This window comes from Perca flavescens, chromosome 22 (genome assembly GCF_004354835.1).
Source record: "Perca flavescens isolate YP-PL-M2 chromosome 22, PFLA_1.0, whole genome shotgun sequence".
In the NCBI taxonomy this organism is placed as follows: Eukaryota; Metazoa; Chordata; class Actinopteri; order Perciformes; family Percidae; genus Perca; species Perca flavescens.
The window spans coordinates 2,566,051-2,710,229 of NC_041352.1; the positions used below are offsets into that span (position 1 = coordinate 2,566,051).

The 144,179-nt window shown below is 42.0% G+C and overlaps 1 protein-coding gene and 1 long non-coding RNA gene across 2 annotated transcripts in view; both read right to left on the minus strand.

Annotated features, from left to right (window-relative positions):
* Positions 1 to 31,969: 31,969 nt before the first annotated feature.
* On the minus strand, positions 31,970 to 111,506 carry svila (supervillin a). Its single transcript, XM_028569599.1, has 42 exons — positions 111,338 to 111,506; positions 103,585 to 103,648; positions 101,029 to 101,120; positions 97,399 to 97,462; positions 97,041 to 97,183; positions 95,321 to 96,050; positions 93,088 to 93,171; positions 91,241 to 92,086; positions 90,604 to 90,771; positions 89,728 to 89,762; positions 86,947 to 87,011; positions 86,325 to 86,461; positions 85,037 to 85,132; positions 84,276 to 84,582; positions 82,470 to 82,535; positions 81,168 to 81,672; positions 79,074 to 79,233; positions 73,113 to 73,245; positions 69,072 to 69,125; positions 66,865 to 66,945; positions 64,584 to 64,749; positions 62,967 to 63,050; positions 61,147 to 61,233; positions 60,306 to 60,480; positions 59,344 to 59,516; positions 58,283 to 58,438; positions 56,218 to 56,354; positions 55,341 to 55,488; positions 55,107 to 55,252; positions 54,514 to 54,689; positions 52,035 to 52,185; positions 49,556 to 49,835; positions 48,252 to 48,406; positions 47,203 to 47,308; positions 45,656 to 45,863; positions 44,928 to 45,061; positions 42,961 to 43,116; positions 40,139 to 40,282; positions 39,182 to 39,303; positions 37,619 to 37,774; positions 35,036 to 35,056; positions 31,970 to 33,173 (listed from the first exon to the last, which is right to left on the minus strand). Exons 1-42 carry the CDS (start codon positions 111,393 to 111,395, stop codon positions 33,087 to 33,089), a joined length of 7,056 nt encoding a protein of 2,351 aa, XP_028425400.1. The 5' UTR covers positions 111,396 to 111,506; the 3' UTR covers positions 31,970 to 33,086.
* A 22,631-nt stretch (positions 111,507 to 134,137) lies between these two features.
* LOC114549341 (uncharacterized) overlaps positions 134,138 to 144,179 on the minus strand; it is a 21,882-nt gene continuing 11,840 nt past the window's right edge. Inside the window, exon 3 of the long non-coding RNA XR_003691531.1 lies at positions 134,138 to 134,467. This is a non-coding gene — a long non-coding RNA (uncharacterized LOC114549341). The remainder of the gene's footprint in view (positions 134,468 to 144,179) is intronic.

A 144,179-nucleotide genomic window follows, 5' to 3' on the forward strand; every position in this document is an offset into this window, starting at 1 on the left:
AAACAGCACCGAACACAGACACAGGGAGAGCAGAGTGAAGTCTCGGAGAGTAGAGCAGTTTAGTAACATTGATTGCTTGCTCACTTTTTTAAGCACTGGACCAATCGGGCAATTGGCTGATTGTATTTATTGACCCAACGTAACTTTTTACTGGCCGCAGGCCATTGGGCAATCCTTATTGTTGGACCCTGCTTATCAGCACTCTAGGCACCAGTTCCTCTCTGGTATTCGCCCTTTCCTCCTTTAACCATGCAGAGTTATACCACAGCACTAGTCTAATAAAATAAACCTTGCATGTAGATTCTGACCAATCAGACAATGCCTTACGGCAAGAGCTCTGTCTTTCTGACTGATTGGCCAGAGAGTTAACAGCATGGCACGTACAGTATGTGACCAAACAGCGCCTACAGACAGAATGCAATTGAATTTGTAGATACTATATTCAAAGTGCAAAATCAGTCTTTTGCGATGTGTTTATCATGCAAGTTGACATTGCGATGATGATAAAAAAACGATATATTGTGCAGTCTGCTTTGATTTGATTATTTACTGAAAGTGTAGAAGAGTGCATGTCAAAAGGGCTTTCGTAAAGGCTCGAAAATCCTTCGTTCCCGTCGTCCAGTAAATTTGACTTGCTGCAAAGACAAAGGTAAAGTCTCCCAGAAGAGCAATGCAAAAAGACTCAGAAGCAAAAGCCTGTGTGTGTGTGTGTCATGAGTACAGCTTGCATGCAGTGAGAACTGGCAGAACATGCCCCTCTGAGGTTAGACACGCTAGATGGAAAACACCCCTCAAAGACCTCCAAAATAATTCAACACTCTCTCCTTCTTCTCTTTTCCAGCACTATCTTTGATCTCTCCAACCCAAGGCTTCTCCTGTTCCTGATTCATCTGCCTGTTCCTGCCTCTTTACGGCACCACCCTCGTGCTGACTCTGTCTCTTTTCACTGAAATTGGATTCGGAGGCTGCTTTATTCACACAGGGATCAACTTCAATGCCTGTCTTTTTTTCCCTTCCCCTTCTTCTTTTCTCTCCTGGCAAATGCCACAGTGAGAGGAGAAAAGGGGAGAGAAGTAGCAGGTGGAGGAGGGAGAAGAGAAGTCTCTTCTGGATTGTATCTTCATCAGCCTGGTGGTGCTGCTGCAGCCTGGGGCAGCCCTTACTGCTTTTTCTCTTTTCAGTCCGCTCGGTCCATGTGAGACCAGAAAATATTAGGCTCTTAGTGAATAAGATTCTTGTACTTGAAAAAGATTGTGTGTGTGTTTCCCGTTTTTTATACTTTACTTGGAAAATAAAATAGACATGTCATGTCAGACAAAAGCAGGGATGCGATATGTTGCTCTGAGACCTCTCGGGGGTTTTCCTGATTAAAGATGATTGAGTGGCATCCTCGGATTTAAGCTTTGCATCTCCTGAAGAGAGGCCTGATCTCCCTGCTCCTCACCTGAGTAAATGGGCTCTTGTCTACTGCCAGGTCTTGATTACTACTCTTCATCCGAGCGGTTGAAGAGAATGGATGGAGGGCAAAGAAGAGGGAACTGTGTGTTTCTGGAATAATTAAAACCAGGAGGTGCAGAGAGACCTTCTGACTGGCCTCTCTAAGCCAGGACAACACACTGTATTTATGTATCAGTGTTTCTTAGTGAATGAAAATACAACCAAAATTATTAGTTATCCCTTTTTTAAATAGAAAACCTAAAACAAAATAATAGGTAAATTTTAAAAACTAAAAACTATGATAAAATGTATTACAATTCTCATAAAAAAAATTATACAAATGAATTAAATACTGTAAAACCACCCCAAACTGTCTCTTCTTCAAATGAGCAGCATTTCAGTGATTTTATATATCTGCCAGTAATGTTGGCTAACATTGCAGATTCTTAGGGGGGGGGGGGAGTAACAGATTTATGGACCGAATTCATCGACAATCCCACTACAAGCAAGCAACAGGTTTGGACCAACCACAAGAACAGGCATAGGCTACCATTTGTAAGCTAACGGTACAGTATGCTGATAATGTTACGTTACCAGGCATACTGTTAGCTTAAAGGTATGCTAACGTTGTACCTGTTAACGTAACATCAACGGCTGTGGTTGTGAGGTGCCGTTAACATTACTTTCATGTTTACGTGCCGTATTGTTTTGATCCCCTCAACTTTCCCTACTGGGTTAATGTTAGTAGACGTTTGAGCTGCTGGTCTCAAGCTATACCCAAGCTAAACCGAGAACTTTAGCTTACAATAAACGTTGAAAATAAAAGCAACCTTCAAGCCTATAAGTCTTTAAGAATATATCTGAGTTTGTATTTTGAACAATCTTTTTAAGCTTATTTGTGACCGAAACGACCAAGTTCAGGTAGCCCACAGCTAGCTAAACATGTCTGGTAGAACAACCCAGTCTCATGGCAGTTCCTGAAATGGTCACGTTATTTAATCTATTGGTTCGTGTTCACGGGGACGTTTTTCTCGTTTTTTTGGTGGTGGCCAGCACAAAAATGTAAACTAATGTATTTTAATGGGAAGCATATACGAATACGGTAGCGAGTAGTATGAAATGCCAAAAATCCGCGTGAGGAGGTTGGTTGGGTTGGTGGATGGGTCAAACAAGACAGGACTTTCACCCCGGAGACCGGGGATAGCGTTCCACGTGTCACGCGTCCCCCGCGGCCGTCTCCCAGCGCGTGAGGCGTCCTTTCCCCGTTGTTTATTTCCTAAACCCAACCTCCGCCGTCCCGTTGTTGTTGTGGCGTGTCCCCCCAGAGACCACGGATCGTGTCCCGGGGTGTGACGTTGGCTTTCCCCGTTAATCTTTTCCTAAACCCAACCTTTGTATAGATGCTTCCCATTACGTGCTGGCCACCACGAAAAAAACAAGATAAACGTGTTGTTGTACACGAATCAATAGATTAAAAATAACGTGACAATTTCAGGAACTGCCGTGAGACCGTATTGGGTAGAAACAGGTTCAAATGGTCATTTTCTGCTTACACCTGTGACCATGGTAACCTCACACATTAAAGATGACAAGCTTTAGCCTCCAAAAGCTTTGACGAAATACAAATTAAAACGCATGAATGTGACTCAAACTTCACTGACAACAACTAGACTTTTTCTTGGCTAAAACGTAGACTTAAACGTGACTAAAAATACATTTTCATCGAAAGATTAAAATTAAATCAGGTGTCAAATGAACACAGGTCTGTATATGTGTGATAAAACCTATCGGGGATTCACGGTTCAAACACTTCTCAGTCAGTTACACACGTGTTCTGGCCATCTGACAGCAGGTAAAATAAACCTCTGGCTTTCATTTATCTCCACCAACACTCACCTAGCTCCCAACTTCCTTTCTCAGTTGTCTAATCACTCTTTGCACTTGGTTCCAAACTCCTGTAGAGATAAGTTATGCAGCAGCTGCTACATTTAAAGTCCATAGTCTGTATTCAAAATGAGGTGGGAGGGGTATGTGTGAAAGACAGCACACACCTGGGCAGGCATCTCTCTTTGAGTACGGTTGAATAAGATCTGTGCTCTGTATAATGGATCTTGGGCTACCTGTGTGTGCTGATAAACACCGGCAGACACAGGAAACACAGCGGCAGCGAAGCGTCAACTCCAACCTGCTCACAACGCCGACCGGCCTCCATCTGTCGCCACTTTTGAAAAGAGCGGCTGAGAACACGTTTGTGTAATTTGGCATGTTCTTTCAAATGGAAATAATCCGCCTGTTTCTCTTTCCGAGGGGAGGCTCCCCTCTGTCGTGGCTTTCAAGGTAAGATTAAGAGGACGTTTTTATCGCGCAGGGTTTAGCTCTCTCTTCCTCTGGTGATTTCTCTGCCCTCAATCTGGCTGTTTGAAATAAACAGAAGGCTTTTCTGAGCCGCGCTCTTTGCCCACTATCAGCCTGTGAGGAGGGAGCCATGAATGTATAAACTGTTAAATCTAAAAAGAAATAAATGAATACAATTTGATTACAAAGATGTGGCATAAAAATCAAAGGAACATGAAATAACTTCCTCACTATTTCTGCATCCAATTTTCTCTATGATGTGAATGAAAGGGAGCATATTTGCCTTGAGTTTGTAGTTAGTGGTATGGTTGAAATGACAGGAAGCATCTCAGTTGTAGCATTGCAACTTCAATTCATCACTATTAGGTGAATTAAGAGATGTTTATTGTCCTTTTTAGTGTATATATTTGCATTAATTGTTTGCCAAATCATCTAATTGCATTATCTTAACCCTGGACTATAGCTTTTTGCATATCATTTTATTATTAAAACTGTTATTGCCTCCAAGGGTATAAGCCTCTAAAATCTAATTTTGAGAGACATAGAATGTTTCAAGTTGCACAACCTGGAGACATTGTTTTTCACCTCCTGGCTGGAGAACAGGTTAAACAGATTGGAGCTCTGTTGCTCCGGCCAACATGACCAGCAGTGCAAATAAGTGTGACTCAGATAGGACCATATGATAAACAGTCTGATCCTACTGATGAGGGAAGTGGAGGTCAAATTCAGTGTGTGTGTGTGTGTGTGTGTGTGTGTGTGTGTGTGTAAGGAAATATATTCATTGAACACACAGGGAAAGAAAGCATCATGTCTGCAGTAAGTGAACATGGCTGTCTGTGCTGACACCACATTAGCATCTCCCCCCAGAACAGCCTAATACAACTGCATCCTGCTTTAGTAAGAGAATCCGTCATAAGGGTTTAGTGTTACATCTGATTCTGTGTCCTGCCTGAATTTCAGCTGCTGCTGACAAAGGTTTAACTTTAGTCATATACTGTTTATTTGTAGATTTAGCCAAAAATGTTGACCCTCATGCTAATTTATAGGATGGCAAATTTTGATAGCTCCAATAGCAGAGACTGGTGGTCCGTAGCAATGTCAATGTCAATATTAGATATCCATTATTCATTTTACCTTCACAGGCATAACTGTGTCCAGAAGCATATTTCTACACTTAAAGTCCATTTTCCTCTTATAGATGTTACTAAAGTGGCTTTAAGTACTGCCCAATACTGCAGTGGGTATTTCCGAGGAAGGGATTATACTGGCTACATACTGGCTACAAATGGGGGCATGTTATACATGTATAGTAGCCAAGCCCAACTGAGATACCTATCAAGTGTTACTTGAGTAATTGTCTTAGACTTAAAAAAGCTCCTCCAGACTCATGAAAGACATTTAGTTATGCTTTTTTTTATTATTATGAAATAATAGCATTCATGCAGCTATAGTCAAATGTGTGCTACAATAGTGTAATTTCCAGTGTTCCCCCTATAACCCTCATCTCATCATATCTGAACATTCCAGTAGTCAGATGGTCAAATCAGCGGCCAAGTGTATCTTTGCCAACCAAACGGTTTGGAATGCAGGACTTGCTCACTGCCGATCACTCATGTCCGTGATCTGCCAGCTGCTGACATTTAGTGGCAAACATCACAGCTTACAGCGTTCACACAAATGTAAACACGCAAGAAAGCATTCACACATGGACAAATACTTGGATCTCACACAGCCAAGTTCTCTGTGTGTGAGAACGCCAGCGTGTTCTACCTCTGTATCAAAACCACATCACATGCTGAACCCCTGATAAAACGACAGCAAGACTGTGGCGAAACAACACACTCCACGCTATGCTTCTCAGAGGTTTGGATGGGGAACCTGGGCTCCAGTCTAACCCAGTCAGCCGGTTCTGACCACGCTGCGGGAGCAGATGGGAAACAGCAACAATCTGCTGCTCCGGCTCCGAGGTGAGACTGGCTGTCCAAGAAGGGTGAAGAAAGGAATGCTTGTTTCTTACAGCTCCAAAAGGCAATTTTTCCAAATCAATCACTGCATTTGGCTGTAACAATGATGTTAGTGCAGAAGTTCCCTTTCTCATATCTTTATTCAACCAGGATATGCCTCTGACCAAATAAGAGACTATCAGTCATCATTGTTGCCCTGATGTGACACCAGAAGGACCATTGAGGGGCCAAAGTGCCCCTCAATGGTCTGATTGTGAGCATTATTAGTCTAGTCTGAAGCTGGACCAGGAAGGATGGATAAATGAGGTGGCGCTACACTTCACTTTGTCACGTCTAGGGATGCAGGCTTGGGCCCAAAAGTGCAGAGACAAGGAGGTTGTGGAAGATATAGAAGAATTATTAAATTAAACGGCTTACAAACAAGGGGAGTCCTGAGGCAGCCCGTCAGGCAAAAGGAGTTCAGAAAACTGAAGACTGGGGAATCCAAACACAAGGAACATCGGAAGAGACATCGGAAGCAGCAAACACAGTGATTTGACAACAGACAAAGGAAGCACAGAAACTCATACACAAGGTAACGAGGGTAGTAACGAGGGACGGGTGACATGAGGGCTGATGAACAGGTGAGACACACCAGGGCAGGGCAGACAATCACAAAGGCGGGAAAACACACAGGGCAGGAAGTAGAACAAGGCACGACGCAGGAGAAACAGACTCTACAAAGTAAAACAGGAGACCGAAGCATGAAAACACACACAAGGATGGAAGGATGGAAATAGGAAAACAAAACACAGAACGAACACGGGTAAAACATAACCATGAACAAATAACAGAGAAACAGTAACACACAGGAAATTAATTGACAAAATAAAACCACAACTGAAAACCACAACCACTTACACACACTTTCAGTTTACTATGGAACTGCATCAGTAGTTGTACCGAATGTCTGTGACTGTCATCTTCCATGAGGCTGTGACATCTAAAACTTAGAATATATGGGCTGCAGGAAGCCAACCTGTCAAAGACCTGGGCTCCGTTCACCCAACTACCGACCCTGATGTCCTCCCCCCCTGACTTTGTATAAGGATGTCGAACTTCCTGGTTTTTTAACAAAACATTAAAAAACTTAATTTGATTATTTTGGTTTATGATACTTGGAAAACCGCTGACATTCCCATCAGCCTCAGTTGCTCTTTGTGTTTAGTGATAATTGGCTAACTTCAGCATGATTACAGGCTAAACCAACATGGTGAACATACAGTAGTTAATAATATGCCTGCTAAACATCAGTATATTAGCATTGTCATTGCAAGAATGTTAGCATTTAATTAAAAAGTACAGCCTCACAGAGCAGCTGGCATAGCTATAGACTTTTGATTATATTTTTGTCCCCTTAAAGTAGGGACAGACAATACGACGGTTAAGCAGATTATGAATATGATTTGGGCGTGACGACTCATTGGAACAAGATGGACTGGGTCTGTTCCAGTCTGGGTCAGAAATGGCGAGCAATTGCTAAAAAAAAAATGCTAATAAAACCTGTTAAAAATGACAATGGACATACAAAAAAATGCGTTTTCATTCATGTTTAGTTTTTTTTTCAGATTGGCTGTTTTCCATCTGGTTCTTGGAAATCTTGGAGGCTTTACAAATGAATTGACTCAGCCTTATGTTAGATGACAGCTCGTCAAGCTGAGTGACAGCAGTGGGTGTGCTTTAACAGGTGGACACATGCACAGAATATGTAAACAACACACACACACACACACACACACACACACAGACAATGGAATGCTCCTCACCTCTATTACTCCTCACCTTCTGGTCCCTGCAGGACAGTTGGATGGGAGCCTTCATCTTCATCTAGTAAACATACACTCTCACTGTCAGGATAACATGTTTTCCAAAATCCATGCTGAGCCTGAACGAATGCACACGGCCTCACAAACTGAACACTCACAACACCCCACAGACAGGCGAACAAGTGCACACACACGCAACCCCCACAGAGGAAGTGAGATTAGCTTTTTGCTGTTACTGTAATTCAGTTATCCCTCGCTGCCGGAGGCCAAATGGTGGGCAGGGAGTAGGATTCTGCTGTGTCTGTACTTTGTGTGTCTGGCGGCTTGCTTATCCCTCTCATACACAGGTGAATGCCTTTTTGCCTGCCTGTCTACTCGACACCTCATCCCCTGCTGTCTTCCCGCAACCTCAGGACACCGTGGGTGCCCCCTCGCTGCTAAGCTGCCATCTCAAATCCACTATTGTGACGGGTAATTTCTGACATGGTTTCCCCTCAAGAATTTTGCCATCGGCAGGGTGCGTTCACTCATGCCACCTCTGTTCAAACAAGGGTCACAATTGTTGAAACATAAGTCTAAGTTGGCAGAAGGGAGGCTTTTTGAGCGGCGACACTGTGACAAGGCCCACCAATGGTTACCAATAAACCAGTGGAGCCAGTGAGGACATGGCGTGCCAGAGCCCACGTCATTAATCTGCGAACCCGCACGCAAATGCACACACGCCATCCATGAAGTGAGTCATGAGCACACATATGCATGCGTGCACGCAGTGGGAGGCAGCTTTCTGGCGCAGGTTAGCCACAATCCGGGGCTTTTCCTCCCTCCATCGTGGACCCCTTGCCAGGCCAGGCTTGGAAAGAGGTCATATTCTCCAAGGTGTGTCTAAACAGAGATGACATGTGGATGTGCTGGCACGAGCACCGCTCTCGGCTCCCTACCACCGCATCTCACGCCCCTGCCAGAAAAGCAGCCACGGTTGTTTTCGTTCCCCTGTTTTTTTCTTCTCTTTTTCTTCTCTTTCCCCCCAAAAAGCAGCTCTCTGCCAGAGAAAACAGAATCATTGTTTGTTTTAATGGTTGTTCCATTCCTCAGGTTTATCCTGACTTAAAAATACCAATAAAAGTAGAGAGCAGGCTTGACAACTGGAATGATGCTTGTGTTAATTTGGGTACGCTATTGCCTGCATTGCCTGAGGAGTTCTTTCTGTCACTTTTCATTAAACCGTTCTTTTACTGACTGATATGTTTGTGGAAATGTATCCCCGTGACTTATTCCCATCCTAACATGACAGCGTAGTATTTACAGTACGTGATGTATCATTAGATCTTTTCCCAGGGCAAACATTTAATTGCACAGTGACAGACATTATAATAACAAATGCATGAATTAGGAAAACACACAAACTATTGTGGTTTCCTTTGACATAAACATTTTTTTTTTTATTATCTGTAAGGTTAGATGTTGATACCGGCCAGATTCCTGGTTATGTAACTGAAGTATGATTGCGAGTGACACCTTCCTGTGGAAGAGGATCTCTACATTAGGACCATATACTGTTTTCTAAGATTAAGACTGACTCACAATACAAGGTGAGCAGCACCTATTAAAGATCCCCTCTAGACATTTTTTAAGACTATATACATCCATCCATCTTCTTCGTCCGCTTATCCGGTGTCGGGTCGCGGGGGGAGCAGCTCCAGCAGGGGACCCCAAACTTCCCTTTCCCGAGCAACATTAACCAGCTCCGACTGGGGGATCCCGAGGCGTTCCCAGGCCAGGTTGGAGATATAATCCCTCCACCTAGTCCTGGGTCTTCCCCGAGGCCTCCTCCCAGCTGGACGTGCCTGGAACACCTCCCTAGGGAGGCGCCCAGGGGGCATCCTTACCAGATGCCCGAACCACCTCAACTGGCTCCTTTCGACGCAAAGGAGCAGCGGCTCTACTCCGAGCTCCTCACGGATACTGAGCTTCTCACCCTATCTCTAAGGGAGACGCCAGCCACCCTCCTGAGGAAACCCATTTCGGCCGCTTGTACCCTGGATCTCGTTCTTTCGGTCATGACCCTGCCTTCATGACCATAGGTGAGGGTAGGAACGAAAACTGACCGGTAGATCGAGAGCTTTGCCTTCTGGCTCAGCTCTCTTTTCGTCACAACGGTGCGATAGATTGAATGCAATACCGCACCCGCTGCGCCCGATTCTCCGACCAATCTCCCGCTCCATTGTCCCTCACTCGCGAACACAACCCCAAGGTACTTGAACTCCTTCACTTGGGGTAAGGACTCATTCCCTACCTGGAGAAGGCATTCCATCGGTTTCCTGCTGAGAACCATGGCCTCAGATTTAGAGGTGCTGATCCTCATCCCAACCGCTTCACACTCGGTTGCGAACCGATCCAGTGAGTGCTGAAGGTCGCAGGCCGATGATGCCATCAGGACCACATCATCTGCAAAGAGCAGCGATGAGATCCCCAGCCCACCAAACTGAAACCCCTCCCCACCCGACTACGCCTCGATATCCTGTCCATAAATATTACAAACAGGATTGGTGACAAAGCGCAGCCCTGGCGGAGGCCAACCCTCACCTGAAACGAGTCCGACTTACTACCGAGAACCCGGACACAGCTCTCACTTTGGTCATACAGAGATTGGATGGCTCTGAGTAGAGACCCCTCACCCCATACTCCCGCAGCACCTCCCACAGTATCTCCCGGGGACCCGGTCATACGCCTTCTCCAAATCTACAAAACACATGTAGACCCGGTTGGGCATACTCCCAGGCTCCCTCCAGGATCCTTGCGAGAGTGAAGAGCTGGTCCGTTGTTCCACGACCAGGACGGAATCCGCATTGTTCCTCCTCAACCCGAGGTTCGACTATCGGCCGAACCCTCCTTTCCAGCACCTTGGAGTAGACTTTACCAGGGAGGCTGAGAAGTGTGATACCCCTATAATTGGCACACACCCTCTGGTCCCCTTTTTAAAAGGGGAACCACCACCCCAGTCTGCCACTCCTTTGGCACCGTCCCAGACTTCCACGCAATGTTGAAAAGGCGTGTCAACCAGGACAGCCCCTCCACACCCAGAGCCTTGAGCATTTCTGGACGGATCTCATCAATCCCGGGGCTTTGCCACTCTGTAGTTGTTTGACTACATCAGTGACTTCCGCCTGGGAAATTGACGACAATCCCCCATTATCCTCCAGCTCTGCCTCTAAGATAGAGGGCGTATTAGTCGGATTCAGGAGTTCCTCAAAGTGCTCCTTCCACCGCCCTATTACCTCCTCAGTTGAGGTCAACAGTGTCCCATCCTTACTGTACACAGCTTGGATGGTTCCCCGCTTCCCCCTCCTGAGGTGGCGAACAGTTTTCCAGAAGCACTTTGGTGCTGACCGAAAGTCCTTCTCCATGTCTTCTCCAAACTTCTCCCACACCCGCTGCTTTGCCTCTTTCACGGCAGAGGCTGCAGCCCTTCGGGCCCTTCGGTACCCTGCAACTGCCTCCGGAGTCCTCCGGGATATGTTATATGTTAAGACTCCTTCTTCAGTCGGACGGCTTCCCTGACCACCGGTGTCCACCACGGTGTTCGTGGGTTACCGCCCCTTGAGGCACCTAAGACCCTAAGACCACAGCTCCTCGCCGCAGCTTCAGCAATGGAAACTTTGAACATTGTCCACTCGGGTTCAATGCCCCCAGCCTCCACAGGGATGCACGAAAAGCTCCGCCGGAGGTGTGAGTTGAAAGTCTGTTGGACAGGGGCCTCCTCCAGACGTTCCCAATTTACCCGCACTACACGTTTGGGCTTACCAGGTCTGTCCAGAGTCTTCCCCCACCCTCTGACCCAACTCACCACCAGATGGTGATCAGTTGACAGCTCTGCCCCTCTCTTCACCCGAGTGTCCAAAACATACGGCCTCAGATCAGATGAAACGATTATAAAATCGATCATTGACCTTGGCCTAGGGTTCTCTGGTACCAGGTACACTTATGAGCATCCCTATGTTCGAACATGGTGTTTGTTATAGACAATCCATGACTAGCACAGAAGTCCAACAACAAACAACCACTCTGGTTTAGATCAGGGAGGCCGTTCCTCCCAATCACGCCTCTCAGGTGTCTCCATCATTGCCCACGTGTGCGTTGAAGTCCCCCAGCAGAACAATGGAGTCCCCCACTGGAGCCCCATGCAGGACTCCAGTCAAGGTCTCCAAGAAGGCCGAATACTCCGAACTCCTGTTTGGTGCATATGCACAAACAACAGTCAGAGTTTTCCCCCCCCACAACCCACAGGCGTGGGAGGCGACCCTCTCGTCCACCGGGGTAAACTCCAACACAGCGGCGCTCAGCTGGGGGCTTGTGAGTATCCCCACACCCGCCTGGCGCCTCACACCCTGGGCAACTCCGGAGAAGAAAAGAGTCCAACCCCTATCCAGGAGTATGGTTCCAGAACCAAGACTGTGCGTAGAGGTAAGCCCCACCAGATCTAACCGGTAGCGCTCCACCTCCCGCACCAGTTCCGGCTCCTTCCCCACAGAGAGGTGACGTTCCACGCCCCCAGAGCCAGCGTCTGCCGCCCGGGTCTGGTCCGTCGAGGCCCCTGACCTTCACTGCCACCCATGTATATATATATATATATATATATATATATATATATATATATATATATATATATATATATCATATATATATATATATATATATATATATATATATGTATATGTATCATATATATACACTATACTTTGGTTTTAATTTGTCTGAAATGGTGTTGGTATGTGTATGTGTGCTCCAAGTTTCCAAACTACATTGATATAAAGTAATTTTACATATTGGATCATGATTGGTTTCCAAACTAGTGGTGATATCACAGCATGCTTGTCTTAAAGCTATAGGGCGTAGTTTCTGTCTCCCCCATGAGGAATTCTAAGTAATGACAACAAAACTGTTGGTGCGTCCACATGATACAAGCCTTCCGTGACCGCGCACCGCCCCCACCCCGTTGTTAGTAGCCAAGGAGGATTAAAAAAACATGACGGACTCTTCAGAAGAGGTACTTATCTTTGCTCGATATTCTGCGCGCAAAAATCGCCAGACGCCACAATCTTCTGAACACAGTCATGCTGAGAAATACAGAGAGAGTTTTGTAACAACTCATTTGGCAATGGCTTGAATGTAACAGACCTTAATTAATATCAAAAAGTTACGCACTAACCCTTTAACTGAGATTTGAAGTAAGAGGAATGTAAAAACAGCATTATAAGGTCAAACATCCAAGTGAAGTAACACTAAGCAGTTTGGTGGGGGTGTTGGCTGTTTGGTTCTGGGCAGGTAGTGTACAGTGAGTTTATCAGAACTTTCCCCCTGAAAACAGCTGCCTCATTCTGATAGAAAATACGGTCAATGAGAAGAGTGTTTGAACCAAAACAGTGAGCCGAAAGATTTGTCACTACAAGCTACACCTTTTACATTACACATAGCCATTTGATACATTTCTGTTAGAAAACATTGATTAGTGTATTTAAATGTTTACATACTCCAGCTATTGACATGGAATATCAACTCGTGCCAAATTTTGGAAGAATTGGTTAAAGCAAATTAACTGCTCCCAAGGAGAACTTTTAGTAGTATGAAAATGAGCAATGAGTAACATCTTCATTTTTCGTGTCACAAGCCCAAGACTGCTCCTGTGCCTCTCCAGCTGATAAGCTTTTTTAAGCTGACAGAGCAGGATCACAGCTATCTGCTAAATGGAAATGTGCTGAAAGCTACCCACACTCAGCGGATTGCTTTGGCTTGCATCATTTTGCGTCCCTGGCTGAATTAGTGCTTACTAGGTGGTAATAAAACAACTGTGGGCTGTAGCATTGAGTTCAGGGTGAAGACAGCACAGTGCAGACCCCCAGGGGAATCTAAAGCCCTAAGCCCAATAGGTACAGTATGTCCACAGGTCCCTGGCCAAGACCTGAGTGGGTATCAGGTTTGTCGCAGAGCTCATCAGATTCAGACCTGTCCTGGTTTTGATTTACTGCATCCCTGGAAGAGAACACGGAACATCACCTGCATCTGGTTTGCACTGACAAATCAAACCCAGTTGTACTGTAGTGGGAAGGCACGGAGTTAACCAAAATAGGGACTTTAATCATTTTTATGGATGGTAGGAGTTTACAGGTTTTAAATATATATTTATGTGTTCTGGCACTCAGGTACTGAGGAAAAATCACAGCAGTGATCAGACTGTGAGAAGGCCACAGGGACCTACAGCGGATATGTCTTCTCCAATATTTAGATTTATATTTGTCCCCCTCAAAAAAAAAAGAAAGACAACCCTCTCCCCAAAATAAGTAAAAACAACTGTTTAGGGGGCTCAAAACGTGTATGGAAAACAGGAACTGGGTCTACTTGTGCTACATTGGGGGGGTTAAAGAACACAACAGGAACATGAAAAACAAAGATAGATTTATGTAGATTTAAACTTTTTTTTTTTAATTTGTTGTTGAGATATACATGATTCCTAAAAAAGAAACATCCTGAAATACGTGTGATGTAAAATATGCAGAAAGTTTTGAACAATACAGGAGAACAATGAATAAAAAATAATAATCCCCTTAACCTAAATAAAGACATTTGCACCATCAATTGATGCAGAAAAGGCACAAATTGTTGCACAGAATGCAAGAAATGAAGTGTCCCCCCCCCCCCCAACACCTACGCCATGTAGTCAATCAGTGTTACTCTAATCAAAACATAAACACTGGAAAGTACGGAATGCAATGTCCTGTTTGCATAGCAATATTTCTGCTTGTAACAGCTGTATCATGTTCTTGCAAAGCATAACATATTGTGTGTTTTTCTGCAAACTTCTCCATTAGGCACTATATGGACCATATAGTGCCATGGACTATAGAGCAGCTTTAAAGAGCCTCTATTATACACCTTTTCAGCCTCATATTTGTACACTTGGAGTCTCCTAGAATAGTTTTACATGCTTTGATGTTAAAAAAACGTGTTATGTTTCTCATACTGCCCATTGCTGCAGCGCCTCCACCTGAAACGCTCCGTCTGAACTCTTGGTCCGCCATCCTGAAAAGCCCAGTCCGCTCTGATTGGTCAGCTGGCCCACTCTGTTGTGATTGGTCAACCAAATTCAAACAAGCCACTGGGCGGGCTGAGCTTGCTCTAGCAGCACCAATGGGCAGCACAGATGTAAGAACTGGGCTGGCCTTCTCAATCAATGACATCACTAATTGTTTTCAGGCAGTTGAGAAAAAGTGCTGTCCGTGGGAGAGTTGCTGTAAGGAGCATTACAAAAAGCTGAGATGAAAGGCTGTGTAGATTTAGTAGGTGAACTAGGATTGACATCACTGCAGAATCAGCAGTATGAAAGGAAAAGGCTGTTTACATTGTGATAATGTTAGGATTTATGGTTCATACCATGGGTCTTTAGATACCTAAACCATATCACACTCTAATTCATTCGACTAATTCAATCAGGCTCTCCACTCTCTGCTATTCCTAAAGCATTTGTTTTGTCAAAATTGAAGCATTAAGCATAAAACATTTATGGGTTCATAGTAGACCCGAAGTATGTAACAGTGCCACTTTTTTGTGTGCAGGTAATGTTTCCCTGTTTACTTGTGTTATGTCACTGATACTGTAAATCCCCTTTCACATATGCATTGCAACCCTGAACTTATCTAGACATTACCTGGAGGAGCTGTATGTGCAAACGCAAATGTCAGTTGGACCAGACATTAAACAGACTTTACCCTGCCAGCTCTCTAGTACAAAGCCAGTATAATGTCCAATTGAGCCCATGTGTGAATAGAGCAGTTCATTGTCCGGAGACTTCTGGAGAGAACATGAAATTCGGGAACTTCTGTCGCTAAGGGTCAACGCTGAAATCATTGGACTGGATTAAAGTAATGGCAAAAGACTCAATGACCAAATTATGAACCGGCGGTGAAATCTGCGTCATGTCCTGAGACGCCCCCCCCCTCCTTGCCTGGAGTATTTCCAGTAATTGAGAATGCGTCTGACAGACACAATTTCCTTTTGTTTGCTACATGTGTGAAAGAGTTCACATAACAAAAACGGCTTAAGGTTTGTCAGGTTGCTAATTAGCACTAATTGCTAAGCTGAGGCTGATGGGAATGTCAGTGTCAATTTGATTTGTACCTTTCATTACACTTAAACCCAAAATGCTTTACATTAAAAACAGCATACACATAAAAACAAAGCATGAATAGAAAAATGAATACTCAACAAGACTTTTAACAAAAACAAACAAGACATTCAAGTGTACAATAGTGTCTGTGCACGCACGTAGGCACGCACGCATGCACAGACACACAATATTGCTTAACAAATGCATTCGAAAATAAGAAGGTTCTTTGCACATGTCAACCTCATGGTGGTGCTAGAGGAAAAGTCAGGGGATTACCAAAGTCAGTAGGATTCATCCTCTGAGGACCGCGAATGTCCAATCCATCCAATAGTTGAGATATTTCAAACTGAACCAAAGTGGCAGACCAAATGAATGACCGACTTTCCCATCTCTAGAGCCAACTGTCTTGCATTACATATGCAGCATCATAGCGCAAGTGCAAACAGTGCAGTAATCCACAGAAGTTACATTCCACATTCTCTTTTCCTTTCTATTGGCACTATCCCTTAATGGTATAATGCATAGTTTCTGTCTCCCCCATGAGGAAATGTATTGTTATTGTTGTGGTAATGACAACCACACTGTCCTTGCATCCACATGAGGCAAGCCTTCGGTGATCACGCACCACCCCCAACCTTTCTCCACACAGTTGCGCAGGATTGAAAAACATGATGGACTCTTCAGAAGGGTTAATTATCTTCATTCCAACCTAAATCCTACTCAGAAATCCAGAGAGAGTTTTGGGGAGCTGATAGGCTTAATTAGCTTTGTATCAACTCATTTGTCTGTGGCTTGAATGTAACGGGCGTTCACTGATATACAGTAAAATAGTTGCGCACTACAGCCCCTTACAAAAGTCTTGTCGCTCATCTAAGTTGTAGGAACAACAAATAATAACTTGACTTGTAATTGATCAATCTGAATCAAAAATGGCATATATGAAAGGCAAAGGCTTCTGGATTATGCTTATTATACCAAAATAAAGTCTTGTATCATTCATTGAGTTTTATCATTGAATTAGGACAGAAAGGTCAGATTTGGCTTGGACAAAAGTCTTGTCGTGTCTTTAAATGATTCAACCAATCACAGATTAGAGCTTCACCTGTGACAAATACTGTAATTAACACATTCCGGGTGTGTATAAAAAGAACTCCAGCACACCACACCTTCATGTGAAGTGCAACCTGACCAAAGTGCTCATCAAGAGCCTGAAGGCCAAGTCTGCTGCTGAGGTGGCAGACTAGAGGTCAACCGATTCATCGGTTTTGCCGATTAATTGGCACCGATAGTTGATTGGTGGAACTATCGTTATTGGCAAAAATCCATGCCAATAGTTTTTTCTGGTTGCGTCCGTTGCTGGCGGCTGAGAAGCGCGCGCTGTCATTCATTACCCAGTACACAGAGCTGAGAAGGCTCTGCTGGCATCATGCATTACAATAGCTCCTCTAGAGGCGAAATAAAAACTATCACTGATGCCTCGTGTTGTTTATTTTCGACATGTGTTACTGCGCGCTGCTCGGAGAACACATTCTGTGTGGAGAAGGCTGACATCAGATGCGCGTTTAAAGCATCGACAGCAAAAAGGTTTGTTATATCATAAAGTTATTCATTTGTTGAATATATGCTGCATTAGTAGAGAAAGAACAGCACAACAGTATGTTTGTTTGCTTTCGAGGCTGAGATGACGCTAAACATTAGCAGTAGGCTAACTAACCTCAAGCGGTAAAACACTGACAAAAATGAACGCAAGTCCGACCCACGATCCGTCTAGTGGCTGCCGCTGGAGAATTGAGATGTGTAGAATCACAGCACACTCATTATAAAATCCTCAGCGGAGGAGCATCAACAACTGCCCTACTAGCATCGAGATAGAGAGAGACTGGAGAGAGAGAGCGTTATATGGTGGAGAGACATAGAGAGAGACTGAAGTGAGGGAGCGTTATATGGTGGAGAGACAGAGAGAGACTGAAGTGAGAGAGCGTTATATGGTGGAGAGACAGAGAGAGAGACAGAAGAGAGGGAGCGTTATATGGTGGAGAGACATAGAGAGAGACAGAAGAGAGGGAGCGTTATATGGTGGAGAGACATAGAGAGAGACTGAAGTGAGAGAGCGTTATATGGTGGAGAGACATAGAGAGAGACAGAAGAGAGGGAGCGCCGGCGCTAGAACAAAGCCGTGAATCAGAGATATAAAACGTGTTTTCGCTGACTCATCTCTAGAAATGCGACTGTAGCGAGCATGTCACTATCATTAACGTTATCCACATTTATATTTACACGCAACAAATGATATATCCAGCTTCAAAAAAGTCTAAAAGTCGGAAGTTAGAATGAATCAGAGTGATAGAGAAAGACATGGCTCTGGAATGAATGCATTGTGCAAAGAGTGGTTGCTATGGAGACGATACACAGTGTTGAGTTCCAATGCTCTGATTGGTTGTAGGTCTATCCAATGAATGCAGTTGCATTTTTTTTCCTGGTTCTGTTGGAACACGCCCCATAATCACAGTCCGTTTTCAGACTCACATTCTGACTAGAATCTGAGTAGGACCACATCAGGCTAGTTCTAAACCGTTCTACAGAGAAGAATGTCACTGTTTGGAGATTTGGCATACATTTGGGCCTTTTTTGAAGAAATGTAAATAGTTTGTCCTTTTATATGATTTATAATGCTCATTATGTTTATTTTTGCACTGGATGACTCCAAATATGTAGGAGAACTGTTTTAGACAACACACATGCTTGTGTAGCATTGCTGTGGGTGTAATATCAATAAATATGACATTATTATTTTGATTTTTTTGGGAAAAAAATTATGTATTTTGTCAACTGTTTTATCCAGTATCAATTCTAAATACTATCGGTCGATTAATCGGTTATTGGCAAATACGGCCCAACCTAACTATCGGTATCGGTAAAATCCACTATCGGTCGACCTCTATGGCAGACATCTTCAATGTATCCAAACGTCAAGTGGAAAGGATAAGAAAAAGATTTAAAGAAACTGGTGAAGTCAGGCTGAAGGTTGATTTTTCTGATGAATCATCAATTGAACTGCATCCCAATTGCCGCAAATACTGCAGAAGACCTGTTGGAACCCGCATGGACCCAAGATTCACCCAGAAAACAGTCAAGTTTAGTGGAGGAAAATCATGGTTTGGGGTTACATCCAGTATGGGGGTGTGCGAGAGATCTGCAGAGTAGATGGCAACATCAACAGCCTGAAGTATCAACAAATTCTTGCTGCCCATTACATTCCAAACCACAAGAGAGGGCAAATTCTTCAGCAGGATGGCGCTCCTTGTCATACTTCAGCCTCCACATCAAAGTTCCTGAAAGCGAAGAAGGTCAAGGTGCTTCAGGATTGGCCAACCCAGTAACCAGACATGAACATTATTGAGCATGTCTGGGGTAAGATGAAGGAGGAGGCTTGGAAGATTAAACCAAAGAATCTTGATGAACTCTGGGAGTCCTGCAAGACTGCTTTCTTTGCTATTTCAGATGACTTCATCAATAAGTTATTTGAGTCATTGCCGAGACGTATGGATGTAGTCCTCCAAGCTCATTTTCTTTTTCCCAAGGCACCATGACTTTACATATGCGCTGATGTTATTGTAGCATGTTTGTGAATTCAAAATAAAATATAATTTCTACCATACATTACTGTATTTTTGTATGCAACAAGAAATCTGACATTTCTGTCCTAATTCAATTATAAAACTCAGTGAATGATACAATACTTTATTTTGGTATAATAAGCATAATCCAGAAGCCTTTGCCTTTCATATAAGCCATTTCTGATTCCAATTGATCAACTACAAGCCAAGTTATTATTAGTTGTTCCTACAACTTAGATAAGCGACAAGACTTTTGTCAGGCACTGTATAGCTTGAACTGTATAGCTTCCCCTGTTAAAGCAGCTTTGGAGGACATGTGTAGGTCCCACATTCTATCAGTCCAATCAGTCTGCCAGACCCTGTAGATCCTCTTCTCATCTCTGACTAATTTCATTTAGCTATTGACCATTGAAGGTAAGTCCTTATTAGCCTATTTTATTAACCACTAATTATGCTTCAGACAGTAGCCAGCTGTTTGCACACTGCAGCTTTCCCCTCCAGTTAGTGTGCTGGTGTGTAGATGTGTATCTGTGTGTGTAGGTCGGGGAGGGGGCATTAAATGAGCCTGTTTGTTACCTGAGGGTGAACTGTGCCATAACAGTGATGGGAATGGGCTGTTAGGAGCCCCAGCATTTTCATGTTGTCTCCTCATCAGTCTTTACAGCGAGGCTGAGCAGTTGGAGCAGGATAACACACCGTTTGGAGTTGAACTAAAGAGAGAAGCCCGGTGGTTTTGTTTCCCCGGCTTTGGGTTTTTGGAGAGCACAACAGCGAGTCCCGAGGCTGACTCACTCTCTCCTCTTGGTTACGGCTTTTTGTGTTTCTGTTTGGATCCCTGTGCGTCTCAAATTATACACCTGACCCTCCTCTTTTCCCTGCAAATACACACACACACCAAAAGACGTTTAATGTCAAGCTTATTTAAGTTCTGACCGGCATGTGTTTTCTAGATGACACATTCAACCTCGTCCTGCTTTACAACTTCAAAAATCCCTCAAAAATCACTTGTCTGCTCTCCACAGCAGGCTGCCAGGCCCGGGGCTGGGCCGCGGGATGGAGAGGTGGAAGGGAGGATGGATGGATGGAGGAGGGGAGTGTGTTTGTTGGTGTTGATTAGAGGATCAGAGCCTCTAATGATGCCAGGTGGCGGTGGGAGGGCAGTCTCTTGACTCCGGTCCAATGGAGGTGTGGTGCGCACTTGGAAGTACACACACACACACACACACACACACACACACACACACACACACACACACACACACACACAGAGTCACACCTAAAGGTGAAGTGCGTAGTAGGGGAGCTCTTCTAACAGGCGAAGATGCTTTTGACTGATTCAGTGATTGGCAGAATCTTCAAGTGCAGCAGTTACCCTTCTTCATCCTGGATGGATGGAATAATTTGACTCAGACTTGCGTTTTCCACTTATATCCACGTGTCATAGCATATATTAATTTGCTACTGTAGTGTGCTCACACTGGAACCCCAAAATAAGGAATGAATGCCAACATGCAGGCTATTAAAATCCTCAATTCTTAACAACTGAATTAATCAAACAATCTTGAGTTAGTTATCGTGCAAAAACATTCTGGAATATCTTTTGGACTGTTGCTTGGACAAAACAAGTCATTTGAAGATGCTCTATGGGGACTTTATTATTTGAAATTTTACAAAAATGTATTATTTGACAACACAAAAAGTTTATTTCCAGATCAATACTGAAAACAATCAGTAAGTAATTTAATAAGTAATTTTTAAGATGATCTATACTCATAAGAGTATAATAACTTCTAAGTTCCCTTATAGGTAAAAAATTCATTCTTGACATTGGAAAAAAAAAAGTGTTTGACAAACCAAACCTAACACAAAGTCTTAGACCAATAATTGAGGATTTTTGTTAAGACTTTATCCCAAAGGTCTGTAATTTCCTAATCATTTTCATTCACATTCACTTTGAATGTGTAATTTGATACACATTATATGAAAATTTGCCAGCACAACACTAAGTCAACCGAACATGCAACATGCAGAATTTGTCTAAAGGATAGCATACGATTCAACAAGAAGAATAACGTTTCCAATAATAAATGAATCATACTGAATATAACTGAATATTTACTTGGGTTTAAATGAAGCAGAAGGGAACTTTCCCCATAATTAGTACCAGTTTACAAAAAATCTTTCTAGGAAAAGTCCCAGGAAATAAGTAGGAAATGATTGGAACATTACAGACCTGTAAAATAAAGCAGTTTGTCTCTGTTTCCGCAATGTATCGGTTAACATTTCTTGTAGCTGATAACTGTCACAAGCTGCCTGTTTTATATATGGACCTTACTATGACTCTTTCAGTATTTTCCCTGGGGGGCACTGACATTTTGGAATGACACTTCTCAATTGTTCTGCTTTGTTCAAGCTTTTGGCAGACCATGGAAAGGGTGTTCACATACAGCAGCAACAAGCAGACCACCTAAACCGAGACCAAGTCATCACCAAGACCAGAGTGTATCGAGACCAAGACAATACCAAGGCTTTGAGGGGTTGAGACCAAGTCAAGACCAAGACCAAGGCAGGGCCAGACCGAGTCAAGACCAAGACCAAGACCAAGGCAGGGCCAGAACAAGTCAAGACCAAGACAGGGCCAGACTGAGTCAAGACCAAGACCAAGGCAGGGCCAGACCAAGTCAAGACCAAGACCAAGACCAAGGCAGGGCTAGACCAAGTCAAGACCAAGGCAGGGCCAGACTGAGTCAAGACCAAGACCAAGACCAAAGCAGGGCCAGACCGAGTTAAGACCAAGACCAAGGCAGGGCCAGACTGAGTCAAGACCAAGACCAAGGCAGGGCCAGACCGAGTCAAGACCAAGACCAAGACAGGGCCAGACTGAGTCAAGACCAAGACCAAGACCAAAGCAGGGCCAGACCGAGTTAAGACCAAGACCAAGGCAGGGCCAGACCGAGTCAAGACCAAGACCAAGACCAAGACAGGGCCAGACTGAGTCAAGACCAAGACCAAGACCAAGGCAGGGTCAGACAGCCAGAGCTTCTCCTGTCTCCCACATTCACTTTGTTGGGAGTGCGTTTTACAGTAAGGGGGGCGGGGAGAGGTAACACATTTTAAATTAGAAATTAGTCAAGTTATTGGCTGCAAGCAGGAATCACACTAATGATGTTAACACATAAATCAGAAAATGCACAGGCAATTTAGTGATATCCCTGCAGTTATGGTTTTGACCCATCTTGAAATACAGTAAAATCCCGAGTCCTCTTTATCCAAGACGACACGTCCGAGATGAGACGAGACCTAGAAAAAGTGGTCTTGAGACCGGTCTTAAGACCAAGACCGATCTCGAGTACTACAACAAAGTTTAGAAGATTTTGAGCAAAAATAATGTGTATATTTGGCCGAAGCTGGCGAGAATAACACATGGTAGTCATGGTCTGAGATGCAATTAATACCTATGGAAAAAGCTACTATGTGGGCTCTGAGATTGAAGACTATTTTGTTAAAAGATAATCCCTTAGTTGCAGTCCTGTCCAATATTTTCCATCTCGAGGATAATTCCATCATAAACCTGAGGAATAAAAGCTAAACTTCTGTAGAGCTCATACGGTAGTGTGTGGTCTGTTAGAGCTGATGTGCCCCAGGCGGTGCAGATCCAGCCTTTAACGTGACCGTCCAGGTCTAAATTGGACAGGAGACAGTGAGCGAGGGGACCTGAGGCACGTGGCTGCGCTCCACATTATATAAACCCACACCACTTTTATGGCTCCATCAGGGTAGAGATCTAAATCTGGGTTAACAAGCAGAGCTTACCACTAAGAGCCCAGGGCACCAGAATAGAGAAGAAAAGTCTTCTTTCTGAAATTCATTTCCCATAAATCATCTGAGGCCCGAGTCTTTGAAGTGGCTTTCCTAGACTCTGGACAGGAAGTGTGGGGCTTAGAGCTTTTTTCCAAACCAAAGAGGGAGAGGAGAGGAGAGGAGAGGAGAGGAGAGGAGACGAGAGGTTTTCAAAGTCCATTTATTGGACCATTTCAAAGAAGCAATACAATCACAAAATCAAAAACAAGTCAAGGAAAGAAAAAAACGAAATACAAAGAATAAAGAAATGAAAGAAGAAGCGGAGAGCAGGGAAGAAGAATCAGGAGGAGAAGAGGAATCAGAATCAGAAAAGAGAAGGAAGTAGAAGAGGAGAGTAGATGCAAGTGGAGGACAGGAGGAGAGGAGAGGAGGACCCAGTAAAGTAGAGGTGAAGAAAAAAGGACAGGAGAGAGGAGAGGAAGAATCAGAAGAGGAGAGTGATCAGATGAGGAGATGAGGAATAAGAAGAAGAGAAGATATGGATCAGAAGAGGAGATGAGAGGAATCAGAAGAGGAGAGGAATCAGAAGAGGAAAGATGAGGAATCAGAGGAGAAGAGAAATCAGAAGAGAAGAGGAATCAGAAGAGAAGAGAAATCAGAGGAGAGGAATCAGAGGAGGAGAGGAATCAGAGGAGGAGAGGAATCAGAGGAGGAGAGGAACCTATAGCTCCATTGTGATGCTGACAGCAGCTGATAATCCACACATAAATAGAAACTGTGAACAAAAAGGAAACACAGCAGGCAGAAGAATATGTGCTAATCCTTATTTGGACTCTCATTGTTCGCTGCTTGTCATCTTCTGTGGACTGAGGAGAGGAGGGGAGGGGAGGGGAGGAGGGGAGGAGCGCTGCTGGGCAGGCCCGCCGCCAAATGCAAATATTGTGGAATAAATAGTGCCGAAGCTCGACTGTGCCACTTTGCACCTAAGCCTGTGTTGAATTAACACTGTTATCCTAAACAAAACATTATGTTAGTGTGGAAGTGGGCTGAGCGGCGACAGATGGTTAAGAGCATTAGGGAGATACCTGCCAAAGGGCGCCTTTCTCCCCCGTTTGGGATATTAAAATTCACAGGCAAGCCGTGGCTGCAAATGCGCCCGTGGCATATGGCCCGGTAAATATTGACTGATATTTTAATTACCCTTTGCATAATCTAATAATTAATCACAAACATTATAGTTTCACCTTTCCACGGCGCTGTTTCAGAGGCTCAGAAGGAGGTGCTGTCACATACTGATGATTGAAAATGCCTATAATACAACATAAGCATACATTACGAATGAAGCCTCTGATTAGTCGTTGTGGTGCAAAATTGCCCCTTTTTATACTATTATATCATATATATAATAGGTATTATTTCTTTATTACTAGTCAATGTACTCGCAGGATTTTCACGTTGCACCTGGTTCAATCAATCAATCAGACTGTATTTAGATGGCACTTTTCATACATGTCAATGTAGCACAAAGTGTCCCCCCCCCACACACACACACAGATATACACACATAAGATAGCCCCATTCATCCACATATCAACGTAGCCCTAAATCGACAAAAATTAATGCATTAAAAACAGGAACTGAGCTGAGCAAACTTGACACTTAAAACCAAAAGATACTTAAAGTGACTATATGTAACTTTTACATATTTCTGAAACTGTGTAATGTTCCATCTGATGATCATAAATGACCTGTAACAAGTACTTTACTTGAATCTTTTCTCTTCATGCCACTTTCTACTCCGCTACATCTCAGAGAGAAATATTGGACTTTTTACTCCACTACATTCATCTGTTGCAGCTTTAGTTACTAGTTACTTTAGTTACTCCACTACATTCATCTGTTGCAGCTTTAGTTACTAGTTACTTTAGTTACTCCAGTTGCAGCTTTAGTTACTAGTTACTTTAGTTACTCCACTACATTTATCTGTTGCAGCTTTAGTTACTAGTTACTTTAGTTACTCCACTACATTCATCTGTTCCAGCTTTAGTTACTAGTTACTTTAGTTACTCCACTACATTTATCTGTTCCAGCTTTAGTTACTAGTTACTTTAGTTACTCCACTACATTCATCTGTTCCAGCTTTAGTTACTAGTTACTTTAGTTACTCCACTACATTCATCTGTTCCAGCTTTAGTTACTAGTTACTTTAGTTACTTTACACATTCAGATTTCTGCACACTAAACCCATGTAGTTTATAAAATCTGATGTTTGCTGGTTGGACTGGTTGGATCCTTTACACACACTACAATTGGAGGAGAGTTCTGCATCCAGTAATTTTACTTGTAATCCTTAGATTACATTGTCCTGATGATACTTACATACTTTTACTTAAGTAACATTTTCAAAGCAGGACTTTTACTTAGAATCTGAATGTAAAACACACGGAGTTGACTTGTAATTTAATATCTTGTAGAAATAAATGTTCCTTCCGAACAGATTTCAGCTTAATAGAGAAGTTAGAGGAACTCTATTCTCTAATCTAGTTTAGTAAATGGGTTTGTAAGCCCTGAAATGAACTGCACGAGCATTTAACTGTGCTCGGTGTGACACACCAAACTTTGGGGGGATTTTTAAATCATTTGAACCAAGTAATAACATTTCACATCTCACAGGAAATTGATGGCAACATGGAAATATTTTGAAACCTTTGAAACCTCATGTCAGCGAGTTCTACGGCTTATCCACAATAGATTGTTGATGGGGATTTTTTTCAATGCTGTGAACAGCCCTAAACTACAACTTTTGGTATTTTGGGTGAACTGCGCCTTTAGCACCTGAATAAACGTACCTGTACTTGATTACCTTCCACCACTGATTTGGTTTGACTGTTTGATTTCTCTGTCCTCCGACTGCTAGATTCTTAGTGTGTGTGTCGCTATACTATACTGTACAGGTGAGTGTGTGTGTGTGTGTGTGTGTGTGTGTGTCGTGGTGTTTGGCATTCATGTTTCTGTAGTCTGTAAAGAGATTGTTTTCAAAAGAAAAGCATGTTGGAGCTCAGCACAGAAACTGGGCTCAGAGTCAAAACGGGCTTAGAGATACTGACACACACCTGGCAGTGTGTGCACAGCAACGCACTGTACATCCTACTGTCTTCCTGGAGACAGAAGTGTTGGGGGTGGGGGGGCGAGGAGTGTTCGGAGCATGTTGCACTGAGTGGGTGTGGAGGAGCGGGTGGGTGGATATGCTCTGTGTCGCACATCAAACTCCTCGCAGGCCAGAGGAGTTCAGAGGAGGCATGTGGATCCGGCATAATCCGGCACAGACTCACTCAGCATCCAACAACTTAGCATGCGAGAGAGGGCGAGCAGATGAAAAGCAGCGAGAAGCACGCAGCGACTTGCCAACCCTTTTGGAAAAAGGCAGCAGCTTCTTCTTCTTCTCCTTTCTCTCGCTGCTGTTTCGGGGCAGGCTGTCAGTAAGGCTGTAAAAATATTGAGCAACACTCGAGCAACAGTTGGATGAACAGAAACCTGCTGTGTATATTGTTCTACTGTGATTGCATGAAATTCCCCTCTAATTGCTCTTGTTCCTCAACACAGGCCAACGGCTGATATTGAGAACATCTGAGAGCCTTCAGCGTGTGTGTGTGTGTGTGTGTGTGTGTGTGTGTGTGTGTGTGTGTGTGTGTGAGTTGGAGGACAGCCTGGAAAATGAGGCTGTTACGTTTGACAGGTTGGAAGGCTGATTGTAGCTTTCACCTGTGACTTCACGTAGGTAATTGAGCTTTTAACAGAATCCATAAAGCTGCCATATGTGAGCCGAGCAGACCGAATGGAAGGTTGTCCAATATATCAAATATATGAAAACCCAGAGGTGACAGAGGTGTTTATAAGAGACTGACGGGGAAACAGTGACTTTCTCAGTATGATTACCAGTATTACTATATACTTTATGTATACACATACAGTAGGTCCGCCCTGTTCCACAGTCACGGGGAATTTACGCAGCATAAACACAGTCAGTCTTGTGTTTTGAGGACTGAACACCTCCTTTGGCTTTGGAAGGGGTTAACTGCCTGGACCCCCCAAAAAGGCACTCCCCCCTCTGAAACCTAACCCCATTTCTATCGACAGTGGGGAAACTAGCAACAAAAGTAGCCAGGTTCAATCTAATTGAAGTAACATCAAAAACATGAAGTGCAGATTTTTTTTTATCGTGTATTTCTGTTGTGCAGATGAAGAAATAGAAGTTGTCCCAAAGTTTTTAGTAGTGGTGGAGGACGTAGCAACACTGTGAAATATACTTTGGTACATGTAAATGTCTTGCATGTAAATAATACTTAAGTTAAAGTAGGAATAGACTGATTATCGGCCCAGACCGATTTTTGCAGATTATCTGTATCAGCGTTTTATTTACCTGATAACTGATGAAGTGAATTAATGAAAAAGTGTGATACAGTCTGACTTCATGTCCCCACCCCCCCACAACACTATCTGACTCTCTGTTACTGGGGATTATGGTGAAAGTTTCTCATTTATTAAATAATTGCTTAAAGCATTTAAACTAAGTTTTGTGTTGGAGTTTGTAACATTCCAAAATCCTAATTTCCCAAAGATTTTCATTTTCACTGTAAATGCACTTTGGTTGCAAAAATCTGTTATGTTTTATTAACTAATAATGATCGGTATCGGCCTCTAAAAACCAGTATCGGTCGATCCCTTTAAAGTAACTATTATTAGCAAGATGTACTTAAAGTTTCCAAAGTAAAAGTATTCAATACAGAAAAAAGGCCACTTAAATACTGCTGATGTATTAATGTGTAAGTAGCTGGTGGAGACGGAGCCAGTTTTAAATACAGTTGTCAAATAAATAGCATAATAGAGTCTATTAGTCCCATTTACCATTGGTTTTAGTGACCAGGACCACAAGGCTCTCTCAATACACTGAGAAAAACAACAGCAAGATAGACTTCATATTTTGGAATTGGGCATGTTTGATCAATGAACATAGTTTTTTTTTTTTTTTCTTTCCAAAAATCTGCCCATTTTGTGCTTTACATGCATTTTGCTTGGTAAATATCTTTCCAAGATTAATCTCGTTAGCGTAGCATCTGTTTCTTTATCTTTTTAGGCCAAGGACCCCTCAGCCGAAAGAGAGACAGAACAGGGACCCCCCTACTACGTATATTGTATACAATTGAGTTGCATATTAAACTGGGTCTACAATAACATGTAGGAGGCCTATCTCCTTTACACATAAATTTTTCTGGTGCATACCAGTAGTGTAGTCTACGTGATACGCAGGTATACGCAGTATATCCACTCAGAAAGCTCCAGGATGTCCATATACCCACTTAAAACTGCCCAATGACACGCAACAACATACTTTCCATCATATTTCTGATCTATTTTGAAATGTCATCTGTGTTCTTTTTCTTCACATAGGCTAAATAAAGGTACTTCCACCGTAAATTGGTGCATACAAGTTTATCCAAATACAGAAAATAAAGTTTTTGATGCTCATAACTTCCCTGGGGGAGGACACCCAGACCCCCCACTATGATATGCCCTCCCTTCCCCAAAAGCAGATTCTGGCCCATACAGTATATGTATACACAATACAGTATAGCCACTACAAGACGTCAGACTACACCACTGGTGCATACAATACTAAGCTTTTAAAATAAAATGGTTGGCATGTTCATATATTTATACATCATGTTTTAATGATAAAATGTGGCACAGTGAATCCTTAAGCTGAACTGTATCTGTGGACGGCTACCTTATCTATAGGCCAGTAAGCCTATCATCAATACTGTGTGCATTACAGATTCATCTTTACTATTAATATGTTGGATTCATGTTCATGTATATTTTCTTTCATTTTTTTAAACCATTGAACTATTTGGAGGCAACTCTAAGCTGCTGTTGAAGATCTCGGCTTCATGGTTACCAAACAGGGCTTTTTCACGTGTGACCGTAGGAAAAGCCCAGGTGTAAATAATACAATGACTGTTGGCTGTATTCCATTCAGCTGCTTCAGTTTCACGTTGGCTCACCGTAACCCGGTCACGGCTCACCGCGACGCTGGAACACAACAGAGCCATCATTAATGTTATTAGGAACACCTGTGGTTTTCCTACTTAGTCAAAATGTCTGCTGTGGAAGAAAAAAAAGGGACTACGAATGTGATTCCTTCAGCTTTTGTTCTTTCAACACAATCATTAATCGTCCTCTCCGAGCTACTGCAGTGGAACTAGTTTGGTCGACTTGCGACCTCTTTTTCTACTGTCTTGCTGTTTTTTGTGTGCGATTTTCTTCTTTTTTATTTGAAAAAAAAACCGGAGATGTAGAGGTAAAATCCCTCCAGTACATCATAATTAAAAAACAACTTAATGTCCTATGATCCTGTGATAAAGTCCAGGAATTTTTGACCGGGATACACGATAACTTATGTCGGATTGCAGGGACCCAGGTTCCATTCAGCCCAAGATTATTTGTTCTGGGAGATGGATCAATCCTAAGCAGGATGGATAAGCACATAAGAAGCTGGGTCCAGACTAGTTGAATGATAGCCAGACAGATTCTTTTAAGAGGATGGAAGAATGAAGGGCTGCTGTCTATCCAGGAGTGGGCTTGTGGTGAGATGGCTGTTATTGGATGTCTATACTAGAAAATGGGGAAAGAGCCTGAACTTTCTGGAGGGTTCCTTAGAAGCTGTGTAGCGAGGAGAGACGTGTATGATGGGTTTATGGTGTTGTCATAAAAACATATGTTTATTTGGTTTATTGTCCATCTTGTTATTTTGTTGTATGGTCTTGAATATTGTAGTTGCTGTGTCATCTTTTCTTGATTGTTGTCTGGGTGGGTGGTGATGACTTTTACTTTAAAAAGTGAAAAGTAAAACAATTGTTAATTACATAACAAGAAGAAAAAAAAAACTATTTGGTGCTGGACAGATATTTGTACAATTAATCATCTGGTGAGCTTTCAGATTTCTATTGCAACCTCCCTTGTGGAGGCACAGACCCACTCAGCTTCGGTATGTCTCGTCTTTCTGGGTACTAGAAGTTACATTTAGTCAATATTCAACAGTTTCACAGAAAAAAGAAATTGATCTGCGGCACGTGAGTTTGAGGACATCATACTGATGCAAACACGGTGTAATCAGTGTTCCTGGTAGTAACAGCGTCATCTCACATGACTTCAATGTGACTCACCATGAACCCAACTGGTCACCTGAGTTGCTGTACCAGTCCTGTCTCCAGTCCACATACATTAGTATGCTGCCCTCTACTGGACTATAAAAGAATATTGTGTTCATATTGTGGTCCCATACAGCAGATCTCAGGGTTTTTCCTTCATAAAGGAGTTTTTGGTGCCTGCCCAAAGAGGTACCAGCACCAAAATGATAAGAATTGAGAGAAGAAATTGCAATTCAAATCATCTCTGAATGTGCTTAATAGGAACTTAGCAAACAGCTGTTGAACAAGCAGAACAAAAACTTAAATAGGAGTGCTAATCTCCGTTTTACCGTCCAGACTCAGGCTGTGCCGGACTCTCCCGGTGATTTTTACCAGGGATCGACTGATACTGGTTTTTCAAGGCCGATACCAATTAGTAGTTAACAGATAACCAATATTTGGAACAGATACATTTACAGTGAAACTGAAAATCTTAAAGTCAAAATTAAGATTTTGAAATGTTACAAACTCCATGGGGGGAGTGGGGACATGAAGTCAGACTCAGTGGGGAGTGAAACTGAAGAAGAGGGTCAGACACAGAGCTGTAGCAGAGCAGAACACTTTTTAATTCATTCACTTTATCAGTTATCAGGTAAATAAAACGCTGATACAGATCATCTGAAAACTGCCCGATAGTCGGTCTATCACTAATTTTCACGGTAGTATTGAAAGTGCTCATTTTATGCTCATTTTCAGGTTCATAATTGTATTTAGAGGTTATATCAGAATAGGTTAACATGGTTTAATTTTTAAAAAACACCATATTTTGTTGTAGCTCTTCTTTTCACCCTGTGTGTTGAGCTCTCCGTTTTAGCTACAGAGTGAGGCATCACACTTCTATCCCAACATTTTTTTTTAAGCAGTTTTGTTGATTGGGGTTCCATTTACTCAAGCATAGTAGACACGTTTATCAAATTGTCAGAAATGACAGGCAAATGCATACACTACCGGTCAAAAGTTTGGGGTCACTTATAAATGTCCATTCCGCTCCATTATAGACAGAATACTAGCAGAGATCAGTTGCATTGTATTTTTAAAATCAGGGCAGCAGTTCTCAGATTCCATTATGTGCTTACATAATTACAAAAGGGTTCTTTACTGTTGTAGAAAGAAGTGGCTGATCTTTGATGCAATATCTACATTGTCCATTATCAGCAACCATTCATCCAATGTTCCAAAGGAACATGCTGTTTACTAATCTGATATCATTTTAAAAGGCTAACTGAGAAAACATTGGAGAACCCTTTTGCAATTATGTAAGCACATAATGTAATCTGAAAACTGCTGCCCTGGTTAAAAAAACGATGCAACTGATCTCAGCTGGTATTCTGTCTGGAATGGAGTGGACATTTATAAGTGACCCCAAACTTTTGACCGGTAATGTAGATTTCTGTTAAATAAGGTAACGCAGACTCAGTGCCTTTACTGTACGACGCGATCATGCGTGAAGTCCCCCCAAAAAGGCCCATTCTAAGTCATGAAAAACCCTGGCTGTGAATCTAAGAATCTGAACCAGTTTATAATCCAGTATATAAATGAGTGAGGTCAACCTGCACCATGGAGAAAACAAAAGGCAAGGAAAATGTTCTGACTTTCAGAGTTTATTTCTCTAATATTTCTTTATATCACAAAAAGTCTTCAAAATGTAGACTAGGATCTGTATGTAAACTGTACACAAAAGCAAGGCACTATACACTGTAGGATTTAAAAATCAAACGCATTTCATCGCTTTGCCGTTTATCAAGCCCGTATCCTGTTTTTTTTCTATATCTGAAACAGAAATGACACTAGATGCAATAACAAAGCTGTGTCATCTGATTTATAAATGGCAACCGGTGAACTGTACAGCAAGAGACACTTCTGTAATATCCAGTTTTCATCATCATACATTAGAAACCTCCTCAACATTAACTATACAGTTTATTCAATCATTATCAATAACTCAGTGAACATTCATGAAGCTTTAAAAAAAAAAAAAAAAAAAAAAAATCCTATATGAATCTGATAAATATAAATTATTTGTAATGCACAAACATACATACAAAGAACAGCAGAGAGATGCTGAGGAGTGTGTTCAACAGGCTGACAGACCTGCTCCCACTCTAACACATGGCTGCATGGCTGACAATGTAAGGGCACTGGGTTGTTCTGCGTATAGTACATATTTACAACCATCAACATTAAATTCAATAAAGTTGTTGGACCTGCGCTCCCTGCCTATAGACGTCATCTGAAACTGACAAGTTTCAAAAGGGCTACTTTACAGAAGAACCATTAACACATTCCCTCAGAGGTGCATCCACCTACCAGGGCTTTTTTCGGCGCCCCCCCCAAAAACATTTTACCCAGAGCCAAATAAAAACTCACCCGCACCAAAATGATAAGAATTGAGAATAAAAATAGCGATTTAAATCCTCTCCCAATGTGTTACAATGTAATTTACCAAACAACCGTACAACATAAACTTCGATAGGAGAGCTGATCTCACTTTTACCGTCCAGTGTCTTCCGTTGAGCCGTTCTGACAGCGGTACTTAAATATTAATACTACTTTTTTTTAACCAGTTTTGTTAATTGGGGTTTCATATACTCAAGCATTATACACACGTCTGTCTCCTGAGCCTCGGTTGTGTCCGGACGGCAAGCCAAGAGGAGCCAAAAACATCCTGGTGTCTTCTGGTCAGCTCTCAGTTTCAACCGTTTTTAAAATAGTCCTTTGGCTTTCTTCAGCTTCACCTGCTTCCAGCCGGGCAACGCCCCATACTCCTCTCTGGTCATGTCCAGGGCTTTCTGTGGGAGCACGGAGCAGGCCCAGTCACACACAAACACACACATCATGGTTTAGAGATGCTCTGATACCAGTTTTTGCTTCCCGATATCGATTCTGATCCCTGAACTTGCGTCTCGGCCGATACTGAGTACTAGGGCGATTTGAAAAAAATCTAATTACAATTTTTCTGCCAGATATTGCGGTTACGACTCAATTTGCATTTTTTTTATAGCTGCATATTGCACCTTCGACGATCATGTTAAATAAAGTAATAAAATAGAAAATCCAGTGAAAATAGGACATTTGTGTAAACAATCTGTGAAATGTAACATTGTTCCAACATTATCCTATGAAAAACAGTAAATCTAATAAGAATAAAAAATGTTAAACCAAATGTTACAAACATTCAACTAAATCATTTACATTTGATTTGCCGTCTTCACGATTAGCTAATCACATTCTTTCAAATTGTGATTTTGATTTGAAAACGATTCATCGTTCAGCCCGACCGAGTGCCGATCTGATAGCAGTGGGTCATATATTTGATTATGTTTAAAAACCTGTATACTACTATCCCTGCATGGATGGGATATGATTGCTATCACTCAGTACGCTTACATGCACACCAATATTCCACTATTATTCCAAATATGACAATATTCTGAATTTGATACAGGTCATGTAAACAGCATATTCCGGTAGGATATTCCGAATAAGGCCTTTTTCCGAATTTAGGATTTTCTGATTAAGACATACTGTATTTCCCCCACTGTAGGTGATATTCTGGTATTTCAGGTTTTAAAGGCATTCTTTGGATATGTATACAGCACATTTGGAATAAGTGTCTGAATCAGGGTTTTCACAGCAGTTTACGACCAGTTTGTGGCCTCTTGCCTGTTTACGGCTTACGGTCAGCTCTTTGCGTTGCTATGGTTTCTGTACACAAACCAACCAGCTAACCGTTTGAAAGGCTGGAGACCCGATAAGAAGGAGAAACACAGCTACTTTTAAACTTTATCAAAGACTTGGATATCAACAGGTTTTTGGATATGAGCACACATCGCTATGCCGACCTTTTCTAGAAGCTGGTTGAAGGAATAAAAGAGGGACGCTGTGTTCACACGCTCCAACAAGACCTCCACCGCTGGAAAACTCTGAGAAAGTCCTGGTTTGCACGGCTACATGTAAACGGGAATATTAGTGGAGTACTCACTTTCATTAGCCGTGTAGACAGTTTAGTCAGAATATAGTCTTTTTGGGAATAAGGGCAAAAAACTGGAATATTATGTGCATTTAAACAGCCATTGTTGTCGGCCTGGCTCAGGTTAAACTTTTTGTGAAACATGAACAAACAATGGACGTAGTAGAACTTTATTTTATCATCCAGTTTGACAGTGAGGCATAACGAACCTAAATAAACTACTTTTAAGTCGATTTTCTTCAGGGCTAAATAAGGTGGTATTCGGTGCATAAACTCCAGTACTTGCAGATACTGAGACCAGCATTTTAGGCGGTATCGGAGGTTTATCCGATATTGGTATCAGAACATCTCTACCATACGTTTACAATACAAACTGTTGAGAATGTCACACCAACACATCCTGCAACATGCATGGTGAGGAATGAGTAACATCTGAGAACACACTCATGTGGTAAATATGGTCAAAAGAGCTCAAATCTCCAGGATTCAGTACTGCGTCCACACCGGCTCGTCAACAGCATGCTAAACTAATAAGAGGAGTTAGACCTTTTATCAGACAGAATATATAAAAGAGAGATGAGGAAGAGTTTGTGAGTGAAGTGATTTATGGTTAAATTGAGTGAGGAGTGAGGATGCTGTGCAACTTGTCCAGGTCATCCATGCTCAAGTCAGATGACTCACCTTCCCATAAGCCCCTACACCCTGGACGGTGGAATGAAAGAAGTAGATAGGTTCACAAAAAAAGGCAAGAAGATAGAGAAGAAGGCAAAACGTGATGAAAGACAAGAATGCGAAATTAAAGAGGGAAAAGAATGAACATAAGGGAAATCTGAGATAGGTCAGGAAAACCATAACATATTTTCAGAAAGTGATCTATAATATTCCCATAACTCAGTGTTTCTGAACAAGAATCTTCCTGAAAGTCATATCGAGTGAACATAAGTTTACCCTTTAACTTCATAAATCTATATTCTTCTTATTGTCAATAAATGAAAACAATGAATGCATGTACTCACTGGTATGGTATTTATGAGGATTTATTGGCAATAAGAAAGATGTTAAACAACATCAGTCTTATTTAAAAGGTGCAAAATCATACTGTCTATTATACTGTACTTTAAAGCACTACTTATCACTTTTTTGGCCACTTTGGGTCACAAAAAGCTGAACATCACACGTGTCTGACATATTACGGGCGTATAAAGTTCATATGGCTAAATCGTGATTTATGGTTCTGCGGAGGCTCCACGCAGAGCTCTCGCCGTAGCCTACATAAGAGGCCTGATGTTTATACTTGTGCGTTGGTGTGTGAATCGTGTCGTCGTGTGTGTGTGTGTGTGTGTGTGTGTGTGTGTGTGTGTGTGTGTGTGTGGGGGTGTGTGGTAGAGAGAGTGAGAGAGTGATGGCGATTATCTTCAGAGTGAGTAGTGACTCTAGAGTCCTAGTGAGAGAACCAAAGTGTCTCCCCTGTTCTTTCTGACCACGGTGGGAAATCTGGAGCAGGAGAAGTTAACCCTCTCCTTGATCTCATGTTGTTGATGGAGAAGGAGAACCAGGAAATGAGTCGGGGGGGAAATGCAACGCTACCAAGCCACGGCCGAGCGACGTGCTTCGCCGCGACGTGTAGTTACACTTTTTCCGAGAGCCGCACGTCAGCCTACGGCGTAGGGTCGGTATCTCCACGCACCTTTGTACGTAGCAAATGGTGTCGAATTTACACACAAGTATCAATCACGCTTAATGTGTTAGCAATCAGGTGCTTATTTACACACCCTGCAAACACAGAGCTACAAGAGCATTCATTCGGAGTCACGTTTACATCCACCTGATGAATGAACAAAGTCAAATAATCACTTTTTTTTTTTTTTTATCTTTTGGGTCCCCGCTAACTCCTTACACTCTTTAGCTGTTAAATGCTCTGTGTTCACCAGCTAGTTGCTAACTTTGTCATTTGGTGCTGGGCAGGTAGTGGACAATGAGTTTATCACCACTTCTTTCTCGGCCACCTGCTGTGGCTAAACATTAGGAGAGAAGCGAACCAAAACAGTGAAATTAAGGATAGGGCTGAATTGCGATTTTTATGCTTTTATGATTCAATTAGTGATAAAAAAAAATAACATAAAAAAAAAGTTTAGCCAAAGATAAAACAGATAAAACATGTCATGAAGCATTATAACATGAGACACAATCAAAACTGCTCTATATTCTTATGCAAGGATGAGAACATAGATAGGAGTGTAACTTTCTTGTAAAGTGAAATGTCTGATCTGCCTCAGTTCAACAGCAGCATCTACATATTACTGCTTCTACCATCATGTTCAATAAAGTGATAAAAAAAAATCCACTGAAAATATATATTTCTGTTAACAACCTGTGATATGTAATGTTGTTCCAGCATTTGAATCTAAAATGTTAAACCAAACGTCACACCAAACGTTCCATTAACCGCGGTCTTCATTAACTAATCACATTCTTTCAAATCTCGATTTTGATTTAAAAACGACTGATCATTCAGCCCTACTTGGGGATCATAAAACTAAATTAAAACAAACTAACACTGCAGAGTAGCTGATCATTCTCGGGTTGGTTTGACACTATGAGCGACACCTTTCACAGCACATTGGAGACATTGTAAATATAAAGAGATTGAATAGTAGCCTGGTTGACACCAGACCCTTCTCAGTTGTAACCGAGAGTGGGTCTGGGGAAGTTTCATTCACAGCTCATTTCCAAAGGGGCGTCACCAACAGATGCCGGTCAAACACCACTGGGCGCAATTGGATAGTCCTTCAACCAATCAGACCAACGATCCGGGTGACGTACCAGCGACAGCGGCATCGACGGGCTACTGCCGAAGCAGGGGCCGTCATGTTGAATGTAAACAAAAAGTCATTGTGTAAAGCCCGCCTCAACGGTTGTGATTGGTGCTTCGATTTGGAAAAATTGGAAATGGGCTTGAATGGGCTCTTGGCCAGACTGACTTGCAGTGCAAATCTCAAATTTGCCGGAAGTTTGTCAGGGTTTTCCCAGGCTAATTGAATAGCGCAAATTTAAAAAATGTCACTGTGAAAGTAGTCGTAAAATGTGTTTCTAATATATCAGAATTAAACAATTATTGAGCTGTTTCACATTCTCTAGCTAAATGTTTTCTCTTTTAGTTAATGACCGAAAATCATCATGGTTAATATCTAAAACAAACTAGCACCTTCAAACATGTAGCACCTTCAGAGTAACAGAGAGTGGCTGTAGACTGCAGAGTCTTACCTCAAAGTCCTCATCAGACAGGTAGACCTCCAGGCGGAGAGGGTCAACGCCCTCAGGCAGCGGCCGGGCCAGAACATCTGCCAGTGGGTACGCCGTCTTACACAGCCTGGCCAACACGTCCTCTACCAGGATAATCTGGTTACACACCTCCGCCTCCTGAGAACACACACACACTAAATATTTCAGTCAGGAACACTCTGGTAATAGATTTAACCATTTATTGCAACAAATGGAAATACAGTTATGCTTGGCGCCGATGGCTGCGCTCTTAATAATGCTCCCTGGATCAGCAAAGCAGCATGCTAAACTGAGACAGGGAGCACCATGCTGAAACCCCCTGGGTAAAAAAAAAAAAAAAAAAAAAAAGAAGAAAAAAAAAAAAAAAAAGAGTGAGCCAAAAGAAAGACATTGAAAACCAATTTAAACTTTGAGTCATGTTAGGACTCTGAACTAGGAAGGTGGAGGCAAAACATTGCCAGCAGCAGCAGTGAGTGTAGCAGGGATCCCCATTTAAAATAGTCTCGCTCTGCCAGACCATCCACAATCTGCAGAGGAGGGTCTAGTTTGTCCACACAGCATTCTGGGATGGGAGAAAAACGTGCGAGGAAATCGAAAATTGTATGTACTGTGATTGTTTTGCGATGATTTTTAAAATCAATTATTTTCCCTAGAATCAATATTATTTATTTAAATTTTTTACCAATGATTCACCTCCGATGGCGACTACGTCATATCTGCTTCCAGCTAAACAAAATCCATGTTTTGTTCTTCTTTACAAATGAAACAAATGTCAGACTGACTGATGTGATTTGCATTCTTAGAAAACAATCCGTTTTTAGAAATGTCTCATGATATAGTGTCTCCAGAAGTGCATTATTCAACTTTTGTTTTTTGTAAAATAAGGAAAAGAAAATCGCAATACTGAATACTATCAAATCGCAATACAAATGGATGTATCATGAAATAATGGAATGGGGACAGAGGCATATGGTCCCAGCCCTAGTCCATAGTAATGTTGACTTTTCCTCCCCCCAGCTGAAGACCCGTCAAGGGACAGAGCTGCTGATCCAGTCAGAGATCGACAGCGTCATCAACGACTGGTACCGGGCCCTCACAGAGACCATCAGCACACATCTTGTCACAAGTTTTACTTTGAAAGGGTAACTTCTGTTTGGTGTTTTTTTCAACCTGGACCTTATTTTCCTATATTTTGTGTCTGACTGACTGATGGGTACAACAATCTCTGAAATTGGTCCATTATTAAGCGAGATCGCTGCAGCTGGCAGCGGCGAAACAAGCTACAATGTATCGCTGATGGGTAATTGGGCATCTTCAATTTACATCCACAAAACGTGCACGTGCTGTTTTACCACTGACAGGCGCAGATTATTGTTCTAAGTGTCTGCTAACGTCCCAGCTGATACTGACCTGAATTCATGAAAAAGGAATACAATAAGTGTATGTGCTTCCGTACAGTAGACACACTAATGGCTACGGGCAGACACTGTTCATATCAGATGATGTAGCTGGGAGGAATCAGATAATAGGATGGGATCCACACACCCTCTCCGTGATCTCAGCGATGTCCTCTCGGTGCTCCCAGCTGGGGAACATGTTGGTGAAGGTGAGTGGCTCCAGACCAGCGTGGATCAGGTACGCTTTGGGAGGCTTCTTCTCATTCTTTTCTGTGGCAACAAAGTAACAACAGGCCACCGGTGTTAAAGAAGCACTGCTGCAGTGGATTTGCACTGAAGTTCACATTAGAGCTGGGCAATATGGAGAAAAACTATTTTGGACCAAATACCTCAATATCAATACTGCTGCGATATTGGTGCTTTAACAAAATATTTACACAATGAGATTTTAGATAAGTAATCATCAGTCATGTGGATATAATAACTAAGTGGTAATAGAACAGTCAGGTACATCACTTTACTGTAATGCAGCCTTTAAAAAACAGGAAAAGACAGCACTTGTGTCGTATTGCGATATCCAAGATTGAAGACGATATTTAGCCTCATATATCGATAAATATATATTGCCCAGCCCTAGTTCACATGCATCGTTTTCAGTCTTACTGTTGTCTGAGGATGTCCTCAACAGTAACAAAGTGGTTTTGTATGTGTCTAATAATGAATGGTTTTATTATGAAACTACATACAAAAAAATAAACTTAAACTTAAAATTCAAGACAGTATTTCAGTTTAAGAAAAAGCAAGAATAAGCTAAATAAATAAATTATCATGTTTAAAAAGGAGTAGGAAGAAGCAAGATCAGGTCAGGTCATACCCTTTTTATGAAATGTTGATAATGGTTGTTTTCAACAATACAGCCCTATAACCGAAAACATCGTCAACATCTAAAAAAAACATTTGCAGATCAATTAATGGATCAAGTTACTATTCCATAAGTTTCTTAATTACTGTACTGTCCATCCAGTATATTTATCAAGCACAATTAGCTTCTTAATAGATCAGAACAAACTGACCTTGGCATAATAATAAGAATGAAGAGGAATACCTCTGCAGTACTGGAGCACAGTCTCCATGGCACACTTCCTGTCCGAGTCCCAGCGGATTCGGGCTGAGCCGGTGCTCTCGCTGTCCTGAGGCCACCAGCCCTGCCACAGATACACCTCATGGTGGTTGTCCACCAGGAACAGGGCTGGACCGGAGAATCAGAGGAGGACAGGATGAGGACTCTCAGAGTACAGAGGACAGTTTCACAGAGTGGTCGCTCATCAACTTATTCAGGAAGCTAGTTTAGTGTGAGGAATGAGGTTTTAGGTCTTACATGTTGGGGATTCACTGAAAAACTGTTTTGGATGACTTGCTTGTCTTAAAGCTACAGTGCGTAGTTTCTGTCTCCCCTATGAAGAATTCGGTAACACTTGAAGGTATCTACATAAGAGTGACATGACACTGTCATGACACATGAACCCTAACCCTAACTTGTCATGACAAAAACCGAATGAAACTTAACAACAAAAAGCGTTATGTCATAAACGTTTATGACTAGTTTATAATGTTTATGACAAGTTCATGACAGTGTCATGTCACTCTTATGTAGATACCTTCAAGTAAAGTGTAACCAAGAATTCTAAGTAATGACAACAAAACTGTCCACATGTTACAAGCCTTCTGTGATCGCATATGCCCCCCCCGGAGTGAAGAAATAGCCAAGTAAATCATCTTTGATCATGAAAAGCACACACACACACACACACACACACACACACACACACACACACACACACACACACACACACACACATATATATATATATATACATACATATATACAGTGGGGGAAATAAGTATTTGACCCCTTGCTGATTTTGCAGGTTTGCCCACTTACAAAGAATGCAAAAATCTACAATTGTAATCATATGTACATTCTAACAGTGAAAGACAGAATCCCAAAGAAAATTCCAGAAAATCACATCATATGAATTTGTTAAAATTGATAACCATCTGATGAGGAAAAACAAGTATTTGACCCCCTGGACAAACAGCAAGTATTCTGGCTCCTACAAGCCAGTTAGTCTTTCTTTAAGACACAGCCCCAATCCGAACCAATTATCTACATCAAATACACCTGCCTCACCTCGTTACCTGTATAAAAGACACCTGTCAACACCCAAACAACCAGCATCCAACATCACCACCATGGGCAAGACCAAAGAGCTTTCTATGGACATCAGGGACAAGATTGTTGATCTGCACAAGGCTGGGATGGGCTACAAGAGAATCGGAAAGCAACTTGGAGAGAAAAGATCAACTGTCGGTGCAGTTATCAGGAAATGGAAGAAGCACCACACCACCGCCAACCTCCCTCGGTCTGGGCCTCCACACAAGATCTTGCCTCGTGGGGTGTCCCTGATCATGCGAACGGTGAGGAATCATCCCAAAACCACAAGGGGGGGAACTGATGAATCAACTGAAGGCAGCTGGGACCACAGTTACAAAAGAAACGGTTGGTAACACACTACGCCGTCATGGATTGAAATCCTGCAGCGCACGCAAGGTCCCCTCAAGAAGAAACATGTACAGGCCCGCATGAAGTTCGCCATTCACCACCTGGACGACTCAGAAGAGGCCTGGAAGAAGGTGATGTGGTCAGATGAGACCAAAATAGAACTTTTTGGCCTCAACTCAACTCGTCGTGTTTGGAGGGCAAAGAACACCGAGTACAACCCAAAGAACACCATCCCCACCGTCAAGCATGGTGGTGACAACATCATGCTTTGGGGGTGCTTTTCAGCCAAGGGGACGGGACAACTCCATCGTATTGAGGGGAGAATGGACGGGGCCATGTATCGTGGAATTCTGGACCGACATCTCCTTCCCTCAGTGAGAGAGCTGAAGATGGGTCGAGGATGGGTGTTTCAGCACGACAACGACCCTAAGCACACCGCCAAAGCAACAAAAGAGTGGCTGAAGAAGAAGCACATCAAGGTTCTGGAGTGGCCTAGCCAGTCTCCAGACCTGAATCCGATTGAAAATCTTTGGAGGGAGCTTAAAATTCGAGTTGCCAGGCAACAACCTCGGAACCTGAATGATTTGGAGGCTGTCTCCAGGGAGGAGTGGGCCAACATCCCTGCCTAAATGTGCACAAACCTTGTCACCAACTATAAAAACCGTTTGACATCTGTGCTGGCCAATAATGGCTTTTCTACAAAATATTAACATGCTGTTTGTCCAGGGGGTCAAATACTTGTTTTTCCTCATCAGATGGTTATCAATTTTAATAAATTCATATGATGTGATTTTCTGGAATTTTCTTTGGGATTCTGTCTTTCACTGTTAGAATGTACATATGATTAAAATTGTAGATTTTTGCATTCTTTGTAAGTGGGCAAACCTGCAAAATCAGCAAGGGGTCAAATACTTATTTCCCCCACTGTATATACATATACATATACATATATACATATACATATATACATATATATATATATATATATATATATATATATAATGCGACTATTATCGCCATCACACCCCCAACCAGCCCCGTCAGACACCGCCTACCAAGAGTCTGGGTCTGCCGAGGTTTCTTCATAAAAGGGAGTTTTTCCTTGCCACTGTCGCAATAGCCACTGCTAATGCTTGCTCTTGAGGGAATTACTGTAATTGTTGGGGCTTTGTAAATTATAGAGTGTGGTCTAGACCTACTCTATCTGTAAAGTGTCTCGAGATAACTGTTATGATTTGATACTATAAATAAAATTGAACTGAAATTGAATTGAATATAAAAATTATTAAATTATGTAACTATTTTTATCTTCACATGTACAAATGCGTGCGTGTATGTGTGTGCGTGCGCGCATGCTTGTGTACCTGGCTGGGAAGCTGCATAAAGGTCCTCCTGCAGGAAGGGCATAGAGTTGACTTTCCTGGGCTCTCTGGCAGGGTAAAGAAACTCCAGCGCCGCAAACTCCCCCGAGCTGCTGCTCAGCTGGTACAGACGTGGTGAGAAGTTAAACCTCCCCGGGTCTGAGGGGCAAAGGTCAACACACCAGGGTTATTATTTATAATAAACTCAAACCAAAAGAAGGCAGTGAGAAATACTTTCAGCAAAACTTTAAAAAAACACAACCTCAAACTAACTATATTGCCTGGTTAAACCAAAGAAAATAAAATAAGAAATGAAAGTAAATTCATGCAGTTTTAGTTTTTCAGCTTTAATATTTCACACCTGAAAAAAAGGAGAAAGCATGAGTCATTAGTCAATCTACTAGAGATTGCTTTTTTTTTTTTTATATATAGATCTCTATACAAGACACTTCCTTCATTATATAATGAAAGATTTTTTTTTAACAGTTATCAACTTCATAATCATGCCACTGGAAATATTTAGAAACTCAGGCCTCCTATCTGTCGTACATCTCAACTTCAGTTTGGATTGAATGACAGGATCAGTGATATGGGACGCTTCGCCATCAGATTAGTCAAAGCTAACACTTGTACAATTTAAGAAAGCTGTTAAAGGTTGGTTTTTGGCTGCACAATGTTCTCCCTATGGGATGTCTTGTAAACAACCCATGTAACTCCTGATATTATTTTACCTTTCATATGTATTCTGTTAATTTGATATGGTGTGTAATTTTAGTTTTTTTTCCCCTCTTTCTTCTCTTTTATTCTACCTTTTTATTTTAATTGGAGTATGCATTGGAGAGTGCCCAGATTAAGACCCTCTGAGGTTTATTTGCATCGCTCCATCACATCTTTTATTGATTATGTGTATATTAATCTGTAGTATTTGTATGTGTGTAAATTAATAACTGAACTAAACTCCTGTGACACTGAACCACAGAAACTTATGGACTTGACATTCCAGGAGATGGCGCTGTGATGCAATTACTTCACATCTGACACTAGTAGTAGCACGAAGATTAGCCATTGTGGCCATTCCTATACAGTTCTCCTACCATGTATTTTGTATGTATATGTAGCTTTAATTTATTTTTTTATTAACCTTTATTTATACAGGTAATGTCATTGAGACACAGGGTCTCATTCTCAAGAGAGACCCGTTTGGGACAACACACAAAATCAGTTGCAGACAGACAAACCGATTACAATAGGATACACACAACTTACTATATACAATACCTGGCCCTAACTAAACCCACTGCAAAACTACAGTAAATATATAAAAACTAAACCTTTGTGAAAATCTAAAACTAAACTAAAATTAGCAAAGACACTCTGAAAACTAAAACGAAAACTAACTAGAAATTCAAAATGCAGTTAGAACACCTCGCAACAAACAAACATAAGTTCATAACACCATCCACAGCTGTGTCCAGTAAAGAAAAAACTTGGTAAAAATCAAGACTCCTTAAAGCTGCATTCTATCTGAATTCCAGCAGGGGCCGACACATGCGGTTGCAAAAGGAGTTTGGTTTCTGTAGAAGTCTATGAGAAAGTGACCCACTTCTCACTTGATTTATTATCTCACTAAATATTTTCATAATGAGTTTATGGTCTCAATCGCTAGTTTTAAGTCTTCTGCAACACAGAATGATGTTCAGTTTTTTTTTTTGAAATCGGCGATAAAGCAGGGAGGGTTTTAGGGCGTGGCTATGATGTGGTTGCCAGTGACAGTGTGTAACGTAACGTGGCCCCTCCCTCACTCCTCCCTCTCGTCTAAAATCGTCACATCCCAACCAGGATGGCTGCGCCCGTAACGGCAAACTCGACGACTCCTAGCAGATCTCCACAAACCAATGGGTGACGTCACACATGCTCTGTCCATTCATATTATACAGTCTAGGGGTTTGATGCACTTTGGTGGCCCCCACCTTGCAGCATGCAGTCGTATGCTTTCCGGTCCCTCCTCCCGAGGGGTTCCCAGAATCCTGTGGGCTCTGATCCCTCGTCACATTCCCGGATGGTCACCTTGCTGCTGCTGTGGAGGCCTGTTTCCAGAGGACAACTGTACAAAGACAAACGTGTCATACTGAATGATGGCGGCAGTATTAAAAAAAGATAGAATCAGAAATGGATTTTTCTCGATACATTTGCACGATAAATAATAAAAGGTTTCAGGAATTGCTTCCAATTGAACAGTCCCACTTACTTCTAGTGTCACTTCCGACTAGACTAGATTTTCGATAACAGAACCAGTACCGTGACTTTGACACAGGTTCCTAAACGATACTTTTTTTGATATCAATTTATAAAACAAAAATAAATTACAACATTACGGCACAAATCTTTGTATTTTTCAGCTCCTACTCCTACTCAATTGTGTATCATAGAGTTCTTCCTGCATGTCTCTACAATGTGTAACGTTAGACAGCCATATTATTATTATTATTATTATTATTATTAGATCTTGGTAGAAGCATGCTGCATGCTTATTGGCTCACTGACACTGATGAGATTTACTCCTTAGGGATTGAAATTAGGTATTGAATGACGAGGCATTTTGTAATGCTCAATACTTTAGAGGCAATTCGGTCGGTGCCTAAAAAGTCTTGGATTGGGTACCCAGCCCTAAAGGGCAGTCAATCAAGTTTCCACTCACTGTTCTTTGATTTTGTTGGCGGCGGTGCGTGCCACGTCCCGTGTGTGTGTCTGAGCCTTGCAGCCGTGCCACAGGTAGATGAGGGACTGGCTAGCACTCAGCAGCACCATGGAGACCCTGGAGCGCAGGCTGCTGCAGTGACAGGCCACCTCCAGCAGGTGGCCCTCCACCTCCACCTCCCCCCGCACACAGTACAGACGCCAGTCACCTGGGGGGGGGGGGGGAGGGGGGGAGGGAGATAAGAGAAGGGACACGGGCACAGAGATAGATTTAGCTAACGATGTAAAAAAATAATTATATATTTCTTAGCTGAAGTGGAACTGATTCGGTATAGCGAAAATAGAGCGATTATCGGCCCTGGCTGATTATCGGTCCGTTTTTTTGGCAGTTTGCAGATGATCTGTATCAGCGTTTTATTTACCTGATAACTGATAAAGTGAATGAATTAAAAAGTGTTCTACTCTGGCTCTGCTACAGCTCTGTGTCTGACCCTCTGCTTTGGTTTCACTCCCCACTGAGTCTGACTTCATGTCCCCCCCACAACACTATCTGACTCTCTTACTGGGGATTATGGTGAACATTTCTCATTTATTAAATAATTGCTTAAAGTAGGGCTGGCCGATACGGAGAAAATCAAATATCACGATATTTTTGACCAAATACGTCGATATCTATACCGCAACAATATTGTAGTGTTGACTATTGGTGCATTCACAAAATATTTACACAATGAGATTTTTGATAAATAATCATCAGTAATGTAGCTATAATGACTAAGTGGGTAAAGACAAATACTAGAACAGTTACAACAGTCTGGTAAGTTCAGAAAATGACATCACTTTACTGTAATGCAGCCTTTAAAACCAGGAAAAGACAACAGTTATGTCATATCACGATATTACGATATCCAAAATCTAAGACGATATCTAGTCTCACATCACGATATCGATATATCATCGATATATTGGCCAGCTATAGCTTAAAGCATTTAAACTACAGTTTGTGTTGGAGTTTGTAACATTCCAAAATCTTAATTTTGACTTCAAGATTTTCATTTTTACTGTAAATACATTTTGGTTCCAAATATCTGTTATCGGCTTCAATAACTATGATCGGCATCGGCCTTGAAAACCAGTATCAGGCAATCCTTACTTGTAGACTAAAGAACAAAAAACCTCAGCTATTTGAGGTGTGGGAAAATACGGAGCTCCTGAATGTTTCAGTGGGAGTGTTTATCCCTCCGGATGGTTTCTATTCTTGCAATCCAATTATTCTTGGAGCCACAACACAGTTCTCATATACGTGAGTCGCTCATTATGAGCAGATGATGAATTTATATCACTGTTACAGAAGCAGAGATTACTGTAAATGCAGGTCTAAGAAGTCATTGTGAGTCTAATTCATTTAAAACTGTCCGAGTTTAAGTGTAATTTAGAAAAAATGGACCTCTTAATACACTTTTTTGCGTATTAAGCCTGTGCAGAAAATAATGGAATAGCAGCAGAGACCAAACTGTGTGTTTGTCTTGATGATTAATGTGTGCTTACCCTGGGAGTGTTCCTCCTCCTCTTCTCTCTTTCCTGAGTGGATGACCATCCCTCCTTTGAAGCACTGCAGGAAACATGGAGGCTCCTTACCCTGCTGGACCTGAACCTGGAGGGGGATCCAATGGTACAGGAGAGGAGTAAAGCCCACAAAATGAATGACAATTAACAATTAATCTACAGTAAATAGACGGACAGAAAACTGACTCGCTAAGTACGTTTACCCAAGTACTATAATAATAAGTGCAAATGTTAAGGTACTACTGGAGTCTTTTCTTTTCATTAGCTGATTAAACACAGAGTTGATTGACAGAACTGTCTGGATCGTTTCCAGTTTCTATAATGGGAGGGTTTGTCTGCATTGAGTAGTTTTACTTTTAATACTTTAAGTACATTTTCCTAATTATATTTTCATACTTTTACTTAAAGTAACATTTTCAATGCAGGACCTTTACTTGTAACGGAGTATTTTTACAGTGTGGTATCAGTACTTTTATTTAAGTAAACAATCAGAATACTTCATCCACCAACGGCTCACACACAGACGCACGCGCACAACACCAAAATTTGAAAGGAAACTTTCTGCTATTGTTCTTTGTCTTCACTTTAACAAACATTCCTTTCATTTTTACGTCATGAGTGGCACTAAAACATTTCTAAAGTCATGAACATCAAGCGCAAAAAAAAAAAAAAAAAAAAAGTTGAAAAAAGTTGGAAAAATGTCCCTGTGTCCCATAAATGGCTTGCTTTTATGTGAGGCAGGGCATTAATATGCTTCCTGTGTATGTATCAGCCGCGTTAGGTGTCCCTCCTACTTTATCTGTCCCTCCTACTTTATCTGTCTGGCCTGATCTTAAAGGGGAAATTCCACATTTAAACATTTGTCACACACACACACACACACACACACACACACACACACACACACACACACACACACACACACACACACACACACACACACACACACACACACACACACACACACACACACACACACACACACACACACACACACACACACACACACACACACACACACACACACACACCTGTGGTCCGCGCTCCTCATCCAGCTCCACCGTCATCAGTGCTGATGTTCCTTTCTCGCTGACGGTGGAGTTGCGGCCCTGCCAGAAGAAGTAGCAGCACTTCTCCTTCCCGGCCCCCGTCGTCTTCTGCTGCTCCGGCTTCTGTCTCCTCCCAACTGATGGCCAACATTTTTATATTTGGAATCAAGTTCAGACACATTTTAAGCCTATACAGTACAAAGATAAACATATATCTTGTTTTTTTGTAACTAATGACGGAACATGATCTAATGAGGAAGTGATGGATAATTAATTTAAATTGGACAATCTGATAGCTTGAAAAGACTTTTCTTATGAGTTTATTTTGTGTTTAACTACTCTGATCTACACACTAGTAGGGATAGAATAGCAGAGGCAATTCAACCACATCTTATAATGTCTGTAAATAGAGAACACTGGTGTCTAAATCAAAGATGGATGTTTTCAGAGCGAGTCAGAGGCATTTTACAGATCGGTATGACGTATGAACAGTTGAGTGGCCTGGATCTACACCAAGCCACATAAAAACTAGGATCATCTAGTGTTGTGGCTTTTGAGGAGGAGGCAAAAATGATCTTATCAGTAGTGTGTTCATGTTTCTGTCAGAAGTTACAGATGGGATGAAACCAGCTGACTTGTTAGAGCAACTTTATTGTGTCACTTTAATGGCAGAGCACCAAGGTTACAGTATAATAATAGTTTAAAAATGATCAATTAGTTTGCATTTTATTTTGGACTTTTCCATTTTATTTTAGTGTGAGTTAGTTTTCAGAGTGTTTGATATTTTTGGTTTATTTTTCCAGAAAGGTTTAGTTTTACCTTGTCTTGCTTAGGGCCAGGTAAATGTCTACGTGCAGTAGCTGTTTAATCTGTGCTACTTTAGTGTCGATGTCAAGCCATCTCATGTCTGTTCAGTTTCTGTGGTTCAATGACACGAGAGTTGATGGGAATTCATGCGGTCTCCTTTTTTCAATAGTGAAATATTATAGCTAAAAAAAAAAAAAACTGGCAATGATTCATTTTGATTTGGTTTTATTAGTTTTTTTAAACTGGCAATATAGTTTTCAGTTTAGTTTTAGCTTTTCTTGAAGGTTTTTGTTTTTAGTTTCAGTTTACTAAAAATATTTTTCACTGTTTATTTTGATTTTAGTTCACTACAATAACCCTGCAGAGCACTGATAAATGAAGTTATCAATAAAGATTTTTAAACTACTGACTGTTAGACAAAAGACCCTTAAGTGTGTGAATAAGTGATGGTGCGTATGTGACAATAGGTGAACACTAACCTGCAGTGCTGACCATGTACTTCCACTTCATCACGTAGGTGTCGCCCTCGTGAAACTGGCCGATGCTCTGCAGCGGCAGGCGGCTGTAGTCAAACTCCAGGATGTGCCACAGCTCCACAGCCAGCGTGCTGACCTCGTAGCTCCGCCAGTCCTCTGCCTCCACCAGGCCGTAGCCCCGGCCCACACTGAACCCGTCCAGTTTGGTGCAGACGGGCACCTGATGGAGGGGCAGCATCAGGGAGGCGTCGTACGCGTGTGGGTGATCAGACATGGACTGCTCCTGGGGTGAAGATTTAGACGAGGGACGGAGATGAAGGACAGGATGTGCATTTGATACTGGGGTCTTCAAAGTTTTTTTTGTTTTTGTTTTGTTTTTTAAAAAGATACATTTTTGGGGCATTTTGGTCAGTGTATCACTTATCAGTTCAATTTTCTAAGTGCAAACATACATTTGGAAAAACAGAAAAATGGGTTCCAATATCCAATTTTTAATTTTTTTCCACCTTGACAAATAAAAAAAATTGGATCTTTAAACTGTTTTTCCAATTTTCAGTTTTTTATTCAGAGGATCAGAAATTGAGAAAATTACAAAATTGCGTCTGAGCTCCAATTATTCAATACTGCAATGGAATTCTCTTCCTCTACTTCGCGGAATATGCACGTCATTAACTGCATATGGACCAAATTGAAAAATTGATAGACTTTGGGGTCAGAGGTGCTTGCAACTGATGGTTTCGAGTGGGAGGTGGGCGTAACTAGGTGGAATGAGGGAGAGAATACCATTGCAGTATTGAGTAATTGGAGCCCAGACAGAATTTTGTAATTTTCTAAATTTATTGGATATTGGAACCTATTTTTCTGTTTTTCCAAATGTCCGTTTGTGCTTAGAAAATTGAACTGATAGCGTTACACTGACCCATTTTGACCTTTAATTGACAGGACAGTTGTAGACAGGCATCAGGGGGGAAGAGGGGGGAAGGCATGCAGCAAAGGGCCACAGGTCGCAACTGAACCCAGGGCCGCTGCGTTAAGGACTTAGCCTTGGCACATGGGGCGCACGCTCTACCAGGTGAGCCACCAGGGCGCCCCTTTGAAGTTTCCAGGGGAAAGCTTAGACAACACCTGGTCATTCATAGGTCACAGGGTGGGGGACGAGGATATTCGGCCAGTCTCTGATAACCAGACCTGTTGATGTATAATTATGTTCATCTCTCTACAGATTCAAGGAGTCTAGACAGCTGTATGTTAACAGAATGATTTGTTTCTGGACTGTCTCCTTTTGGAGACAGTCTGCCACACTTTAGCATACTTCTCAGAGAGAGAGAGAGAGAGAGAGAGAGAGAGAGAGAGAGAGAGAGAGAGAGAGAGACTGAACTAGGCTTCAGCATCTGTTTTTAGGGCACCTGCAATATCTTTGTTTACCTTAAAGGTTCAGCTAAATGTAACCCCTCCACTTCCAGGAGGACAGGAACTTCAGAGAGTTGGGACAGGACTGCACAACGATACATCATGGTTATACTGTACTGCCTTAATTTACTCCGCAATTGAGTGTTCATTAAATGCTTCTGTGTAATTGATCAAAGTCTCCCGACTCTTCTTAACTTATGTGAAATGAGTCGTGCTGCTCCTGAGTTCTTCCTTAACACCCTAAGCTGAGAGAGACAGATCAGGGACCCCCTACATTTATTGTATAAAATTAAGTTGCATATTAAACTGTGCCTACAATAATGTATAGGGCGGGTTAGAGCCTTTACACATACCTTTGTAGTGCATAGGATACACTATTACAATAATAATTGTTATGATTTTATAAATCATCTTTTAATGTTAAACATACATGTGGCACAGTGAATGTTTAGGATGAAGTTTATCTGTGGATGGCCACCTCAGTGACTACCTTACCTATAGGCCATAAGACTATCATTAATGTTTTTCCCCCATATAGGCAGCTTTTTATTTGCTAATAATATGTTGGATTCATGTAAAAGACATTTTCATTTTTGGAAAAAAACAAGCAAACAAAATAATTAACAATAAATAAAAGATCCCCTGTTAAAGATATCTGCTGTACATTATTCTGTGCCACACTGATTAAAGCGATAAGACTTCTATGATACTGAAGTTAAGGCTGGGCCATATATCAATTTAAATCAATATCATAATATGAAACTAGATTTCTTAGATTTTGGATATCGTAATATGAAGTTATCTTTTCCTGGTTTTAAAGGCTGCATTACAGTAAAGTGACTTCATTTTCTGACTTTACCAGACTGTTCTATTATTTGCCTTTACCCACTTAGTCGTATCCACATTATTGAAGATTATTTATCACAAATCTCAGTGTGTAAATATTTTCTGAAAAGCACCACTTGTCAATCCTAAAATATTGCCGCAATATTGACATTGATGTATATGGTAAAAAATATCATATTTGATCTTCTCCACATCGCCCAGCTCTGACTGAAGAACTTTTTGATACCTTTTGATCAGCGGCGTAGTCGTTGCTTTTCGTGGGACTTGGTGTTTTCCTGGAGTCGCTCCAGTCCAGGAACTTCTCTTTGAACAGGGTGGTTTCATTGTGTTGCGTCAGTCTGCCGAACACGGCCCAGTCCGGTCGGCCCTGACCTTTCCTGCAGGCCAAGAGGATACGGTCCGTCAGTGACCCAATACCAGTACTTCAATCAATGTTCTTAATGCACTGTAGTAATTAGAGCTGTAACAATTCCAAATGTTACTGCACAATTAATTGTCTCAGAAAAAAGTGCGATCAATAATATAATTGTCTCCTTCAGTCAAATTATAAAATATTTATGTATTACTTTTCCAAACAAATTAAAGTTTTGAATGAATCCCAGTACAAAATACATCTATGGTTATATCACTGTCATGTGACCCAGAGAATGTCATAACACAGGTTTTATGGCTGTCGGAGTTCATGTACCTATGTCCTTTGTATTCTTATGCTTTTTATTTATTATATTTCACTTTACTGCAAAGCACTTTGTGACTTTATCTGCCAAAGGTGCTGTATAAATGAACTTTACTTACTTACACAGCCTATGAAGTAAACCGCGCCTCTTTAACAACATTATTAACAAAACATTGTATTTTCTTCTTAAATGAACATAAAACTGACATTTACCATCAACAGTCATACCACGTAGGACCTTAGCTAATGCCAGGAACTAATTGCGGTTAAACAAAGAAACGGCGATTATGTAAAAAATAATTGCAAATAAGACAATTACAGTATGTAATAATTGTTCCAGGCAGGTTGATTTCACCCGCCAATGTCAAAATTCACCCGCATTAGGCGCATGGTCGGCTATTCATTTTAGGCCCTGATGTGTGGCATTTGCTCGTGAATGACATGTATTAAGAACATTAGGATCATTAAGTGAGAGGGACACTTTACATTCATACAAATAACATTGTTTTGGGTGGTTTAGCTTCTTTACCAGCTAATTCAAAACTATTTCATATATAACTACCATTAAAATAAAACCCATAAACAAATACTGTAAATATAACAAACTCCTGTTGCAGGTTTGACCGACTGTATGGAGATAGGATTACTAATAAACCTCTTTGTTTCGTTATCTGATATTTTAAAAATCAGATACAAGTGTCTTTTTATCGACGAGGGCCCGGCTGGGGCCAGTCCCAGACAGATGGCAGCATTACTGTAGAGCCCAATAGTTTCAGTTACACCAAATAATGTCTGGATACACAAAATTAAGAATTAAAAAAATCTTTAAGACAGACTGGATAGGGCCCTAGGTTATATCCATTAAGTTTCCAACCAAGTCGGCCAACTGTCACTGTAGTTCAAAAACCTCTTCAAAATACATTTTTCCAAAACTTTATTTCATAAATTTTCTGAACCTACAACTTAGGCCCGGTGGGCCACAGTGCTTGCAATGCACTGAGGGAAACCTTGAAATACATCAGAAACCGATACATGTTCCTTTAATTTGTATACGGTAGGTGGAGGACAATTTAACCAGCAAGCTTTTTGTGATGGGATGTTTCAGCCTGTAGCGCTACTGTTGTTGTTTCACATTGTGAGTCTGATGCTTTGATGTGAACACCTATGTCCAAATAGTTGGCAATTCAATAACATTCTTTTGCATGATTTTCCTCTGCACCTGTCTACCAGGTGTGCATTAGGCAACATTTCTTTTGCCACTTGAAAACCCTTAAAAACGTAATAAACCACAGAGAACTAGTGATAGACCGATTTTATTGGCTGGCCGATACATCAGGCCGATATTTGCGTTTTTACGTGTATCGCCATCGGCTGATAGTTTTTCCCCGGGATTATTTACAGACAGCTCTGTGTTGCTGGAAACGCTGCAGTTCACGTGCAGACCATGCACTGCCCCTCCCCCACTAGCACCATGGCAGTCCTAAATTACAAATCAAGCACTTTATTTCAATGGCTACTTTTCAGGTTTATTGTTTTCTTAAATTATTTAGATGTGTTGACGAAGGAGATTTTGTGATGACCTGATTATATCTGCCTTATAATATGTCAGCAAACAATGCATCATCAAGGCTGTGATGTAGATGTTAATGAAAGCCTTTCACCATTGCACAGTTAACAGTTAATGCAGTGCACCCATCCATAAGATGCACATTGCACACATAATTTGGGTAATATGAATGTAAGATGATTGCAGAAGTGACAATGATCTGTGTTTTTGTTTATTATTTTTAAAGAAATGGCAGAGCAGATTCTGAAAACAAATCCAGTGTGGCAGGGTTTTCATTTCTATGATGTAAATTGAGGGAGCAAAAGCCGTATTGGCTCCAAATATTGGCTCAAGAAAATCGGCAGCCCGTATCGGTCATCGGCTAAGGCTGATAAAAAAAAAAAAATGGTGGATCCCTACAGAGAACATTGCACACACACACGGTTATATATTGATGCAGTATATGTTCATATGTTTCCATACTTTGGTATGAGCGGGTTGCACTCTCCCGGGTCGAGCGGGTTGATGTCGCAGTTTGTGTAGTCAAAGGTGCCGTTCCACAGGTGCTTGGCCAGCTGGAAGGCCACTTTCCTCTGGGTCAGCGTCACTTCCTTCCCATGCCATATGTACATCTCGCTGCCAAAGTCAAACACCAACACCTGCACAGGAATACAAGACAGTTTTTCATTTTACCAATCTGACACCACCAGCAGGCTTTACGGTCTCCCACAGTGCAGTTCTTTATATTACCATTGGGTGGTGCCAAAGTACAACAGATTTAGATTCTACACATAGTGGCATTAAACCTCTGGCAGATATACAGCTTAACATATTTAAATATGTTAGACTTATATAAAATGAAAATACATGAATATAAAATATATGATACATAAAAAATTATAACCTATATAAGAACTATTTAAAGTTGAAAGAGGATGTGGTAAAATAAGCTTCAGCCCACTCTTTTTCAGACAGATTTAACACACACTTGTATAAATTTTATTTTATTGTTACTTTTTGTTCAAAATAAAAAAGAAAAAAAGAAAGAAAGACAGACTTCAGTCAGGTTTTCTGACCTCCTTGGGGTTGAGCAGAGAACACCGGGGCACCTTGGCCCAAAAATCATCATCTGGGACCAGTTTGTCATCCATCAGGCGGTAAATACAGTTTGTCTCCACAATGGCCCCCTCGTACAGCTCGTCTTCATCTGGGGTTCCTGCAGCTGCAGAAAAAAACACGAGGCCATCAGCTTACATTTCATTGCTTCAGGGACTGTTTAGGTTGGGTTTATGCCAGATACTAATCCTTACACTGATAGCTCAACTGCCCTCCCAGAATCTTCCAGAAATCCTTGGCAGCATGGCTATGTGTGCCGACGGCCTCCTCGATGACCTGGACATAGTTAGCTCGGCAACCTAAATCCCTCTTCCTCTGGATGAAGTTGGCCAACTCTGAAGCCTGAAAAGTTGGGTTTTTTTTAATTACAATATACTGATGAGTTCTGTTAATCCAAAAACAAAACGCACACTTGGTTTACATAATGTTCATACTTTCAAAACACATCCATGCATATTTTTGAGTGAAGAAAGTTTAAGTTCATTATCCAGGAAGAAGAGTCTGCTAACTTTATTGACCTAAACTCAAACAACCCCTCACAAATAATGAGGGCCATGGCTCAGGGCTTCCCTTTTTTGTTTCCAATTGAGGTCAGCGCTCTGTTCAGCCAATCACAGGTCATCACACACTCCAGGCTTTGATTAGCCTTGCTTTGTGTCCGTTTCCTGCAACAACCCACAGACACACACAGACAGACACACACAGACAGACAGACACACACACACACACAGACACACACACACACACACACACACACACACACACACACACACACACACACACACACACACACACACACACACACACACACACACACACACACACACACACACACACACACACACACACACACACAGACCCACACACACACACACACACACACACACACACACACACACACACACACACAAACAAACACACACACACTTCCTGTGCCACCGTTGCTTCCTTCCAGAGCCGTGTTTACATCCTGCACGTGTAGTCTGCCCCACACAACGGCCCCCTTGCAACCTATGGGGACTGAAACTCAAGTCTATCCAAGCTAGCTCTGTTCTTTTGGGTTATTTGTACCTTGTTCTTCTCAATGACGTTGGCAAACTCTCCCGTCCAGACGAAGCAGTTGTGTGGCGTGATGAGCAGGAAACAATCGCCGCTGTTGAGGGAGGATGCTCGGGGCTCCACCAGCCTGGTCTGCACGTGCCGTCGGCCTGGTGTTACACAGGCAGGAAAAAACACAACACAACACACCAGATAGGTGGCTTATCAGAGACAGCTCTGATTATCACTGTCAGCATACCTGGATTATCATATTGGGGGTGTTGAGGTAAGCCAGTGTGCCAATCCTCACCATTTGACCCTGTTCATGTATCAGCCTTGTTCCTGTACTGAATGTGGATACTGTTGATGTGTAACTGTACTAATGTCTTGTTGCTTCCTGTCGCTCTGCATGGCCTCTTCAAGAAGGTTAAGTTGTTGCGCTAGCTGTTTTTATGGTGTCTTATGGACTTCTGTCTGTAAAGTTTAAGCTGTACTGTAGCACGGACTGTTTGCAATCTACATTCAAATCATTAATGTGTCAAACTCCAGGGTTTTAGGGGCCTCAGTGGCTCTTCAGGTGATCCATGCAGAAGCTATTCTAACGCACCACTCTCAACAATGTCAGGCTGGGACAGCTAACCTAACAAAGCGGTACCCCTGGAGTGGTGGATTTGCTCTGGATTACAGACAGTGGGGTTTTGAGGAGAGGATCAGCCCAGGATAGCGTGAGGTGACCTGGGGAGAATGATTTAGAGTCACAGCTGTCACCAACAGACGCGTGGAGGAGGTGCAAAGACACCGAAATAGACCCAACTCTCATGTCCCAGTTTAGATATCCTCTGGAAAGCACGCTCCTGAAGCAGCATCCTCCAAAGATTTTGTGTAAGAGAGTAGCTATTTGTTTTTTCATACTGTCGAACAACTGAACTGCAACTGCTGGTAAAGATGCAGCCTCACTGGCTCTAATACTTCACAGATATGTCTCCACAAAACAAACACGCTCATTTAAAAAAACAGCGCTGTGGAGGAAGGTCTGGCAATGAGAGACTAGGTGCAATTTGACAGAGTCAAGCAACAAAAAACACCACTTAATTTAACTTAATTTAGAAGTGTAGTGAATTTTGAACTCTGAATGCTGAACAACGCTTTCATCTTTATTAGCCAAGCCAGGCTACTGGTGTGGCTCTAGTAACAGCAATGCGATAGATGTCACTTCTCATCCAGCGCCATCATCTGGTAATTTTTTTAATTTTTCCAATACTTTGGTGTGTGACCAAATACCTTCAAAACTAAGGAAACAACAAGATTACCTAAGATAGTGAAGATGGTAAACATTATACTTTCTTAACGTCAGCATGTTAGCATTTAGCTCAAAGCCCTGCTGTGCGTACGTACAGCCTCACAGAGTTGCTAGCATGGCTGCAGACTCTTACCCTGCGTTCCAATACCCATAATACCATCCTGTTTAGTATGCCAGAAAAAGATTTAGGATGTCCCGATAAATAGTATGTGAAATGCATTATGTCAAAAATACCAGGATGTCCCACAGCCTCTGGTCAGATTTTGCAGTATGCAAGCCAGCATGCTTTTCTGACCCACAATCCTTTGCGCAGCATATATAAGCAAAAGGTTCAGCATTCAATGCACAATGTGATGAATTGTATGCATACTGCATGCAACAGAATGTACATTGTAAGGGAAGCTGCAGTACGTACTAAAAGTAAAAAAAAATAATGAGATTTGGAACTCAGCGTTAGCTAATCACCATTTCTGTTGGTAACAAGGCCAAACTTCGTATGACACGTTCATTTTTGTGAATCATGGTCCCATTGATTTTAAAACAGCTGATAAAGCAGAACATGAAACCAGTCAGGACACTGACTTAGCTGCGTCACCCTCCCCAGCTTTGCCCTTCTGTCCAAATACAGTATGGCCACTTCTGGCTCCAAAATACCAAGATAGCGAAGTCCAAAATACAAGCGGCAGTCTACAAGCCAATGGGCGACGCCACCGATGCTACGTCCGTTATTGTTTTACCGTCTACGGTGCAGGCGCACCCGTCTGTGTACAGTCGAAGCGGCCTGTTCACTCAACTGACCTTTGACCTGTAAGAGCATGAGCTTCTTGTAAGGCACGGCGCTGTTGTTGGACATCTGCTCCGAGATGTTGACGCTGCGCAGGTTGATGTTGCTGAAGTTCTCCTTGCTGGCCAGACCAGCCAGAGCCACATCCGAGAAACCAGAGTTCTTATTCACTGCAGTGAACACAACCGAGCACAGAGGGATGAGACACAAAGAAACAGACATAACATACAACATTTAATCGTTACATTTAGCTCCTTTATGCAGACAGAGGAGACAACAGCTACAGTGTACATGACCTTTCAAGCCCGACAAGCATCGTCTCTACAGGACCACAACAAATATAGAACACTCCAAAGACATTTTAAGTGGTTTTATTGCGGTCAGAGGAGATGAAGGAGGGAGTTATGAGGGTAGCATGACATTGACTTTATGAGTTATCGAACGTCACTCTCAAAACAAGCTACAGACCAGTCCAGCTTATAAGGACTGCTCTGCACAATGAGAGGAAACCGACTGCAATCCCAGATGTAGGTCAGCACGAGTCCTGAACAATTTATAGACCGTATAATATCAGTGAGGGTACATTTTGTATCTGAGATTGAGATGTGTATATTTTGCGGTCTCTCTTTTTTAATTTTTTTTTATTTTATTTTTTACAGTGGACTGTGTCAAACAATGGGTGTCAATAGGTGAACACATATTTTAGCCAATATTTTAAAGACGAGAAAAACCAGACATTTATTGCACTTGGGGATATAACTGAGCTGGTTTCATAAAAAAGTTAGAGATGTTTGTCATTGCATTGCTGCAGGGGCAGACCACTAAAGGTGCTGTTTTTGCCACTGACAGACTCAGATTATTATTCTAAGAGTCTGGCAACATTATGGAATTGATCCCTACAGAGATAAACCTTTTTTTAAAGAGTAAAATCCTTTTTGTTTAACCAGAAACAGCCCCGATTATATATAGATGTATATATAGATATTAAGAGTTTTTGACAAGGGAGCCTGTCATGTTGTATCCCTTAGTGTTTTGGTCTCATGCTTTTTCTAGCTCATCATCCACCCTTACTCACTCTTCTCAGCCTTCATCCTCTTGCTCTCCAGCAGGCCAATGTTGAGCCTCTGCTCTGTGTACTCGTGTCTGATGTCCTCCCTGGCAGCCAGCATCTTCAGAGGGTTCCGAGATGATTGGACGTTACGCGTCGGGCGCACCGCTCGCCTGTGTTGCACCATCTCCGAGGTCAGCCTGGGGAGAGATCAGAGGTGGAGGGGCATGGTTAACCAGCGAGGACAAAAAGTACATATGTATAAATGACAACACCATAAGTCCATCATACACATCTCTCCCCAGCACAAAGCTTCTAAGGAGCCCTCCAGGAAGTTCAGGTAGTACTACAAAATGGCGAACACACTATACAGTATAGTGCACTATTTCCATGATAGGTAACGGTTTCAAACACCGCTAAAATACTAAGATGGTGACGGCCAAAATGCAATCTCCTGGCTTCAAAGCAGCAGTCCAAGAGCCAATGGGTGACGTCACTGATGCTACGCTCATTATTGTTTTAGGGTCTATGGTGCAGGTGCACCTGTCTGTGTACGGTTGGAGCGGCCTGTTCACTCAACTGACCTTTGACCTGTAAGAGCATGAGCTTCTTGTAAGGCACAGCTTTCCCCATAGATTTCCCATTTTCAATCTGGCAAACCCTAGCCATCTCACAACAAGCCCACTCCTGGATAGACGGCAGCCCTTCATTCTTCCATCCTCTTAAAATAATCTGTCTAGCTATCATTTAACTAGTCTGGACCCAGCTTCTTATGTGCTTATCCATCCTGCTTAGGATTGATCCACCTCCCAGAACAAATAATCTTGGGCTAATAATGGAACCTGGGTCCCTGCAATCAGACATAAGTTATGTATCCCGGTCAATCATTCCTGGACCTTATCACAGGATCATAGGACATGAAGTAATTGGCCATCCTCCGTCTGTCAGGGTTCCGATTGAAAATGTGACCTGTGGCGCTGAGAGTTTACCTTGGCACCTGGGGACCGAAGATGGCGTCAAAGTCGTCGTCTATCTCCACCTTGGTGGCGGAGGGGAGCTCTTCCACGTGGCGGTAGAATTTGGAAAAAGTTTCATCTTCGAGGCTCATCACTTCCTTTACCTTCTTCTGTGTAACTGTGATGGTTGCTTCTGGCAGTCCAGACACTTAGGAGGGATCACACAACAGAGATGGTCACAAGTCATTTTTTGGAAGTCCAAGTTCAGTCTCGAGTCTTTGAGGAGCAAGTCCAAGTCGAGTCTCAAGTCTTTTGCCACAAGTCCAAGTCAAGTCTCAAGTCTCTGGCCATCTGATCTGTCCCTAACACTGTATTGTTAAATCTTATGAATTCAAAGCATGTCCTGTAGCTACCATCCATACAGTACAGTATCAAAATCAGTTGTAGGATGACAAAATTCACTTCTGAAACTTTTTTTATGCGAGAAATCGAAATGTAAAGCTCAAATATGGGCCGTTTTCCGAAAATTGATGGCTAATTGCAACGTGTAATGGTAGACAGCCAATCACAAACACTATTAGATCTTGGTAAAAGCATGCTGCGTGCTTATTGGCTCACTGAATGTGATGAGATTTACTCCTTAGGTATTGAAATTAGGTATCGAATGACGAGGCATTTTTCGATACTCGATACTTCAGAGGCAATTCGGTCGGTGCCAGAAGCATTGAATTCAGAAACCCAGCCCTATTGTATGGTTATAATGTGGGTACAGTTTATGCATGGTGTGTGCAATGCGCAAGGCCTGATTCGGAACTCAGTGACAGCCAAGCAGAGGCATGATGAACTTGTAGACAGCGTGCCAAACAAGACTGACCTTTACTGTTGATCTTGCCTAGGAATGACTCCAGTTTATCCAGCTTCATGTCCGACTCCAGGGTCAAATCTGGTACGGCCTTGATCTCTGCGCGTACATGCACAGACACACAGACACACACACACACACACACACACCTGTTAAGAGTCATACATTTACTCTGTTAAAATATAGCATAGACTATGTTATCTCTGTACAGGCAGGATGTCTGAGGTTCTGTTGTTCAGAGTCAAACTTGCCACCATTGATGCTGATTTTGAACAATGACTGAGTATGAACAGTTGCATACAGTCACAGTGATGTTATCTGAACACATCTATTGTCAATCACAAGCATTTTAACAACAGTAAACAGCCACTAAATATGAATCCCTCTGCACTTCACACTCATGCATATAGATGGTAACATTATCCTGTGGTTTAAGTTCTATTAGGCTTTGATGACCTAATAGAAGTCACACGGCAACATCATCATTGATGATATTTGTGGTTTTGGGTGATGATGATGAACATTGCATTCGGTGCAACACCAAACAACAAAAGGGAATACACCTTCGATATCAGACATCTCCTCCATGTCTTTTGAAAGAGAAGCAAAGATAATCGATTACAACGAGATGTGTCCCAGAATCATTTTAAACAACGGTACATAAACTGTAAGCTAAGAATCTGGAATCATATTACACAGGAATCCATCCACGTTCAACCCAACAATTCAGTAAATTAACTGTATCCAGAATTTGTGTGCCTGGTGACAGTTAAGGATGTAACAAAGTTATGTCGTCATGTCGTGTTAAAGTTGACCCGTTTTCAAAGATTTAATATCAGAAATACGGGTTTCTTTCAACCAAACATTCCAAAAATAACCCTGATGGTTCCATACAGCGTTCTTCACAAGTAAAAGTAATGAATTTTTTTTGTGGCATTTTTAGGCCTTTATTTGACAGGACAGCTTAGACTGAAAGGAGAGAGAGAGGGGGAATGACATGCAGCAAAGGGTTGCAGGCCGGAACTGAACCCACGACCGCAGCGGCGAGGACCGAGCCTCTGTACATGAGGCGCACGCTCTACCAGGTGAGCTGCCCAGGCGCCCCACTTACATTGGATTTTGGTTTTATAAAATTTTTTAGCATCTGAAATTTTCAAATCCTGATAATCTTTGACATTAACCATGTCAGTAATTATCCATCAACATCCTCTGAGCTTAACTATTAATCAAAATAATTCATTATTTCTGCTTCTTTAACTTATATATCATTTCATATAAATGAGGTCTGTAATTGACCACAAATTCCAAAAATAAGTGTAAAACTCAGTGTTAGTGTGTATATACTGCTGGTAGTTGGAAAAAAAGCATTGAAAAAATTTGGGATGGACCGATTATCAGACCTGGCTGATTATTGGGCCATTTTTTGGCAGTTTGCAGATTATCTGTATCAGCGTTTTATTTACCTGATAACTGATAAAGTGAATGAATTTCTGTTCTGCTAAATATCGGTTCCAGAATCAGTTTCATTAACGACTAATAATCTGTATCGGCCTTGAAAAAATAGTATTGTCAATCCCTAGACAAAAAGCAACAAAAACATCGAAAAAAAGCAAAAAAAAAAAAAAAAGTGTGTTTCATTTTGAGCCAGTAGGACACAAGGTCATGGTCGACCGGACGACAACGCAAGGATTAAGTCTAAATCAGATCTTCCGGTCTTCATTAACCCCACTAAATGAACTCAACAACTCCACATAACAGACAGAACAGGTAACCAATGGATACAAGAGTGTAGTGAAACGCAAACATGGAGGAATAAATACTATCTGACTGACCCTCCTGTGGTTTGGAGATTGCAGGGCAGCTGTTCTTGGGTTTGGAGGACACTGGAGCCTGGAGGGTGGAGGCAGAGGCCAACCCTGTTGTATGAACACAAAAGGTATGGCAGGTATGAACACATGAAACGCATGGCATGGTTACTGCGCTGTACATCGGGTATGGTATTTGTGGAAAAAACAAACATTATAACACACATGGGTCAATGACTCAAGGATTTTCAACAGGCATTAAAAAAAAAGTCATGTGGTGCGACTGAATAATCTGAAAATAAATTAGTTTCTTAATTAACTATTAAAAGGTATAATGGAGGATTTTCCAGAATTTTAGAAAAGAACCGCCCTCTGTACTTTTTGAAAAAATGCACATGCGCAACACTCTGCCTGCTCCCGAGAGGGAACGCCTATTAAATGTGTGCACTGTTTACAAGTTGCTGTCGGCATGGCTCATACAAGCCTACTTTCCAAAAGAAGATTTGCACTTTTTCACAAATTGAGATGTGTACCGTGTGTGCGCGGTGTGTGACTTGTGCCAGGGCTAGCATCGCTAATCATAGCTTACATCAACTTTTACTAGCAGTGATTTTAAATGGATTTCTCCAAATAGCATGCCAAACTTTACCTGTGGAGTAGAAACTTCACGTGCTTTTAGCGCACGCCAGCGTGTGAAATATTCTCCCAAATGCTTCAATGAATGGCTGAAACCGTAGCTCAAGCTCACCACACATACACCTGAAAGCTCGGGACGTGCACGTACGACGGCCTTACGTAAACATATCACCAGAATGATTGACAACTAGGAGGACGTATAGTCTTGATGATCCACCCGGAAAAAGAAAATCCTCCACTATACCTTTAACAAATTACAAGTACAAGTTCTCAGGTAATTCAGATACGCATTAGCATTTCTTTTTAGTTTTTGTAAATAATGTCATAGTTTTGATCCATAATGTCCATATTTCATAAAATGGAAAACATCGGACAAAGTATGTTCATATTTTATGATGGACGTATAAAAACAAATGGTTTGCAATGTTGTACTACAAAGCACTTTGGAAATCTTGCCAAATAGGGAAAAAAACATTTTTTTAATAGATTTAGGGTAATTTCAAAGCGGTTTTTAAAAATAGGTCATGGCCAGACGGTCACACCACATCATATTTTGACGCTTACCAGGAAAATTACAAATAACTAATGGTTGTTCCTGCGGTGGAAATGTGGCTTAAGATGCATGTGAGGCTGGCTGAGGCAAACATTTCTGATGCTTAGCCTTGCTATGCTGTTCTCCATCAGCCATAATCTGGCCACCCCCCCACCTCTGGCTGAACCTGAAGCTAATAGGGAACAATTCCAACCAGAAAATTATTTTCTGCCTGAGCAGAGTTCTCTGAGCTGCCACTCTGGCCTGGTGTGTCTGGGCCTAAATGGAGGGAAGAGGAGAGGCATTTCCCCATAGCTGCTTATTGAAAAGGGGGCTATAGGAGGATTTAGGGCAGAGCGCGGAGACTGAACTCTCTGTGGTGAAATGACTTGATTGTAATTCTGCATGCGTGCATATGCTTCTGAGAGATGGAGAAGGAATGCAGAGAAAATGTGTGCGTTCACTTTCCCTCTGACCTTTCTTCACCATGCGTGCAGCCACAGTGAACTGGGTGGAGTCATTGGCGGCTCCATGGCCCTTCGTCTTCCAGGCCTCCTCTTTGGCTACGATCAGCTCTTTCCTCTCCTGGATGGACATGCGAGCCTCCATCCCCTGGCACTCCATCTCAGCCTCAGCTATTCTCTAGGAAAAGAGAGAGAGGAGGAGAGAGAAGTTACTCCTGATGGACTGAAAGCCACCTCAGGGTACTACACTGTAATATATCATCAGCTTGTGATGTTCGATGCATTCCAGGTGCCAATACTTTGTTTAGCTTGTTCTAGGCTTTTTCTAGAATGACTGTCGCACTTAATCTTGGACAGAAGTACAACAACAAAAAAAATGGAACTCTTACTTTGCCATTTGCTGTTTGTGACAAATGTTTAAATGTGGAATTTTCCTTTAAAAAGTCCCATGGCATGAAAATTTCACTTTGAGGTTTTTTAACATTAATATGCGTTCCCCCAGCCTGCCTATGGTCCCCCAGTAGCTAGAAATGTTGATAGGTGTAAACCGAACCCTGGGTATCCTGCTCTACCTCCTAGAAAATGAAAGCTCAGATGGGCCAATCTGGAATCGAGGTCATAAGGAGCAAGGTTACCTCCCCTTTCTCTGCTTTGCCCACCCATGAGAGATAGACATCATGGCTTGAAAATGAGCAAAGTGGCAGTTGGTCAAGGCCAGACCACCACCCTCCACCTTGCCCCCTCTCTCCTTCTCAATAATTACAGACACAGAAATGGCACATCCTAAGGAAAGCTCATTGTGGGACTGACTCTAGTGGCTGTAATTCTGCATCAAGGCTGATATTCAGGAAAGAGACTTCAGATACAGTATTAGGGGACCACTAAGGTCTATAGACTTCACATACAGTATTAGGGGACCACTAAGGTCTATATAAGAGAGACTTCAGATACAGTATTAGGGGACCACTAAGGTCTATATAAAAGAGACTTCAGATACAGTATTAGGGGACCACTAAGGTCTATATAAAAGAGACTTCAGATACAGTATTAGGGGACCACTTAGGCCTATATAAAAGAGACTTCAGATACAGTATTAAGGGACCACTAAGGTCTATATAAAAGAGACTTCAGATACAGTATTAGGGGACCACTAAGGTCTATATAAAAGATACTTCAGATACAGTATTAGGGGACCACTAAGGTCTATATAAAAGAGACTTCAGATACAGTATTAGGGGACCACTTAGGCCTATATAAAAGAGACTTCAGATACAGTATTAAGGGACCACTAAGGTCTATATAAAAGAGACTTCAGATACACTATTAGGGGACCACTAAGGTCTATATAAAAGCATCCAAAGAGCACCATGTCAAGAGACCTTTAAGAGCAGGACAAATTCACAAACAGACAAAGTAGGAGGGACACCAAACGGGTCAGATTCATACACAGGAAGCATATTAATGCCCTGCTTCACATTAAAAGCAAGCAGTTTACGGGACACAGGGAAATGATTGATTTTCTGTATTTTGCACATGACTTTAGAAATGTTTTAGTGCCACCATAATGTAAACATGAAAGACATTTTTGTTAAAAGTGAAGACAAAGAACAATAGCAGAAGTGTCCTTTAGTGACCAATGATATGATAATGATGGTGCCAATTTTGATTTGACTGTATGTAAGTGTGTGTGTGGGGAGCTGGGGGATTTGCCACAGCACTGTGTATATATAGCACTGTATTGACAGGGGTCACCTTCCGTCTCCAGGGGTGTCTCTCATCCACTTGCATGGGTCTGGGAGACCCATACAAGAAAAAAAGTCAGCTGGATGATGGCGGCACGGAAAGGGAGGGCCAGCAGTTCATCTGCATGTACTGTGCTGCAGTAACACAGAGTCTGAGACTGGCTCGGAAATGCTATGAACTCATGGTGTGAGTGGTACCGGAGCAAAATTGGAGAGGGAGGAGATAAGGCAACACTCCAACATTTTAAAAATCCACTCTGTGCTCCATCCAAAATCCCCCCCGCTCGCTCCACTCACATGCTCTGTTGGAGGGTGAAAGGGTTTGTAACGTGAAAGAATACTGTGCAAAATAACCACACAGGTATGGCCGAAGAGCATTTTGGAAAGACTTACTCTCTGTTTAGGAAAGATACATGTTAAAACAATGGGGTTTGTGATTTGTGTACGGATTCCAGAGCTTAGTTAAGTAGACGGGGTGTAGGGGAAGCAAGCAAAAGAGCAAGCAAAAGAGCAAGCAATGCACGCGACAAGAGTGAAACAAAACTTCCTACCTGGCTGGCTGACTCGTCAGAGGAAGGAGTGTGGATAGGAGGCTCAGGAGAAGGAGAGAAAGTAGAGGGAAAGACCGGCTCCTATAGAGACAGCCATGGAAAGAAGAAATGGTATTTAAATGGCCACTCTGAAGATTTTACACATGAGGATCAGTTTATTAGTCTTGGTCAATGCTGGGCAGCCCGTGAAACCTCTGGTCATCATTATGACATCATCATGACCCATAATGAGGGGTTATCAGACAGACATCAGGGTTATCTCAAATTGAGCTTGAAGACAATTTATAACAGAAAGCTTATGGAACGAACAAGGTGTTAAGACAGAGGTGGGCAATGCATTTTGGGACTTAAAACCAATATCAAGAACAGCCTTCTTTCCCCTGCGTAACATTGCCAAAATTAGGCACATCCTGTTTCAAAACGATGCAGGAAAACTAGTCCATGCATTTGTTACTTCAAGTCTGGACTATTATAATTCCTTACTATCAGGTTGCTCAAATAAGTCCCTTAAGACTCTCCAGCTGATCCAGAATGCTGCGTGTGCTGACAAAAACTAAGAAAAGAGATCATATTTCTCCTGTATTAGCTTCTCTGCATTGCCTTCCTGTAAAATCCAGGATTGAATTTAACATCCTTCTCCTGACCTAAAAAGCTCTTAATAGTCAGGCACCATCATATATCGAAGAGCTCTTAGTACCTTATTGTCCCACTAGAGCACTGCGCTCCCAGAATACTGCGTTACTTCTGGTTCCTAGAGTCTCTAAAAGTAGACTGGGAGCCAGAGCCTTCAGCTATCAGGTTCCTCTCCTGTGGAACCAGCTCCCAGTCTGGGTTTGGGAGGCAGACACCATCACCACATTTAAAAGTAAACTTAAAACTCTCCTCTTTGATAAAGCTTATAGTTAGGGAGTGAGGAGTTGCAGCGTTTGCCTAGACCGGCGTGAGAGGGTATATAGCTGCAGACACGGCACCCCTTCTCTTGTCTGCTTCTCTTCATAGTCGTCAGATTCCTCTACCAACCCTTATAGAGCTGGCTCAGGTTTGTCACTGTTCCATTATCTTTATTGTGAAATTGCCAATGTTAATACACACCCCCAACCGACACCTTCAGACACTGCCTACCAAGAGCCTGAGAAGTTTTTCCTCACCACTGTCACACTAAATGCTTGCTCTTGTGGAAATGATTGGAATTGTTGGGTCTTTGTAAATTATAGAGTGTGGTCTAGACCTACTCTATCTGTAAACCGCGTTAAGATAACTTGTTATGATTTGATCCAATAAATAAAATTGAATTAAGTATAATTAAATAGTCTTTTTGGAGCTTTACCCATGCTAGGAAGGAATTTAAAATCAGGACATCTCCGCCTCTGTTGCTTCAATTTTGACCACTCTTTTCTTTTTGGCAGTGTAACATTAAATCAATGAACCCTTCAAAAAAATAAAATTGAATATAAATAAATAAAAATGACACTTTATTTCACCGTTCAGTAACATTTAATCTAAACTTGATTGCCGTTCATAATGGTTTCATTATAGTCCATATGTTGTTTTGTAGTCTTCTTTACTGTGCCAGGTGTGTAATTTGGGTGGGAAATACAAAATTCCTTTTACCAAACCTTAATCTTTAATTAATTAAATTAATCTAACTAATTTTGGCTAACTGGGGGCAGGGCAACATCAAAAAACACCAAAGTAACATTTTTACTTCATACAAGTTATAGTGGATAAGCAAGCATTTGCCTTTTTACATATTCAGCGGATGCAGGGCAACATTAGCTTGAATATTATAATCAGCCTTAAAAAAACATTGTTATTTTTCTTATAAGAACGCAAACTCCTCCTCACGTCACTAAACCCCTGCATTCAAAGAAATAATTAGATAACTATAGTTAGAGACAAATGCAATTTAAACCTTAACCATACAGGCACACAGAAAACCCATCCACAGTGTTAGACTGTAAGAAAAAAAAAAATCCTTGACACAGACATCATTCTGAAACCCAACGAGCAGTGGTGGAATCACCTTCACCATGACACACACACTGACACACACTGACACACACACACACACACAGGATGTATTTATCAAGACAGGAAATGCAGTTAAGGATCTAAAATTGAAATCACTAATCCAATTGAAATGCACTTGATAAATCCCACCGCTGTGTGTGTGTGTGTGAGATTCCGGCCTTGCACCCTGGCCTTACCCATAGCTGGTCGGACACAGCAAATTCATCGATCACCATCTGTGCTTCATCGTCCTACAGACAAGCAGCCGCGGGAGACAAGGGACATGTTTGCTGAAGGCTCTGTTGTCCCGAAAATAACGTCATGGCCAAATCACAGGATCTCACATTTCTGATACACCATTTGCACTTCCTGAACGGTTTAGTTTCATTTGAAGGCCCTTTAAGTAGCTATATACTTAGTGTTTGTGGGAAATACCAAGACCACGGTATGTTTGGTGTAACAAGATCAAAATCCATCAAAGAACATGCCCTTGGTTAGAACAATGGAAGTCTTTATTTGCTCTGCTGTTGGCATTTGCTTGACTCTTCAGAGTTTTGTATCTGCCTGATCTCTAGTGTTGCTCGTCTTTGATTTAAGATAAGAAACAGTGTCCTGATGAATGAGAGGATGAAAACATGAACATCAACTGTCCTTCCCCTTGACTTCTACTTCTTAGTCAGCACTAAAACTTGATTTTAAAAATATTTTTGTCCGCATTTGATTAAAAAATCATGCTTCATATTTTTCAGAAAAGGCAGTTCAAAGCAGCGTATTATTTCATTCACAGCGGCATCAGAGCATTAAAAGTAAAACTCTTCCTGACCCTAAAACTAAGATCAAAATATTATATGTACTGTAACGGCAGAGCTGAACAAACCCTGATGCGCAGCTGGAAACAAAAACAGACGCTGCTGTATATGGTAGCGGTTTGAATATGTCTAAACAGAGAGGAACGTGTACCATCCCACCCTAACCCTCCTTTTAAAAACAAACAAGAGGATGCCAATACAGAAACACACTCGACATGCAGAGGAGGAAATGAGGTTTATTTTTTTTTATTTTTTTTTTTAAAAGGTAAAAGGACATGCAAACAGAGACAAAGGCAAACAGAAGAATGAAAAGTTACATGTAACATGCAGTTCAGTGGAAAGAAGGGTTGAAGCCAGAAAGGTGAAATAAAGAGGCTGCATTACACTGGACAGTTAGTCAAGTTTTCTTAAAGTGCACACAAAGTAATTCACTTTTCTCTGAGTAAAAAATAGACTTTGCATCTCAATGTATGCGTTATTTAGACAGAATTAGGCTTTCAAATCCATCTTAATGTACTCTAATCTTGATCATCTTTATCACAACTGTAGCAAATATATGGATATTCTAGAGACAAATTAAATGTATTTGTATGGAAGTCTTTGGCTGCAAATATTTAAAATAAAATCAAAGTGAAATTCCATTTGTACAAATAACGTAGGACAAAAGTTACATTTTGTAATCCAATTCTGATTTTAATTATAATGTTTAAATACCCAGCGAAAATAATTTTTAGTCTACTCGTCACTATAACATTGACATGATAATGACAATGTAATTACTAGGGCTGTCCTCGACTAAAGAAATTCTTAGTCGACTAACAATTATACAATTTTGTCGACTAATCGATTAGTTGATTTAATTGACAGAGCTGTGTGCTTTGAGAGGTGGTTAAGACTAGAAAAGCACAATATAAATGTAGTTAATTAACCATCTGTAAAACTGAGTTTCTCCATAATTAATCCTGCAAAAGCACCACTTTAAATCTTGTGTTTACCATAAATGTGCTCATAAGTTTCTTGGAAATGAGTAATTAAGCATGAATAAGCATAAAAAAATGACTAATCGACTAAAGAAATCTTAGTCGACTAAGACCAAAATGACCGATTAGTCGACTAATCGACTAAGAGGTGGCAGCCCTAGTAATTACAATAATTAAATGAGAAATTCAAACTGACAGACAACATACAAGCTAAACTTGAAAATGAAATCACAAACTGGACTTTTGCATTGGAATTATGTCCTTAGGGTGCACACTTCCATTATCATCATGGCATTGCTATGCTACAGAGTACACAAAAACATATTTTCAATAGAATTTTAGGCCATAATTATGTATTTTCAAACATAATGTAATTGATTTTACGAGTTTAATTATGATATATTTTGTTTCGTCATGCATCATGCACGCACCATACAAAAATACCTTTCAATTTAATTGAACTATTACTTTTTAATATTGTCAGCCATACACTTCCATACCTATGGAATGAAAAAAGCATGCTCCATGAAATAATGTTTGACTGATCCAGATACAAACTATCTTTTCTACTGCCATGACTGAGATAAATGCAGATTAACTCAAAAACATGCAACAGCTGTGTATGAGACAGAACAGAGGAAAGAGACACCAAAAGACACAGACGTGGACAATACACAACCTCTCTGTTTAGAGACATCGAAAAAAAAAAAAGTGCGAAAATGTTACGATTGCAGGTTTCTACTGCTAAATTGTTCAATGGCTGTCATGCTTCTGACATTGCTATGACTCTAGAGGATGTGTCAAACTCAAGGCCCGCGGGCTAAATCCTGGCCCCTTGCAGATTTTGATCTGGCCCGCATATCAATTTAGGTTCATAATACATTTTGGCCCACCTAGTTTTTGTCACTTTTTCAACATTTGAAAATGGGGGACCGCCGGTGAGCGGTGTCGCAGTGAGCGTAGCGTCTGTGTGAAAGAAAAGCGAGAGGCAAAAAGAGACCGTAAAGATGGTGTAAAGTGTAACAGTTAAAACTAGGGATGCACTGAATCCAGGAATCAGCTCGGGCTGAATATTGGGCTTTTTGACAGGGTTCGGTTTCTGCGAAACCATACGCTTGCACTACACGCACTATGCTGGTCGACGTAATGACGGCGCCGTTGATGACGGGAAGGTGTTTACGTAGGTGGAGCGTTCAATGCAGTAGGCTGTGAGAAAATGGAACTTGTGAGCAGAAACAGTGTTGTTTGGCAGTACTTTCAGTCAAAAGAAGGCCATTCAAGTCCAGCTACACATTCGATTTGCAATGCCGATTTGTCTGGTGGTGGCGAGGGCCCTAAACAATACACAACATGGCCGCTGTTACAACATTTGGTATGAAACATCCGAAAGAATACGAGTTGTGCACGAAGGAATCTACAGACAGCAGCCAGAATGCAGAAACTTCAGGTACGGGTAAAAACTTAACCATTTGTTTACTTCATTAATGTGTTTACTGTGTTAATGGACTGAGGATGGGAGGAGGATTCGGTATTTGGTTTCGGCAGAATCTTAACCAGTGGATTCGGTATTCGGCCGAACCCCAACAATCTGGATTCGGTGCATCCCTAGTAAACACCAAGCGTCTTCTTCAAGGCGGCTTCATCTGTTGTTAATACTGTCGGTCAAGTGAAGGGTGTTACAAGCAGGTGAATGAAGCAAAGAGTCCGTTTAAATCGACAGGCTGCAGAAACGATCCGGCAAGTCCGTGTTTACAGATTGGTCCGTTTCCCGGCAAGAAATTTGGGCTGTTTGGATTGTGTTTGGCTTGGAAATGAACGGAACTGCGCGAAACACACCAGAGGAGCTGAAATCAAGTAGTAAAGTTAAACGTGGAGATATTTTTCGAGAGTAAAGTTATTGTTTATATTTTTTATGCACTGTATATCTGCCAGCCATCAACCCAAACAAATATTTTTAAAAGAAACATGGAACCTCAAATGTATTCAGCAGCCCTCATAATCGGTTTTATTTTCCATGGAAAAAACAAATTGGCTAGTGGAAAATCTGATTGGCTGGTAACTTTAAAAATCTTCTAGCCATGTTGACTGGTGATCAGAAAAGTTCATTTAAAGCCCCAGTTACAATGTTGAGACTGCAATGTAAACAGTGTCACGCACACAGCACACAGTTTTGTTTACTTAAATCTCACAATGTTTGCAGTTATGTAATCACACAGAGTTGAACTTGTTTTGAAGGTGCCATGATTGGAATTTGAACCATACTATAAGCTTCTGATGAGTAGGTAGTAGTAGTAGTTCAAACAGGACACTGTCCCATCTTTTAAACAGGACATGGTTGGAGCATACAGTCATGACTGCATGAAAAACATGATGTAACAGACATACGACCGTCTCAGGCTCGTCTGTGGATGTGTTCAGTCGGCAGTGAGTGTGCAGGTCAGTGGGTTACCTTCTTCTTGAAGCTCTGCTCCAGCTCCCATTGCTGAGCGTGCTGGTCGCCCACGGCAACCTTCGCCACATCCTGCTTCTTATTGATCCTGTTCCTCCAGTCGGCCTCGCCGCTCTTCTTCAACAAGGCCACTCTGGGAAGGACAGAAAGCAGAAGGAACAAAGAAGTTCATACTTTAGGGGAGAAAATGCAGCCCACGTATAAAATATGCTTAAGCAAGGCGGTGTGAGATACTGGGCGTTAAGGTGGCATTGTTGGACCAGAATCAAAACCTAATTCACATGACTTAAAACAAATAAAAAAATTGAAAATAAAATCATCAAAATTCTTACTGTAAATTTGCTAAATCATAATTAAACCATTTGAGAATTCAGTGGTGGAATGTAGCCAAGTAGATGTACTCCAGTACTGTACTTAAGTACAAATGTGAGTACGAAATGAGTTACTTTTACTTTCCTTAAGTTTTTTCTTTTCATGCCACTTTCTACTTCTCCTCCGCTACATTTCAGAGAGAAATATTGTACTTTTTACTCCACTACATTCATCTGTTACAGCTTTAGTTACTTACTACACATTAAAAGGTCCTATGACATGCTGCTTTTTGGATGCTTTTATATAGACCTTAGTGGTCCCCTAATACTGTATCTGAAGTCTTTTATATAGACTAGGGCTGCAAATAACGATTATTTTAATAATCGATTAATCTGTTGATTATTTTTTCAATTAATAGATGAATCAAAAAAAAAAAAAAAAAAAATTAATTTACATCAACTCAATACATACATACTTGTTGTTTTAGTTAATAGTTGTGTAAAGGTAAGTAACCCAAATAGCAGATACAGACAGACAGACAGACAGACACACACACAATGCACGACGTGCATGACATGAAGACAGACAGCCCTTTGCACAAAGTTACTGCAACGTTAGTCTATATCCATGACGTTCCACTTCCGGGATTGCTCCGGTGCCCCTGGAAATTTCGTCAGATTTCATTTCATTCGGCCAGAGGAAGGTACCGGCCCGGTACCCTCTTCCTTTGTGTTGGCGTTCTAACCTCTGGTGGATTTCTGAGGACTATGGTTAACTGCTCCTCAGATATCTGCAGGGTAAATCCAGACAGCTAGCTAGACTATCTGTCCGTCCAATCGGAGTTTTCTCTCGCACGACTAAAACTACTTTTGAACGTTACAGACGTTCCACCAAAACAAGTGCCTTCCTGAGGCTATTTTGCATGTTGTAATGAAGACAGCAAACACTGAGCAGAGGCAGACAGCACGCCACTTAGCTGCCACAGTTAGAAATACTGTTATGTTCTGGATAAACAGACTGCCGACAGTTTAAGTACAATTAGACATAAAGATCACTAAGAGAGGTCGGTGTAACTGGAGCTGGGAGAGTATTTGACAGGATTCGGTTTAAACAAAAGAGCTAAAGCAATAGAAAAGGAGCTGGGATTTATTTGAGCTAAAGTAAACGTAGGCCAAACAGTGTGGGAAGTGAGTCTATGAAAATACTAACTTAAATCTTAAAATTGGGAGATGTAGTTAGGCCTATAACAATTATCACATAAATGTCTAACTGTCAATTATTTTACATAATGGCAGTTTCTTTGTTTAACCGCAATTAATTGCCAACATTAGCTAAGGTCTTAAGACGTATGACTGGTAATTGTTGATTTTGTTTAGATATGCCAAATTGTAGCCTAAATATATAAGTCATTATTGGTCAGACTATATTTTTTTTATTATCATTTCAGTTGTTAGTTGTTGGCACTTGACCCTAAACACATTCATAGCAACAAAAATGACAACGGGGGGATACGGTTAGAAAAAATGTATTATGATAATAAAGAGGAGTTGTTTACTTCATAGGCTGTGTATTTATGTTATTATATTATCTGGGTCACATGACAGTGATATACCCAAAAGATGTATCCTGGATCATTCAAAACTTTTAATTTGTTGACCGAAAGAGACAATTATATTGTTAATCGCAATTATTTCTGAGACAATAAATTGTACAGCAACATTTGGAATTGTTACAGCTCTATTAAATGACTTCTGGAAAAGCGGGATTACAGATGAAGCACATGGAAGATTCAAAGATCACAAACTGAGGCACAGTGTGAACAGATGTTCAGTTATTGAGCCCTTATTTCTGAGTAGGGAGCAGACAGGACCCATAATGGAGGGGTCAGTGTGTTGGCAGTGCCCTCTGACCCTCTAACAACCACCCCTCTGTGACTCAGTGAGGGAACGTCCTGTTCTGCCCCGGGGGCTGCGCAACAACGCCCAAAAAACAGGATGAAAGTAACAGTGAATAGATGTTGCCAGCTGGATCTGGAACACAGATCCTGCCTCCAGTAAAATCCTCTGAAAATGGGAGAGAATCAAAGCTGTCGTGACTAGGGTTGGGCATCTTTTAGATACCAATTTTGATTATTCTTCTTTTCGATTCCGGTTCTTGAGGATTCTCTTTTCCGATTCTTTGAGGAGGGTGTCAATACACAATATGTCCCAACACGATGTGAGTTGCGCATGTGTAGAATGGCTGCCATCTTTGACAGCTAGCTATTGCAACACTACTTGGACAAACCACAGTTACATATATGTTATTTTCATTTTAGTTTTTATGGGCAGTTGGTAGTTGTGTTTAGCCGCTACAGAGCTCCGCGACGCCGGTAGCAGAGCGTATCGTCGTATCAGCGGCAGTTGATAGTTGTGTCCAGCCGCCATTAAGTGACTGTGAGCTGGGTAAGTTACAGATGACGGTCCTTTTTAAAGGGCGGTCAAGTCAAGGTAAATTTAGAAAAAAAGATTTTGGTTTGGATTAAAACACTCCCGAGGAACAAACACGCATTTCTTAGAAGAAAGAATTTCGTTTTTGTGGTGTTGCCGTAACTAGCTGTCAAAGATGGCAGCGTGTCTTGACAGGAGGGAGCTGAAATGGGAAACATGCCTATTTTACAAATTACATTACATGTAATTACAAATAAGAGGAACATTTTTATTTGGGGTTTAATGGTTGTTTACAGGTTTACCGGGCTTTTTCAACATAAACTAGAGCCACACTTTAGAGTGCTGTTTACTGTGCTCCATGGCTGCAACACAACAAGCCCCTGGAAGTACGGTGGTCGCTACGGAAACCAAAACCAGCACGTGTTAAATTGGAGCGGATGATGGTAACCAATTTTTTCCCCAAACGATTACAATTAAAAAACAATTCCACAATTCCAATTCATTTCTGAGACAATTTCCAAGTTGTAACCGGTTCTCGATGCCCAATCCTAGTCGTGACATGGTGAAAGATTGCGTGAGATGTGGAAAACTGGAGCAGACTGGATCAGGCAACACACACTTTAACACCAGTTTACATGTACTTGCATTAGGTCATCAATCAATTCAGGGTGACCCCTGCCTGCTGTGTTTACCAGTCAAACCAGCAGACGAAGCTTGTTAACACAACGTGACATAACGAGACTTATGTAATCACTTCATTTGTCAGGGAATCCAATACTGAGCTTCAGTTAACAGTCAACGTTAAAATGTACACCATGATCAAGTACATTTAAAATGCACTGCACTGACAACACAGGTTGTGTGCTTAAGTAACAAAATGCCAAAAAAAGAAAGCTCAGAAGACAGACTCAGTTTTTCCTTTCTGTCTGGAGAAATCCATTATTGTATTGTGTGTGTGTGTGTGTGTGTGCATGTGTAGCAAAGCCTAATATATCTTCTTCCTCTGTGACATAGAGCTCTATCTCTGTCCAAAAATGTAAAAACACATCAGTAAGCCACACTGTGGCACTGGGTGACACGTTCCTTCATTACCATGAACACACGTGCATGAATTTGCAGCGGAAATAGTAAAATACACTTGAGTAATGTGGTTAACAGTGTCCCATCTGTTTTAGTATATGTTCATGACCTGAGTCTTACATCTTCAGAAGGAACAAAGGATGTCACCGTTTCAATTCTAAATGGAAAACTGGTTGAAAGGAGCTTTGAGTTTTAATTATCGAAATCAAAAGCAAGGTCAGCGATTCCCCCATTCAAAATAAAAAGATTTTAACATGGCCTTGATTTGGCTACATTGAACGCGTGACAAATTGGGACCGTTCACAAAGTGTATGTGCCGCTTTTCCTCTGGGATTGTTGTTTCTAGAGTTTTTTGGAGGCGGCACAGAGCTGTAAAACATCAATCTACTGTCAACTGTTATCAGAGGACACAGGTAAGGGAAACAGAAACTCTCAAAACTGCCAATACGCTTACTGACAGTCATTAAGTCTTTTCCTGTATATCGGTAGTGTATATTAAAATAAATAGATTTTATGATCCATTTCTGTGTAAAAGGGCTGCACACACCTCGCATAAAAAATATAAATAGAAGACTGTCCTGCTTTTACGCTTGTAGAGCGGATCTCCGCGGAGCATACGCACCAGTACGCGCTGCTCTTGTGGCCAGTGTAGCCAGTTTCATTGAGAACAGTGGAAGTGTAGTGTTGAAACATCCGCTCCGCGTACGTTACGGGTGCAATGTAGCCTGGCCGTTAGTCTGTGGTACATTCTAAAAGAACTATCACATCACACTTGATACTTGTAGCCTATCTTTTTAAAGAAAAATTTGAAAATGTGAATGACAGCTGTTAGGAATAAAACCAATGATCTCTTGATCTTTACAAATCAACACTTTATAGTCTTAGAATGGCATCGCTGTCAGTGCTGAAAGAAAAAAAAAAAAAGTTTAGTTACCTCTAGTACCACTAGAAACAATGGCCTGAGAGCCACAGGCAGGTAAGTCTAGTATTGAGAGACAGACAAACAAATTGTTGGTTTTGGTCTTCCATGGGATTTGTGGAGAATAACAAAAATATAGAATATCACCATCCTTATCCTTCAATGAGTTGCTGTTAATATAGGGAAAAACCAGTATCATGACTCCGTCCTGTGTAAGAAATGAGGTCAAACTGAAAATTTGAAAACATAGACCTGGCTATCACTGATCCTTCGACCCGATGAAACAAATTCAGATTTGTGATGCTAAAAAATTCTTCAGGCCCACAGGATTGCCTGCAACATTCTTAATGTAAGCTATCCATTTATCTCATTTAATTAGATTCATGCATTACGTTTAGAAGCATTAAAGAGTTCCAGTATGAAAGTAGTCCATTCTATCCCTTCCAAATCCAGCATACTGTTGTGGATATTCCACTCTTTGTCCTGGGGAGCACAGCAGCAGTGGCTGGAAATGAAAAAACTAACAACCCACTATCTCGCTCCGTCTCGTCCTCACAATCTCATTTTCTGTCTCCATTTAACCCACATCTCAAGCAGAGAATGAAAGGGAATCTTCTCTTCCTTCAGCCTTAGCTTGGGTGGCTATTTACAGACCAACTAGTCTCACATTGCGAGACCTTCCTCCACAGTGCTGCTGAGGAAGGTCCACACAGCATAGGAGAAAAAAAGGTGTTCTGGTTTATTGGCATTTCTTTAAACCAATCACAATCGTCTTGGGCGGCGCTAAGCACCGCAATACCGGTGCCTCTGCAAAATAGGCTCCAGAAGGAACTTGTTTTGGTGGAACATGTGTACGTTCAAAAGTTGGACAGATAGTCTAGCTAGCTGTCTGGATTTACCCTGCAGAGATCTGAGGAACAGTTAACCATGGAATACCGACACAAAGAAAGCGGAAGGTGACGGACATCCAACATAAAAATAAGGGAAATCTGGCGGATCTTCCAGGCGGTACAGAAGCAATCCCCTTAATGAATGGTTGTCGATATAGACCACTGACCAACTGATCCAAAAGCAGTATATTTTCGGCCAAGCGGATGTAAATTGCATTCAGATTAGATGGAATGTTTACCAGTGCTTGCACATGGCCATACGTAGAAAACCGCAACATTCTGGATGCACGAAAAAGAAGAAAACAGCAGCTGGCCACAGCACCAGGCTCACCTCTCTTTGATGGACATGTGTCTGGCCATCATCATGTTGCGCAGCTCGTCTTCCTCCTCCGGCTGAACCAGGCCGTCTGTGTCCGCCGCAGGAGGCTGACACACGCTGCTGGGCGAACCAGATGCTGCTCTGGATGTCACCACAGTGGACTCCGGCAGCTCTGGGGGAACACACACACACACACACACACACACACACACACACACACACACACACACACACACACACACACACACACACACACACACACACAGGAGTGAGTCAAATCAATAAGTTGACAGCAACACAAATGTTAACAGTTTCCATTGGGGCTCGGTATCATTTAAAAGATTATGATACCAGGACCCATAAAGTGATACCAATATTTGATCATTTTATTTTCTACTTCATTCGTTACCCATCATGTGAAAGGGAGCATTTATCTGCAAAAATTAACACCACCACACAGATTTTTACGCACATTCATTTTGAAAGTGTTCAATTATTGTATTTGAAATTGTATTGTTAGGAAGATATGAAACTGGACAACTCTGTCAAATACGCCGCACTGGACTTCACCAAACCACAGACTGTATGGGTTGTAGCCGCTGCGGTAGTGGGCCAATCACACGTCGCATCAAACTCGAAGAATGCTTGAGGTGATCGGCTGCATGCAAAAACCATACAAATAGTCATTTTTTTCTAGATCTGGGTATAAAACAGATCGAATGTAGGCATTGTTTGACTGTAGAAGTTCCGATACTATTTGGTACTGGGTTATTTTACGATGGACTAGATTTAAAATGGCATTATTTTTCTGATTAGGAAGGGCATACATAAAGAACAAAATATGTTAAACATGATTTAAAATAAATTTTGCAAATGGATCCATGTAACAAACTCCTGATATTTACCGCCTAGGATACATCTCTCTAAATAACGAAATATTCCAAAAGTCCCATGACTACAGGATTTTGCATTGAAGTACAGTCATGGCTCTAACAGTGCAAACTCAGCAGCACAAAACAGCGTGCGAGCCAACATCTTTCATGCTTACCAAGAGGCTCTCGTCTGCCTGCGAGAAGCAGCGCAGACACTTTTTCACAGCTTCTAACCTCCGTTTCACAGCTGTAATCAAATAACCCACGCTGTTTTGTAGAAACACTGAAGCTCGCTTGTCGAGGCACTGCTGCCACAACAGTCATCGGACTGATTTCTCTGCTCTCTGACAGGTTGTACCCTTACTACAGAGACAGTCAAAGTGTTTGGCTCGGAGTTACTGCCGCTCAGACATGAAGGAAGCTGAAAACCCCAACCTGAATGCAACATTGTCACAGTCGCAGGAAATGTGGTTGAATGAGAAATGGTTGTTGACTGTGGACTGAAAGTGACTCCAGTGTTTAGTTAGTCTTACAATTTGCTTTTTAAATATTTAAAAAAGGGCCACGTCACTCTATCATGCATCACTTTCATTTCTTAAATTGTGTACTGTTAAATGCACAACCACACACCTTAATAAAATACATGTAAACCCTGATATTTAAATGCTGAATGCAAACATAACATGCTAAAATGTTTACCATGTTCACCATCTTAGTTTTGAGTGTTAGCATGCTTAAATTAGCACACAGTCTGACATTGGCAGTGGTATCATTTTATTCTTACAGATGGCTCATTAAATATGTATCGCCACCTCCTTCAGCTCTCCAGCATCACTTTCTTGTTTTCGGTTTAAGAACACTAATATCCAACAGCCAATCACTCTGCACAAGTTTGATTGCAGAAAGTAAAAAGTTCAAACAGATCCTCAAAGCAGACCCCCGCCCTCTGGGAAAAGATACAGGACAATCAGATCCAGAACCCCCAGGCAGTCAAAAGCACAAACCCTCCTCTCCACCTCCATCCTATATAAAGAGGTGTGTGCAATAAACCCCAGAAAACTGGGCATGCAATAACCTCATGTATATAGTGCCACCTCATTGTGCTTATTTATTTATTTAGTTTTCTATTTTACCATTTACATTTTTTGGTTTTGTTGAGATTTTGTTGTCATATTCAGAGCTATGACAATAAAGATCTATTTTATCTTTTCGGGTCCCTCTCTGCGGTGCTTACCTCCACTGATGGCTCTGCTCTTCTGGTCGTCTGGGTAGTGTGCTTCCTCCCTTAGATACGCCTCCAGCCTCTCCTGGCGCATGTGGCTCTCTGAGCTCTGCACGGCTCTGTCTCCCCACCCTCTGGCCAGCCACTCCTCCTCCCTTTCCTCCCCCCTCTCTCTTCCAGTCAGGGGCTGGGGCAGATCGGTCTGCCTGACCGCTCCCTCCGGAGAGGGAAGCTTCCTCTTCCCTGGTCCCCGATCAGCTCCGTCTTCTCCCTGCAGAAGGATTTGGTACGTCTGATTGGCCGCGGGGTCCGAGGACCTCCAGGGGGGGCCGTCTGGGTGGTGAGGGGGCAGAGACCTGTCAGCGCTGGGGGGCGGGGGTTGGACCCGGACTGCCGCTCTGGTTATGTGGATGTCTCCGGCATGGTCAGTGGAGACAGTGCCTCCTCTCAGAGCAGAGGAGGACGACGACGACAAAGTAGGGAGGGGTCCCAACCGAGAGCCTGTACCGTTTTGAAGCTGTGTAACAGAGAGGTAGAAGGGGAGACAGGCAAAGAAAAAAGTGGGTCCGTTTGCTACAAAGGCTGAGAAAAAGGTCAGGCAAACTGCACACACAAAAATTTGAGAGAATCACGCTGACTAATCACCGCCTGCCTGACTCACTGCACTTCCTGAGCATCAAAGGGCAGCCTCTCTCGCAGGTCATTTGCAGCCCACATCACAAAGCCATGCCATCAGCCCCCCACACCCTCCACACAATGCATCCTGCTGTAGCCAAAAGACATACTTTTTTCAAATTCAAAACTGAAGTTCGTGAACTAACCTGACATTTTTGCTGAGTAATAAATGACAAGCAGCAGTAAACATCCATGGAAAGCACAGAAAGATCTTGTACAAATATTCCTTTAACTTCTTAATCTTTTGCTTCAATTCCCTCTGCCATGCTTCCCCTCCATGAAACAGTTGCCAGTTTCAAAACGAGCAGATGGAAAGAGGCTGCTTTCAGTCCGTGTGGTGGTGAACAAGAGCTGTGGTGCTTTTGTTCTCTATCCTCCACCACAGGGGCATCTTTCAAGCCCTCAGCATCATCCATCCACACATCGCAGCCTCCTCATTGACACAGCCCGATGATGAGATCCGAGTCGGAACTTACTCAGAAGCCGGGCAATTGCACAGTGCATTCATAATTACATCACACAACACGGATACGGGAAGCCATACAGCAGTTGTTCACAGAAACATATGGTCATTTCTGAGAGGAGTGCCCCCAGCTGTGTCTCAGGCAAATGCATGGCGATTGTTGGGAGGAGCCTTACTTGTAGGTGCTCTACTGGGCTGTCCCACAGCTCCTGTTCATCCCTGACGTCTATGTCTGAAGGCTCCTGGAGCAGAAACACGCACAGGCTACAATGCTTGATTCATGTATTCTCTTATGCATTCTCGCTCCCTTGTTCAAAGCAGGAATGGGTTGTACGGCACCTGTCTGATATATACTTATACATTTAATATTTTCTTATTCTATCTTATACCTTTTTTATTTGACTTGGTATTGTAATTTGACGACAGCTACTTCTGTCTACCTACTGCATGGTTGCCCATCCTGTTGCTCTGAGGTGTCACCCTCTTCTCCCATTAAACGTTAGTTTGTGGAGTTTTTCTGATCCAGGATCAGGTGTTGAACACATTGTAAAGCCCTCTAAAAAAATATGCAAGTTTTGAGCTATATAAACATTTTTGTATCAGTTTGTCCTTTAAATGCATTATGAGTTAGAGGAGTAGATTACTACCACTCTCCCGGCACCTCTGAGGCTCACCAATTAACACACTGATTAATCCCTACACACTGAAATGTAAAAAAAACAACAGTTTGTGGTTTTCCAGGGTTAGGTGCAATGTCGTCTGGATCGATGACTGTTCATTTCCCGGAGAGTTACGGCGTCGACGGAACTTCCGCCGGATGTCCCATCCGCTTTCTTTGTGTTGACGCCAAACTTTGGTCGCATCGATGAACAGCAACCGGAACCTCTGAGCAACGTTTTACTTTCAAAATGTTAGAAAATGTGGATGGTGCAACAAGGCAGGCCGGCTTGGTTCTTTTGAGGAATGATTGTAAAGATTTACAAAGAATACGTTTACAGCATTTCCTCTCTAACTGGGACGTTTTGGGAATGATTGGTGGGATTTGCTATGGACAAAATATACACAGAGAGACACAGGTAAGAGCTAATGAGGTTTAACCACGGATCAGCTAATTTCAACAGCTCACGTTACTGCATTGTGTCAACAGTCAACTTCATTTAATATTGTATGTGGCGTTTTCTTACGTGGGGTGCAAATGTTCCTCCAAAACAAGTTCCTTCCAGAGACCATTTAGCAGAGCCACGCTCGCTACTTCCGGAGCTTAGCGCCGCCCAAGACGATTGTGATTGGTTTAAAGAAATGTAAACAACCTCAAATCGTTTATGCTCCTGTTGCCAGACCTTCCTCTGCAGTGCTGTGGAGATAGGTCTGGCAATGCGAGACTAGGTGCAATCAAATGATTCTTTACCGTTTGCAGTTATCTCCTCAAGTCTCTGCTGGTTGCCTGACATTGTCACCGTGACGACGAGACTTCAGACAGTCATTGGTACCAGGCCAAGATATACAGCTCCAGCACGTCACTTCCGTAAAATCTAAATCTTAAGTTGTTTTTACATTCCGGGTTGTTGTCAAGCAGCTCCGGGACCCTGAGGCGGGCAGGAAAGATCGTCCCCTCCCACCCCAAACACAAACTGTTTTGTAAATTTCTTATTTTTATTTTGTATTATGCCTTTATACTTTGGCATTATGTTTATTATTATGGACCAAATCATCACTACGTCAAATTCCTTGTATTTGCAAACCGCAATTTGCAGTTAACCACTTCTGATTCTGAAAAAGCTATTCCTATAAAACAATATGCTTTGAAGCGAGTCCAACACAAAAATTACACTACGAAAAATAAGGTTTTGAGTTAAAAGAATACCTCTGTTTTCTTAAACCTTACAATCTAAAAAAAACATAAATATGTAGTAATTACAATAAGTTCAGTTTAAATGCAGTTTCTACAGGATAAACAGCAAATGATCCGGCTGCTCGCCTACCTGCTCCATATCTCCCAGTGTGATGGGTTGTGTCTGGTAGCGAGTGTTGGTCCTGCGCTGGCGTGTGTCCCCCCTGGTGCGGGTGACCCTGATGGGAGGCTGAGCCAGTCTGTTGAACAGCGCCATCTTTTCTGCCAGGCTGAGAGTGCAGAGATCAGGCTCGTCTTGACCGTGACTCGGACTTTGGCCTTTTCCCTCCACTGTGGACACGGGCTTAGAGCGCTGGACCTCCTGGCTTTCCTGCACCTGCCGGTTCTCCCGCACCTGCTCCCGGGAGGAAGACCTCTGCTGCAAGGACGCCTGCAGGCTGAGGGCAGGGTGACACCCGAGAGACAAAGAGGTAGGAGAAAGGGAGACTTCTGGTAAGCATGGAAGGAGCTCATGCAAGCTAGCGGCATGCCATCCATGGCAGGCAGCATTGTGGAGCACACACACACGCACGCACATGTGACAGTGAGTCATGCCCACCACAAACTTTATTAAATAAAATCCTTCTAGCCTTCGTAGTCCTATAATAATTTAATCATGTAGTTTCCTCCAATCACACAGGAGGGCACCAAAACACACAAAAAAAAAACATTGTGCATTAGGACTTTCCACTAAGATCCAGCCATTCGCATCCTGTGGGGTAAAACTCCCTTGTGAGAATAGCACTCTGAAAAGAACACTATGCCGTGGTGTAAGAGCAGCATTTAGTAAAAATCAAGCATGTTAGTCACACACTGTAGGTTGCCGTGAGCATTCATATCCGTGCCATGTACCTGTATGGCCCGACAGTGCTGCAAACTAGGGTGGGGCTAGGGACGCGTGCTACAGCAGTGTGAACAGTCACCGCGTGTGGCACGTGAGTGGGGACGCTACAGTAGCAAAGGACACACACACACACACACACACACACACACACACACACACACACACACACACACACACACACACACACACACACACACACACACACACACACACACACACACACACACACACACACACACACACACACACACAGGGAATTAACCAGATGACTTCACTGTAGTTCAGATAAAAAAAGGGTCATTAAAGCTTACGGGAGAGGAATATAAAGCATGTTGAGGTTCAGCGAGATGGCTGGAGGATTAAAACACAATTTTATTTCAGTATTGATGAAGGATTTCAAATGAAATTCAGAATCATGTCCAGAGCAGAAAACGTGATTGATTAGAAATGTTGCTGCATCATAAAGCTTGCGGAAGTTTCAAATCAACTAAAAAGGGTAGGTTCACCCAAATTACAAAAAAAGCATACTGTCTCACAGATAGTTTGGGTTTTTAATAGTTGTATCCATATCTGAGATTTCTGTCTCCACCCCAACAAATTATGTGGATGGATTTTTGTTGACTCACTGCAAAGGAAAATTACATTACATACGTTACAAAAACGTATCTTTCCGGAACCGGTGTCCCTCATGGACTGCGGATAAACCAGAGCAATGGGAACTGTTTTACCTAAATAAGATGTAAATTATGTACATTTGCAGTTATTTTCAATGCTGAGCATGACAAACAAAGTGTTCTTCAACTCCGCTGTATTGGGGTGGGGCAGGAATCTTAGGTCTCTGAAAATGTGGCTAGCTATCATTAGGGTGAATGAGACCTTTTTTAATTGACCCTTTAAAGCACTTAAAGGGAAATGGTATCGTTCCACCTGGATGCTCCTTTCCCATGTTTTAGTGTCTAAATGACTGGGAACAACAAGTTTTAAAATTGGGCCAGTATTTAAAAAAAAAAACTGTTTTGCCATTTGTTTGGCATTTTAGGCCTTTATTATATAGCTGAAGATGTGAAAGGGTATAGAGAGGGGGAACGACATGCAGCAAAGGGCCGAAGGTCGGAGCCGAACCCGCGGCCGCTTCGACAAGGACTGAGCCTTTGTACATGGGGCGCACGCTTTACCAGGTGTTACGGCGCCCCGGAAGTGGTCCAGTATTTCATCCAACTCAAAAAAGCTAATTTCCAAACAGGTCAAACTAATCCTTTAATTCGGCATTAAACAAAGTTGCTTGTTGAGACTTACGTGGCAGCGATTACTACTTCCTCAGTGGTGACTGGCTGAGTTCTGGATCGGTCTTGTGTCCGTCTTAGTCTCCTGTCCACCGCTGCATTCCGGGATCGTGGTTTAGGAGCTCCGCCATCAATGCTCTTCTCCAGCTCCTGGGTAGAAAAACATTTAAAATAATTTTAATCTCACCTTTACCTCCGGTAGGATAATCTGGGAGCAGAGTTCACTCGGCTGATGGGAGGTTAAAGCGAATGACAATCAAACACGGGCTTCTGAGTACTGAGTACATTCAAATCATATCTATTATACATGTATATCTATTCAAAGCGGTTTGGAAATGCAAGTATCTAGTGATTTGATCTTAAGCAAATGGGACTACAGAGCATGTTTGAGGTCAGTTTCACAGATGCGGAGTGAAACGTGCTCCAATACAAATGCTTGTTCCGGTGGAATGCCTGTGCTGAAACCAAACGGTCCCCCCCCCCCCAAGTTTTCATCTCTTATTCCTCACAGTAATGTCAGGACAGAAAATAAGTTTGTGTCCATGATTGGAAGTACATTTCTCCGTGCTTGGCGTCTGGAACCAGTGTGTAATCTGTAGAAATGAAAGGATAAACAGGGAATAGTTGAAGCTCACCCTGAAGAGAGAACGCTTGGCTGCTACGCTCAGCTTGGCCCGTTCATCTAGCTTCTCTTCATCAGCTACAGAGAGAGAGGCGGAGAACATAATGACATTACAAACGCTGGATGGATTATGCATGTAGTCACCAAGAGCACACTGAAGAACCTCTGCAAGGGTAGTCATTTTAAAACGAGTCAGTTGGAAACAATACAAAGTCAGCCGGAGACAGCCTTTTTTAACCAATAACATGGCGCTACAGTAGCTTGATTAACTAGCTAGCTACAGCTAATAAAATCTTCTAGAGACAGTTCAGACTCTTCTCAGCAACACATTTGTAAGTGTAATGTACTTCAAGTCATAAGGTTTACCTTCATCACTTCACAGCAAAGCACAATCTGGCTTTATAGCTGGGAGCAAAGTCAAACCACAAACCCTGTGGCTGGTGTCTTTGAGGAGACTATGCAGAGCTGAACAGGTGTGAGAAGCATGGCTGCACGCACACACACACACACACACAAACATACTCTCTCTGCAAGACATATGACATGACATCACCACACAACTATTCCCTCTGACTGACGCCGCTGTGCTGAGCTCTGCTCCCTCCAATTCGCCTCAGAACAAAAAGCGTCCCAGCGGAGTGTGGGCTTATAAAAAGCAGATGAGCTAGTTCTGCCCTCAGTAGAGCTGCTGTGCCGTTATGCTACTGTGAGCACCAGTAACGATTCTATAAACTCCACTTCAAAATGTTGTGCTTTCCTGTTAAAAAAGGAGATTTGAGTCCTTTGGCCTCCACCTTCAGTCTATTCCTGAAGCTTTGACATTAAGTCACTGAAAAGCTACAAATAATCATGTTGTTTTCATTGGCAACTGTATATGTAGACTAGATATTGTTCCATTTTATCCTTTCTGATCGCCAAAGGGCACTGATTAACTTCCGTCTTGTGCATGCGCAGGTCTAGTCATTATTTCAACAAAGTCATGTGTGACTTCAGGATGAGCCCAGCTCAGGTATAACTTCTGGCATCATCCACAAGATCATTCCTTTCTCATCTTCTCTTACTATTAATCAGAGATCTTTGCTTGTAGCCTCAGTCTCATCAATCCGTTGCGTGTCCGCTCAGTGTTGGCTAATAACGACAACATAACATTACATTACTGGCTCCTAGCCTTTAGCTGGGTCAAAATGACCATCATCAGCATCCCGGCAAAAATCCTGGCCCTGGACCAGGAGTTATCCGCCTTCTTGATCAAGGGTGCAATCTAACGAGTGAACCCACTGTCACAGCCGGGGGGTTCTACTCTATTTACTTTCTGGTCCAGAAGAAATGAGGCAGACTTTGCCCAGTTCTGGATCTAAGGGGATTAGGGACAGCAGATGTTCTCGGTGCTGTTGCCAGGAAAGAATGGTACACATCCATGAGGTCGGGATCTCGGCTGGTGGTAATGTCTCCATGCTTGCCTCGAAGCCTCCTCCGATGCAGAGGTAGACACAGAGATTGTCTTGCTTGTGTATGTAGTGGGGATCGTAGCGGAGGTTCATCTCATTCCACTTTTTGCATGGGGTTTGCTTTTATGCTTACATTTGAGAATCTCATGGTGAATTTTAATAAGAGCTCTCTGAACCCCTAGAGCATAACCTCCATTCGTGTGGCTCTGAGCACCTTCTTCCCTTCCTCTGAAGGGGCAGTTTGTTGTCCTACAGTTAGTTTCTTCACCTTTTGGGCAAACTGACAGCCTGTCCCACTGGATTGTGAAGGTCATTGCCTCCGCGTACAAGGGATAGGGCCGTTGGCCATTGGCCACGTCTTGGTCGACCTTAAGAGAGGTGCCCTTGGAGGACTTATGTGCCGCGGCCTCATGGGCGTGGTTCTTCAGCCGAGTCCTCTGTCCTCTGTTACATCCTTATAGGGTGGGTACACAGAATTTTTCGTGACACTGTTGTTATAAGTGTCCAGTGTTAAGCACTGTCTGCGGCGGTCAGTAAGGACGAAATAGAACACAAGTTACGAATGCAACTACGGTTCTATGAATCCTGGATGACCGCCAGAGTTCTCAGTCACTCAGAATCTCGTGAACCTGCGAAAAGTTTATGTAGAAATGATCTTGTGGATGACACCGGAAGTTATACCTGAGCCACGGTCATCCCGAGGTCACATGGGACTTTGTTAATATAAATAATAATAAAGTTAATTAAGTATTGACCACTGAATGGCAGATAGCCTGTCCCACAATGAAACCCTGCCAATATGATTCAGAGCTGAGCTAACTGAAATGGAAAGCAACTCGACTGAACTTAATTACATGTACAGTAGATGCTTTTTACATCACCATGATCTCATCAACTTAGCCCATCCAAAGGCTGATTGAATTGAATTTACTCAGAGCTTCTGGTAGAAAACCACTAAGGTTTTGGTGTCATTCTAAACCTTCAAAGATCACCTCATAAGTAAAAATCACACCATGAAAATAAAAGCATTGTCCCCATTTGATTCATAAGCTACAAACAAAACTGCATCACTTCTACTGCTGTTAATGTGCCAATGGACATAAAGCAACTGGATGTCCCAGATGGTCAAACACATACCACAGCCATACTGATAATTCCACTAAAGCTGGCCAAGCTTAATCAATTACCTAACCAACATGTAAACATACTCAAAATGTACAAAACCTTTGAGTAGGTTTATCAACAAATACACATGCATTCTAACCATTTATGACAAAATGTATGCATTATGTCCCCTAACTTTTAAGATCTATTCTAAAAATTAAGTTTAAAAAAAAATAACTTACCTTCAGTGGAAGCAAGATCTGAACACACGCAGGACCTTCAAAAGTGCACAAAGAAAAAGACAATCAGCAAAAGCTAGTAGTATCCATGCAGCAATGTATAACTCTTAATATTAAAAGTGTGGTTAGAGACGGGAGAGAGAAAGCTGGTCAGTGAGGAGATGCAGTGAAAAGCAGTTTCTGGTATGTTGGAAATGTGACGAGTGTTAGAAGAAATGAAAAAAGGGAAACTGTCTAGTAAAGCCGACTAAACTGGAGAATTAGACAGAATTACAGAAGTCTGTTTGGTTTCATGGTCTTAGGGAGTGATTACCAACAAAGGCCAATTCATGCTTCCTTGGTATGGTCACATGTGTTGACCACTGTTCCAATTAGAGAGACCTTTGACCTTTAAGCTTCCATGTTTGCTAATGTTGTTAAAGTGTTAAGTCAAGGAGAAAGTGTGTGTGTGTGTGTGTGTGTGTGTGTGTGTGTGTGTGTGTGTGTGTGTGTGTGTGTGTGTGTGTGTGTGTGTGTGTGTGTGTGTGTGTGTGTGTGTGTGTGTGTGTGTGTGTCATGCCTATTGGCCTGTGGTAAACTATGATCCAGCTCATGGTATTAATCTGATTATTGACTTACATAATTACATACTATGAAATAATGTATTGTATTGTCACTTAGTAGCATAATACGTAATCAGATTAGTGCACCAAAACCTGATTGGAATAAACATATTATAAAAATATGTGCATCACATATTATAAAATGCATTATTACATGCATCAAATGCATAAAATCAACATTATGTATTGTAGGATCTCTTTCTGACATGCATGATCATATGGATATTTTTCAGCATTCTTCACTCTCAGCCATTCATTCTTGAGTCCAGAGCAGTACCTATCAGTCTCCTGGCGCTCAGCAGAAGTGATGGGCTGCGTCCTAAACCTCTCTGAGGTCTTTCTACTCTCCCCGGGATAGATATACTGTCGGGGCCTGCGCCCCCTGTCTCTCTCCCCTCTCCATGGGGCACCGTAGCCTGCGAGTGCCCTGTCCCCTTCAACCTCACTGGAGGGGCCACCCAAGGAGAGGGACCAACAGATAGAGTACCAAAAGGAAAGAGAAAATACAGCATAGTGAGGGAGAGATAGAGAGGGACTGGTAGCAAACATGTTTTGTTTTTTTTAAAAGCAGGAGGTATGAATATTCAGTCACACCCCTGGTTTTAAATCAATTATGTGAGCAAGACCATGAAGATGTATTAGCGGTTAAAGCATGCACACGTTCATTGGCCCCAGGTAGTAACCAAACAAGTCACAGAGCCAATAACGAACAAAAAAACATACATCATAGGAAGCTTAGTGTTAGGCAATTAATGCATGAATGCCATCTCTACAGATTAGAAACTCTAGGCTTTCAAGTTGACGTCACACCAGCCTTAGTTGCTTGTTAGTCACTCAGTAGCCAGCCGATGTTCTAGAGTTCTAGAGAAGCCAGCCAGTGAGTAGCAGCAGCGCAGTTTTATTTTGCCACCTACAGCTCATTCCTGCGGCTGGTTGGAGGGGTGGTGGTGCTCTCCATGTAGGAATGTCGGAGCTGGGCCACAGACACCCGGTTGTCCTGGTGACTCTCTCGGGGGTCATGGGCCTGGTACTGCAGGTTCCTCTGACTAAGCCCTCGTGGATCCCCAGCCTCCGACACCGAGCGGCTCAGGGCTAGGCTGGAGGTGGAGCTTCCTGGGCCTGCATGTGCCTCTCTGGGCTGGATGTGGGTGGCAGCAACCCCTTTCTGGATATAAATGGCATTTTGCCGCTCTCTGGGCCTGCTCTCGGATGCTTGCAGACGAGAGGGGTGCTCTGTGTCGTCCCACCTGGGACTGCTTCTGTGTCCTCTTGTAGGATCCTCTGCCTCAGCCTCCCTCGCAAGAGACCGTGCCCTTGACATCCCTAGCTCCTCTTCCCCTCTTCCTCTCCGTGGGTCCTCAGTGCTCCTCTCCCTGCGGTGGATTTCAGAGGGCAGCACTGCCTTCCTGCTCTTTAGAAGGCCCTCTGTCTTCACATCCTCTGACTCCCCAGTCTCTTCTTCCTGGGGCTGTTGTTGCTGCTGCGGCCCGGCTCTGGATGTGGGACCAGAGGCCATGGAGAGATAACTGGGGTAACCGCCAACTTCTTGTCTTCCCTGTGGTCCAGGTCGGGTGAACTGAGCCTGGGCGTTTTGGTGGGGATGGGAGTAAGCCTGCTGGGGGCCTGGTGGGTCTGTGTGGTATCGTTTAGAGTTCTGGTCCTGGAATTGTCTGCGGTACACCGGAGCGTCTGTAACATTTCCTAGCTCCGGGTTTCTCTGCTGGCCCTCCTCTCTGGCAAGCCTCTCCCTAACTCGGATTCTTCAGGGAAACAAAAGGCTGGTTAACATTTGTACTACATGAATAGACACAGCATGTCTCTTCAACTCATAAAGAGGACTGTAGTTGGTCTGATAAAAGGAGCAGACAAACACAGCACTCTACTCCTACGTTAATCGAGATGATGCTTTGTGTGTAGGACTGTCAGCATGAAAGGAGGAGCGGAATCTTTCTCATGTTTAATATTAGGGCTGGGAACCAAAGTGTGTTCTATGTGTCCATAGAATCAAGTACCAAAAATAGCCACATATTTAAAGTTCACATTGACTGCCTGGTAAGATTTTGGTTTGTTTGATCAAATATTTTCTAAATCTTTGCTAAGTTTTAACTATTTGGGGTTCTTTATTTAGGGCAATTTTCCTGTTTTAGTTAAGTTCCTGTTAAGCTACTTAGAAATGCCATAATTTTGCATGCAAGTTGTACTATACTACTATATATGTTCTAGGACACATTTTGGCCTGAATGTCAACAGGTTCTGTATTGTTTATTTTCACTTACTGAATTTCGTAGCTAGCTTAGAATTTGCACCATCAAAAGTCATGTGCAAGGTCAGTATTACTGCAACATCACTACCCAATGTTTTATCCTTCATTAATGTTTAATATAACACTTCCTTCAAAAAATTGGGGATTAAACAGAACACAGCAAGGGAGATGAAGTTATGGTCCAAAGCAAAGAAAACAGGAGCTTGTGACAATGAGGATGATCATGATGTGATGTTAGCTGACGCTCAGCTCAAAGCAGAGGTTCTTAAACATCCGTGTCTTCTAATCAGCCCAGGACCCACACACTGAGTAAATGAGGTTTAACCCTATAGGATGAGAAAAGACAGGGTCTAGTCTCGTAGGGGAACAGTACTGGGTTCTGTTCTGACCTACGGTTTAAGAAGCACAGCGTTTAAGGGTTGATGGGTTTTGGTAAGTCCAGCTGAATTGCAACATGGTAGGTGATATAGGGGTGAGACACAACCAGCCTGGGTGTACCTCGAGGGCCAGTTGATGAGGGAATGGGTGTCGCCCTCAGCATCAGTCTGGAGGAACCAATCAGTGTTCACTTTCGCCCTTGCACTGTTCCAATGGAGACCCGGTGGGAGACAAGTGAATGAGTGGGTGGGTAAAAGTCTAGATTCAGTACTCCGCCTTTTTTCTTGGAGCACACACACAGACATACAACTACAGAACACACACCATTGACTTTACATTGAGCTTGGCCAGAGTGAGAATGGGCTTGGACACCAGCAGGATCCTGCTAAGAATACAAGTTCAACTCCCCGGTGAGACATTTCATTGTTATTGTGGTTTTGAGGGAGGAATCACATGCAATAAAATATGAACAATAAATCTCTTATTTAATGTTTGTTAAATGAAGAACAAAAAAAAAAAAAAAAAAAAAAAAAAAAAAAAAACACATTTTGTTTTTATATTAGATCAGATTTGGCCACAGACTACATCTATGTTACGTGGGAAAATCCATGTTATCAATGCATTGCTTTACCAAGAGAGAAGACCTGTCTAAATGAGGTCTTATCTCCTGAAGCATAAATTTAGAGGAATGCCATCTCACTCTACCACAGCCAAAAAGGCAGATGACTTATTCTGGCTCTCTGATGCTGCATTAAGACAAATCGCATAATCGGTTTCATTGTGCCCAGGCCTGAACTCAATCTAGGAGAATGCCCCTCAGTCATGACTTCAGAGGGAGAGGACATAAGAGGGGGAAAATTCAGCTTGCCAAGTTTTGAAATCTGAGAGAGGGATTTCGGAGCAACGAGAGGGAGCAAAGATGCAGACACGGGAAAGAAAATGACAGCGTAGTCGGGTGTAGAATCATCTTCATGTGTTCGTTAGCGGCACGGACTACGGGGCTGGGCCAGCTGGTTGTTGCATACACAAATGGGGAAGGGCGGTACCATTAGTAGTGGAGCCAAAACATGCCTTGACACTTACCTCTGCAGCAGCAAAGATTCAATTGCATGCAGACTATGGGCAGGTAACAAAATTTCCACGACATGAATCCTCGTGGAAAGTATCATGTTGGCTTAATCTCTCATTGCACAGGAAACTGGGTGTGTGTCAGAGCTGGATTATCCCACTACGGTGCCCGGGGCAAAAATCAACTATGTGTCCCCCAGTGACATGTTCCCAGTTCCAAAATACTGGCCCAATTATCCTGAAACTTGCTGGAAGGATGTGACACAGGCAAAGGAAGAACCCATTACATTTTGGATCAGATCCAAATCACAGGGCAGATACACCAATTTGTTTTGTTTTTTCACTTTCAATAACATTTGGCGGAGGTCTGCGCTCTCTGAGTGCCCTTCTAGTTTATTGTGTTTTACAGGTGTAATATCACCAAACAAATGTGCAAGTAATCAAATTACCACGTTGCCCACTTTGTCCCCTTGGTGCAAGCACAAGTTGAACACAAAGTCGGCCTGAAAAATGTGATTCATGTTAACAACAGAGCAATAGAAACCATCAGTTCAACTCAAGTTGTAATAAACTGGAATTAACCATGAAGGAAGCACCTGGGGCTATGATCAGGATTGGCAATTCTCTTTAAGAATGTGGAATCAGCTACAGTGCCAGAGGTTTATTTCATCCAAACAGTCTTGGAAATAGCTCTTCCTAACAAAATAGCAACAGCTTGGCCAGTAAGAGTTCCTTTGGGAATTTAAAAAGTACAGCAATTTGCTTTTCCGATCCACCTGAAATATCTGGGATAGAAACACACACATTTTGTACTAATCTGCCCTGTACTCAGCAAGCCCAGCTGTGTGTCTCAGTGGGACTCAAAGATTGTTCCAGAACAAGCTCAGGTTGCCTAACCTAGTATGAAACCACAGTCCTGCCAACAGGATGCCCTTGGACAGAGGGACCGAGACAAAGATTGAGGCAGGGTGAGTCAGTCTGACAGATAACACTGTCAAAGCGAGTCCATCTATTAAAGCGAATGATACAGCAGTGTTCTGGTCTGTACTGTAGATGAAAACCATGCTGGAACCCTGAGTACATAGATATAAAGGGAAGCTGGGGGCTGGATCCTAGAAGGGAAATTGTCTACTAATGTGATATCAAACACAGAGCAGGGGTCATGGGCCAGTTTACAGAAGGCCTTAATATCTTCATTTTGAAACAAGGGAGAGAAAGTACTTTTATAAATATAAATGGGGATAAAAAGATGAGGGCAAAAAAGAACAGCGACCAGACCACTCACCCCTGTCTGCTGAGGATGTGGTGGGCCTGCTGCTCGATGAAAAGGTCCCCAGGAGACACCCCATGTTTAGGTGAGGAGAGCGAATGGTGCCTGCTCAGCTTGGGTGAACTGGTTGGCCTCCCTGTGACTGAAGAGTCCTTGGTGGGCACCCTGGCAGGTGAGGACATTGATGTCACATCCATGTATGAGGAAGAGGACGGAGGCTCAGGAGGCGCAGCCCTACGTTGATTCTCCAGGTTCATCAGCCTCTCCCTCTCGGAGAACGAGTCCACCCTGGGTCGACCCAGCTCGTAACCCAGGTCGGGGTGGCCGGGCTGTGATGCCGTGCCTCCCGCCCTTGGGCTAGTGGCAGAGGTGTTGGTGTAAGAACTCAGGGTGATATCCCGCCCTTCCTGCTCCACTGACTCCCCTCGGATCCGCCTCTCGGAGCCTTCCGACTCCTTCTGGGTGCGAGTGTAGCGGGGGGGTTGATCCGAGTCCAGCTCCTGATCTAAAGAGATGCCGTAGCGCTCAGCCAGCTGCCGGCGCCGCTCCGCCTTGTAGCGGGCGATGCGTTCGGCCTTGGACTCCAGCTCGGGGGCACTGGTGGTGGAGCCTGAGGTGTAGACAGGCTGTGTGTGGATGGAGGACTGGGGGTCATATCTGCATCGAGCTCTGGACTGTCGCTCTGGAGCCGTCAGCTGCATTTCTGGGCCTTCAAATCCCTCCATGCCATACCGCTGGACTGTAACTACAGAGAAAACACAAGCCAGATTTCCTTACAGAAGCACAAATTAAAGCTACAGTATTGTATAACTATTTTAAATTGATGAAAATCAGTTACATTCAAGCCATTGCCAAATGAGATACAAAGCTAATTAAGCCTATCAGCTCCACACAACTATGTCTGTATTTCTCAGTAGGGCTATGTTTACAAATTGGTGTAGTCTGGGGACTTTCGCATGCAGCAGATCGAGTGATGAGTTTTATGTCACCGCTGAGAAAGGACAACAGCAGTGTTCAGCTTTGGAGACAAAGAGGACATAAACATTACAAGATAATAACCTCTTCTGAAGAGTACCTCATGGTTTTTGTTAATCCTTTGTGTGCTCCTTGATTTGACGGGTTAAGCTACTGGCAACTGTGTGGAGGAGGGGTGGGGGTGGTGCACGATCACCGAAGGCTTGTGTCATGTGTATGCGCCGACAGTGTTGTTGTCGCTACTTAAAAATTCCTCTTGGGAGCAACAAACTACGCACTATAGGTTAAACCTTTGTGTTGTCCTCAGGTCAAATTTGACCATTTTTGTAAGTATTTAATATCAGAAACATGGGCTTCTTTTAACAAAATTGCATTTTATCCAAAAATAAAATGGATGCATGGATGTACGTTCCTCACAGGCAATATTAATAACTTTAATTGAATTTTGGGTGTGGTTTCAAACCGTAATGTGACTAAACTTTGACATAAACCAGTCTGTGATCCACTTGACATCCTCTGATCTTATCCATTAGTCAAAATAATTCATATTTTCTGCATTTTTTAACTCAAATCAAGGCATAATGTCATATAAATTAGGTTTATTGACCATGAAATAAAAAAAAGCATTGATAAAAGCACCAAATTGCCAGAATAAGTTTATTTTCAATTTGGACCCAGAAGGACAACGAGTTCATGGTCGACGGAAGACAACACAAGGGTTAAGAGTGAAAGAAGGGTCCAGGTACTGTACTGTTCTCACCACCAAAAGGCTCACAGGGATCCGAGGCCCTGGTGTATCGTGGTGTGTCCTCCTCCAGAAGCCGGTTGGCCACCAAGTTAGGCAGCAGAGACGGATGCACCTCGGCCTCTATGCCCTCCAACCGCCGAGCAATTCGCTCCTTCCTATACACACACACACACACACACACACACACACACACACACACACACACACACACACACACACACACACACACACACACACACACACACACACACACACACACACACACACACACAGGAAGGAAGAAGTGGTCAACCTCAGACGTGTTATTATCCTCCACAATATTGTTATTATCAGAAACGCTCGCCGCCTTTTTAGGTCATCACCTTCTCACCTGTTCATTTCCCAGTCACTTGCGCTTGTGGTAATGCCTTCAAATCGTTTCCTCAATTCAGAAACTAAAGAATGAAAAAAAACACACCGTGAAAAACCATTTCTATTTGCTGATGACACTAAGTTACTCTGTTCTGGGGAATATCTGGAACAACTCTTGGATCCAGTGGAAAAATAATTCAAAAAGATGAGGAGCTGGTTTGATGGAACTAACACTGAACACTGAAGTAACACAAAATTCATCATTTTTGGGAATCGTGCAACATATCAGAAATTTCAAGAGAATTTTTAAAATGAGTATATTGAATGGGTAGGAGAAGGACTCGAGGTGACAGACAGACAGACAGACAGACAGACAGACAGACAGACAGACAGACAGACAGACAGACAGACAGACAGACAGACAGACAGACAGACAGACCTAGTTTGGATGGGTTATTATTTGGTTTGATTTAACTGACAGATGAAACATGGATAAAGGTAGTTGATAACTGAAAAAAAAAGACGTGTATATGTATGTGTGTGTATGCATATGTATGCATTTATGTTTATGTAAGTATGTATACATGCATGTATGTGCATGTATTAATATATAAGTGAAGAATTTAATAAAAAAGAGGTAGGACCAGAGAGGTTTTTTGTTTTAACTCCACCTTACTCCTTTTTGAATCCTTATTTGAATCATTTACAATAATTTTGAAAAAAGATGTTTGAGTATTTTGTTTGCGTTGCTTTTTCTTGCTTGTGCTGAAATGTACAGTACACGTTCTTATTTCTCTTTTAACGTGTTCAAAATAAACTAAAACTAATATAGTGTGGCTCAATAAAAGGAAAACATCTGTCTTGGCAGTGCCATCTTAACCCAACCAAAGAGTAGTATTTTATTGAGTATGAATGCAGTCTTGAATCTGCTTTTTAATTGAAATGAATTATTTTGAATGCTTGTTGAAATCTAATTAGTTATTTATTTTTTTGCTTTTGCAATTTTTATCTTTGAGTCAAATTTATAAATAACTAAAACTCAGAGATTTAATTTTGATCTGTAATGGCAGTACAAGTACAATTTGAGTGGTAGCCCAATTAATGCTCACAAATCTGAAAATGGTATGAAAATATGGAATGTTGATTAAATGTATCCCACATGTTAAGAGAACAGCTGTAGCCTACTTCCTTTAATACACCTTCTTGAGACCTGGAGGTCCTGATCAACAACTATTAACTTAAAAAGCTTAGCATGGCTTAATTTCACATTAACAATTGATCACATCTTTTGCAGAGTAAACAAACCAATTTGTAGTGTGTTAACGAACATCAAAAAGTTTCAATGTGGCCTGTCGTCAAGTTACGTTTGGCATTAAGTGCAATGAGCTACAGCTAATCCAGTGATTGTCATTTCAGCCAGTGAAAGCATAACCCAGCACCGGCTGAAAATGACAAGCCTGATATTTAAAAAAAGAGCGAGGAGGCGAGAAGAGATAAAAGGTTTAATAAGAGATTTGTTAGTGTGTGTCTGAGCTTAGTGAATCCTGGAGTAATGCCAAAATGGAACCAGCTATTGGAACCCAAGCCATTATTATCTGAAGTCTTCCTGTCAAAGTTAAAAACACAACAAGTTTCACTACCAACTGCTGTGCCTAAGGGACATTAGTTCATCTGGGCTTATTGCCCAGAAAATCTTGGTTTTACAGTGACCAGTTTTACTTTTCCATCTGATCCACAGCAATTGGTTTACTTTACAATTTTGCATCCCAGGGCCCCATTTTGCACCCAGCAAAGCGTAGCGCAAAGCTTAGTAGCGTGCTAGTTTAAGTTGTCCCGTCCAGCGCCCACGTCGTTTAAATAGCAAATGCACCTGCACCCATCTGTGCGCCCATCGGCATGCTGGTCTTACAGGGAGGTGTGTTCAGGTGCATTCTGGGCATGCTGGTCTTACAGGGAGGTGTGTTCAGGTGCATTCTGGGCGTATTGCTATCTTGAGGAAGCGGGAAGTGATCGCGCCATTTACAAACAAAAACCTGGTCTAAAGTCAATAACGCAGCATTTCATTGTTATTTTAACAGCAAATTAGTAAAATGCTCCTAGGCTCGTGCACAGCGCGCGCACAATATGCTAGTTACACACACACACACACACACACACACACACACACACACACACACACACACACACACACACACACACAGGGACGCGCAGCAACACACACATGCAGAAGATTACAAATAAAAATATTGCAATATGAATTTTATTATGATAGGATCTGCTTGTGTGCTTTCACCACGCACGAGCAGATCAGTTTCTTCTCCTGAAAATCTTTCCTTCCTGCTCAGCAAATCCTCCATCATAATAGCAATGCGCCAAGGTCCAAACGCGCCTGGCTTTTAAAGGGAATGGGAGATGACACATTGATTGGTTTATTGCATGTTACGCCCAAAACACACCTATGAATTAATGAAGACACTAAGTACAACCCTTTTGAACCATGCGCCCGGCGCACAGACCCTTTTTTACGCCATTAAACTAGCAAAAGTTTTCGTAAGATTCGTACATGCACTAAACGCATCTTAGATCGTTAAAATAGGGCATTCAAAATAGGTCTTTTTCTTATTGCCAAAATCACAACTTTCAAAAAGCTAATCGAAAGAGGCCTTCGACAGTTGCCTGGTCCTACCAGACTCTGGTCCAGTAGCCTGGTCCTACCAGACTCTGGTCCAGTAGCCTGGTCCTACCAGACTCTGGTCCATTTCATTAGTACAGAGTCTGGCCACTCTCCATTGACAAGTGTTAACTTCCTTGAAGGCGGGTACTCTGTTGAAGTTTAAAACTATTGGATCTGCCAAGAGCCACTCTGGATCTGCCAGAACCAATCGCTAACGTTTGGTCGTGACATAATTCATGCGCAACAAGAGGGACGACCAACAACAACAACTATCGGCTTATATTTAGCATTAGCATCGCTAGCGTTCGCCTTAGCCAACTCCTTCACCACTAACGGAGCGAGCTGAAAAAAAATCTAACTTTTCCTGAACCGCGTGGGGAGGAGGGCCACGACATCATGGCCACCAACACAACTCAACACAGACTGGTCTTGCTCAGACTTTAACTTCTGGATATTCGGCAGCGTTGCCACAACGGACCGAATGGCTTCGCTCGCATCTTTCTAGCGCACGTCCTCAATGTCATCGTTCTCAGCCACTCCCGCTGTTCGCTGATTGGACCGCCAAATATTTGGTCGGAGAAAAACCAAGAATATACCGCAAACACTGACGGAGTACTGAAGGAAAATGAAAACTGAGCGGAAGTACGTAGGAGGGCGGAGTCAGGCTACTTCGACAGCTCATCAAACTATAATATCCACTATTCAGTGGAGCTCAACAGACCCACAAACCTCTATAGGACCACATCTCTTTATTGGAGTAAATGGAGCCAGTCCAGAACAGAGAGAGTGCAGTGTTTCATATCGTAAAAGTGAGGGCTGTTCATGTAGAAAAACTGGTTTTAGACCAATCTTGACATGAATCCACCTGGCAACGAGGCTGCTGTTGCACAACAGTGACTTTGAAAAACCCTGGGAAAGTTGACATTGTGACTTGTGAGAAGCAGGAAGACAAAAAAAATAAAAACCCTTACTCACCTTTAGGGAGACTGGCCAAGAGACTAACATCTATATCCTTGGTGCTTTTGGCTGGCTCGTCTTTTTCGTCGAAGGAGAATTCTTTCTGGAAGCTGAGGGGTGCAGGAAAAATACCAACTGTTATTGAAGCAGGGCTGAGCTGTGGGAAAGTGTGGGATTTGTTTATAGACAGACAGTGTAAGCACTTGTAAGGGGCTCAACCGAACGAATCTGAATTGGATCAAACAGTCCACATCATTAAAAATGTGGTTGGAAGCAGGATTGGTTCTAGTAATGTTCACGAATCCAGTCAATCTGCCAATGAGATTATGGAACAAGAAATGACTCATCTAAACAACATTTTTGGATTTCAACCTGTACATTTCATCACGTCTTGAATACCCAAATATTTATCTAGAAATGAGAAGGTTTTACCCCCGTCACACCCTCACACAGCTACGCAGCGCATTTCTCTCTCAAGTCATTTATGGGTTTGATTCAAAACCACAAAGTTAGAATGCAGCCCATAAAGGAACTGGCAGCAGATTACTGATGTGAGGAAATAGTCAGGAATTGAGAAAACATGACTGTGCGGCTTTGTTCATTCCAGTGACCACAGCGTTGTGAACAGATATGCATGGGCATTATTTTCTATCATAACAGCATCTGTTTTCAGTAGGGAAATCTCCCAACATTGTATTCCTACATGCACAATGTTTTTTCAAAGTCACAGCCACGCCCACACACAGTTTTGGCACCAACTTGCTGTTACAGGGCCAGACGTCCTCGCTGCTGTAAAGGAAACTGTCTAAATGGAGGCTAACGAGTAGACCTGGTAGTTTGTTTGACGCCCGGCCAACAACATGATGCTGAGCAATCCTATGAATGCTGCAGCAGGGAGGTTTTTCACTGCCACGCAGCAAAGTGAGCTGATCTTTGACTTTCTCACCGAGCTTGGACACTGGCCCTGTCTGAAGTACCCAGGTTTTATCTGATACCCTGCAACCTGACTGCTTCCACAGTCAGGTTGTGTTTAATGGATATCCCTATTTCAGTCTATGATAGGGGTCTTAAATCAGCCTTAAAGTGGCTTTTTGAAAAAGAAATAATACTATTTCTCTAACAAATGTAAAGTTCAGTTCATAAGCAATAAAACGCACACTTGCTCAGTTCAAAAGAGGCCAATTTGTTGTTATGATGATCTGTAATGGTACTTACATTTACATTTCAAAATTAAAGCCCCCATGTGTAGATTAGTTATGTGACTTTAGCATCTTTAAAATCCTTCCGATGGCCTGATTTTTTGTTTGTAGAATAACAAATTAGTGCAGTCTGTGTATTGGTTATTTTTTTTAAGATAATTTTTTGTTGCCATTTTAAGCCTTTATTTGATAAGACAGCTTAGACATAAAAGGGGAGAGAGAGGGGAATGACATGCAGCGAAGGACCGCAAGTCAGAACCAAACCTGTGGCCACTGTGTCCAGGACTGCGCCTCTGTATATGTGCAATCATCATCAAAATTAAGTGATTGTGAGGAAAGGTAGGGGGTGTGAGGTTTATTAGATGTCCATTGAAGCATTGGATGAGATAGTGTATGATTATGTTTCTATGTAGGTTAACTGTATGTTTATTGTGTATTTATGTGTTATGTTATGTGTCGCCATTTCGTTTCTCTCAAATGAATTTCTCCTATAGGAGATAATAAAGGCTCATCTTATATGTGCGCACACTCTACCAGGTGAGCTACCCAGGCGCCATATGTATTGCTTTATCACTGTGCCACTAGTCTCGCATTGCTGGGTCCATCTCCTCAGCACTGTGGATTAAGGTCTGGCTTCACCACAGATACATTCTGGGATAGGAGAAATTGCATTTCTTTAAACCAATCCCAAAAGGTCTTGGGTGGCGCTACGCTCTGGACGCAGCAACAGTGGCTCTGCGAAATAGTCTGACTAACTAACGGAGTTGTTTTTGCGGAACATTTGCACCCCGCATAAGAAAACGCCACATACAATTTTAAATGAAGTTGACTGTTCTCACAATATAGTAACACGAGTCAATTAGCTGGATACATGGGTTAGGGCAATCCCCACCAATCGCTGCCAAAACATCCCAGTTAGAGAGGAAATGCTGTAAACGTGTTCTTTGTAAATCTTTACAATCGTTACCCAAAAGAAGCAATTGTGCCTGCCTTATTGCACAATTATCTAAATTTTCTTTAAAACTTGCCATTTTTAGCGTGCAGCTTGCTAGCTCGAGGGTTGTGGTTTCCCGTAGCGAAGGGATTTTAAGAACAGAAACACAGAGAGAGTGAAGCGGAGGACCAATGCCTGACATGTCGGGCTTTATCCTGAAAATGTACTCCCGGTGATCCAGACTACTGTGCCACATTCTCTTTATTAGTACTACCACCACTACAACATTTTCAAATGCTACACATTAATGTGATGATGATTTATCTATGTCATCATGTATATGGACCTGGGTTTTTATTTTATTTTTTTCACCTGGCTTTTAACAAAGTGATCTAAAACGACAGAAACGATGAAACACTGCGTTATTTTAGCAGATCTTACCTCAAAGCTCTCTTCTGTAGCAATCTGGGGTTGCTTAGTTTAATGGGGGTTTCACTTCCAAGTCCTGTGGAAAGGAGAAAAGAGTATAACACTTAGTCATGTCACAATGCTCATTCACCATTTAAAATTTTGAACAGCAGAACCTTCCCTTTTAGCTTTTAATGAACAAGACACAGTGCAAGGTGAACCACGTAGTCCGTCTGCAGTCCTTGGCACAGAACCACATTCATTAAGTGGACTTCCAGAGAGAAAACAAATGATGTGGAAAACAATAATCTGCCTGCCTGACTGAATCGCATCAAATAACAAGTCATCTGTGTAGTTAAAAGGCGTGCAACCCTCTAAACCCCCAGCCCTCCACCCACCCCCACAAACAGCAACAAATCATCACTGCACTTGCATCCGGAGACAGTGACTGTCTCCATCCTAAGTATCTGTCTATGTGCTGTGCATGAGGTCATAGCATAAAAGCTTTGATAGAGTGACTGCGTGTGTGTGTCACTGAGACAGGCACTGTAAAGTCTGATCACACTTCAATGGTGGAATTCCAGCTGGGACAAGAGCTGCCAGTAAGAGCAGAGCACATCCATGTTACTGGGCAGCACGTTGATACCCCACATTACAGATGGGGGACAGCAGGAAGAGACTAGGGATAGACGGATTATCGGCCCGCTGCGTTTTATTTGCCTGATAACCGATAAAGTTAATGAATTTAAAAGTGTTCTACTTCGGCTCAGTTACAGCTCTGTGTCTGACCCTCTGCTTCGGTTTCACTCCCCACTGAGTCTGACTTCATGTCTCCCCCCCCCACAACTATCTGACTCTCTGTTACTGGGGATTATAGTGAAAGTTTCTCATTTATGAAAGAATTGCTTAAAAAAAAGTTTTCTTGTTGTAGTTTGTAACATTCCAAAATCCTAATTTTCACTTGCAGATTTTCATTTTCACAGTAAATGCATATCGGTTCCAAATATCAGTTATCGGTTTCATTAACTACTACAAATCCGTATCAGCCTTGAAAAACCAGTATCGGTCGATCCCTAGACGAGACAGAGAAACTATACTTCCCCGAAGCTTACACACCCACCATTATGACGCTATGTGATAAACATGAGGTAACAATCTAACCTAATTAAGTCTGGTGTCTATTAGGAAAATGGCCAAAGTCAATAAACAAGGGCAAAAAAACGTGACAAACACCTGCCTACAGAGAAATACAGCCTCATTACCATAAAAAGGCCATTAGTAGGTATTAAGCATCATAAACAGTCTTGTGAGGAATGAGAGTTCTGTGGAACATCCCTTTAAAGGAATGTCTACTTCAGTTATTGACTCCAAGACTATAAAAGTGTGGTTTTGGCTGCCCCGGGACCTCAGAGTGGCCAGAGATGTGCAATTTCGGGACAAACATGTGGTCCCACTTTCATCCCATCCGAGTTCAACCCAGGGCCTCGTGACGCCCCCCCCAAACCCCTAACCTCTCCCCCAAGGCCCCCCACCCCTAACCCCCCCCATTCCAGATCTGTTCGTCCTTATTAAGGATGTTTGGGTTGATGCTTTAAATCCCTCCTGCTTAAGCAAAACATAATTTGAGAAGAAAGAAGGCTTATTTGGAGAGGGCGGTGTGCCTGGATGTGTTTGGGGATAGTCATGTATTGTTTCAGCTGGGGGGGGAATACGGCTGGTAAAACACGACCCATTCCTTGCGAGCCTTGAACAATAATACTGGTTATCTGAGCCGATTGGGTTTTCTTTTGACTATGATCCAAAGATTAGGTTGACAACATTCTATATATTTTAAAGTATAAAACAATGGTTAGATTGAAGACATTTACTCAACTTTCCCACTTATACCTGCAACTACTCCTGAAAACAGTTGTGTGTGAGCGTCATAAGCTCTGGGCGAATAGAACTTATTCAACACAAAGTACCATGTTAATTTCACGAGAACCTTTTTGCCCCGCTTACACTTTCATTTACAGGCTATTACTATTGTGACTACAAACCTTGGCTAGGCGTGTCCTGTAATGTTATTTTTGGAATGAGTTGGGCTAATATTACAAATGCCATCATTTTGCATGGAAGTGATGCTAAACATGTCCCAAGTCTCGTATTAGTTGAGAACCAATTTTAAAAAGTTGATGAAGACTATGGGTCCAAGCCCCATTTGGCCTGTATTTCTTTACATTTCGGTGAATCAGCACCATAAAAAGTCCTGCTGCATTTGCTCTCAGACGGTCCTTTTTGCATTGTAACCATGGATCAACAGACAATCAAACGGTTACTTTTGATATTGAAGAAAGCATTTGAACATATGATTACTAAGCAAGATCTGAAGGATTATAAGGGTCCTATCTTTTCTATGGACATCTATCCTATAGTGACATCTTAGACAATATCACTGGACAGAGTAAGTCGTGCTGATTCTGGCAGTGTGGTGCAAAATGTTGCGTCAAGTCTGGTTTATAAGTCACATGACATGGTGCTCTTTGGATGCTTTTATATAGGCCTTAGTTGTCCCCTAATACTGTATCTGAAGTCTCTTTTATATAGACCTTAGTGGTCCCCTAATACTGTATCTGAAGTCTCTTTTATATAGACCTTAGTGGTCCCCTAATACTGTATCTGAAGTCTCTTTTATATAGGCCTTAGTGGTCCCCTAATACTGTATCTGAAGTCTCTTTTATATAGGCCTTAGTTGTCCCCTAATACTGTATCTGTCCTCTTTTATATAGACCTTAGTGGTCCCCTATGTATCTGAAGTCTCTTTTATATAGGCCTTAGTGGTCCCCTAATACTGTATCTGAAGTCTCTTTTATATAGACCTTAGTGGTCCCCTAATACTGTATCTGAAGTCTCTTTTATATAGACCTTAGTGGTCCCATAATACTGTATCTGAAGTCTCTTTTATATAGACCTTAGTGGTCCCCTAATACTGTATCTGAAGTCTCTTTTATATAGACCTTAGTGGTCCCCTAATACTGTATCTGAAGTCTCTTTTATATAGACCTTAGTGGTCCTCTAATACTGTATCTGAAGTCTCTTTTATATAGACCTTAGTGGTCCCCTAATACTGTATCTGAAGTCTCTTTTATATAGACCTTAGTGGTCCTCTAATACTGTATCTGAAGTCTCTTTTATATAGACCTTAGTGGTCCCATAATACTGTATCTGAAGTCTCTTTTATATAGACCTTAGTGGTCCTCTAATACTGTATCTGAAGTCTCTTTTATATAGACCTTAGTGGTCCTCTAATACTGTATCTGAAGTCTCTTTTATATAGACCTTAGTGGTCCTCTAATACTGTATCTGAAGTCTCTTTTATATAGACCTTAGTGGTCCTCTAATACTGTATCTGAAGTCTCTTTTATATAGGCCTTAGTGGTCCTCTAATACTGTATCTGAAGTCTCTTTTATATAGACCTTAGTGGTCCCCTAATACTGTATCTGAAGTCTCTTTCCCAAAAATCAGCCTTGGTGCAGAATTACAGCCACTAGAGCCAGTCCCACAATGAGCTTTCCTTAGTATGTGCCATTTCTGTGTCTGAAGCTATTGAGGAGGAGAGAGGGGGGGCAAGGTAGAGGGTGTGGCCTTGACCAACTGCCACTTTGCTCGTTTGAAAGACATGATGTCTCTCTCTCTCTCTCTCTCTCTCTCTCTCTCTCTCTCTCTCTCTCTCTCTCTCTCTCTCTCTCTCTCTCTCTCTCTCTCTCTCTCTCTCTCTCTCTCTCTCTCTCTCTCTCTCTCTCTCATCAGTGGGCCAAATTCTCTGGGCGGGCAAAGCAGAGAAAGGGGAGGTAACCTTTCCCCTTATGACCTCATAAGGAGAAGATTCCTGATTGGTCCATCTGAGCTTTCATTTTCTCAAAGGCAGAGCAGGATACCCAGGGCTCGGTTTACATCTATCACCATTTCTAGCCACTGGGGGACCATAGGCCGGCTGGGGGAACTCATATTAATGTTAAAAAACCTCATCAAGTGATATTATCATGCCATGGGTCCTTTAAGAGCGAACATTATGTTTCATATTTTTGGCTACTATGACCATTAATCATGATATCATTTTACACACCCTCTCCGTTGCAGAGATTTTAGACTGACAGGTACAACGACCCCATACTGTAGCTAAGTGCTCTGTGTTTACTTCTGGTCTGACTCAAAGACAAGTGAGGACATTATTTCTGTTGAAGTGAGGATCTTTGGAAACCTGTAGGTAGAGCTGGACGATATGGAGAAAATCAAATCAATCAATATTGTGATGCTATTGCAGGGATATTTCACAAAATATTTACACAATGAGATTTGTGAGAAATAATCAGTAATGTGGATATAATGACTAAGTGGGTAAAGGCAAATAACAGAACATTTACAACAGTGTGGTAAGTTCAGAAGATGACATCACTTTACTGTAATGCAGCCTTTAAAACCAGGAAAAAACAAGACGACATGGGTCATATAACATTACCTAAATTGAAGTGGATGTCTAGCCTCATATATCATTATATCGATATATTGCCCAGCCCTACATGTAGGAGGCTCACACTCTTAGCCCCAATCAACATGTTTTTGCCAGAGCCCCCCCGCCATTTCCCAGATCTCTACAGTGCAGGTGGCGAGCAAAATGTTATCATGACCAAAAGTTGTAAAGGTCAAACATGTCAGAATAACACCTAAATTGACAAATACCAGAATTTCCTTTTAAGTAACAGTGTGAAACAAAACCAGATGCCACTGTAAAGGTTAATGAGCTGCTAGTGTGAAAATAACAAAAGCAGGTGTCCCTCTGGGGCAGCTGTCTGAGGCTATTGTCACGTCTAACATATAGCGTTCTCCACCACCCAGACCTGTATTCCATTTACACTTCATACGGCCTATACGTAGTTACATGTGGGCCATCAGGGGCGACCACCTCGGAAAGCCTCAATACATTCGTCATTCCAGACACAGGCATAAAAAACTCCACAATGATCACAGATGTGGCAGAGCCTTTGATGCTGGCTGTAATCTACCGAAATGCTATGGCTTCTATAGCCGGGAGGTAAAGCGCCAGGAATTCCTCAGCACTGTGCCCCGCGTGTTGATGAGGCTTTAAAAGCAGCTTGACACTGATAGAACACAAGGATAAAATGATTTCATGATTCAGTGGCGTGTCACTCAGGCTCTGACATGAGGAAAGCCTTTCATGTGAAGGTATCAAAGGTGTTAAAACACAAAGACTGTAAAAGGCCGCGGTCAGACGGAGCGCGTTTGCAGATTGCAAAACGCCAGTTGCGCCTTTTTGTTATTCTAGCTAGGCAACCATCGCATCACCTGTCCTCAGCCAACGTTACTTTGCTGTTGAGTTAAAGGACGTTCAGAAATGCAAAAGCAGCGAGCAAAACGCTTCACTCTCATTGACACTAATAACAAAAAGCCGCTGCTAAATCGCACTACGTCTCATCGGGGCATAACACTGTCTGTGCACAAAAGAAACCTAGTTATGTCTGGTAATGCAAGTCTGACTTTAACCTTACGCTGCGGTAAACCGCACAGTCAGAACACATACATAAATAAAATGAGGGACCAATCAAACAGCATTGTATGTAATTAACACACAAAAAAACCCCAGTGTGGTAACCAGAGAGGCATCAGGGGCTGAGCACATGTCCAATTTAAGATACAGGATTAACTCCAATTCCTGGGATTACAGTGTGCCCAAAAAAGGAAACGTGTCACTCTTTAACTGTTTGCATTACATCAACAGCACAACATGCACGCACACACACGGGCATGTGTGTGCGTGCATGTTGTGCTGTTGATGTTAAAGTCTTAATATCCCCCCCCGTCCCAACTGTTGCCCACCTACTCTGCCTTCAGCGTGCCTGCTGGGAGACTCGAGTTGTAACTAAAGCCTCACTGAGAGAGGCTTAAGAAGTAAAGCATTAAAAGAAAAACAGATGGAGAATCAGAAATTAGGTGAGACCATGGGTGCAAACAGTAGGTTTAGCTAAATGTTATGACAATAAGCCAATTATGTCTTTAACACTAATAACAATAAGTATACAAACTGCTCAGTCTCCAATTCAATTTTGGGGAGGAAAGCAAAGGACACTGACACATCTAAACCCTCAAACAAACAAACTTCAATATACACCTTCCTTCCCCCAAAACCAGTCTCTCTGCTGGTGTGAAAGACTCAGACTGTGGGCCACCTGTTGTGGATTCCCAGACACTTTAGCGTGGAAAGGCCAGATCTCAACACTCAGTTCTCACTCAGAAAATATGACAGGGAAGGGTGGGGATGTGAGAAGCAGGGGCGGGGCTAGAAGGGGGGCCATGGGTTGGCACTGGCCACCCCTGAAATATGAATTGCCCCCCAAATCCATTGGGCTAGAGTGCTGTCAATCTGACTGTGATTTCCTTTGGATCAGAGTTCTGTCACTTGGCTACCTTCTGCCAATCTTCCCAGCCATTGTCACATGACCAATTAATGTTTCCATGACGACTATCCAGAATTCTGATACCATGGAACCAGCATTGGAATAGTTGTTTTTTTTTGTTTTTTTTAAGTGGCAGACTGAGCCTATAAAAATGTGTATTATATTCAGATATAATAATAATAAATTGAATTTATATAGCGCTTTTCATGGACTCAAAGTCGCTTTACAGGGCAGGGTAAATATACAATTTGTTTAAAATGAAAACAAATGAAACTAATAATGAATTTAATGTTTTATTACATTATTTTGTTCTATACTATCCAGTGTTTCCTATATTTCTAAGCATATTTTTATATGCTGTATTCTGATAAAACCCAGCCGTTTAGCCTGAAATTTGGGGTTTAGATTGTACGTAATTTCTATCAATACAGCTTTACTGACAAGGGGGAAAATCTCTGCAAACTAGCTAGTTTTCTAACAGTTAGCCAGAACGTTGGCTAAAAAGGAGAATAAGTTTACATAATTTATTCTAGAGTCCCATTTGTACTATAATTTCATCTCTCATTCCTCGCAAAAAACATTCGTCTTTTGTACAGCAGTTTATACTGCATCAGAGGAGGTTAAATAAAAGTGGATATATAACTTTCTGCAATTTAGACTCTCTGGCTTTCTGTTCCCTCAAAGGACAGCACTGTCAAGATGGCTTGCTATTGGTCAAGAGTGCAATTTTGAAATTCACCAATGGTAAACCAAATGCAAAAAAACTATAACTCACACATTTAAAACGATTTTGTCGACTAATTGATAGGTCAATTTAATCGACAGATCTGTGAAACTGAGTTTCTCCACTTTAGATCTTGTGTTTACCACAGATGTTCATAGGTTTCTTGGAAATAAGTCATTCAGCATGAAAAAAAAAGCATAAAAAATAATTACTTATAGACTAAAGAAGTCGATGACCGATTAGTCGACTAATCGAGCCTAACAACTAGTCTAAGAATACTACATAAATGCAAGTTCACTAGCCTAAATCTGAGTCCAAGTAGCTGTGGAGTCTAGAAATAGCTTCTTCCCAAGAACAGCCCCCTGCCCTGTTAGAGTCCCTTATCTCTGCTACGTAGTGTCCTTGGAGGCTGCAGCTGCAGTGCGCAGACAACTGGCTACAAAGCAAGACAGTGAGCAGAGAGGAAGGGAGTCTGCAGTCTGTTACCTGCCAACTTCTAAGCGCTCAGACTCCCAGCACCACAACCAGAGGAACCTGTCCCCGAGTCAGCCGGAGCTTCAAATCTCAGCTCTGCCCCGAGCTGCACAGCCCTAAAGTCGCTGCTCTTACCTTGGCTGCAAAACTTGACATGAGTCAGGTAATTCGAGATCCACGGGTTCCGATACATTTTGGCAACAAAAATCAGGGGACAGGGTAAGACAGAAAAGAACTGAAAGAGATGGAAAGACAGAAAGGCAGCTGCCTAAGAGGTGATGCAGCTACAAAAGCAGTTCGTCAGTGCTCCGGGACATATAGAGAGGGAGACAGAGGGGGGGAGGTCAGGTAGCGTTAGAGAGGCAGAGCAGGGAGAGAGAGAGAGAGAGAGAGAGAGAGAGAGAGAGAGAGAGAGAGAGAGGTCCCATCTGCAGTGTCGGTACAAGTACAAGGTGGTCCTGGCAGGCAAAGGAGGGGTGAAGCTGTGGCTGCAGCTCTGCCCCTTCTGAGATCCACTCCTCTGGTTCCTCTAACTAAACGCTAAGCAGCAACATGCAGGCTTAGAGGCTGCTCAGCAAGGGCTAAGCTCATTAGCTAAGGCAAGCAAATTAGGCCCCATCACTAATACAGATGAGACAAAGTGTCCTGCATGCTTCAGAATGAGCCTCGCAGAGAAGAGGGTGTGTGTGTGTGTGTGAGTGTGTGAGTGTGAGAGAGAGAGAGAGCGACAGAGATAGTTAGGAGTGTCCCAGGAGAGTGCTGCCTTCACTTGGCTCAGACACACGAGTGGGATGCCAAAGAAACCGGTGCATAGCGTCAGAAAAAGAGGGGAGAGGGAGAGAGAGAGAGAGAGAGAGAGAGAGAGAGAGAGAGAGAGAGAGAGAGAGAGAGAGAGAGAACACGCAGGGCGGATGGGAGTGGAAATAAAAGAGCAGGGGAAGAGGAGAAAGTTTAAAACGACCCTCTCAGCCAGATGAGAAATTCCAGTCATCCCTCAGCAGGGACAAAATAAAAAGGAACAACATGCAGAGAGAGAAAGAGAGAGACGGAGAGAGAATGTGGGAGGGACAACAAAATGGTAAGAAAGAGAGCAATAGTGAAACAAAGTCAGGAAGAGAAAGACAGAGCATGTAAACAGTAAGAGGATGAGAGTTCTGCTATGTCCAATTGTGAGTAATGCTATCATTATGCTTAACACTTAGGTTCTTCATAGAACAGCTGAAAAGAGGCACAGGGGGACGACAAACCGGCAGATTCATCCACTGCCACAGCTGAGCATTTGTGTCTCAAAGCACGCATTAACAGATATTCCCTGAGTCATGGTATGTATAAACCCATTTCCTAGTGCTATTACGCTGCAAGTGAATGCCAAGAACAAGACAAAAGCACTTGCACCCATACACAACATGCACCTCACCTATATATCACTGTGACGATGACGTGCTTATCATTGCACTGAGAGGGCATTGCAGGGAGGCTGGCGCAGAGCCAAACGCTGCTTTTTGAGACGCTGTTGGAAAAACAGTGAGCTGTATCTTATCTTTCTGCAGCACACAGAGCAAAAGCTGTCACCGCCAAACATGCAGGCTTCAACATAAAGCAGATCTAGTGGATGGAAGCGGTCACAAACGTCAGCTTCTCAATCCAGTGGCCGCAGAATGGCAAGAACAGCAACCGGAGAAAGCCAAAGACTGAGATTTTAAGAATGCAAAGACCTCCGTGCATTTCTTGTAAATTCAAGCTAGGTTGTTGGATCATTTGGAAAACACCAATCACAGACACATTTGTCAAATCGCATGAGCCTGTCCGGCCTCGCCATCAAGGACTACACCGTTGCGACGGACTTGAGGTGTGCAAACTTTAGAGGTGGGATGTTTGGATTCTTCTCTGGGATGAGATCATCTGGCTCAGCATCACACACACACACACACACACACACACACACACACACACACACACACACACACACACACAAAATGAGGAAAGCGCTACTTGCATGCAGCACTTACAGTGGATCAGGGGTACGACTGACCTATTCATCAAACTTCCTGCCAGGCAGCAGATGATTCATGAAGTAATGTATTAATAGAGTAAAAAGCATCTATTGATGATCGTTTGATCTTATCTGGTGGGGAATGTGTGGAGTCGTTTAAATGGAAACATCAAACTAAACAAGGAGTACTTCACCGGTTTGTGATGGTTTCATTTAATTTCCACTTTCAGCGCTTACACATAAACTAACAATCCAACTGGCTACAAGGTTTAAATTCAAAAACTGATTTCAGCTGGTTTCAGCATTAACACGCTTTTCAAAGCCAAGTATACTCAGTCAGAAGTGCTTGGCCGATGGCTGAATAGCTTGGAACAGTGTTCTGATGTTGGACTTGTGAACACTTCAAGGAACTCTCGTCTTTAAAATGTCAGTTTGTCGAAAAAGTACATTAACGCCTGTACCACCCCACACACCACTGTGTGTACAGACTAAATCCCCAAACGAACGTGATCTGTGTATCGTCTGCGTTGGAGCAGACAATGCAAGAACATTTTTGGTGTGAAAGCAGAGACGCTGAACATCTGACATCTATTCTGACTACACAAGCTAGTATAAAATGAGCGCGGTAACTATTTACTAATGCCAAAATGCTCTGTGAAGCACTTTTAATGGCATAAAATACAATCACTGATGAGGTTAATCAAATCCAAACTACCAAAACAGGTCTCACTATCCAACCTCTACACCTACCACCACCTGGCTGTCTGACGGATATATGTAATGTTTGCTTCTTTGACTCTTCTGCTACAGTGATGACATCAGACCTACAAAACCACCCGCCGGTTTCTACCCTGTTATTAGCAATGACGAGGCTTCACTGCCAAGGATGGGCAAGCTCTTACAGGTCGCTGCAATGATGCAACACTGCTCTTGTTCTCTAATCTTTGTGGTGGATTGTAGGATTTATTCAGACAGTAATACAGGCCAGAAAGAAGAAGCATTTACAAAAGCAAAGAAATGCACAAATAGCCAAACTAGCCTTGCATTGCCAGACTTTCCCCCACAGCGCAGTGGAACAGGGTCTGGCTAGTCCACACAGCATTGGGAGAAAAACGTGCTCTGGTTTATTGACATTTCTTTAAACCAATAACAATTGTCTTGGGCGGTGCTAAGGGCCGGACGGAGCCACAGTGCCTCTGCTAAATAGTCTCAGGAAGGAAGTTTTGGTGGAACGTGTGTACGTTCAAAAGTAGTTTTAGTCGTGCAACAGAAAACTTAGATTGGACAGATAGTCTAGCTAGCTGTCTGGATTTACCCTGCAGAGATCTAAGGAGCAGTTAACCATTAGTCCTCAGAAATCCAAAAAATTTCAACACAAAGAAAGCGACAAGGTAACATCGGCGAAAAGACATGAATCTGGCAGAATTTCCTGCAGCACCGGAGCAATCCCAGAAGTGGAACCTCAAGGATATAGACTACTTCCACACAGACTATAACCAGCTTAAAATTGTTAAATGGAATTGGAGACCAAAAAAACTGGATCAAAAGGTCAATAAGAATGAAAATTGAAGCCATCTCTGCGCCCACACTGCAAAACCTTACAAAGTGGTGAAACACATCTGTCCCAGGAAACCCATCGCCATTTAAGGAGAGCATTCCAGAGGGCCAATATGTTTTAATTTAAGCTGACAACTGACAAGAATTTGTGTGGATGTTTAAAAGCTTTAGTGGTGACATGTTCATGCCAAAACATACAAGCATTCAGTGTTAGCCACAAGCTTTTTTTCTATCTGAAATACCATTTAGACTATGTTACACTGAAGCTCAACACAGAAACCAAAGACAACAGCAACAAATGTTGGATTCAACTGAATTGATATATGACACCTCTGGTTTAGGACTTCCCAGAAAAGACAGACATACAACTGGAAAAGGTTACATTTTCTGTAGAAGAGTGCATGCTTATGCAGAAAATTGCAGGTGTAAACAAACACTGTAAAAAAGTAATGAATAAAATGTTACTCGTTCACCTGTTCAAGGTTTAGGATTTGCGGTTTAAAAAAGGTCCCATGGCATGAAAATTTCACTTTGAGGTTTTTTAACATTAATATGCGTTCCCCCAGCCTGCCTATGGTCCCCCAGTGGCTACAAATGGTGATAGGTGTAAACCGAGCCCTGGGTATCCTGCTCTTCCTTTGAGAAAATGAAAGCTCAGAGGGACCAATCAGGAATCTTCTCCTTATGAGGTCATAAGGGGAAAAGTTACCTCCCCTTTCTCTGCTTTGCCCGCCCAGAGAATTTGGCCCACCCATGAGAGAGAGACATCATGGCTTTCAAACGAGCAAAGTGGCAGTTGATCAAGGCCACACCCCCACCCTCCACCTTGCCCCCCCCTCTCCTCCTCAATAGCTACAGACACAGAAATGGCACATCCTAAGGAAAGCTCATTGTGGGACTGGCTCTAGTGGCTGTAATTCTGCACCAAGGCTGAATTTCGGGAAAGAGACTTCAGATACAGTATTAGGGGACCACTAAGGTCTATATAAAAGAGACTTCAGATACAGTATTAGGGGACCACTAAGGTCTATATAAAAGAGACTTCAGATACAGTATTAGGGGACCACTAAGGCCTATATAAAAGAGACTTCAGATACAGTATTAGGGGACCACTGAGGCCTATATAAAAGAGACTTCAGATACAGTATTAGGGGACCACTAAGGCCTATATAAAAGCATCCAAAGAGCACCATGTCATGGGACCTTTAAGTTGAAAAGTAATAATAGGATTTGAAGTGTCAAGTTAGTGTTGGAGCAGAAATAAGTTAAAAACCAGTTGTAGTGTAATTGCTGAAAGCATGTGCAATTTGAGATTAAATGTTCAGCCCTGTAGGCAGTTCAGTTGTCACTTTGTATTTAGGTGCTAAAAGTCAACAGTTGGAGAGTAAGAGCTGAAAGCAGTTGAACTAGCCAATGTCTAAGCAGCCCTGAAAGCAACTGAAATGTCAGTTGGCGTCAACTGACATTTCAGTAAGCACTGAAAGCATTTGCGGTGGAACCACTGAAAGCCATTTTTTCTTCTTCTTTTAAGCCCTAAACAGTTGAATTGGCAGTTTGTATTTTAGCACTGAAAGTAGTTGAGCTAACATTTTAAAGACTAAGATGAAAGCAGCTACACGGTCAATGTCTAAGCCATGAAAGCAGTTGAACTGTTAGTTGACAACGACTGTCAGTTCAAGTGTAAGAGATTCAAGCAGTTTAACTGCCATTTAAAGATTAAGAGATGAAAGCAGCCAGTTCAACTGTAAATTATACGTATAAGCAATTGAAATTTCAGTAAAACACCGAAGACAGTTTGTGTCCAAAGGTTTTTTTTATTGAATGACAAATTTGCAAAAACAATTACTGTACGATGTATATATACACATATACATACTTTTACCTATTTTTTTTAACCAGAATATACCCCACCCTTCCACCCAATTACAAACAAACCTGCATTAAGAAATTCCTACAAGAGATGATTTAAATCACAGTCTAAATTATAATACATAAAGGTTGAAAGGGTTAAGAATTGCAGAAATGAAATACACACCTTAAAAAAAAGAAAGAAAAAAACCCATACATAAATAGAATGGAATAAAATAAATTAAAAGACGGGAAGGGGGTAGCTACTCTGATATTGTTGTAGTTGGTTTCTCAAAAAATGTGAAGAAGGGGCGCCATATTTTGTAAAATGTAGTCTCAGATCCCTGGGTAGTGGAACGTATTTTCTCTAAATTCATACAGGACATAATATCTCTAATCCAATGCGAGTGGGAAGGAGGAGCAGGGTCTTTAAGATAACCCTACGAGCCAGTAAGGAGGTAAAGGCAAATACCTTCAGCTTCACTTTGGGAAAGCGCAAATTTGGAGCAATGCCAAAAATGCCAGTAAAAGGGTTCGGCTCAATTTGATGGTTAGGTACTTCAGAAATTGTTTGAAAGACTGATGTCTATGGAGGAAATATTTATTCATAATTCAAATCGAAAGTCCAAAGAGAAATTGAAAGTCCAAATGGAAAACAAAGCAAGATCAAAATAAAAATATTATTTTTTAAATTTTCCATTTGACTTTGGCTTTTGAATTTAATATTTGGCTTTTGAATTTCAATTTATCATTGGCTTTTAATTTTCATTTAATATTTGGCTTTTGAATTTCAATTTAACATTGGATTTTAATTTATTTAATATTTGGCTTCTGAATTTCAATTTAACATTTAATTTTAATTTATTTAATATTTGGCTTTTGAATTTCAATTTAACATTGGATTTTAATTTTCATTTGGCTTTTGAATTTCAATTTAACATTGGATTTTAATTTTCATTTAATATTTGGCTTTTGAATTTCCATTTAACATTGCCTTTTTATTTGGACTTGACACATGTCAATGTAAATGAGGAGGCGTGGCCCAAAGGCTGGTGGGAGGGCCTGAAACCAAAGGGATGCAGAGGCACCTTATGAGCAGCAGGGGGAGCTTACTGCTGAGGAGCACACTGTTAAGCATCTGTCTGCAGATTCACCACTAGGCTGGCTCTTGTTTAAACATGATAGAAAATGATGATGTAAGCTAAACACAAACCACATTTCATGCTACAACCGTGAAGTTTTCATGTAGTTACTATAATTGGGCCCGTGTTAGTGAGGACTAGATTAGGACTGGATTTAAAGCTGATTCTGGTTCCCAACTTCGCCCCAGGTGTTTCTGTTTAAAACACGACTCAGACAACTTCTCTCTTTTGAGGTTATATTTAATTAAGCAACAGTAGAAACATGGGTCACAATCTCAACCGGATAGTCATCGTCTGAACTGCAACCTCTCCTTTTTCTTTCTCTCACTTTTTTCTCCGGGTGGTGCGCGCGGTGTGAGGTGCGTGTCCGCGCTATTCTCCAACATGGAGCCTCCTCACAACTATCATAAAAAAGCAATCGATTCTATAATCTAGATCGGGAGTTTAGCAGCAGCAAACAACTGGAAACTTTTTACAATTTTCATCTGCTATTCCACCACTAAATTCACTATTGAGACTTTTTTATGCGATAAATTAACTGTGTAGAGTCTGAATATGGGCAGTTTTACAAACGTTGATGGCCAACTGCACATTTTCTCCGATGTTGTCAGAAGCTTCAGTCTGACGGGACAGCCAGCTGGTGGCGGCCGGGATCGCCTCCCTGCTGGCCGGCCAGTGATGCTCACAGACACCGCTGTTAGCTGGAAGTCTAAAAAAGTACACGGGCTGTACAAAAGGCCGTCAATCAGGAGTGATTGTTGTGAGGCTCCATGTTGGAGAATAGCACGGACACGCACCTCACACCGCGCGCACCACCCGGAAAAAAAAGTGAGAGAAAGAAAAAGGAGAGGTTGCAGTTCGGACGATGACTATCCGGTTGAGATTGTGTGTGTGTGCGTCCTCGAGATCTGACCACACACAAACACACGTAAGCAGAGCTACCCACACCCATGTTTCTACTGTTGCTTAATTAAACATAACATCAAAAGAGAGAAGTTGTCTGAGTCATATTTTAAACAGACACACCTGGGGCGAAGTTGGGAACCAGAATCAGCTTTAAATCCAGTCCTAATCTAGTCCTCACTAACACGGGCCCAATTATAGTAACTACATGAAAACTTCACGGTTGTAGCATGAAATGTGGTTTGTGTTTAGCTTACATCATCATTTTCTATCATGTTTAAACAAGAGCCAGCCTAGTGGTGAATCTGCAGACAGATGCTTAACAGTGTGCTCCTCAGCAGTAAGCTCCCCCTGCTGCTCATAAGGTGCCTCTGCATCCCTTTGGTTTCAGGCCCTCCCACCAGCCTTTGGGCCACGACTCCTCATTTACATTGACATGTGTCAAGTCCAAATGAAAAGGCAATGTTAAATGGAAATTCAAAAGCCAAATATTAAATGAAAATTAAAGTCCAACGTTAAATTGAAATTCAAAAGCCAAATGAAAATTAAAATCCAATGTTAAATTGAAATTCAAAAGCCAAATATTAAATGAAAATTAAAAGCCAATGATAAATTGAAATTCAAAAGCCAAATATTAAATTCAAAAGCCAAAGCGCAAATTTAAAAAATAATAATATTTTTAATTTGATCTTGCTTTGTTTTCCCTTTGGACTTTCAATTTCTCTTTGGACTTTCAATTTGAATTATGAATAAATATTTCCTCCATAGATGTCCAGAACTCAGTCAAGGTGGGACACGTCCAATACATATGAAAGAGTGACGCAGGTGCACTCTTACAGCCATCACAGGTCGGGTCTAGAGGTGCACAATATATCAACTCAATATCGTTATCGCGTTGCGCGATATTATACCGGAAGTCCCGCAATAATTACGCGATATTTTGTTTACGTTGCATCCCGCCCGCCATGTAACCAAAGAGTATAGAAGCAACAAGAGGAGAAACTCAATAGAACATTGTGTTGCATTAAGTCGAAGATGGCGGAGCTGCACTCAATAGACTGTTCCATTGCAAGCTGCAGCACAACGTTCTATTGAGTTTAGCTTCTTGTTACGTCTACACTCTTTGATGCACCTCTCGAAAAATACACATCACTTGGTAGCGTTGCAATTCCCCGACTCATTTCCTGGTTCTCCTTCTCCATAAACAACATGAAATCAAGGAGAGGGTTAACTTCTCCTGCTCCAGATTTCCCACCGTGTTCAGAAAGAACAGGGGAGACACTTTGGTTCTCTCACTATAACGTTAGAGTCGCTACTCACTCCGAAGAAAAACGCCGTCGTTCTCTCAGTTCTTCCTCGCTCTACCACACACACACACACACACACACACACACACACACACACACACACACACACACACACACACACACACACACACACACACACACACACACACACACACACACACACACACACACACACACACACACACACACACAGAGAAGTATAAACAAACATCAGCTGCGTGGAGCGCCTTGTTTAGGTGCCACTTAAATGCCTGCGCTTCTGTCTGATGATCCGATAACGGACCTTAGAGGGAACTCAACTGAAACATCGCCGCACGGGAGGCTAGTTAACAAACACTTGGCGTTAGCTAGTTAGCGCTACACCTGACAGCAGGTAACGTTAGCCTACCGTTAGCTAGCAGCTAACCGAGCATTTTAACAGAGTACAAAATGAGGTTAAAATGCTGACAGCTAAACGGTGAAGAGTGTGTCTGTATTTCACTTGAGAGAACTGTAACACCAGACTGTAGCTGCCGTTGTCTGAAAAACAGTTGTCTGAACAAAACGTGCTGCATTCAAAGAAATTGTAAAATACGCTTTCCCATACAGTGTTTGGCCCATTGACATACATATAAGGTTTGGCCTCGCCAGCCTATTGCTGCATTCAAAGTAATTGTAAAATACCCTTTTCCCAGCCAATGTTTTTTTTTGTTGTTGTCGTTAACAGGAATTTACTGGTGAAATAAGATATTGTTATAAGTTATTATTACATTTTTAATAAATCATTACATTTTAAATATATATATATATATAATTCTTTCAGTTCAGGCAACATTTTAAATGTATTGTTTTAGCACTGGGAAATAGGAAATCTATTTTTGATGCGTTTTCCCATAACTTTGGTAATTTTACATATGTTTAAAAATATCGAAATTAATATTGATATCAAAATATTCATTATCGATATCGCAATATCACATTTTTTTCAATATCGTGCACCCCTAGTCGGGTCCACATCAGGGAACATATGAACTAGTTTGGTTTTACATATGTGGATACGATGTACTACTTTAAATTGCACAAGAGCATGTCGGGCGCAGATGGAGGTAGAGTGTATCCGATCCAGGACTGAATCCCACATGTGATCTGTGAAGGTAGAACCTAGGTCCTGCTTGAAGTGTCAGTTTGTATTTTGTATGTAAGCAGTCACGTCAGCTGAAATGTTAATTTGTTAATACGATGTTAACTATAATAACAATGTCAATATCAAGCGGATATATTATAAACACAGGAACACACAGGAAAGGCACTTCAGGTTCTTGAAATTAAACAGCAACAAGAGCAAGGCAGGTTATGCTTAATGTCATAATAACAGAGCCACACCTCTCCACTGATCAACACCCAGATGTGCAGTCAGCTACACATTCAGAGTGGATGCTGTTTCAGCCTGGACAAGCTCACATGTGCAGCCAGTCTGTGGCTCGTTATTAGATAAATACTTCCAGACAGTCCACGTTTGCACTTAAAATGACCTCTAGTGCGCAGAGGCATCCCGACAGGTCTGCTCCGAGAGAAGTGCTTAATGGCTGCGTCACCTTCACGGTTGGAAAATTCTTTTAGATAGGAGTGAGGAAAAAGGGAGAGAAATAAGCATTCGCAGGGCTCGTCTCCTGCTCTGGGCTCTTTTCACAGCCATCTTAGAAAAGAAAGTACAGATTTATGGTGTCCCCGAGGAAAGATATCCGTCTAGTCTGGCGAGAGTGGCGGAGGGATCCAGTGCGCACGACCATCTCTGCAGACACATAACAGAGCTCGAGCCTTTGCAGCATGGCCATAAATTCAGATGGGGGAGGGTAGAGAATGAAAGGTAAAGATATTCATATGCACACTTAAAGGGAGTTAGAGGGAGGAAGACTAAGGCTAAAACTCAATTTGCAATGTTGTTTGATGTCTTTTACTAGGCATGATGGGTTTTCAGTATAAAGAAAACTGATTTTTCTATGTGCCCTTTCACCTTTGAAGAATAAAATTGGTATGTTAAGTAGGGCTGCCCCCTGAAAGTCGATCACCTGATTCATCCTTTGGTGACCCAGTTGGGCCGTCGTGTTTAGTCAGTTTAGTGTTTAGTCAGTTTAGTGTTTAGTCAGTCAGTGTGTTACTTAACAGCGTTTCCTACAGGTGGTTTAAAAACACAAAAGGTTATGACATTGGCAAAAAAGTCCCACCCACAAAGCATTGTAAATGAGACGGGCTCCGTGTTTCAAGACATGTCAGGTGGGTTGCCACATCGCCGCAGACCCCTGATGTAGAGCTGGGCGACATGGAGAAAATCAAATATCACAATATTTTCGACCAAATACATCGATATTGTAGGGTTGGTTGGTGTTGTCACAAAATATTTACACAATGAGATTTGTGATAACTAATCATCAGTAGTGTGGATAGAACGACTAAGTGGGTAAAGGCAAATAATAGAAGAGAAAGTAAGTCTGGTAATTTCAGAAAATGACATCACTTTACTGTAATGCAGCCTTTATAACTAGGAAACAATTGTGTCATAATACAATATGATATCCAAAATTTAAGACAATATCTAGCCTCATCGATCAATAGATATATAGTATACTGATTGCACTGAGGACAGTGTATTTTTTTTCTTCTTTTCTTTGGTCCAAACCCAATGAACTGAACTACAGGTGTGAAAGCGAGATAACTGACATTTTTAGTTCTCAACATTTAGATTTTGTAACCAGTTCCAAATGAATAACATATCGGGATTTGTTGTTTGAAATTATACATTTAAGTTTAAATAATTTGACCCAATCGGTCTGCTATAAATGTATGTGCTCTATACATATGTATAGTGCAGTGCCTCTCTTGGGTCAGATATGACGGACCTTAAACTTCAAGAGAAACTGCTGCACACCTCGTTATCAGCTTCCTTTCACAACAGCCTCAAGTCTTTGAAACTTTACAGTCGCACTACAAATAGACACCAAGACAACCGCTGACCTTCTCTGGCAATTGTACAGTTTATTAACACCCAGACACACACACACACCCCCAGACACACACAGACACACACAAACACCTGTGTGGCATTCCCAAAATAAAACGGATAAGAGTTCTTAAGTAAGGGGGCTCAGTGACTCCCCATCGAGTGCTCCAAGAGGTCCAGCGATTTGTGCCTCGAGGCCTATCACAAAGATTAAATTTGGCCCTTGGCGTCAGCTATACCTCAGTTTACACCAACGGAAGGATAAAAGCTATAGTGCGTAACGTTTTCATATTAATGAACGTCCGTTTCATTCCATCCATCGCCAAATAAGTTGATACAAAGCTAACTAAGACTATCAGCTCCACACAACTCAGAAGATTGTGGCGTCCGGTGACTTTTGCGGGTGAAAAAAAATTCACGAAGGCTTGTATCATGTGGATGCGCCGACAGTGTTGTTGTCATTCCTTAGAATTCCTCATGGGGGAGACGGAAACTACGCACTATAGCTTTAAGTGGTTCCCTTATCCAAAAACCTCGTCTTCAACCAAAAATTCCAAATATTCCTCAGCTGTTATGTATCACCAATCTGTGACTTTCAATGCTAATATTAATTATCTACAATGCCTTTCAAACTCAAGGGAGTCTTGCGTTGCGATTCCACAGTGCTGACACCAAAACCAATTTTTTTCTTTCTGATATTTGATTTCAGGTAACTGTGGTCAAATTATTTTGAAGTCATCTTGTCCTCTTCTGGGCGATTACCCATAGGAAGAAAAAAAAAGGCACTAAAAACAAAAAAACAGACCAAAAACATTTATACAATGCCAAAAACCTTTTTTTTTCCCTCCAAGAGGGTACCTTTTCCTGCACCTCAATAAGTAAGAAGCCTAATACCAATGGTGAATCGGCTCCACACTTCCCATACCCAGAATTACATCACGATTCATTTTCATTCTTTGTAATTATTCAAATCGATATAGCACCAACTGTTCCTCAATGATGAGGAGACCCTTGAGGCGTGTGATCCACCTAAAATCCTGAAAAGCAGGTCTACACTATCAGACTCAAACAGAGCACTTGAGAAAGACATACACAAATCCGTGCACCCAGAGTATTAAGCTGTTAAATAGACGCACATGTGCATGCTTCAATGTGCTTCAGCACATCTGGTCAGGAGAGAGAGCCACAGCACCAGAAATCTTCATCGATCCCACTTGCCAGGGAAATGTGTTTCCATCCCTGGGCGCTGCAGACACCTTCCCAAGAACAGTCATACTGGAGGACGGGAAAAATAAGGGAATGGAGAAGACAGCGGTGGAAAGCTTGCGTCTCTCCTTTCCCTCCAGAGTCGACAGTGTGAGATGAGCCAGCTGCCATGGGTGAACGGAAACCAAATGTAGCTGCAGTGATCGGTGCCTGGCAGGATCCACCGTTTCCAGAGAAAAAGGGAGGACCTCTGAACTATGAGCTTTGTAGCGCAGGCCTGCTATGTTTAAATAAACATGTTATCGGGGCGCCCTGGTAGCTCACCTGGTTATACGTACCAAGGCTCAGTCCTTAACGCAGTGGCCCTTTTCGATTCCAACCTGTGGCCCTTTGCTGCATGTCTTCCCCCTCTCCCCCTTCGTGTCTTCAACTGGCCTATCAGTTAAAAGGCTAAAATGCCCCCCAAAAAAAAAACATCTTTAAATAAAATATAAAAAATAAATAAGTTATCAATAGCATAGGTACTTATCCATGGTTAATTAATTAACATTTGATTAACCAGAGATATACATTAACATTTCTCTAAATCTCTCCTCTGAGCAACTTAGCAACTAGGGCTGGGTTTAAAAAAAAATAAAAAAAAATAAAATAGATTTTCCAACTTCCCCAGTATGTGGAAACGTGCTGCGGCTGCTATCAGAGTTCAAGCTAACATTAGCATGGCGGTCCTGCTCTCTCTCCACATCCTAAAAGCCTTTTCTCCTCTAACGTTAAAGATATTTTAGCTAAGAAGCCTGAAGATGCTGACTTTTTGCTTCTTACCGCGTAAGAATGGAGAGTTCAACAGGTGTAGTAACATGTTAGGGCGATTAAGCTGTAGTTACATAACATCTAGTGTGACAATCATTTATGGCCCCTAATTCTCCTCAAATTTTAGATCTTCCCTGGATATCTTTCTCACCCAACCATCCAAACCATGGTGATTCCTCCTTTCCACAGTCACTTCCTATCCAAGCTTGTGTGAATTGCTCACGAGTCTATCCACACAGACTTGGTGACAGATCGTCAACACACAGCTGGCAGTACGGACCCACAGCGTCGCCTGTTCTCGCTCGCTTTCTGTCCTTCTCCTCCAGCTACTTTCCATCTACTTAAACCAATCCTGCAGTCCAACCAGACTCCATGCAAAATGGAGACAATTCTAAGGGAAGGTAAAAAACAAAACAAAAAAAACATGTCAACATAAAACATGTCACTCCACTGTGGCCGTGTTCAATGCTTGGTTTGGGAAAAGGCTTATGATTTTAGTATTAGTATAAAGTAGGGCTATCAACGTTAACGCAAGCGATTAATCTAAAAACAAAAATATTATTATTAGCTCGTCAAATGAAACTGGAGTGCAGCCGGGGCCATCTTCTTAACAAAACGACAACAGCAAAGCTAACTAGCGCAATCGCTGAAATGGGTCGCTACAGACTGCAGGCCCATCAACTTAGTTCAGGAACGGGGGCTTCAAGACATCATTCAGATCGCCACCGGTGACCCATCCTACAAGCGAGCCCGAGGGGAACTGTTGTTACGAGAATACATCAACTGTACGATGCTGAAAAAGCTGCGAAAGTGAGGCAGTTAGCAGAAGGTACTTTACTGCACTTACTAGAGACCACTGGACATTGTCGTCACAAGCAGGTGCATATGGTAACTGGCCCATATTGCAAAAAGGTACCTGGCTACCCCTACCTTAGTTTATATCCTTGATGTTCCACTTCCGGGACTGCTCCGTTGCCGAATTTCACTCATTTAGGCCAGATAACCGTTGCCTTGGGCTTGCTTTGTGTTGGCATTTTAAACTGGTGGATTTCTGAGGATGGTTGACTGCTCCTCAGATCTCTGCAGGGTAAATCCAGACAGCTAGCTAGACTATCTGTCCAATCGGAGTTTTTCTCTCGCACGACAAAAAAACAAAAACTTTTGAACATAGACATGATCCACCTTAACAAGTTCCTTCCAAGTTCCGTTCCTCCGCGGACTTACGTCCTTTCATACTACTCGCTACTGCGAAAATTCACGCGTAATGTACGTCAATGGCGGCCGAATGGCGTTGATAAACACGCAAAAAAGCGAATATGAGTCTTGATAACACGCCAAAACAGCATACGAATTGGCGTGTCATACATACGCCACTTTATGAGATCAGTCTGATCCTAGCTATATTTAGGTGTTTAGCTGGAAGAAAAATCATGAATGCCTGCAGTCTGTGTAGCATCTCAGCCACAGCAGCTTGTGTCAGAGCTCAAAGCCAAGGGCAGAGACCCCAGCTCAAAGTCCTGCCTGCTATTAGTGGCTCATCATAAATCCCCACTAATTAGATTTTAAACTGGGGCTAGAGGGTTTCAAATAAAGGAAAAGCTGTCATGGAGGTGTAAATATGCACTTAAGACCGAGCACGTGAGACCACCAGGACTAAGCCTCCCGCAAAATGTAGAGTGCATAACGGTGACCAACGTTTCGATGTAGGGTTACATCTGATGGAGACGTAACCCTACATCGAAACGTTAGTCACCGTTATGCACTTTAAGAAATAAAACTAGCAAGTAAGAAGACATCTGTGCTGCACCGGCAATTTTTTGTTATTTTATCCACTTAGAGTAGCCAGGAAAGGAGCGCCTGGGAAACTCACCTGGTTGAGCATGTGCACCACGTACAGAGGCTCAGTCCTTGTTGGAGCAGCCGCGGGTTCGGTTCCAACCTGTGGCCCTTTGCTGCATGTTTGCACTTTCCTGACTTAATCTGTCCTATAAATGAAGGCAATAAAATCCACAAAAAAAAAATAAAATGAAATACAATGGCTCAAATGGTAAAAAATGCAGGAGCCACCTTAAAGCCATGCAAGTATTTTATACAATCCAATCAATTCAATACAACTTGGGCCTTTAGGGCCCGTGACTGACCCAGCTGGTAATCCAGCAATGTTGTGTTGTGTATTTTCCGTCATCACAAGACATTCATGTCTTGAACTATGCTGACAGTTGATACAGGCAAAAGTCTGACAAATGGATTACATTAACAGGATGTGAAGTCTACTACAGAGCAAACTGAGCTGAGACACAGTGTGCTATCCCTATGGTGCTAACCCTAAGCCCTATTGAACTTGCCCACCCTGTGTTTGGTCATTCCTGGCCATTGACAAGGGGATGTCCAGCCTAAAATAAGGCTTTGAACAGCAGCTTGAGACATGTTCAGTCATAGTGCTTGTGTCAGTGAGACATTAATCCACATACAGGGTCAACGGTTTGTCTCCGTTGTCTGCACAGGCTGCTGTAGGCTTCTGTTGTGGTTATGCGTCATTTGATAGAGCAGCTCCTGGTAAACTGACAGGAACAAACTCTCCATCCTGACAGGTGAATAAGCCATCAAAGGCCTCGAGCTCAACTCCCCAAAAGGAAAATGAAAACTCCGACTGCGGCTCTCCAAATGATTACCTGGACCCAGACGCAACACAGACACATCAATACTCTGACACATGAACACAGTGCACTTCCTCTCAACCCCACTAAAAGATCAGTTGCTCTGGATCTGAGCCAGTCAAATCACAGCGGTTCCCCCCCACAGCAGCCTGACATCATGACCAACAGTTGAAAAAAGTGACAGTGACACAGCCAGACACTGTCAACCACTGACAATGCAGTGTTCCCCCCATGTATTGCAAGCCCAGTGGCCCACCAGGCCTAAATTGCCCCCACCAGGCCTAAGCCATTGGGAATTATTTTGTAATGTATTTTTAAGACATTTTTTTTAAACTAGTTACAGTGGGGTAGCTCGGATGGAAACGTAGAGGTAGTCATATTTTCACATCTCCAGTTAGCTTTTAGCACTGACTTTATGTATGGCCATATGGAACCTGTCTTACAGCTTTTTGAAATTCTAAATTTTTTGATTCTGTCCATGATTCTGTTAACAGAAACTATTGGGCTCTACATTAGTGCTGCCATCAGGCTGTCACTGGTCCCAGCCGGGCCTTCATCAAAAAAACAAAAACAAAAAAAAAAAGACACTTGCCACCGGGATTAACAACTTTTCAGGGGGAAGCCTTGCAATGCGTAACGGTAGACAGTCACAAAGTCACTACTCTGCCTCTACGCCTCCCACGCCAGGAACCAGATCAGAACTCAGCCAATTAAGTAACTGAACTAGGGCTTGTGTATATTTGGAGCAGATGGTAAAAATAAACCCATCGCTCAGGGATCATGATTAATGACAATCAGTCACAGGTTTTAAAAGTAATAATAAAAGCTTTCACACATTAAGTGGAGGCGGTCGCTAAATTACAACATGGATTTGGATTGGCGGGTGTTGAGCATCGTGCTAGAATGTGGACATGAGTAATGATAAGAGACAGGACTTTTATTAATGGAAAAAACTTGTGTAAAATGTTTGGTGTGTGTTGTCCTATTAGGCAGCACTCTATTTTTGTCTGTGTGTCCTGACAGAGTAAGAGCAGGTGCAGCACAATGAACAACTGTAGTCTCCCTAGACTGTCACTCACCACTGAATGAATCACAGAGAAGCTCAGTAACCCCAAAAACCAAATCTCACTTAGACCATTAATTTCCTCAACTCACATATAGACAAATAAATACAGGTATGGAGGTATGGAGTACCAGGGAATTACTTCATGTTGAGACATTGGAAAAAGCTCCACATTTTGAGGTAAGTATCTGAACATGTAATGAATTACTGCCACATAGGGACAGTTTGCTGAAATTTGTAAGTAAGCTGCTTCTAGGTCAAAATGCTGAATCCAGCATGGAACCAAAAGTACCATCAGAAACGGTTAAATGTACCTGTATTTAAATCCTTACCATAAATCCACCATCCATCATTTAATCTAATTTATATGACAATGAAAAAGTCATTCAACAACCATGACGAACACCCAATCCTGCAGTCAGTCATCACATGAAAGCCACATACCTTCTTAATGTAGGGTATCTTCTTAGAGAGCCATTGAGTCTTAGAGTTGTAGTGTTTCAGGTGGTTACAGTTAGAAGGGAGCTAAAAGGCTTTCCTGTTTTGTTCAGAGTCGACTGGTTCCACAGTCCCCGAGAAGGTCAAAGCTCTGGAGGGTTGTGGGACAGGACTACTGAGACATAAAGATAGATTGGATCCACAGGCCCTGCCAGCAGACACCCACCACCCCCCACCCACTTTCTATCTACAACCCACCTTTAGGGGCGCATGTGTTGAGGCTAGATCCACAGCAGGCTTGAACCCGAGGGGAGGGGGGGGGTGATAAATTTAGAACGGTGCTTTCCCACTCCCATCAGCGCCAGGCCAGATCAATCAAATGACAAGTGGTGTCATGAGGGCAAACTGGGGGGCAGCGCAAAGCCAAGATGAAGGAAGATGGCCTTGGGTAAAAGAGCCAGACCGATATATCGGCGGGCCAATATTATCGGCCGATTTTAGGCATTTTCCAAACTATCAGTATCTGCATTTATAAATGGCTAATAAATTAATATTTAAAAAATAAAATGTTGGCGTGCATGGTTTGTCCACCAGAGGGCGCTCTACAACCTCCCTGTTGGCAACACTTGTGTTTAACCCTATACGTTTATTTTATTTTTTTATTTCAGCCGGAATATTGGATTTTTAAGTCACCAAATATTTGTATCGATATTGGCCTTAAAATTCCTTTATCGGTCGGGCTCTATGGGGTAACTACCTTTTTTTTTCAACCTGGACCCTATTTTCCTGTGTTTTTGTGTCTAAGTGACTGATGGGAACAACAATCTCTGACATTGGTCCAGTATGAAGAGAGATCGCTGCAGTCTGTAGCAGAGAAACAAGCTACAATGTAAGTTAATAGGGCAACTGTCCAGCTTGTATTTACCTTCACAAAAATGCTTGTTTTGCCGCTGACAGACTCAGATTAATATTCTACCAACAGGAAGTAGTCTCTGAGATCAGTAGCTACACAAGAGCATCATAGTAAAAAAACAAAAAAAACCAATGGCTCAGTCTGACCTAAGGCATGCAGGGTCAAACACTTTCTCACAGCAGACATAAAAGTGCTCATATTATGCTCATTTTCAAGTTCATAATTGTATTTAGAGGTTGTACCAGAATAGGTTTATGTGGTTTAATTTTCAGAAAACACCATATTTTTGTTATCAGCTCCTCTTTTCACCCTGTGTGTTGAGCTCTCTGTTTTAGCTACAGAGTGAGACATCTCACTTCTGTTCCATCTTTGTTGGGAGTCGCACATGCTCACTAGCTAGGTAAGCACTGCTAGCTAGTCCGTTGCAGAGCAGGAGGTTGTGCCATGCTAGCAGCTAGCAGCTAGGTGAGCATTATAACGTGTGTTCCAAAGTGACCACGTTTGTGTCTGAAGTAAAGGCTGGACTACAATAGAGCTGTTTGGAGCAGTTGGTGAACAGTGGTTTCTGTTGGAGATGGTAACTCCCTTTGGGGTGTGTAGTGGAAGTTTCCTTTACAGCAGGGGAGAGTTTTCAAAGTTTAGTAAAGTGAAACAAATAAGACAGTCTGAGACTAAAACCAAGTTGGGTTTTTGCATTTTATTAAAAAAAAAATACATATTTGCAAATATAGGAGCAACATGATTTCACAAAAGGCCACAGCCCAGTGTGGAGTCAGTTCCTCAAATGAGTGAACACAACACCAGGCTTATATGCATCTTCAGAGTGACAGCACACACGTACTTGGATTATTATGACGCTACAATTCTTTACAGGCAATCTGATACACATGAAGACAATCAAGAAATACAAGAGACATCTCGGAGACATCTCACCTCCTCCTCCCTCTACAACTTTCACCCCCTCCCCCTCCAGTTACATCTTAACTGGCATGGGAAAACTAGAGATAGTTTTAGGGTGACCTTGTACCTTTATTGGTTCAGGCTAACAGCGCTCACATTATGTTCCAGACTGGATGTCTCACAAAGTTAGAATCAAAATCTACATGACAAACTCTTTCAGCATTTGTGAGAGAATTAAAGTACAAATAAAAACATAAAAAATATAAGGAATTATGCTTAAATGTAATTTTCCCATTACAGGTGGACTTTGGGCTTTTTCACTTAAAAGATATATAACACAATAAAAGGACAGGGGAAAAGCCAAAAAGCATAATACGAGCACTTTAAACTAAACGACTCATCACCAAACAAAGTCAGTTCAACTAGAAGACAAACATCTCATTCATCATGCCGATTACACATTTGAGGTTCAAAAGCACAGTGAAGGACAACACCGGACAGATGGAGAGGAAGGAAGGGAATCTAACACACAAAAGGCCCAAAGATAAGGACAGGGCTCCGTTTCAGCTGGCCGCTGAACAGAGGACACACTGGGCAAAGGAAAGGACACTGGGACACTGCCAGTAACTGGGTAAAGGGGACAGGGGGACATAAAGGATGAGGCAGAGATTTCCCATTTTACTTTTGTATTTTTATTTCTATTAAACATAAGGGCTACAGAATCATTAGACCTGGCATGTACTTGCTATTATTAAGGGCAAACACTGACTTCCACTGGGGTTTTGAGCGTCGCGGCAAAGAGCACCATCTAGTGTTGACAACAAGGTACAACTACGGTGTTCACTCTGGCCTCCGCTTTGTTGGCTTTTTATTTCCTAACACATTCTTCAAGATATCACACCAGCGTATTTGTTTATGGCTGTGTGAATAGGTAACCCCTAAAAATGATTCATTTCAGCTGGATGAGGAAGCGGGTCTGGGCACAGGGCCAAGCTGGGAGGTTGTTCAGCAGGGCCTTTGTACTTTGAATAAGCTTTGAAAGCGACAGGGTTCAGCCACTCCCGGGCTAATTAGCAGAGGAGAAACATTAGCTCTTCCAAAGCCAGCAGAGAAATGCCGAAAAGCAAATGTGATTTCAATTTAGCCCCTTATTAGGCAAGACCTGAATGTTGATTGCTACCATGCCCCGACCACACTGAACTGTCAGCACTACACAGAAAACTGAGGGCAAAAGAACTCGCCTCCTGTTTTTCCATACAACAATTGCAGACAGACCACAACAATGTCCTGGGATGCAGAAAAACTGGAAATACGCATACTATTAAAACCTCTCCCCTCCTTCACTGCCTCGCTTTGATCAGCCATGGAGGCAAACTCACACTCTGCAGCTTTGGTTAAAAGAATGATTCTGTATATCACGCGGAGCCCCGACACCAACGAACGTGGGCACGGAGGACTCCTGAGACAGACCAGACTGGGACCGCTCAGCCCTGAAACCTTCGAGCAGCATGAGACGCCACTCACACGGAGCACTGCACCAGCGCCAATTAAACAGACACAATAAAAGGCTGTTTAAAGGGTTGTGAAAAGAAATAACCGATGCTGAAAGAGACCACCACAAGAACAGGTTGGAGAAAGAAAGACAGGAAACTAATTGGATATTTTAAAACAAAGACGTCTTGATATTATTGGACTACATTTTGGAGATTTCAGGATCAATAGCAATAGTGGATTTTATGAGATAAAAATGATTTAATGCATCGTACCTAGACAACAGCAAACGTCATGGCACTCACGGCTAGAAGCAGCAATTTTGAAGTTGGAATAAAAAGTCGTTATTAATTACATTGCTGATTCATAAACTACAATAGTTGCTTCTTTAAAAAGGCTGTTTACCTACAAAAAAAGGTCTTTATCAGGCTTCAGAGCAGCAGAATACACACTATATGTTCTTCCATTTATACAAAGCGAAATAGGCAAGCTTGTTCAGTGAATCACATCTTTAGTGAAGCAGCAGTTGGCACCCTAAAAGTAAAAACCTTTCACTCCCATTAGTACCCCAACAAAGTCAATTCAAGCAAGCCTCGCTCTCTCAGACTGCTTGGTAAGCAACCAGATGTGCTTCAGTGGTTTTGATCAAAGCCTCTTCCTCTTATTACTCTCACTCTACTAACTCCTCTTCCCACCTCTGATGCAGGGCTCATCAGGCCCACATGCACAAGACAAGAGGAAAGTTTACCCATGGGCACCTTTTAGTACAGCACAACACAAAAAAAGACTTCAAGGTAGGGTTGGGCAAAATGGAGAAAATCAAATATCACAATATTTTTTACCACATACCTTGAGATCGATACCGCAACGATATTGTAGTGTTGACTATTGGTGCTTTCACAAAATATTTACACAATGAGATTGATGTGGATATAATGACTAAGTGGGTAAAGGCAAATAATAGAACAGTTACATCAGTCTGGAAAGTTCAGAAAATGACATCACCTTGCTGTAATGCAGCCTTTAAAAAGACACCACTTATGCCATAGGCCTATTACGATATCCAAAATCTAAGACGATATCTAGTCTCATATCACGATAGATATAATATCAATATATTGCCCAGCTCTACTTCATGGAGTCATTCTGCAGCCACAAATAGACAGCGTAAGAGCAGATAAGAGCTTCAGAGAGGGCAGACAAAGAGATTAGTGGGTGAAAGAAAAAAAAGAAAAGAAAGGGGTAGTAGAAAAGGGTGCACAAGTGTGATACAAGCACAGCATCAGAAATCAAGGGAGTGAATAGAGAGAAAATTAAGACAACAAAAGAGGTATATTTTTTTCAAAAACAGAAGCTCGGTTCACATCGGTGAGCACCTTATCTTGACAGCACCAGGGGGAGGGAGTATGGGGCAAAAGATAAGCCTTTGCAGTGTTCTCTCCCCATTTCACCTTAAACATCCTACACTGCCGTAACCTATAGGTCTACTCAACGGCAGCAACGTTGCTCTTACACAAAACAGAGACCCGTTTTGCCACCCAGGCACCCAACCGACATAATTAATGAGCAGATACATCCACCGCGGAGAGCAAAGACAGGAAGTACACAGCTGAAGTAAGACAACATGGGAAAAACAGAGGTTGAGATGGAGAGAGACTTGATGGACCAGAGGAGAAAGTCAAGATGAACGAGGCGCCGTACCTTTCATAGTAGCTCTGCGCCCCGTCGTCGTTTGTGGAATAGATTGTTTCTAGTAAAAGTCGGTAGCCACAGTCAGAAACAGCAGTGAGGAAGAAAGAGATAGCAAGGACATAGTAGAGAAAAAAAAAAAGATGACAGAAATAGAGGGAGACTGCCAGAGGGTAGGACTGGAAGGGCTAGGAGTCACATGACCAGACTGGAAGCCACTGGCGGCTCACCATTGACCACGGCCCACAAAACCACAGGGTGGGTTTGGCGGTGACACTAGCGTTGGCCCGTTAAGGCAGCGACCGGCACAGTTAGAGAATCAGCCTGGCATCTGGGGGTGGGTCACCGGGATCCCAGCCAAGGATTTATCCCTTAGAGAGAGAGAGAGAGAGACTTACACCTGGAGTGTGTCTAACAGCGCTAACGGACATTATGACAGTGATGAATAGAAATGGGAATTTGTCCTAATGAGGATGAAGTGGTATAGGAGGGGGTTGGACCGAGTCACCCAGCAGAGATAGGAGGGGGAGGAATTCCTTCCAGCGGCCCTGATGAGTCAAACAGAGGGACCAGAAAAAGCAACAGCTTTCCCACACGGCTGAAGACCAACGGCCGTAACTGGCAAACACAGACCCAAACATTATTCCAACTCCTGCATGAGATAAGCCAGGGTGCTGCATCACGCTCTCTGACAGTTTGAGAGATAAGTTTTCCTCCAGGTCAGAGGTTAAACAGACCGAGCTGGTATCTCAGCTATACATACAGTATAGTTGATATCCAAAAGGCTAAGATAAAAAGGTGATATAGCATGAATTTTTATAATAAGCATGGAAAAGCCTATAGAAGGCCTACACAATGGGACAGGCATGGCAGATTTTGATCCGGCCCATATATCAATTTGGGTTCACAATACATTTTGGCCCGCCTAGTTGTGCGCCAAACCAATAACACAGGAAAGTGTTTTTTAAACTGCAGATACGTGACATTTAAAGCAGAATATGGCAGATTTGCCGACTCAGACTCAGAAATTCCCCCAGAAGGAACTCTTGATGACTTTTGTTTCGTGTCAACAAAAATATGACAAAAAGTGTACAAAAATGTCTGAAAAAGCAACAAATTTACAAAAAAGGTGACAAATGGCTGAGAAAGCCACAAAAACGAGGAAAAAAAAAAAGCTACCAAAAGGTTTAAATAAAAAAAAAAGTGACAAGCAATAACAAAAAGCCCGTCAATAAACTCTACATGTCTGGCCCTTGGTGGGATTCTCTTTTTCCAGTGTGGCCCCATAGTGAAAATGAGTTAGACATCCCTTGTATATGTCATTTACAAAATACAACAACATAGCTGAATTGCACATATAGCATAAATATGGTGGTGTGTTCCTGGCAGCATGTTACAACTAAGTCCAATATCTGTTTAGGAATCGGAATAGTTTTAAAAAAGGTTTAACTGTTCAGCATCAGAATTGTAAAAGCCCAAACGTTACCCAACCCTAAATATATCTGGCACTTAGGTTGCTAGATGCTCCAATTTGTTTAGCAGATGGTTGTGAACATTATCTTTATATCATTTGGTGCTGGGCAGATCGTGTAAAGGCAGTTTAAAGCTGGAACCAGGGTTGACGAGAGCGGAGTTTGCGAGCCAGAAAACCAAAACCATGAGCTAAAAGGCTGAGAGGTTATGTAGAGCTGAGGGGAAATGTAATTATGCATGGCTTTGTAATTTCGAGCGACCCCTTTTGCATTACGCAGAGTTATTTGATCCATTGTTGAGACAAAAAAAAAATATATTGATTAGTGCAGCTTTAAGGGCATCGTGAAAATCCATATTCACTGCAAGCTTTTAAAAGACTTATATTGATACTGTTCCATTCCACGTTTTGTCTCTTAACTTCCCGATTGCTGATGATCACAAGCAGCAGATGTCAGCCTACACAATGAGACACAGTCCCACTTCCAGTAAGGCAAGGAAGTTAAAAGACAAAATATGGGAGTAAGAGCACTCCTGTGTTGCTGAAATGCAAAATATGGGAGTAAGAGCACTTCCATGTTGCTGAAATGCAAAAGGTCGATAGCCATGGTTAGGGAGGAACCTCCGATATAGTGGAAGAGGAGAACCGTGACCAGCTGATATCTGAACCTTAAATGAGCAATGTTGACCAGATGTAACCGCAAAGAACTAGAGACTTTTAAGAGCATTTCAGATAAGCGATTATTGGGTTGGAAACATGCAAACAAAGCCGTTTATTGTCTCACGCTGAACAATGGTCCCAAGTGGAGAGAGGCCCAAGGTAAGCCATTCAGAAACAGAGTGAATTAATGTGGCAGCAACAAGCCAAACATGGCCAAAGACTGGTTGGTAACCATAAAAAAAAAAAAAAAAAAAAAAAAAAAACACTACACAGTACATTTGCATACAATACTGGCCTCTTTCAGCTCTTTGGATTATCATCTAGACCATAGGTATTGTAGCCTAATCAGCCTTTGACATGAATCCCTGCAGCAGGAAATCCTGCTCCACCATCCCACACACACACACCCACACCCACACACCCACACCCACACCCAGCTCCAGCATGGCATCAGACCAGGGACAATGACAAGCAGCACCAGGTGTAGGTGTGTGTTCATGTGCGTCTGTCAACTCAACAGTCAGACTTCGACGGTACATGAGGACGACTCCTCTTAAATCCATGACCCACCCCGGATCTGTTCTAACTGGCTAGACATGAGGCGCAACAGCACCTGGAGCCACCTGATAAAACCCAACATCATGACCTCACACACACACTGGAAGTGAACCGATATTTTTACTGGATGATTAAATCCATGTGGAGTGGCAGATGGGTGGGGTTTCCCTGTCCAGCACAGGACTAATAACAGCAGGCTGTCAATCAGATGTGAATAAGCAAACTGAATTTCAAATATTTGCAGAGAAACAGTCACAACCTATTTGCAACCTTTGATTCAGTCCGGCTGTCAGTGAGGATCCTGTTTCAGCGTGAGTCATGGCCATCTCGCTCTGAGAGCACCGAGCTTCGTCACAACCCAACTATGAATCCTTCACATAAAGAAAACACAGTTACCCATCAATCTAACAAGTCTTATATTGTAAGTAGGCCTGTAACAATTGTAACATAATTGTCTAATCGCAATTATTTTACACAATTACAGTGGTGCTCATAAGTTTATGAACCCATGCTAAAGTTGACTAAAAAGAGGAATTAAAAAAAAAGGAAAAAATCCAGCCTTAAGGACACCAATATTCTTTGTGAATGAATAATGTATCGTAAATAAATAAATGTTCTTCCTTAAAATGCAAGGGGCATAAGTAAGTACACCCCTATGTTAAATTACTATAGAGAGAGGCAGATTTTTATTTTTAAAGGCCAGTTATTTCATGGATACTATGCATCCTGATAAAGTTCCCTTGGCCTTTGGAATTAAAATAGCCTCACATCATCACATACCCTTCACCATAGATTGGCATGGGGTATTTTCCATAAGATCATCTCGGATGCATAGTATCCTGGATCCATGAAATAACTGGCCTACCCCCTGTATTTTAAAAGGAAGAACATGTATTTATTTACGATACATTATTCATTCACAAAGAAAATTGGTGTCCTTAAAGGTTGGACTTTTCCTAATATTTTTAATTAAGGCATTAAGATAAATTTCCAAAATAGTCAACTTTAGCATGGGTTCATAAACTTATGAGCACCACTGTAATATACAAGTGATTATTGGTGTTTTTTATTGATGAGGATAAATGTTCTATTGTCAATTTTATGTTCATTGAAGAAAAAAATACAATGTGTTATGATAATTAAGAGGCGTGGTTTACTTCATAGGCTGTGTACTTGTGTGATTACATTATCTGGGTCACACAAATGTGATGTGACCAAAAGATGTATCCTGGAATTCATTCAAAAGTTTAAATTTTATCTGAAAAAGTAATTGTATATTATGATTTTTTGACTGAAAGAGACAATTATATTGTTAACCGCTATTATTTCCGAGACAATTAATTGTACAGCAAAATTTGGAATTGTTACAGCTCGGGTTGTAAGAATGTACAATAGACACACAGCACACATATGATCCTAATTTAATTAAGGAACGATGTGGGTGGATTTGGTGATGTAGAGTCTTCAGTAGCTCAGGAGGCTGAGGAATAAATTACAGTTTGGGCAAACACTAGGAACCTGTAAGAAACTTGTCAGTTGAGAGACCCAAGGACAATTCCACGTCTTATTTTTGTGGTTTTGGTCATCATTTAATATTGTTAAGAGAACATTGTACTCCGTTACGGGCACACAGTGATTATTGAAGGCAGCCCACATGAGCATATAAACTTTAGACTGTAGAAGGGTACTGAAACTGTAAAAGTAGTGGGGACAAAATATATGAATTGCCAGTTGAAATGACACCCCTGCTGTGATCTTGGAACCTTGCTAAACAAAAATTGCAGTTTGGCCAGATTATCTAAACCCGTGGTTCACAACCTGGGGGTCGGGACCCCGCCAGGTGGTCACTAGGGATGCATGATTCAGAAAATAACACGATTCAATATTGATTTTTAGGCTCAAGATTCGATTAAAAACCAATTAGATTAAAACAATGATTCACAGTATGTAAACCTAGTTACTTTCCCCCATGTGATTGCATTAGACATACAATAAAAAAATTAAAAAAATAAAAATAAAATGTGAATCAATTTTCAGGAATTCTATGAATTGATTTTCAAATCGGTAGAGCTTGAATCGAGATACGAATGTGAAACGGGTTTTTTGCACACCCCTAGTGTTCACAAGACGACTGAAGGGATATGAAAAGCCTGTTCCACAAAACTGTTTTCTTATGACTTTCTATTTTTCTTGTGGGTATCTAAAAAATGTGTCAGATAAAGCAATCTGAAAATGAAAAAAAAAAAAAAAAATCTTTCCTTGATGGAGCTCCTTGACACTAATGTTAAGGAGACATAACTTCCGTTTAAGAGGTCACAAGTCAAACGTTTGGGAACTACTGATTGGGATTTTTCTGAGTGAAAGGAAAAGGGAAAACGCTCCAAGTTTACAAACCGTTCTGAATCTGTTACGTTCCACTCTGCACAGCCTCTGAACAAAGCTTCTCTTATCCATTTTTATTTGTATCATAAATTGAAACACTGTTTTCGTTCCTGAAGATGCATCTGCGTGAACCAACCTTGAACCAATCTTGCTGTCTTATGGGGCCTCTATCTTCTCTTTCTACTCCAACATTAAGCAAGTGAATGGAGCGATTGTTAGAAAATGTATACATCCTTGTGGGTCTCATTCAACCTTTAGAAAAAATTTTGTACAGAGATATGAGTAACATGATTTCTCTGACGGGACAAGCCTCATAACCGCAGTCTTCATGTCCACGTTAGCACGCATGATTCAAACAACATGCTATAGCTCCGTCCGTGGGTTTAGCAATACTCCGCGTACAGCAACCCAGCCTGTTCTCATGAACCATTTGTTCAAAAAGCTACGAAAAGTTATGCACTGTAATTATTAAGCTTTCCACGTCTTTTTTGTCATTGTTGCTGTATTCACAACAGTAACGGCCGCTGTATAAGAACGCGGCTGGCCGCGAAGGGAGAAGGTCCGGCTGTACCTGGCTCAAAGTCACCTATTTTCGGGCAATGATCCACCAGCTACTGCTGATACAACGGAGGTCTGTAGCTGGTGCCACAAAGCTCTGTTTCGGCTTAAACAGCTAGCGACTGCTGCTCGGCGTAACAGAGCTCGTAATTTCGTAGGATATACCATTTGGTGTGCATATATTGTCGTACAATATCATACGGACCCGTTCAAGAGAACGGGTTGAGCAACCAGTTTATCTACGGATCGAGTCATAAAAATGAACAATCTGATTAATAGTGGATGGAGTGTTGAGACAAGTATTACTGTGAACAGAGCAGAGAGCAGAACAGAGCTGCTGTTGGCTGCTGCTGCTGCTCCTGTGCGCACTGACGCATTGTTATCATTACATGCTCTGCAAGTCTCACAGAAAAAAAATGTATGCACTGTTGGTACAGGATTACGGCTGGCGGCGCCGCTGGTTACACACATTCGCACCTGGAAGCTGCCCAGTATAACCACAGTGTGATGTGCTGGCCACTGACCAGTAGGGCTGATCGATCATGGGAAAAAATTTTGTCACGATTATTTCGGTCAATATTGAAATCATGATAATTTAAAGTGATGTTCAGAGTAATTTCACCCTAGGCTGCTTTGCACCTTGACCTCAAGCCAAACAACCCCCCATAAGCTTTTTTTCCCCCTTGTTATGACGTTGGTCGAGTTAGCGTTATCAGCTGGTTAGCTTAGTGCAGGCGCTAATGGATCCACGTTTGTATTTCGTAAAATACCCCACTAATAACGCCCGGAATGATACCAAACGTCTACAGTAGTACAAATAGTTTCTGTACTTATAAAACGAGGCATTAGAAAGTTTGTAACTACACCAGAAGTATATTTAAATAACACTTGCCTGATGGATACTCCTCTTGGCTGCTATCGTGCGAGATCACGCACAGAGCACCACATCCACTGGAAACCACTCACTCTTTCACTGTGCAATTAATTAATAATCTACTCACATACATACCTGGACAACAACTGCTCTTAACTGCCAATTTATTTATGCTAAATGTCATTTATTCACTGTATAATAACAATTGCATACACAGTCCTATATTAATTTTATTTATTGTTTATTTTTTTACTGTATTTACTTTTTGTTTACTTCCTATATTTAGCTAAAAGTTTGTTATTATACTGTATTTTCTATACTGTATTTTTTTATACCTCTTTATTTTCTAAATGTTTTGTAAGCTGCTGAAAACTGCTGCTGGAAATCTAATTAACAAGTCATCCCAAATGGATCAATAAAGAGAAGTCTAAGTCTAATACTGTACAAACTACAAAACAATTGTAAAAACCCATCACCTGATTCAGACCAGAGCAAACAAACTGATTAGACATCTGCTCAGGTTAAATTTGGAGGAGGCTAGAATTACGTTAAGGGTCACGGGACACTATAGGTGTGATTTGTCCCGCCAAAACAGGTGCAACCAAACTAGCCTCGCATTGCCAGACATTCCCCCACAGTGCAGTGTAACAGGGTCTGGCTAGTTCACACAGCATTGGGAGAAAAACGTGCTCTGGTTTATTGGCATTTCTTTAAACCAATCACAATCGTCTTGGGCGGTGCTAAGGTCCGGACGGAGAAATGATGCCGCTGCAAAATAGCCAGGAGAATAAACAGGAGAATGAGGGAGAGGTCAACCAAACAACAGTCTTTACACACAAACAATCCTAAAGAGATCTAATCTGCCAAAAATATGGGAAATGAACGGTGTGGGTTTTCCATGGGTGTCCAGGACCTCTAAGCCAACACTACCTTTTTTTTTTTTTTAAATGCAAATGACAATATTGTTATGTCTTTATTATAAATACAAAGAAATACAGGCAGACCTAGACCAGAATTTGGTATGTCTTCTTGGTGTGACAATGTAAGAGTCAGTAAAGCAGGAATAAACATGTTGGTGAGTGGATCGAAGTCCATCAGGGTCTCTGCTAAAGCACTCAGTGCTCTACCACTCACTCACACAATTAGGCCACTCAAGCCTGTGTGTGCGCGCGTGTGCGTGTGTGGCAACACACTGCCTATTGTGTCAACACAACAGCTGCTGGGGTCTAATCTTTCGAGCATCTAGAAACACATACAACAAACTCACACAGCGGAAAGTTTGTCCATCAGTGCCAGTGAGGGTGTTGGATTATTAATATTAGGACTGGGTTATCAGTGCAAACTGCCAACATCAGTACTTCTGTTCTGGGAGAGCAGATACAAGCAAATTGTTCATATAGTCGCACAGATGCTCAATATACCCACTCGAAATCTGAAACAACCTCATCCAGAACACTAAACACAGCAGGACGCGATAACACACTATACATTTTAACAGGCTAATGAGATTCCTCTCAGTAGGAGATCCGCTGACTCCACTGCAGCTTTTAAGTGCCTCCTTAAAACCCATTTTTACAAGATGGCCTACACTTAACCATGTCTTCTTTTCCATTACCGCAACACTGCATGTTTCCTCTTTTTGCTACTTTTTTATGGTTTGAACTTCACCATCACTGCATATTTAAATTATGCTTGATTTGTATTATTTTGGTATTTTTAGATGCATTTCCATACAGGTTTCTGTTATTGACATTCTATCTTGCACTTTCACCATTTTATTTAGTGCTGGTTTAAATTTGCGCTCTCATGTTCTTTGTATGTCATGGGGGGGCTTACATGGGTTTCCTAATTAATAACCTGTAAATCTTAATCTGGAAAGCAATTGTGCTTAATGCTTGAAAAGTGCTATATGACTAAAATTATTGTTCTTCTTAACATTTACATCACACAGGTATCCATGTAGACAAGAAAAGAATGTCAGATCTGCAGTGGAGGGGTTGTGGGTTCCGTGTGTGCGCCGAGCTCTCCTCAGCTAAGAGCAAGGAGGGGAGAGAAGGAACTGGCGGAGTTGAGCGGCCAGTGGCCAACAATAAAAAAAAACAACCAAACAGGCTGCTGGGTCCAACTCCTCCAGGTTGGTAAAGCCTGTCAGACCTTTAGCAAGCGGGGAGATAAATATGGACGTCTTCTGGCAGAAGATTCCTCTCCACTATGAACTCAGCTCCCCTAGAAACAACTGACAGGGGCCTTAGGGGGGGGAAATACTGATATACAGATACAATGCTGAGAGGCCACTCAATCAACTTTTATTTGTCACATGAAATTGTATGATTCCAGTGATATGTAATCCCATCAGCTCATTAAACTTGTGCAGAATGTGGCAGCCAGATCGGCAAACAGTAAAAAAGAGCCACCTGGTTGAATGGCAACAGCACTCCAGGATGCAGACAAGTCTCAAAACACACAGCTCCCAAAATCCTGCTAGAAACCAACGGAGGTACGGAGGCCACCCAGCTGGGATTGTAGCTGTAGCCATCTTCATCCTCTTCCTCTGTGTTTACATTTCAAAACTTTGATTGGCCAGGCTAGCAGAGTCAGCAGGAGACTGGTGAGTTGGTTTCCCTATCCTGATTTTATATGCATACCTTTTTTTTATTTCATTTTTACATTGTTGTATTGGTACTTTAAAAAAGGACTGATTTAAAAGGATTTGAGTGTATCCAAAACATGTCAAAATGTTCCTTTAAAAGACAACACAAAATGGTATTTTGAGCATCTTGCTTCCATAGTTTGACCCAAAGAGCATTCAAATGGAGTAATGCATTTGGCAGCATTATTGGAGCTCCTTAGGACAGCAATAACAGATTTGAGCAGCTGGTTTTGTTATTAAATGTACAACCTGGCGAGTTCAAGGAATGAATAAACCTGGCGAGTTTCTAAAAACTGTTCTAAACAAATATATCTATATTGGAGGACTAAAAAATGTAAAATACAAAAAGTGCATTAACATTTTTGTGTCTGTGTCTTTTTAAGTAAAGAGGAGATTATGCTTTACTGATTTCTGATAGGGCATTTTTGGCTATGTTACAAAACACTGTGTGGATAAAACTACTTAAAAAAAAAAAAAAAAAAAAAAAAAAAAAAAAGACTATGATCTGAGGTTCTTTCGCTTTATCATAAAAAATATACGACCCCTACTTAAAATGCTAAAAGTAGAATAGAACCATAACTTTAAAACCATTAAAACCACACTAAGAAGTCCAAAACTACTAAAAAATAACAACTCATGTTAAATCAAAAACTGAAATATCTATAAACACAAAAGACACACTAAATAAACAAGAAGCTGTTACCATGGCGAGTAGTTAAGAGTTTGGCATTGTCAGTACAACCAGGGTCTGTTGTTGATTCACCTCATCATAGCAACACATGAGGTCATTGACAAATGGTTACCACTGACTGGTGGAAGTGAACCAGCACAACAGAGAGAGGCCTTGTAAAGGTCAGCTCATGTCTGGCTGACCCCAGGACAGGAAAAAGGCTCAGAGCCCCCCTCCCTAATGTCATCAGTGGGCTATGC

Coding starts and splice junctions, on each gene's coding strand:
- svila (XM_028569599.1), bottom strand. CDS start 111,395: ATGTATCGGAACCCGTGGATCTCGAATTACCTGACTCATGTCAAGTTT. Junction 81,673..82,469: donor GCCCAGTAGAGCACCTACAA/GTAAGGCTCCTC, acceptor TCTGTTACACAG/CTTCAAAACGGTACAGGCTC. Junction 55,489..56,217: donor ACGTCATTGAGAAGAACAAG/GTACAAATAACC, acceptor CCAACTTTTCAG/GCTTCAGAGTTGGCCAACTT.